Source organism: Apium graveolens, chromosome 2 (assembly GCF_009905375.1).
Source record: "Apium graveolens cultivar Ventura chromosome 2, ASM990537v1, whole genome shotgun sequence".
NCBI lineage: Eukaryota > Viridiplantae > Streptophyta > Magnoliopsida > Apiales > Apiaceae > Apium > Apium graveolens.
In genome coordinates, this window is record NC_133648.1 from 292,691,294 (window position 1) to 292,835,472 (window position 144,179).

Sequence of the window (144,179 nt, forward strand, 5' to 3'; positions counted from 1 at the left end):
TCACTTTCTATATCTACATCTTTTCCTTCTTCAACGGATATCTCTCATCCGTTGACAAGTGGTTGTTCTTCAACAGATAAGCTTAACAGCAGTTATCCGTTGATACCATCAGTTTCCACTTCAACGGATACTCCCTATCCGTTGATGGTCTCTACACACATAACAGAAACAATTCCAACTGTAAAGGACATGGTTACTGTACAATCACTTTTAGGTTTGAGGGAAGGGAGTGATCTTTTGAGTAAGAGGCTGGGTTGCTCCCAGGAAAAAGGAGAGGTTGAGAGTCACCATATGCATGCTATTTCTTCCAACATGGCAAAAGTGAGTGAGGGGAGTGCCACCTTAGAAGGTGAGGGTGAGGGTGTGAGGGTGTGTGTGAGCCAGGGGGAGCCCCTGATACAAGAACATAGAGAAAATGAGAGAAAGGCAGGTACAGAAGCTATAAGGGTGGATCCAGCCACTGCTAGTGAGTCAATGAAAGTGGATGATGCAGAAAAGGAAAGACAATTTCAGCAACATTACAAAGCTGTAATTGATAACATTTCCTTGGATGCTGATACTTTTACTCATCCTGTTTCAGCCTATCAATTATTGGCTGCTCAGGGCAATGTGGAGGCAGAACAGACTTTAAACATTGTGCACACTTCAGAATCTCTTCTCAGAGACAAAGTTGCTATTAACAGGCTGCCTTCTCAAGCTGGTGAGCCATCTGAAGAATTTGGAGTAAATTCTAATGATGATGACTCTGATTCTTTGAATGAGAGCATGAACTTAGGGGGAGTAGCAGGCCCAAGTTCTGTTCCAGATCTTCCTGAATGGGCATGGGCAAAAGCATCAACACCAGGAGAGTTTGGTGTCATTTTGGTTCGATAAGTCATGACAATTCAGAAGGCCCTTCAGGAGACTACAGATGCTGGTACTAAGGCAATTCTTCAAGCTCATCTGGAATCTCTGCATCTCTTACAGTTGCAGCACTTCAGACAGAATCTAAGTGTGGATGAGCTCAAGCAGGATATTGCTGATCTGAAATCCTACAATGCTGAGAAGTTGGATTCAGTCATACCTTATGGTACTATGCAAGATTTGTTGGGGAGACTGAGGAAAGAATCTGATGCTGATAAGAGACTGGCCAAATTGGAATCCAGAGTTCAGATCATTGAAGACTCTATGGTCACCATTCTTCAGAATCAACAAACTCAAACAAATCTACTCATGCAGCTGGCAAAAGCACAAGGCTTGACCCCTACCCTTGATGATAACAAAAAGGGGAGAATAAATGGGAAGGGGAAGGAGAGCCATCAACAACAGTTCAAATATCTCAAGTGCTAGTTCCTGCCATCACCACTTCTCCAATTATTCAAATCAAAGGAAAGCTTGATGGAATTGATCTAATCCAGATAGCAGCAGCTGAATTGCAAGTCAAAGAGCAAAGGAAGAAGATTGATGAAAAGATGCAACAAATTTTTGGTTCTACAACTTCTCAATCACAATCTGTGAAGCATAGCACAAAAGTGGAATCAATTATTATGGAGCTCAAGCCAGTAGGGAGGAATAAGGTTGGAGAGACTTCTTCCAAGAATCTGAAATCTATGGTTCTCAAGCCCAACAACAGATCCAATAAGGACTCTACAAAGAATCCTCTAAGCCTTGCTCAGATGAAAGGAGTGGATTTTCCTCTTCCAAAGCCTGATGAAGAAAAGCTTTTGGGTAGAAGTACCACAAAGCTCAAAGAGACCATGGATGTGGCTGTAAGGAGGAACATGGCTATTATCTTCAGAGAGGGAAAGAGCATATGTGTGATGCAAGGACATCCCAAATTCTCAATAGCCAAGAGGGAAGAAACCAGAAGGTTGAAGGAAGAAGCCAAACAGCTAAAGGCTGACAAAAGAGCACAAGCAAAGCTTGAAAAATAGCTAAAGTCAAGTCAGGCTGAAGAACAAAAAGAAATTGAAGACAAAAGTGAAGATGAAGCTATGGGGTACATGGTTGATACTGATATGGAAGAGAGAAGTAAGGAAAGAGAAGAATGGCAGAAAGGGAACAGAAAGAAGGCCAATACAAAGAGAAAGATGGTAGATAAGACTGAAGAAACCCAATCAAAATCCAAACCACTACCCTCTATTCCTGAACCCATTGTGCCTGACCCCTTCATGAACATTCATGGTGAAACAATCATTCCCAAGGAGGAACCAATTGATTGGGACACCATCAAATTGCCCACCTTCCTAACCTCTTCTCCACCATCAAAGAAGCAGAAAAGAAGAATCAAATCAACACCCTCTAAAGCCTCAATCAAATTCACACAGAAGCCTAAGCCTAAGCCTCAAGCCTCTAAGGATGATTATGTTCACATCTGTGATATAAAAGAATTTTCAGACATTGAACTCTATCTGGATGAGCTGGAGGAAGTAAGGGGAATAGCTGCCTACAGACAGTTACTAGAAAGACTAGTGTTCAAATACAAAGGAGATGGGGAAATAACTTGGCCTCTCTACAGGATTCTGAATAAAGGCTACTCTACCTTGGTTAGAGTCTACTCAGCCATACAAAGGGATTCTGGCTTTACTAGGACTGCCAAGACTGAGATTCTCAACAAGATTGCCAACATAAGGAAAACTTGGTGGGAGCCCAATGCCTTGCCTAGAACATTACTCATTCAAGAAAGAGGAATTACAGTTCACAAATCACCTCATTGGTTGATGGAGTTTAGAGACAACAAAGGAGTCAGAAGATTTTTCAGAGTTGAAGATCAGCTCAAGATTTCCAATAATGAAACTCTCAAGGATATGCAATCTAAGTTGGACATCAATGAAGAAGATGAAGCTGAATTCTACAGACAACTTCGACTTCAAATAGAGGAGAATGACAGGAGGCTAGGAAAGAAAACAAGGAATCAAAGGAAAAGAATCTAATCTGCTCAGGCTAAAGGAGCACCCTTGGAAACAATGTAATTCTTCAATTCCATCTCAGCATACACATTTTTGCAGCACTTTTGAATTTCTGCTTTATTTCAGTTTATATATTTGTCAAGTATTTTGTTATCATCAAGCTAAACCCAAATTTATGCCTACAGTTCTAGTAGACATAAATAGGGGGAGATTGTTAGGAATATGTGTATTAGTTTGATGATAAGTCAAACAAAACACTTAAGTAGAAATCTAGTGTTTGTAGCCTCAACGGATAAGACCATCTTGGCTATCCGTTGAAGGAGTAGCTTTACTTAGCAATAAGTTTAGTATTGTAGCACATTTCATTCTCTGGATTCAAGTTATAATTCTTAGATGTTGTAGGAAATTATCAGTCATGTTGACTACTAGTGGATATGCAAATAGGAGGGATAATTGTAAATATTTCATGCCTTGTAATTTTGTATAAGTGAAGAAGTATCAACTGATATTGAAGACCTTCAACGAATAAGAAACAAAGCTTCAACGGATGTCTCTAATGCTTCAACGGATAATATCCATCAACGGATGAGTGCTTCAACGGATAAAGACTTCAACTGATAATGCATCAACGGATAAAGCTTCAATGGATAAAGCCTCAACGGATAAGGCATCAACGGATGAAAGCTTCAACAGATGCTTAGTTCATTAGCAGTTGATAGTGACAATTCACAAGCTGACAGAGGCACATGGGTTGACAGAGACAAACTGGAATGTGGAAGCCTCTATGAGGAATCAAGAAAATGCAGCATTTCCATTCTGATGCAAACAAGGAAGTATTCAAAGATCTACAGCCAAGCCTAAATTGTATTTGATAGAGAAATGAAGAAGAAACATGTGAAGAATCTTTTTAATTGTATTTTACAGTTTTGTCTTCACTTGTAAACTTGGTGATATATAAACCAAGTAGCAGCTAGTAATTAGATAAGAATTTTTCCTGAGCTGTTTAGAAATATCTAGAGAGAAAATCATCTAGTTTGTACTAGGAAGCAACTGTGATTTAATTCTTTAAAATCACAGATTTTCTGAAATAACACATCTCTGGTGGAACAACAAATCTACCAGAAAAGTTTTTAAGTTCTTTGTGTTCTTTACATTTGTGTTTAAATATATATATCTGTATATATTAGCTTCAAGCAATTCACACACTTGTTCTCAAAAACACTTAGCCTTAGAAACTGCTCAAAACTTGAAAAAGTTTTTAGATTTACATTCAACCCCCCTTCTGTAAATCTCATTGTTAGTCCACTGGGAATAACATGGGAGTCATTGAAATTCTTCCGCCACCTATTTCTGTGAAAGGAAACCGTAGTTTTCTTGGTCATGCGGGTTTTTATCGGCATTTCATCATGGACTTCTCTAAGATATCTAAGTCGTTGTGCAACTTGCTCGAGAAAGATGTGCCTTTCAAATTTGATGATGAATGCTTGGCAGCATTCGAGACTCTCAAGAAGAGTTTAATAACTGCACCAGTTATTACGACACCTGATTGGACGGAACCTTTTGAGATGATGTGCGATGCGAGTGATTATGCAGTGGGAGTAGTTCTTGGGCAACGCAAGAATAATATTTTTCATGTGGTCTACTATGCTAGTAAGACACTTAATGGAGCTCAAATGAACTACACCACTACTGAGAAGGAGCTCTTGGCTATAGTTTTTGGTTTCGAAAATTTCGATCTTATCTACTTGGGACAAAGGTGACAGTATTCACTGATCACGCTGCCATTCTCTATCTGGTCTCAAAGAAGGATTCGAAGCCTAGACTTATTCCTTGGGTGCTCTTGCTACAGGAATTTGAGCTAGAGATCAAGGATCTAAAAGGTACTGAAAATCAAGTAGCTGACCATCTCTCTAGACTGGAGAATCCCGTTTCTACTTCACATGATAAGACATTGATCAACGAATCTTTTCCGGATGAGCAGTTGTTCGCAGTTCAGGAGGAAGAGCCATGGTTCACAGACATTGTGAACTATCTTGTTAGCAATATAATGCCTCCTAATATGAATGCGGCTCAAAAGAAGAAGTTTCTATATTAGGTAAAGTGGTACATGTGGGATGAACCATATTTGTTTAGACAAGGAGCTGACCAGATCATCAGGAGATGTATCCCATTATGTGAGACGGAGGGGATATTACGAGACTGTCATTCCACAGTTTATGGTGGACATAATAGTGGTGAAAAGACAGCAGCTCGTATTCTTCAAGCAGGTTTTTTCTGGCCTATGTTGTTTAAGGATGCACATCAGTTCATTTTAAGGTATGATCGTTGCCAAAGAGTTGGGAATCTTACTAGAAAGGATGAGATGCCTTTAAATGTGATGCTTGAAGTTGAGGTCTTCGATGTTTGGGGAATCGATTTCATGGGACCATTTATCTCATCCTGCAATAATCAGTACATCTTGCTAGCAGTCGATTATGTCTCGAAATGGGTAGAATTCAAGGCTCTACTGACGAATGATGCAAAGGTAGTGTTGAGTTTTCTTCATAAGCAGATATTCACAAGGTTTGGAATGCCACGAGTTATCATAAGTGATGAGGGGTCGCATTTCTGCAATCATAAGTTTACTTCTATGATGCAACGCTACAATGTGAATCATCGTATTGCTACTTCCTATCATCCGCAAACTAATGGTCAAGCTGAAGTGTCTAATAGAGAGATCAAGCGCATTCTAGAAAAAGTTGTTTGTCCGTCAAGGAAAGATTGGTCTTTGAAGCTCGATGAAGCTGTTTGGGCTTATAGAACAGCATACAAGACTCTACTTGGGATGTCCCCGTTTTAACTTGTCTATGGTAAGGGATTTCATTTACCTGCGGAGCTTGAGCATAAGGCTTATTGGGCACTTAAGAAGTTAAACCTTGATCTAGATTTAGCTGGGAAGAAGTGAATGCTTCAGTTAAATAAACTTGATAAATTTCAACTATAAGCGTACGAAAACAACAAAATATACAATGAAAAAGTGAAAAGGTGACACGACAGGAAGTTATCTCCTAAGTTATTTGTGCCGGGGCAACAAGTTCTTTTATTCAACTCTCATCCCCGACTTTTTCCTAGAAAGTTGAAATTAAGGTGGTATGAACCATTTATCGTCAAAACTGTGTTTCCACACGGAGCGTTGGAAAATTTTGAGAACGATCCGGGCTAAACATTCAAAGTTAATGGTCATAGATTAAAGCACTATTACGGGGACACGGCAAACCGGGAAGTGGTTAGTGCCGTTTTATTGTCAACTTGATCGAACTACTCTACGTCAAGCTAATGATGTAAAAGAAGCGCTTCTTGGGAGGCAACCCAAGATGTGAGACTATAGGAATCTTTAGAAGTTAGTACTCTATCCAACAAAACCCAAAAAAATCAGAAAAAATAAAGCATAAATTTTTTTTCCAGGAACCTACCAGGCGCCCGCCTGTAGGTTCCAGGCGCCCGCCTGCTAGTTCCAGGCAACCACCTGGAGGCCGACTGTTTGAATTTTTTTTCAGCCTTATAAAAAACCACAAAAAATAGAAAAAACACGAAAACAAAATACCACAGCATTACAACCCTATTACCCACGATTTCCATCTCCCAATCACCCACAAACCCCACTCCTACTCTAATTCTAACCTAAATCCTACCCTATATATACACACAACCTCTCCATATACACTCCCATATACTTTCAACTTACAAACCCTTTCCTACACACAAACACAACTCTACAACTCTTGTTCTCAGTTTCAATGGCCCCAAAGAGATCTCGAACTATCGATAGCAGCATCACCATTCCTACTGCTGATTCTTCAAGGGGTATTGCTGCGAGGCCCCGATTGGTGGATAGGACTACTGAGGAGGAGTATGTTAGGCTTCTGACTAAGCCGATTCTGAAGGAGAGGGGATTTTTTTCATCGGGGAGGGATGGTGAGTTATTACCGATGATTGCAGAGAAGGGTTAGATCACTTTTTACGAGTCGCCTGAGGCGGTCCCAATGAGTGTTATTTGCGAGTTCTATGCGAACGCCAAGGCCGACAAGAATGGGTACTCTGTTGTTCGTGGGCTTACTGTTGATTATCAGCCAGAGGCGATTCGCCGTGTTATTGGGCAGCGACAAAGGAAGCCCCATGAGGAAAATTGGAATGAGAAGAATCCCGAGGATTTTGACTCGGATTTGATTATTGCTACTCTCTGTCAACCGGGCACAGTGTGGAAGTTTAAGATGAGATCTAATGAGAATCGTTCTTTGCTGGCTGTTGCGATGAACAGGTATGCCCGTGCATGAAATGCCTTTATTTGTGCTAATACTTTGCCTTCTTCACATGCACATGAGGTTAAAGTTGAGAGAGCCAGGTTGTTATGGGGGATTCTGAATGAAGAGTATTATGTGGACCTTGGTGAGTTCATCTACCTAGGGATTTTGAAGTTTTTGAGGGGGAGGACGCATAATAACATCCCATATGCCTCTGTTGTCATGAAGCTGTGCAGGCAGTTGGAGTCCACTGGCCTTCTTATGAGCAGCTGCAGATGCCTGTTGCTCCTATAGATTCATCAACGCTGAATGCGATGCAGGAGTGGACGGGTGGAGAGCCCAAGGAGCATGGTTTGGGATATTGTCTTCCAAGAGAACGTCCAGCAGCTGGTGCTACGATGGCTAGGCCCAGTCAGTCTTATGGCGAGGCAGGTTCTTCTAGAGCCCCGGGAGGTGTTGGTTCAGGGATGGCTGATGTCCAGTACAGGAGGCTTTCCAGGAGGATGGATGCGATATATGAGTCACAGAGTAGGTTTGCGCATGAACTCACTCTAGCACTTGGGACTACTTTCAGAGGCCTTGGAGCTGACATCTTGTGGCCCGTTATTGGTGAGGACTCTGCTTATCCGCCTCCTGACACTCCAACCTCTGAGGGTGATGATTATGATTTCTCTGAGTAGGTATACCCTGTGTTCCTTTCTATTACCTTCACTGGGGACAATGAAGATTTTAAGTTTGGGGGTGGTAGTTAAGGAACATATTTGTGTGTGTGTCATGTAGTTGCATATTCATGATAGTTTAGTTCATATAGTTGCATATTTTTGCCATATAGTTTTTCTTATTTTATAGCTTTATTTATCATGTCATGTAGCTCATGCATAGTCCATGATCCCTTTTGTGTTGCTTTACCAATTGATATGTGATATTGATGCAAGTGTAGTGATAGCGGTAGAGGGATGTTGAATCTTGTTAGGTTGGCATGCATGCTAGAAACACTTATATTTCACTAAGTCTTAGAGTATGCTTAAGGACTAGAAAAAAAAAGAAAAAAAAAATTATGGTTTAATGCATAATTGATCACGAGTGAGCTCTTTGGTATTCGAGTTATTAAGTTCTTAGGGGACTTTGTGCCTAGTGACCTAAGGCTTTTATAGTCTGGGATACGTTAACCTAACGCTCTCTAAATGGATGCCATTGCATAAGTCTTTTATGGACCTCACTCATTGCACGATCAAATAAGCATTTATTTATTGTGTTGAATAAAAGCATGATTCCGTAATAAGCTCCAGTGATCTTGAAGTGTTATAAGTCATTTTGTGTCTATAATATATTTTTCGTATAATCTTGTGATTGCCTTGAGGATAATTGAGTTATGATAATTGATCTAGTTTCGAAGCATATCTATTAAGCATTCGCACACACCACGTTTCTAGTTGTATGTTAGCTTGCGTGATTTGATTGATCTTTAGTGGCCTAATTGTATTTGTTGAGATGTTATGTGTTGTTTGGTTTAGTCATTGCGATGGGGATCGCTGCATTTCATGTAGTTTACATTCATGCATGTTTTTATATTGTTTTTGAGTTTGTGGCGCATGAGGACAAGCATCGATTTAAGTTTGGGGGTGTGATAAGTGGCATTTTATACCACTTAGAACGTCTTATAATGGCTTGAATTGATGTCGTGAAATCAAGTATTCTGTGTATTTGATGCGTTTTTCTAGTATTTTTGCATTTTAGGGTATAACTTGCGAATTTAGGGGGATTCCATCAAAATAAGCCTAGGGAAGTACTTGGAATCACTTGCGGGGAGTTGTGCGAAGAAATCAGCAAAATCAGGACTACCTCAAGTGTTCAGGTAATGGCTTGAGCTCCAAGGTAGGTGCTTGCTCTATTGATGGTTTGAGCTTTCCTTCAGCATTCTTGAGGTCAGAAGTACCAAGAGATTCAAACGGCATATCCAGCTTTCGCTTCCAGGGAGAACCATTCAGATATTATAATTGCTCGTTGCCATCTTCATCATCACTGTCAAAATCCCCCACTAAGGCCTTTTCCAATGCATCAGACATTAGCATGCGATCGAGTTCTGAAGAAACCGCAGAATCAATCACATCCACTTTTAAGCACTCCTCATCTTCTGTAGGGAATTTCATTGCCTTGAACACGTTGAAGGTCACATCCTGATCTTGTACCCGCATAGTAAGTTCACCTTTCTGCACATCTATCAAGGTACGGCCGATAGCCAAGAAAGGTCTTCCCAAGATTATGGGAATCTTCTTATCTTCCTCAAAATCCAGAATAACAAAATCTGCAGGAAAGAAGAGCTTATCCACCTTGACTAGCACATCCTCCACTATGCCCCTTGGGTAAGTAATAGAACGATCAGCCAATTGTAGAGACATGTATGTGGGTTTTGGATCAGGCAAATCCAACTTTTTAAAGATCGACAACGGCATCAGATTGATGCTTGCTCCCAAATCACAAAGGCACTTGTCAAAAGTCAACTTGGCAATGGTGCAAGGAATGGTGAAGCTACCTAGATCTTTAAGCTTTGGAGGTAACTTTTGCTGCAGAACAGCGCTGCATTCTTCCGTGAGAGCAACGGTCTCAAGGTCATCCAGTTTCACGTTCCTTGAAAGAATACTCTTCATAAACTTCGCATAACTAGGCATTTGCTCCAGAGCCTCAGCGAAAGGTATATTGATGTGAAGTTTCTTGAACACCTCCAAAAACTTACCGAACTGTTTATCCAACTTTTGTTGCTGCAATCTCTTAGGAAAAGGTGGTGGAGGATAGAGTTGTTTCTCCCCTGTATTACCTTCAGGCAGAGTGTGTTCAACAGTAGTCTTCCTTGGTTCTACCGCTTTCTCCTTTTGCTTAGCTTCTTCATCCCTAATTTCAGCTTCTCCTTCTTTTGCCTTTTCAGCATCAGCAACTTTCCCAGACCTTAAGGTAATAGCCTTGACTTGCTCTTTAGCTTCCTTTCTGCCTGGTACTTCCGTGTCACTGGGGAGTGTGCCAGGTTGACGATTTAGCACTGCATTGGCTATTTGACCGATTTGATTTTCCAAGGTCTTGATAGCAACCGCCTGACTCTTGCATAACAGCTTAAGTTCATCAAAATCAGCACTAGTAGGTGCAGCTGCACTTCCCTGTTGAGGGTATGATTGCCTTTGAGCATACTGCTGTGGTTGCTGGAATCCAGGTGGATTAAACTGTTTACTCACACCATGCTGATATGGTGGCTGAATAGCATTCTGATTATTACCCCAGCTGAAATTTGGATGATTTCTGTTGTTAGGATGATAAGTAGCTGGCACAGGCTGCTGTTGTCTCTGATAATTATTCACATACTGAACAGATTCATTGACAAGAGAACATTGATCCGTAGCATGAGAACCTGCACAAAGCTCACAAACCATAGCTATTTAATTAACTCCATATGTAGCTAGAGAATCAACCTTCATCGACAGCGCCTGGAGCTGCGCTGCAATAGCGGTGGCTGTATCAACTTCCAGAATACCTGCTACCTTCCCAGGCATCATCCTCTGAGTTGGGTTTTGATGCTCATTTGCAGCCATAGTCTCGATAAGATTATAAGCCTCAGTATAGCTTTTAGCCCATAAGGCGCCTCCAGCTGCTGTATCGAGCATGGGCCGAGATTGGGCCCCCAAACCATTATAGAAACCAGTGATCACCATCCAATCGGGCATTCCATGATGTGGACACTTCCTCAACATTTCCTTGTAACGTTCCCAAGCTTCGCACATAGATTCTGTAGGTTGCTGCGCAAACTGAGTAAGAGCACTCCTCATAGCAGCAGTCTTTGCCATCGGATAAAACTTCACCAGAAACTTTTGTGCAAGATCTTGCCAAGTAGTGATGGACCCAGCTGGTTCAGAATGTAACCAGTCCTTAGCTTTGTCCCTCGGTGAGAATGGGAAAAGCCTCAGCTTGATAGCCTCATCAGTCACTCCATTATACTTGAAAGTGTTGCAGATCTCGACAAAATTCCTTATGTGCATGTTGGGGTCTTCAGTTGCAGCTCCTCCAAAAGAAACAGAATTCTGCACCATCTGAATTGTGCCCGGCTTAATTTCAAAGGTGTTAGCTTGAATAGCCGGATGAAGAATGCTTGACTGAATGTCATCAATTTTAGGCCGAGAAAAGTCCATAAGAGCTGGATCAGCCTGAACAATACGATCACCCGTGTTTACTGGTTCTTTCTGCTCAGTTCCCGAATCTGAATCTTCAAAATCTATCTTCTCCGGAATATCAAGAACTTCGTCTGTCTCCTCAGCTGTATCTAAATTCCTCTTGCGAGTACGAGAACGAGTTTGCATAAACGCTCGCGTAAGTACCTGAAACACAACCAGAAATAATAAGTAACAACTACGTCCTAATCACTGAGTCCTAATGACCAATGATGGTAAGTACATAAACTAAACAAATACGCCGAGTCCCCGGCAGCGGCGCCAAAAACTTGTTAGGGCGAAAACACGCGCTAATATTCACGCAAGTATACGCGTTCGCAAGTAATATAGAATACTGTCTAGTTCGTTCCCACAGAGACTCAGACTAATTATTGTTTAATTAAACTAACGCACCAACGTATAATTACTTCTCAATGTTAAGACACTAACACTTAGAATTGTTGACTAAATATTAACTACAATTAATTACTTAATTAATCACTTAATTAACACTTCGAATTAACAATATTAAAACACTCATGAGATCATAACCTCATTACTACTTCCTTCAATAGTTATTGTTATTACCTTTAGCATGTAACAGTGATGATATTAATCGAATAACACGAAACTGATAAAAGCCAACTTTCGTTGCACTCATACTATTCTACCAAGCATCCACAATTAAGATAGAAGTTGAATAGTCATCAATTATGTTGAGTTCCTATATATCTACAGAAATTGACAACACAACGAATTAAGCACAAGTTATTCCTTTTGATTACACAAGGCGAATAAAACTGTTAGAGTTACCCACTAATCATGCACATTATACATGAACCTATGCTAGCATGGCAAGTTCTAAATCTCAAGATCCACCGTCGCTTCACAAGAGATTAACACCCTATCTTATATGTTCGTGACGCACATAAGACGAATATGCACAACCAATACTAGATATCATACAATCATCATACACTAAAGCATTAAACAATTAACTAAAGAATTCCATAGTAAATCCATTGCGACCCCATGATCACGATTAGCCCATAATAGCACTTATCGTCATCATGGGTTCATATGAAATCATGATAAACAAACACAAGAAAATAATAACTAAACTAATTATATTAAATTGGAGTACGTCAAAAGAGTAATTAAGTTCAAAGTAAGAAAGCTAGCATCCAACGTTACAATGAAATAAGAATCACAAGAAAGTATGCTTCCTCTTCGTTGTTGTGTGCTAAAACGGTCTTCTTCCTTATCTCCTTCGCTCCTTGCTTAATACCACGATCCTCTCCCGTGAAAACGTCTCCAAATCTACTTATATAATAGTCCCATAAAACTCAGATTACATAGAAGTTGGAAGCCAAACAGAAGTAGAAGTCTAAAATATTTTATCTTTTTTCCCGACCCTGAGCGGTATGCTGAGCGGGCGCTCAGCTTTCTGCGCGGCCGCTCAGCATAGCTGAGCGGGCGCTCAGGACCCTACTGGAAAAATCCTGAGTTTGCTCCATTTCTTCACCGTAATCTGCCCCTTTCTTTCCTCTCGCAATGGTGAACACATGCCAAGGTTTATTCTTGATGATTACTCCTCCGAAATGCAACTAATACCCTGAAATGCATAAACACTAGAAAAATGCATCAAATACACAAAATACTTGATTTTAAGGCACCAATTTAAGCCATTTTATGATGTTCTAAGTGGTATAAAATGCCACTTATCAGGTACAAAACAGGGATGGTTGATCGAAGCACCATTCGATGCTTTAACTGCAATGAGTTGGGACAGTTTGCCACAGAATGCAGGAAGCCAAAACAAGTTAGGAAGAAATCTTATGATTTTAATCAGAAGAGTAAATCTGAAAGGGCTTACCTGGCAAAGGGAAGAAGCTGGGATGATACTGACAGTGAAGATGAAGAAGTTGGGAATCTTGCTCTCATGGCTAGTGATGCAAACACCTCATCGTCAAGAAAAGAGGTAAAATTTACTGATGCTGAATTAGTTTATCATCTAGGAGGTTCCTTAGATCGTGCTCGTCGTGATAATGAAATGTTAAATCAACAAATCAAAGACCTTGAGAAAGAGGTCAATGAACTAAGACTTGTGCACATTAATCAAGACAAATTAAAAGAACAAGTATCTTCTCTAGAGAATAGAGTTGACTGTTATAGATAACTCGAAACTATTCTCAAAGACAAGATCACCGGTCTTGAGACTAAGGTTAAAGCATACTTTAATTCTTGTTCGAAGTCTAAAGAGTTTTACAATAAGCAAGTTGTTAATCAAACATCTGGAATAGGTTTTGATTACAATGTTGCTATTGGAAAATTAGGCATAAACTCCCCTCCTCATGTCTGTGCTAAAGGTAGGGAAGTACCACATGTGCTTAAGGGTGTTGATGAACCCCTCTATAAAGAATCAATTATTGAACTATTTGATGAGACCTCATTTATTATTCAAGAAGAAATCCGTGCTGAAGATCTTGCTAACGAGAAAGCTGTTTCCAAGTCAAGTGTGTCAAAGGTTCCAGTCAAAGTTGTGAAAGCAACTGAGACTAACTCAGACACACATGAGTTGGATAACACAAATGCCATATCTACCATGCATAAGTTGCCTATTGTTAATCCCTCTCATAAAGCATGTGGTTTTCCTGATTGTATGTCTTGTGCTTTTAATTTGATGTATGCTTATTTTAATGGTAAGCATGTTTCTAATGATAAGACTACTCATCGTCAGCATGTGAATAATAGGAAGCATGATAGGTCTAAGACTGCTAGTCCTCCTAAAGCTAGAAAGGAGACATTTGTGCCTAAGCCTAAACAGAAATTTGTCAAGACTGTTTACAAGGTCAAATGTCCAGTCATTGAGAAAGTTGAGAACATTAAAGTTAAGAATGTTGTTTTGCCTGATAAAGGCCAATTTTACAAGTATGTCGGACCCAACCAAGCTTGGGTTCCAAAGAAGGTCTAATCCATTTATATTGCAGGGCATTAAACAGGTACAACCGGTAGTGTGGATTCTTGACAGCGGATCGTCAAGACATATGACCGGAGATAGAGCCCTGCTATCAAATGTGGTTGAGAAAGCTGGCCCTGTGGTTACCTTTGAAGATAACAACAAAGGTCTAATTGAGGGATATGACTGTTTGCTTGCTGGTAATGTTATCATTGAAAATGTGTATGTTGTGCAAGGACTTGAACACAATCTGCTTAGTATTATTCAATTCTGTGACAACGGCTACAATGTTTTATTCAACAAGCTGAATTGTCAGATTCTGCACAAGAAAAGTGAAAAACCCTCCTTGATGGGAATCCAGAAAGGAAATCTGTTCGTAGCTGACATGAACTCTGGAAGCAATCCTGAAGTCAATTGTTTCTATTCAAAGGCATCGTCAGATGAGAGTTGGCTATGGCACAAGAGACTTTCCCATCTCAATTTCAAAATAATGAATTCTCTTGTCAAAAGAGAATTGGTCAGAGGTCTGCCTCAGCTGGAATTCTCCCCAGAAGGACTGTGTGAGGCTTGCCAGAAAGGAAAGTCAAAGAAGGCAAGTCACAGAGGCACTGCCACATCCTCCATAACTGGTGTTCAGCAATTATTGTACATGGATTTATTTGGACCAGTTAATGTTCTTTCGATGTCAAAGAAGTGTTACTGTCTTGTGATAGTTGATGACTATTCCAAGTATACGTGGGTTTTATTCCTTCACTCCAAGGATGAAACACCACAAGTTATGATTGATCATATCAAGTTGATCGAGTTAGATTCTAATGTCCCTGTTAGAGCTATAAGGTCAGATAATGGAACAGAATTCAAGAATTCACTTCTCAATGGATTCTGTACAGACAAAGGGATTACCAGACAATTTTCAGCTCCTAGAACCCCTCAGCAAAATGGAGTGGTAGAAAGGAAGAATCGTACATTGATTGAAGCTGCAAGAACTATGTTAAGTGAATTTATGTATTTGGTGCCAGATGCTTTTATGTATTTGGTGCCAGATGCTTCGTGCTCAAGGATGGAGATGATCATCGTGGTAAATTCGAGGTAAAGGCATATGAGGGTATTTTTGTTGGATATGAAAGAAGATCATACAGGGTGTATATCATTGATCAACACAAAGTAACTGAAAGTGTCAATATTACATTTGATGACACTAAACTCCCTAGTATCCAAACTGAAGATCCTTCTAAGAAACTAAAGTTTGATGATATGTCAGATTCAGAATCAGAACATGATCAAGAACCTGAGGTTGTTGCTGGTGAAGAACCTGTTAATCATGATGATACTCAAGGTAATGGTGATGGAAGCATTGGCAACAATGGAGATACCACTGCTACTGACGAAGAATCATCAAGTCAACCTGACAACAACTCAGGGGGAGATGCTGAAGGATCAACTAGTAGGACACAACATCCCAATATGTTTCGAGGCGAATCATCAAGATCAAATCTTCCAAGACAGACTGTTTGGAATAAAGCTCATCCTTTTGAGTTGATTATTGGTGATCCAGATGTTGGAGTCAGAACTAGACGTGCTACTCAAAATGAATGTTTATTCTCAGGATTTCTTTCTGAGATGGAACCTAAGAAGATTGAAGAAGCACTGACTGATCCAGATTGGGTGATTGCTATGCAAGATGAACTCAGTCAGTTTGAACATCAACAAGTCTGGAAACTGGTACCTAGACCTACACACAAGAAAGCTGTTGGTACTCGGTGGATATTCAGGAATAAACTAGATGAAGATGGTGTGGTTACAAGAAACAAAGCAAGACTGGTAGCTAAAGGTTATTCTCAAGCTGAAGGCATTGATTATGATGAAACCTATGCTCCAGTGGCTAGACTAGAGGCCGTCAGGATATTTCTGGCATTTGCAGCATTCTCTAACTTTAAAGTTTATCAAATGGATGTCAAGAGTGCCTTTCTGAAGGGAAAGCTGGATGAAGAGGTGTATGTAGAGCAACCTCCTAGTTTTGAAGATCCAGATCACTTGGATTTTGTCTACTTTCTTTTCAAGGCTATCTATGGTCTCAAACAGTCTCCGAGAAAATGGTATGACACTCTCTCTGAATTTCTTATTAAAAATAGCTTTATTAGAGGTGTCATAGACAAAACTCTCTTTTCTAAAAAGCATAAGAATGATACTATATTAGTCCAAAGTCTATGTGGATGATATAATATTTGGGTCTACTAATGATAATCTCTGTAAGAGATTTGCTAAGTTAATGTACAGCAAATTTGAAATGAGCATGATGGGAGAGCTGAAGTTCTTTCTTGGATTACAAGTAAATCAAAGGTTAGATGGAACGTTTATTTGTCAATCCAAGTATCTCAAGGAACTCCTCAAAAAGTACAATCTAGAGGATTCTACATCAACAAGGACTCCGTCAACTACAGCTGTCAAGCTTGGACCATGTGAAAACTCCATTAAGGTAGATGTCACAAGCTACAGAGGTATGATTGGCTCGTTACTCTATCTTACTGCAAGTAGACCAGATATTATGTATGCTACATGCTTATATGCAAGGTTCCAAGCGGATCCTAGAGATATTCATCTCGTTGCTGTTAAACGAATCTTGAGATATCTTAAGGGAACACCAAATCTAGGTATTTGGTACCCTAAAGAATCTGGTTTTAACCTTGTTGGATATACAGATTCAGATTATGCAGGAAGTGTTGTTGATAGGAAAAGCACCTCAGGGAGTTGTCAATTCCTAGGTAGCAGACTAGTCTCATGGTACAACAAGAAACATCAAACAGTTTCCAATTCAACGGCCGAGGCTGAATATATTGCTGCTGGAAGCTGCTGTGCTCAGATCTTGTGGATTAGGAATCAGCTACGGGACTATGGCTCTGTATTGAACAAAATACCTATTCAATGTGACAATACAAGTGCAATAGCCATCACCAACAACCCTGTGCAGCATACAAGGACCAAGCATATTGACATCAGGTATCATTTTATTAGAGAGCATGTTATGAATGGTACTGTTGAACTATTTTTTGTTCCAAAAAAAAAGAACAAATAGCAGATATTTTCACTAAACCTCTTGATGAATCCACATTTACCAGATTAGTTGGTAAATTGGGTATGTTGAATAGCTTTAGTGATTAAACTTGTTAATATCTGAAATCTGTTCTTGAATGAATTTATAAATGAATTTTTCATAAATGAAAAATTCATTTGCAAATTTATTTTATCATATTTTCCATAATTCTTGCTTATTTTTATGTAAGTTTTATTATCTTACCTTATTTATTTATTCTACTTGTTAATTTTAATATTTCAGAATATTTTATTTTCTCTAAAAATATTTTTCTATGAATTTTATTTGCTAAAATTCAATAGAAATCTATTTTTGGAATAAAAGATAATTATTTCTGAAATATTTTTTTTGTTTGTATATATATTCTATAACTGTAAGTGTATAATTGTTTTATTACTAAAATGACAATCGGCAAGACAATTAAAATTGTCTTGCTGAAAGTCATTTCAGTATATATATGTGTTTAATTTTATGTTCAGATTAATTTTATACTGGCAAGACAATCGGTATGACTATCAATAGTCTTGCCAGTAATAAAATTTATATCAGATTTATTTGTTTTTATTTTGTACTGGTATGACAATCGGTATGACTATCAGATTGTCATACCAGTTATATTTTTAGTATTTATTTTTTATTTCCGTTTGCTTGGTATGACAATTGGGAAGACAATCGGTATGACTTTCCTCGATTGTCATACCAGTTGTCCTACTTAAGTTTTTTTTTGTTTTATGATTGTAATCAGTTCATTTGTTTTTTTTCAATTCCAACAGTCGTGTATTGTGTTTCTCTCTCTCTTCGATCTAATTGCCATTGTTGTCTTCTTGCTCGAGTTTTTACTCAGCACACTTTACTGTTATATATATACATATTCGTGTGTATACATACAGTAAGGAATTGCTGTCGATTTTTTTTTATTAAAACTATTTTCACTTCGTTTTTTTGTTCCCTTCAAAATCAGTTTGTGTTTGTTTGTTTTTGGGTGTTTTTATTTAATTAATATTGTGTCTTGTGAGTTTGTAGATCCTATATTGTGAGTTAAGAACATTAACGAGATACATTACTTTCTAAATTTTTTGGATATAATTAATTTAATTCGAATTATTAAATTTTTTTAATTCGAATTTTCTTAATATTATTCTTAAAATTCTGAAAGTGTGTGTTTTATTATAATTTTTAATGGCTCTCAATTTCCAAATTGTCTCGCATAATCTAGTTGGTTATTTTAATCCAGAAAAGTGTGATGTGGAAAAATTTAAGCCGTGGATTAGATTTTTAAATGACCATTCGATTGTTAACTCTGCTATTAAATCAAATGTGCTATTAAATGTCGATCTGCTCAGACTGATTTGAACAACCTCTACTGTGGCCGATGATTTTAAATATTTTTCATTCACCGTGGCAAACACACAGTATGTAGTTGATGAAACAGTCATCAATCGAGCGTTAAATTTTCCAATGGACAATTTCTGTAATTTACCCTCTGAAAATGATATTTCAAACTTTTTCCATGCTATTCACTATCAGGGGGTGATTAATTTAACCAAGTTGTCTAAATCCAATTTGGTTTCTGAATGGGATATTTTCTTCGATACACTTTCTAAAGTGTTTGCCAACTGCACTAAATCCAACTTTCACAACATCACTTCCACTCTGCAGTATATTGGTCTTGCGGTTGTTTTTAATCAAAGGATCAATTTTGGAAAACTACTTTTACCCATTCTTCTGAGACGTCTCACTACTGCTTTACGTGATCATTCTACAAATCGTAGGGTTTCTTGCTATTACGTTCGCTTTCTCATGCTTATAGCAGAACATCTGCTCACACCTGAGCATAATGCTCTTTTTGCTAACTCATCAGTAACTAACCCCCTCCAGTAAGCAAAAAGATGTACACACGCCAAAACACAACCTTTAAATTCATGCAAGTTCCAGTACTTGTATCTGCTTTCATGGCCACTTACATTCTTTTACCAATTTTCAATCTTCCCGGTCATGAACAGCAAGCTCAACCTCCAGTGGTTCAAGCCACCCAGGCTCAAACATCAGATGCTCTTCCACTGCAGGTAATAATTCCTCACTCTCAAACTATTCCTACTTTTGTTGAAAGACCCCCAGTGGTTGATAGGGCTGACCATGAAGTTGTAGAACCGCAGCTTCAATCCCAGGTCATAGAGCCAAACACAGAGTCACAACCTATCTCAACCTCTCCCCCACTGTCTAAAATGTTACCGAGAAGGTTAGTAGGAAGTAGTATGTTGTTGGATGTGAATGAACCCTCAGCTCTGCCTCCTCCCAAGAAAAGAAGAACATTTCCTGAGGCATCTGAAAGCCCATCCTTGTCCTCCCAACAAGACATGGACTTTGATATGGCCAGTGAACAGTTACTAGAGACATTCTCTCAACAGGATGAATCTATTGAAATTCGCCATAGGGCCATGGCATCCTGTACTGAGTCAAGCACACTTCCATTACTCACAATGGAAGCATACAGACCAATAGATGATACTCAGGACACAGAGCGAAGAGTGCACATTGAGTCGGTTACAGTGCCTGCCATAGTTACGGCAGAAGAGCAGTCACATGCTTCTGAGGGAAAATCTGACTCTCAGCCACCTTTAATAGAGTCATTTTCTCCCCTCCCAGATCCAACACCTCTGGCTCCCTCACGGGATTCTCCACTCGCAGATTTATCTAGAGAAAGTGGAGGGCAACTCGGTCAATCTATCCCTGAAGCAATTCAGACATCTATTTCACATGAAAAGATAGGTTTGACTGAGGATCGGGACTCGCGAATTCCCATTGCACCACCACTGACCTCTCTTGAAGAGGCTAGGGTGATCTCAAATGCAGGTACAGAAGAACAGCAACACGATGGCTCCTCACGAGCACTTATATTGAGAGATACACAAGCACGTGAGTTGAGTGAACGAAACAGGAGAGATACTCAGGTGAGCGCACACACAGACACAAACACTGAAAATCTGTTAGCTCAAATTGCTGCTCTGAAAGAACAACTTGCAAAAATTCAGGATGAGGCTCAATCATTCAAAGCACAAGTGGTTGAACGGTCTTCTTCTTCCACCTCTGTCAATAATCAGCTGGCTCTCATCAGGACTGAGATATCATATTTGAAGACCTCGGTTGTACCAAAGCTTAACTCAATCCAGGCATCTCCAACTTTATCAGCTGAAGACATTTCAAACTTCTGCTCTCTCCATACAAGAATGACTTCTCTTGAAGACTTGGTTGAAATGAATCATTCGCTGGACTCCTCCAGATTTCTAAAGATAGAAACGGGCATGGAACATCTCAATGAAGGGATGAAGCACTTGTACTTTATGATAAAAAAATTTCACTGCCCTAATGAAGAACAAAGGACTTTCTTTGAAGGGCCGTCTGGTGGAGGCTCAGGCTCTGGAGGTGATGGAGGTCATGGAGGGTCTAGAGGAAAGTCTGTAGAGGATTCCTCAGCTAAGGGGGAGAAGAAAGGGAGAAGTGGAAAGGGAAAAGAAAAAGATTCTTCTGCTAGAGACACAGGGAAGGCTGATGATGTCTACTATAGTGGAGAACAGGATGACTTTGATATTTTTGACATTCCCACTGAACCAGTCTTGAAAGATAAAGATGGTTTCTTTGAAGCTGAAGAGGAAAGTGATTTTGGAGAATGGGAGGAGGAAGCTCAAGTGGATCCTGTTTTTGAGAAAGAGTTTCAGCAGCAGCAGTCAGAGTTGAAAAGAAAAGAAGCTGAACTCAAAAAGGTATCCTAGACCATTGACATGAGGAAAAACATTGAACGAACAGAAACTCTTGAAAAGCAATGTCCTCATGACATTAAAGCTAAAGAAAGGAGAAGAGATGGCAAACTGAAGATTGGTGAAAAATGGGATGAAGCTAGGAGAGTACTTGATATACCTCAGCTGAGCACAAACAATGATAGGCAGTTTCTACATCTTCTTGACAAGCTGGAGATCTCTAATCCAAACAATGACGTGTACATGGATGCTATCAAGATTGAAGTCTCAAGGATCACAGCTGCCTGTGATAGATCTCTAAATGAAATGACCATATTTGTATATTGTCAGAGCGAAGGATCTTTCAAGGTATCACTTCATCTGTTTGAGAATCGTTCTTTATCAGAGATTTGGGTTCTTCTCAACAAAGTCAAAAGAAGCTCAGAATTGAATGAAGTTCTTCGAGAAAGGCTCAAAGAGTTTTCCAGCAGGGCTAGTCCTCAAGTGGTCAACAATCCTCATCAGGTAAGATTCTTTAAGTCTGACTGTCTTCAAATCTGCCAGCTCGATTCACAATCTCTTAAAGACTACTCTGCTAAGCATCTTGTCTGGATGGAACATCACTTAAGAACTGCTGGATATTCATCCATGTTGAAAACTCAAGCAGCTGATCTGATTCAAGCTTATTGTGAAAAGAATATTAAAAGGTACAATCAGTTCGAGAATAAGCTAAAGTCAGTTGGAGTTCAACCAGTCAGACCAGCCAGCTTCACTTCTGAAAAGGATCGTGTCTTTGACAAGGAGTTGCTTCAAGATTTGGAAGAAGGTGAATTCGGAAGGGAAGACAACTGAATTCAATTAGCTCAAAACTTAATGTAATATGCTTAGAGCTTTATGAATCAAGATAGACTAGTGTAGTTATATGTTCAGTCTAGAGGAACATCTATCTTGTATTCACTTGTAAATTTCTTTTGGAATCTGGAAAATGTTAAATATAATCCAGAACTTTTCTGCTATTTACTTTGCATTACTGTTTATATCTTTTTCTTATTTGTTAGTTGAGTTATCCTCTAGGTATTTGTTGTTATTGTCTAACAAACAAATAGGGGGAGATTGAAAGGCATATGCCATAGCCTATTTATTTATTCGAGGATTTAACTCAACTCAAATGAAGATGTAACAAGTAAATAGTGGTTCTATCGTCAGAGAGATCTCTCAAAGTAACATATGTCAAATGATTAAGTAACATTGTTCATCTACAGACTTGAGGACTTAATTCACTGGAAGAAGTTCAAGAAATTGATCAAGCCTCAGTGATATAAATCAAGATTGTGGAGTTAATCAAGTGACAGAGATCTCGTCAGGGTATCAATTAATTACAAGGATTTAATCTGAAGAAAATCAAGACATGAAGAAACAACACAGATGTTAGTCATTCATGAACCAGACAGTACATCGAGTGTCAACATTGATGTGGTGAAATGGCTTCATAAGTTTCAGTGATTTTCAGAAGATTGTCAGAAGAGTGGTTGATGTTCAAGATTAGTATTGATTCTCTATTAATTAATTAAGTCATATAATTTAATTAAGAAAATAAATTATATCTGCAAAGATTAATTTATTGATTAATTGAATTAATTGGTTAATTAATTCTGAATTAATATTATGCATTCTTCAGAAATGATTTTGAATTAATATTCAAAATTAAATCAGCAAGACAAATATTTGAACTGGTATGACAATTGGATTGTCATACCGAAAGTCTTTCCAAGCCTTTTTAGATAGTCCTACCGAAAGTTCTACCAGTTCAATCGATTATCCTACCGAAAGTTCTACCAGTTCAATCGATTGTCCTACCGAAAGTTCTACCAGTTAAAAAGATTGTCTTGCTGAGCTAACAGGATTTTCTTGCCAATTAAAATCATAGGTTGATTGAATATAAAAGAGCAGCAGCTGATTTTCAACAGATAGAGCATTGAATATCAAAAACACAAAAGAACACAGAACAAAGAAACAGCAGAGAACTTATTGCAATTTCTCAGAACATTAATTTCTAGTATTCATTGTTAAATCTAAACCACTAGAAATCATTTTCTTGTTCTTGTGTAACTATCTAGCGGATCAAAATCCCTAGAACTTAATCTCAAATTGCATTTAGCATTTGATCCTTTTTATTTCAAAAATAGAAAAAGTTCATGTCGAATTTATTCTAGATTTGGAATAATTTATTTGAGATTAATCCCTTGTAAACGATACCGTTGTTGTAACACCTTTCAAGTTTAATAATAGTTTTATTTAACTTGAATTTTGTTTCACTTTTTTATTTCCCATTTTATTCGATTAAACGGTATAGTTTGTATTCAACCCCCCTCGTTCTACAAACATATTGGGACCTAACAGTGTAATTCAAGAATGGCTTCATTTTACAAGCCTACAAGCTAGGAAGTACAATGCATATCTCTTCTACTATTCATCTCATCAAATTACTATGCTTCTTAACATAATTACTATTTGATCACCAATCCTTGATTGCATTTTGTGCTAATTGATTTGCATGGTTTGCATGGGGGTTGCATGGGTTTATTTCATTTATTCATTCACTTATGTACTTACCTGGTCGCTTCCTCGTAATTGTGGTAAATTCTCGTAAGTGATTCGCGGGGTAATCATTTCTTATAAATCCTTATATTTTTTATAATCTTGTGTTTGGGTTCTATTCATAGAATTTTAAATCCTCTATCGTAATGTGATTCTCGTACTCCTGGATAGTTCGGTGAATAAGTTCATTTTAAAATATTGTTTTTTAGAAAACTAACGACTTTTACATACACTCATTTGGTACGTATAATCATAATATCAACTCGGAAACTTAAATTAAATACTCGTCCATGGTGTGGTCGCAATTTTTTTTATTAAACCTAAAGATTACTGTTCATAAGGGTCTTTTACCGATGTCAAAAATTCGGATTTTTACAATGTATGTGTTCACTCACGTGGTAGAAAACTTGTTAAATAATGTACACAGGTCGACCCTAAGTTATAAGTGTCCTATGCAGCCTTAATTTTTTTTGCCCCTGTAATAAAATCTGGCATCTTGTTTGAGCATTTAGCAAAAAAAATTAATCAACTATAATGTCCATATCTTCATATTGTAAAAGTTTGCTGACAAGCTCAATTGAAAACAAGATATTATGCCAAGTAATCTTACTAAACAAAAACTCAAACGTTAGAATTTAATTCTTTCTGAGTAAAATATGAGTTTTTCTACGTGTCTTAGGATCATCTCTTGTTTCAATTAAGTGAATGAGAGCATTTTTATTTTCCAAATATATGATAGCCAATTACAATTACACTTTCGATGCTACTTTTCTAGTTACTTTCTCTCGCGAAATAATGAATCTTCGGAAATACCCTCGCGAAAGGTAACATAATTGAATAAATTTGATGGAAACACACTAAATGTAAAAATAATAAATTGATGGTAGCAAGTGGTTGTTTTTTAATGCTAGAATTTCAAGTGGTCTGCTAGTCAAATTATAAATAACCGAATTGCACTTTAGCATCATGATGGTACTATGATTGGGGATTCAGTTGAGGTCTCTAAAGCCTTGACTATTATTCAATTGATGGGGTCGGAATTGGGTTTGGAGCTTAATATAGGGAAGACATAAGTTTTTTGGCCTTTTTCTGACCCCACGTATTTCTTGAGATGGACTTTCTTCCTCCTGATATTGGCAGGCCTCAAGTAGGGGGTCAAACTTCGTGGTGGTTCTATAAGCATGGACGGGGAGTTTGTAGAAGAATTTGCTAATAAGAAAGTGATAAAGTGTGTGGAGTTTATGGGTGCTTTGGAGAAACTTAATGATACTCAATGTGAGCTTATCTTATTTGGGTTTGTATGAGACTAAGTAAATTCTATTATGCTTTGCGCATCTGCCCACCATAATGTTTTGAAGAAGCTTCTGCTCGGTTTAATACTGTATTGAGGAAGATATTGAACAATATTGTAACGTCGGAAGGGCCTGGATTTGGTGACCTTTAATGGCGGTTGACGACTTTGCCTATTCGTTTAGGTGGTATGGGTGTGTATACTGCAGGAGATGCTTGACTATTTGCATATGTTGCTTCTCGTATCCAATCTATTGACTTGCAATCATATTTTTATGAGGATGTGAGACGATTCCAATCGGAGATCATTTTATTTTAGCACAAGAATCACTGCAAATTATGCTCTCTGGTGTAGATTTGGTTTAATCATCCACTAAAGGGTCTGTCCCCCCAAAAATAATACATTATTTGGCAGACCTTTAATTTAGTGCTATTTGCGAGAATCTACCTAAATTTAATTTTTCCAGAGAGAAAAAACTGCATTTTTCCAGTTCTTGGGAGCCTCACATACTCAGGATTTCCTATTAGTCACGCCCATTGAGGGATTAGGACACAGTATGACGTCTATGGAGTATCAGATGATATTGCGGTACAGGCTCATGATTCTTTTGTTTTCAAATGGAGCTCAGTGTCCGTTGTGCATGTGTCGGATGGATGTATTATTTGGAGAGCACGCGGTTCATTGTCAGAAACAACCAGGGTTTAAATATCGACATGATTTGGTAAGAGATGTGTTATATGATGTATTATGGAGAGCTGGGATTACAGTTAAAAATGAAGCACTTGTTAACTTTCTTATTCCTACCGGTTAAGTTAGATCAACTCTTAGACCAGCTAATGTGTTAGTTTACAGTTGGAATGAAGGAAAACATACTTTGTTGATCTAACAGGAGTTTCTACTTTGGATGCATTTGGTAATGGACGGTTTGTAGTTGGTGAGGCAGCTAAAAAAGTAGCAGAGGCAAATGTGCATAAATATGATCAGACATGCAAAATAATCAACACATGTTCATCACTTTTGTTTTTGACACATTTGAATTTTTGGCATCTGATACTGTTGAGTTTCTTAGGAGAGTGCAAAAAATCATGAATAAAAATGTTATGATTACAGGCTCAGTTGAATATGTTTTTTGTAGGATAAGATTTGTTATTCAATGAGATATTCCGGCGGAACGTGTTGCTCGTTTACCTCGTACACTTGTATAATTTTTTTTAAAAAAAAATTTAGACAAAAAATATAAAAATCAAAAACTTAAAAAAATACATGTTGCACATATTATAAACAAGTACACCCTCTGTCCCATTGAATTCTATATATTACTTTTCGACACGTTTTTCAATGCTCCTTTAAAGCATAACTCCACAATATCTTATTAATTTTTTTTCTGAATAAAAGTTTCATGTTTAAACTATTATTCAAAAAAACTAAAAAAACATTATGAAAATATATTTTATAGAAGTCTCGAAATACGTGTAAACAGTAAATGTATAAAAATTAACGGGACAGAGGGATTATATAAATATAAGAGGGATTATATAAATATAAGAGTGATACTATATGTTAAAAAAATCTCAAAATAAATACCAAAATGACATGTAGGGTGTACACCTGGTTCATTGAAAACAACCAAAATGTTAACCTTATTTTGAAAAATTTCAAACTCCGGAATTACTCGAATATAAATACATTTTGACAGGGAAAAAAATGGTTCTTTGCGTTTACGTGAAGGCCATGGTTTGTCCTAATTTGTGTAAAACGGGTGGGGTAACTACTTGATTTGTAAAGAGGAATAATGAAGACCCTTAAAATTTACTAAAGCAACAGACAGAGAGAATAAAAACATATGTTTACTTTACTTGAGCATCTAGTTATCCCATTTCGTATTTTTACCATTTAATTTCCTTTGACAAAGGCATTCGTAGTCATGTAGCTTCACTATGTTTAAGGTTGCACAGCTTTCACAACGAAAAAAACGTGTCGGATCTTTTAATACAGCGTCAAATAGGTTAAATTTGATCTTACAAAACAGAAATCTATAGTTTATATTTTTCACTTTAATGAGTATAACTCAATTTCGTAAGCCATTTAAATTTAATATTCCTTTAATTTATTTAATTAAAAATTACCAACTTCGTTAGTGTAAAACTTATAAAGATATTAAAGTTGTTTAACTAAATTTAAAACAATGCTAACTCTCCCAAATTAGTTATATCATATTGTATTCTAAATTATATATATATATATATATGTCTAAAAACCGTGCAATACACAAATTACTTTTAATATTACATAATCTTTTTAAATTTAATTTGAAGTAAAAATTTTAAGTTATGAAACTTATTTATTTGAAATTTTAATAATATGATCTGATAATATTTATTAATACACAAATAGGTATATAATTTAGTGATACTACATTTTTAAAAAAATAGTGTAATGATTAAAATTTATATTTTTATTGATATTTATAGGCGTGTTTACGAAATATTATTATATTTAATTAAAAAGTGAATTTTAGTTGATATCAATAGTATATGAATTGTCATTAGTCTTTTAACCGACCAAATCTAACTACGTTAGTTTAATATGTTTAAAGCTGAATTAATGATAAAATTTTATGCCTCAAATGACAAAAATATTATGTTAGTTTGAGGCATGAACCAGATCCAGCTAATTATACTTACTTTTTTGTTTAATTTTATTTTAGCTCGGGGTGATTATTATTTTATTTTAGAACTAATGAATAATATGTATTATTTTGTTTTAGTTTGATAACATTATATCGACCCCACAACTTTTTTTTCAAAATTTTATTTTGTTATAGACCGGTTCAATAATATAATATTTTTAGCGGGATCGATAATATTTATTATTTTATTTTAGCCCGATTCTTCGAATGCAACTAATTATAAGCAGTTTTTTTAAAAATTTTATTTAAAATTGGATCAATAGTATAATTTTGGTTAGCTCGGCCGGGTAAAATTTATATATTATTTTTGTTTTGACGAAAGCCATTAGACATTATAATTTTTTTATGAATATTATCTATTTATTAGAGTGTTTTATTTTAAATATTACTATATTTATAGTGACCGGGTCAACTACAAACCAAATTTTCATTATTTCATCTTCAATATAATAATATAGGTAATATAAAAGATAGATAGATTAATAGATAAATAATCAACATATATTAAAAGGAATTGTCCATAATAATTTTAGATAAAGATTTGTTTTATTTGGATAAAATAAAAAAGACAACATGTTTTACTTAAAAAAAGTATAAATTAAAAATATTTGCCTAAAATATTTGTAGAGTAAGAGTTATTTTAGTTGGTGAAAATAAAAAAGGCAACTTATTTTAGTTGCCTAAAATATTAAGTTTTTTTTAAAAAGGGAAATTATGTAATTGAAGGAAGGACAGTAAAGTTTTGTATTTAATATAATAATATAGATAAATAAATAATTCGACTTCAAAAATCAAATAATTTTTTTCTTTTGTTTATGTAATTGAATTATAAGATAATACTTATTTTAGGTATATTTGTATTTACATTAATATTAAAAAATATATAAAATAAATATTTTTTACTGTAAACCCGTACAAAATATATCTTCGACAACTAGTGATTAAAGGGGCAAATAGTTTTGACTTTTGCATTGTTTTAAAACAGATGGTGATGCTAGGTTGTTCTTCTAAAATAATTAAAAATTTATTGATTATTGATTACTAAAGTAAGGAGCTTAACAAAGTCTTTAAATAAAATAAATATTAAATAAAATATACAATTAAATAGCTGAAAAAAGGTAATTTATTAGTTCTTAGTGGTTATAATATTATTTTTCAATTTCACTAAATAAATTTCTCCGTGATATTTGAGAAGTTGTTTTAATTGATAAAAATAAAAAAGGTAAGGTGTTGTAGTTGAAAACGAATATTATTTATTTTTCTATTATAATTCGACTATTAAGGCTAATAAAATTTTTAAGTAAAATAAGGTTAATTCTATAAATTCAGCTTGTACTACCAAAACTTTTAATATTTCGTCATTTTATATAATAGTAAAAGATAGATAGATAAAAGTTTCTTATATTATAATATTGTATATATAGATAGTATAGATATGGGAATAATATGGTATATATAAATAAATACATTATAATAGTTAGACAGACAAAGTTTCCAATGAAAACATGTTTAGAAGAAGTTTGACACGTATATATTTTAATTACAAAAAATAGGAAAATAGTTAAGTCATCATAAATAAGGTATAAATAATAATGTTTTTAAATAATTAGGAAATAGATATGTGTTAGTATCCATTTTAGGCCCCAAAATCTAAAAAATAAAAATTGTGTGACAAAGCCCGGTTTTAATTTAAATAGCTTTTGTAAAATAGTTGAGACTGGTGTTTTTAGTTAGAACAGATTTTTAAAATAATTTGGCTCACAAACTAACCCAATTGTTGATTTGCTCGGTAATTTTTTTTGACCAACAGGCCATGTATAACATGACTTATTTTGTTCAAGTTTTCTATTTGTGCTAGAGTCAACCATGAATGTGTATCAATGTCTTTTTTAATTTGTGTTTTATTTCATACTTATAATAAAAAAAATATTAATATTTTATAAAAAAATTTAAGTACCTGTTTTATATAACAAGTATCGTACCAAAATTTTTAATATTTCGTCTTTTTTATATAATATTAATAAATTTAGATAGTTTAAAGCTTGTGTGAGGCACATAATTTTTGTTAATGTTGTATAATTTAATTTAATGTGAACTAAATTTTTTAAATATTATATTAATATTTGAATATAATTTATAGTACTTTTTTAGTTAACATGAATAACTACCTGATTATTAATAATTATAATTATAATAATTAATAATTTTAATAATTATCATTATCAGAATTCATGCAGTGTCAATGTATAGAAGGGCAGGTACACAAATTTTTTATTTTGATGCGTGGCCAGAAGCTTAGGGATTGACTTAGTTTATAGGAGGAGTTTGTAAATTTGATTGAATTTTTATCCTAGTAATGCAATTGAAATTAGAGACATATAAGCCGGTAGCAGGATTGTACAAAATATGATTTTTTTTTCTATTAAAATTGATTTTTCTAAAATAATTTAAATATAATTTATATAAATTTATAAGTAAGGGTAAATAGATAAATTTAAGATGTAAAAAAAACAGGTAGCTAGCCAAAATTTTTAATAGTAGTAGAAATAATTCAAATTTTAATAATTGTCATTATCAGAATTCATGCTCTGTCAATGTATAGAAGGGCAGGTGCATAAAGTTTTTATTTTGATGTCAGGCCAGGAGTTTAGGGAGCTCTGACTTAGTTTTTAGGAGGAGTTTGTAAATTTGATCTAACTTTTACCCATGATCGTGCAATTGAAATTAGAGACATATAAAATATGATTTCTTTTCAATTATAATTGACTTTTTATAAAATAATTTAAATATAATTTGTATAAATTTATAAGTAAGGGTAAATAGGTAAATTTAAGGTGTACAAAAAAAAGTACCCTACCAAATTTTTTAATATTTCGTCTTTTATTTCGTTAATAGATAGATAGTTTGCTTAATAATGATGAACTCCTTTATTTATATTAGTTTTATTATAAAAGTGCTAAGTTCAGATTTGTAACAATGTTAATAAAATATTAATTTCAAATTATTATATTACGGCTTATTATCTAAAAATAAATTTTGATATATAATTTGAGATCTCTTGAATTATTTATATAAACTAGCATAATAATCCGTGCGAGGCACGGGTTATTTTCGAGAGTCAAATTTTGAAGAAATATAGATAAAATTTCTCTCTACTCCATGTTACCTTTCTAATGCTTCCTCACTTTTAGGAGTGAATATCTCTCAACTATTATTATATTATATTTTTTTATTGGTTATTTTATATTTAATGAATGAATATAAACAGTGTACGTTTAAAATGAAACGATTAAACTTAATCTGTAGAATGTCGTTAGTATGTTTACAAATAAAAAGCAACAAATTAACATATATGTTGAATACAGAGTTGACCAAAATCTTGAATTTTATTTAAATAAACTATATGTACTGCTCTATATTATTACTCAGTTAACTACTAACTTACAATTAACTTACTCAATTTAAATGCATAACTGAAGTCAGAATGACTTGAAATCATCATATACAATAAAGTAAAATTTACATTATTGTTAATATTAAAGTTGATTTTAATGAAAAATATTAGTTTTTGAAAATTCAACGTATGTATGTATGAGAAAATGTTAGTTTTTTTATTTACACTAGTGTTAACAAAGTAAGATTAAGTTATATGTATGTGTGTGTTAGCATGTAAATTATTATATGTTACATTTCTTAGTAAATTATGATGGTTTCAATTATTTATATGCTAAATATCTGATTTATGTACATGTATAATCATTATTAACATCTAGTGAGATAATTGATTACTTAAATAACATGCATTTATAATTATTCAAAAATTAAAATTATGTATGAAATAAATTACTATAATTTATACATGTTATTCACATTATCACTGACAAACAATCCATATCTATTTTTTACGCAACCGTGTATCAATCATGGTTGTAACATAAAAATGAATTATATATTTTTAAGACTTATCATTGATATTCATGATTTTTTTCAAGAATTCGAAAGAAAAATTGTATTTATATCGTTATTTAAACCGTTTTTAAGTTTTTTTCATTACGACTCTAATATTTCTTCATATAATAATTTGATAACATTTTATACTGTTCTTCTAAAATTAAAAAATTTCAGTACGATAAAGTTTTATAAATATTAGTTGAACTGGTTAATTCCTTCAAATTATTGAATAATATATATTTTTTTCCTTAAATAATATAAAATGCAATGAATCAAATGCTATAATATAGTATAGATATAAATTTTAATTGAATAATTCAAAATATTAAAATAATTCAAAATATTTGTACAATATTATCTTGACCAATGAATATTGTTGATCTAAAATAATTCTTTTTAAAAAGTTAGTTTTTTTAAGTGAAAAAATGAAAAATAAATCGATTTAATATATAATCGTAGTTTTAACGAATCTAGTGAGATCTTATTTCAAATTTCAAATATTCTTAAAATTGGGACAAATCCCAAAAATAATAATGCGTTACTAGTGAAGTTAGTAATTTTAATATAAATAATTAATTGACTTGATCCCATAAAGATCTCAAACACATTAATTTATATTAACATAAGATATTAAAAAAATTCACATTATTGGTAAGATATTCTCGCGGAGCTTGTAGTTTAAATTTACTAAACGTAAAATGTGACGATGTTTTTCGGCCGGGTCATGTAGTCAAATTTCGAGTATTTTTTGAACAATGGACCAAGTTCTAAAATGCATTGACTCATTATAATTCGAACTTATCTAAATATCTAATACCAATCTAGATTATTTATATATAGGCGATTCTATTTTCAATATTTTCAAAAAAATTATATATGTACATTTTAATTACTTTTTATAATAAAAAATATGTTAAAAATATATGAGATATATTTTAAACAAAAAATGATTAATAAATAAGATAATAATCCATTTATGTATTATGCCTAACTTTATATCAGGAATTCAGTTCTTTAATTTTTGCCGAATTCAAGTAGTTATCTTTAAAGTTAAATAAAATATTCCTTTAACACACTTACATATTATGTATAATATATGATAAAAGGTACATGTGACAATATGGTATAGTGGTACGAGGTTGTATAGAATAATGAAGCAACTCGAGTTCAATTCCAACAAAACACAACTTTTATATAAATATTAAAAATAGGGATAGTTTAATTTTTTTAATAAGACTTTTTAATCTCAACATATTATCCCTTGTTGTGCTATTATAGGATCTAACCATGTGAAGATTTAATCAAAATATAATAATAGGAAAAATTTCATTCAAATCAAGTTGTGCATAATATTGATTTTATAATAATTTTATTTACTTATATAATTAAAGGTAGAAATTGAACGAATATATTTTGTTATAAAGTAATTCATTCTAAATAATAAAATTATTTGAAAATTTACTTATTTTTACATGATATTTATATATTCACAGGGTTGGATTAATAATTTAATAGTTAAATATTATCAAATTTAAGCCCCACAAATTACAATATACTTTAGATTATATACCCAAGAGTATTACATTAAAAAAGCTCATAATATCATTTATTAGTAACTATTTTAGATGGTGCCCTGTACGCGGTTCGGATCGGTTTTGGGGTAAAAGTCGAATCAAACCGCGAAGAGCGGTTTTAAATAATTGTCATCCGCAACCGCATTTACGGTTGCGAATTTGCGATTATTGCGGATCGGTTTGCGGTTCAACCACTTATTTTAAAATAAATAATAATTTGCAAAGAAGTAAATTCGAAATATTAATAAATTGAAGTTTAACTTACGTGATAAATTACATTCAAAAATAAAATATAAACTAATGCTCCGTGTGGAGTAAATATATTAAAAACATACAAAAATGTGGATGCGAGAGAAAAGAAAAAAGAAAAGGATAACAAAAATTACATGTTGATTATATTTTTCATTTGTTTGGTTATATCTTATAATGATTGTGAATTTTATGAACGAATTTTTAACATTAACCTAAGATTAGTTGATAAATGTGTATACTTATTAATTTTTATGATATCAACTACATTTTTTGAAATATATTTTATTATAAAAATATGTTGCGAGTTGCGGTTGCAGTTGCGATTTTGCGATTTTCAAAAATTTAAAACCGCATCCAAACCGCGAATGAGCGGTTTTTAAAATTTAAATCCACAACCACTCCGCGTTTCGCGATTATCTGCATATGCGGTTCGGTTGCGAGCGGTTCAGCGGTAGGATGCGGTTGATCGGTTTGTTTGTACAGCCCTAGGTAAGTGCAGGGGTGTACGCGGTTCGGATCGGATCGGTTTTGGGGTAAAAGTCGAACCAAACAGCAAAGAGCGGTTTTAAAAAATTGTCATCCGCAACCGCATTTGCGGTTGCGGTTAACCGCGTCATTTGCGGTTGCGAATTTGCGGTTATTGCGGATCGGTTTGCAATTCAACCACTTATTTTAAAATAATTAATAATTTGCAAAGATGTAAATTCGAAATATTAATAAATTGAAGTTTAAGTTACGTGATAAATTACATTCAAAAATAAAATATAAACTAATGCTCCATGTGGAGTAAATATATTAAAAACATACAAAAATGTGGAGGCGAGAGAAAAGAAAAAAAAAGAAAAGGATAACAAAAATTACATGTTGATTATATTTTTTATTTGTTTGGTTATATATCTTATAATGATTGTGAATTTTATGAACGAATTTTTAACATTAACCTAAGATTAGTTGATAAATGTGTATACTTATTAATTTTTATGATATCAACTACATTTTTTGAAATATATTTTATTATAAATATAAGTTGCGAGTTGCGGTTACGATTTTGCGATTTTCAAAATTTTAAACTGCATCCAAACCGCGAATGAGCGGTTTTTAAAATTTAAATCCACAACCAATCCGCGTTTCGCGATTATCCGCAAATGCGGTTCGGTTGCGAGCGGTTCAACGGTGGGATGCGGTTGAGCGGTTTATTTGTACAGCCCTAGGTAAGTGTAGGGGTGTACGCGGTTCAGATCGGATCAGTTTTGGGGTAAAAGTCGAACCAAACCGCGAATAGCGGTTTTAAAAAATTGTTATCCGCAACCGCAAATGCGATTAACCGCGTCATTTGCGGTTGCGAATTTGCGGTTATTGCGGATCGGTTTGTGGTTCAACCATTTATTTTAAAATAATTAATAATTTGCAAAGAAGTAAATTCGAAATATTAATAAATTGAAGTTTAAGTTACGTGATAAATTACATTCAAAAATAAAATATAAACTAATGCTCCGTGTGGAGTAAATATATTAAAAACATACAAAAATGTGGAGGCGAGAGAAAAGAAAAAAGAAAAGGATAACAAAAATTACATGTTGATTATATTTTTCATTTGTTTGGTTATATATTTTATAATGGTTGTGAATTTTATGAACGAATTTTTAACATTAACCTAAGATTAGTTGATAAATGCGTATACTTATTAATTTTTATGATATCAACTACATTTTTTGAAATATATTTTATTATAAATATATGTTGCGAGTTGCGGTTGCGGTTGCGATTTTGCGATTTTCAAAAATTTAAAACCGCATCCAAACCGCGAATGAGCGGTTTTTAAAATTTAAATCCACAACCAATCCGCGTTTCGCGATTATCCAGAAATGCGGTTCGGTTGCGAGCGGTTCAGTGGTTGGATGCGGTTGAGCGATTTGTTTGTACAACCCTAGGTAAGTGTAGGGGTGTACGCGGTTCGGATCGGATCGGTTTTGGGGTAAAAGTCGAACCAAACCGCGAAGAGCGGTTTTAAAAAATTGTCATCCGCAACCGCATTTGCGGTTGCGGTTAACCGCGTCATTTGCGTTTGCGTATTTGCGGTTATTGCGGATCGGTTTGCAGTTCAACCACTTATTTTAAAATAATTAATAATTTGCAAAGATGTAAATTCGAAATATTAATAAATTGAACTTTAAGTTACGTGATAAATTACATTCAAAAATAAAATATAAACTAATGCTCCGTGTGGAGTAAATATATTAAAAACATACAAAAATGTGGAGGCGAGAGAAAAGAAAAAAGAAAAGGATAAAAAAAATTACATGTTGATTATATTTTTCATTTGTTTGGTTATATATCTTATAATGATTGTGAATTTTATGAACGAATTTTTAACATTAACCTAAGATTAGTTGATAAATGTGTATACTTATTAATTTTGATGATATCAACTACATTTTTTGAAATATATTTTATTATAAATATAAGTTGCGAGTTGCGGTTACGATTTTGCGATTTTCAAAATTTTAAACCGCATCCAAACCGCGAATGAGCGGTTTTTAAAATTTAAATTCACAACCAATCCGCGTTTCGCGATTATCCGCAAATGCGGTTCGGTTGCGAGCGGTTCAGCGGTTGGATGCGGTTAAGCGGTTTGTTTGTACAGCCCTAGGTAAGTGTAGGGGTGTACGCGGTTCGGATCAGATCGGTTTTGGGGTAAAAGTCGAACCAAACCGCGAATAGCGGTTTTAAAAAATTGTCAAATGCGGTTGCGGTTAACCGCGTCATTTGCGGTTGCGAATTTCCGGTTATTGCGGATCGGTTTGCGGTTCAACCACTTATTTTAAAATAATTAATAATTTGCAAAGAAGTAAATTCGAAATATTAATAAATTGAAGTTTAAGTTACGTGATAAATTACATTCAAAAATAAAATATAAACTAATGCTCCGTGTGGAGTAAATATATTAAAAACATACAAAAATGTGGAGGCGAGAGAAAAGAAAAAAAAAAGAAAAGGATAACAAAAATTACATGTTGATTATATTTTTTATTTGTTTGGTTATATATTTTATTGTAATGATTGTGAATTTTATGAACGAATTTTTAACATTAACCTAAGATTAGTTGATAAATGTGTATACTTATTAATTTTTATGATATCAACTACATTTTTTGAAATGTATTTTATTATAAATATATGTTGCGAGTTGCGGTTGCGGTTGCGGTTGCGATTTTGCGATTTTAAAGAATTTAAAACCGCATCCAAACCGCGAATGAGCGGTTTTTAAAATTTAAATCCACAACCAATCCGCGTTTCGCGATTATCCGCAAATACGGTTCGGTTGCGAGCGGTTCAGTGGTTTGATGCAGTTGAGCGATTTGTTTGTACAGCCCGAGGTAAGTGTAATATGAAAAAGTAAAGTTGACACCTTGTACTTGAGGTTTTTGATCTATAAATACCAGCAGTCTAGTACTACATGTTGTCCAGTACTCCAGTCCCAAGTTGTAAATATACATTTAAGTTTGAGCATATCAGAGAAACATGAAGAATGCTCGTAGAGAAAACGAAACACCGTCTCTGATGGACACGAGCGAGATCAGCCAGCGGTCTTTCTTTCAAGCCATCATTGCAGAGTTTCTTGCTACACTTTTGTTTCTTTATGTCACAATTGCTACAGTCATTGGCCACAAGAAGCAGGCTACATCTTGTGATGGTGTCGGAATTCTCGGCATTGCCTGGGCCTTCGGTGGCACCATATTCGTTCTTGTCTACTGCACTGCCAATATTTCAGGTTCTTACAATGCATTCATCCTTCTAAATTTTCAGGCCTTAATTCTGTATAGGTTTAGTATATTTTTAGCCATATATTAATAGCATTAATATAGAAAGCATAATCAGAACGAAACTCTGATAGACGACAGTAATTAATGATTAAGAGATATACTTATGAATTCGATATCCTCTGACCTAGCTCTGTTTATATTTGCAGGTGGACACATTAATCCTGCGGTGACATTTGGGTTGCTGGTAGCAAGGAAAGTGAGCTTAGTGAAGGCATTAGCGTACATGATAGCACAATGCTTAGGAGCAATATGTGGCGCAGGGTTAGTGAAGGCTATAATGGAGCATCCATATGACATGCTAGGTGGTGGTGCCAACTCAGTTTCAGCAGGTTACTCAAAGGCTTCTGCATTAGGTGCTGAGATTATAGGCACTTTCATCCTCTTACTCACCGTCTTCTCCGCCACCGACGAACAAAACAATGCACAAAAGCCCTTTATATCGGTACGTACGTTTACATGATTTAATGCTCATTCCTTTTTAATAACCCCCAACTTTCTAGTCAATATAATGCAGTTCTGTAAATTCACTTGCGCACTTTTTAGATTATGGATGAGTGCTACTAGCATTCCTGTTGAGTACTGTTGCATACATGATGAAAAGAATCAATGTAAAATAAATTAATGTATTCTTTGCAAGGATTCCTATGCACTTTACGTAATAAGGTATATTTTGTACTAGTTCATTTCAGAAGTGTGCGTTATACTATATAGTTTACTTGGCAAATACTGTAACTAGCTTCAAGTTGAAGCTAACTCCAAAAAAATTACTCCACAGTATTTAGACTAACAGATATGATATTGGTGTTGTATGAACAGGCTTTGCTTCCTTTGCCTATAGGATTCGCAGTGTTCATAGTGCACTTAGCTACGATTCCGATCACCGGAACTAGCATTAATCCAGCCAGGAGTTTTGGTCCTGCTGTTATCTACAACAATCACAAAGTCTGGAATGATCATGTATGTGGCCTTATTGTTTATTCCCCTGCCTGCATTCATGAAAATGAAAACTAATACTATAATATTTATCCAACCACTTGCTTTCTACTTGTTCATAATCATCACCATGGTGTCTGAAATGAGACTTGCACTAGCACAAAACCTTGTTAACAATTTCATAAATTTTATGTCAGAATAAAATTAATATTATGTTAAAACATAGATATATACTCATGCATGTGCAGTGGATATTCTGGGTTGGCCCATTTTTGGGAGCTCTAGCAGCAGCACTTGTCTACCAGTTCATTTTGAAAAAAGCCCCCGTCCCGGAGTAGCTGATGATGATCCATGTCAACTCCAACTACAATTCTTATGAATTTTTTTAAAACCAAATATATATATATATATGTGCTTCCTTGGATATATATTTAGTTCGTGTGTTTATCTTAAAATTCCATATCTTTCTCTATATTATTTTTGTTGCTTGGAGTTTGATTCTTGTTTATGCTGCTTCCGTGTAAGCCAATATACCAGTTGTACGGTTGTACTCACCTTAATAAAGAAAAGGCAAATTTCTTTAATCCTATCAAATGCAACTTCAGATAGCGTCAGTACATTTGTTAACAGATTGTAATCACAATTAAAATAATCCAGGTCTTGTGAGGGTAGCTTAAAGGATAAACGGTTAGGGGCCCAAAATTATAAGGGGTTCCAAAATTTAAAAAATTTGTAATTATTGAGCCGGAACGTTTTAAATTGGCAAGTTTTCATTCATCTTCACTTTCATTCTGTCATTAAAATCACATTAAATTCAAAGTTTCTAGCATTCTCTCGTTTTTCGATTTCTCTCCTCCAGTAATTTATTCTCAAACTTATCTCTGTACCCATCATTAAATCTAAATATTTCTCGAGAAAATCAATTTGTGTTAATAAAATTAATTTAAATTATTAACATATATTTTAAAAGGTCCAGTTATATTATTTTCCCCTTAGTTCTCCAAAAAGTTGAGGATCCAATCCGATTTAAAGATGTATAAGTTTGTTGAATCATAAATGAATATCGGTCTCTCTTTTACTAAAATTAGCATCTCAAATCCCAAACTAAACCAACAAAGCCCAACACCCAAGTCTATACTATTTTTGGTATAGCTGTATTAAATATACGATCATTCTAGGACTTGTTAGCTATAGGCCCATCAAAACCTACTAGACGAAGGTCCAAGAGGACGAAGACCCAATATAAATGAACGGTCAAGGCCCACAAGGCTTTCAACTTTACCGTTGGGAGATAGAATAACGCCTCCACTGTTTCAGCCTCCAACGTTTGTCCGTATATTCAGCATAACGGACGAACATTAATTGCACAGGTTTAACGAATATAAATACACAGTGAAAAGTAAGAAACGAGGGACAATGATTTAACTTTCAAACTCTCTCTGTTTTCTTGTATTCTCTAACCTATTTCTACATCCAGATTACCGATTCTCACATCGTAGGTGAATCGGGGGGACAATCCTTCGCATTCTCTTCCTTTTCAAGTCTAAACTGAAGACTGTTCTTGGACGACCGAAGGACGTTCTTGTACCCGAAGGACTCTAGGCATAACATTTGGCGCCGTCTGTGGGAAATACGAGAATCGTTACAAGATATTGGGAGAATGACAAACAAAAGCAATGATCAAACACCACCAGATTTCTCTCCTTGTGATGGAGGACAAATATCAAAACAGTCGTTAGTTGACGCTGATGGGGTACTCAAACTGACTCCCGAAGAAGAGACTTTGCTGCTAAAGATTTGGGCTGACAAACTGACCGCGGACAAGAGCAAGGCTAAACAAAATGAACAAGCGAAAAAAGAGGCAGAGGCCAGGGCGAAATGAAGGGAGGCCAATGCACTCTAATTGAAAGCTCTACAGCTCTAGAGAGAAGAAGTCGAGCTATAGGAGAAAGCGCTTCGTGAAGCACTAGAGGCCGATGATACGGTGGTAGTCATCAAACCGAGAAAAGATCGAAAAGGGTATAACGATGAAGATGAGTCTGACTTAAATTCAAACCCAAAAGGAAGTGAATGAAGACCTGTTATTCCTCTAATTCGAACGAAGAACCCGATGGGTCCCGAATTAGGTTGAGTAGGCTGGAGAAAGCTATGTTCAGCGACAGAAGGATTGACCGAGAGTCGATTGTGACAGAGGAGATTGAGTAGTATCGACCTCCCCCGGGCGATGAGAGGTAGTTCCCAAAGATTAGCGAGTTCAACGGAAAGGGCGACCCAGAAGACCACTGGATGGGCCATAACGACATCATGCTTTGTAAGATGTTCAAAACTTACTTGAAGGGATCAGCTTCGTTGTGGTACAAGTCCCTCAAAACAAGGTCCATCGGTTCGTATGAACAGTTGAAGAGGAAATTTCTTAAGTATTTTTCCCATCTATGTTGGAAGGCGAAGGATACCGAAGCACTGATACATTGCAGGCAGAGGTTGAACGAAGAACTCGGGGATTATCTGGCTCGGTTTAAGAAAGAAGCTAGAATGGTCACCAACTTGGACAAAGTCAAAGCAATGGGTTTCCTCATGGCGGGACTAGACCCCTACAAAGGAAAAAAGCTTCGCTCTTCTCTTTATGAAATCCCCCCAAGTCCCTCAATGATATTTATTAGAGGGGAAAAATATCCGGAAAAATGGAAAGCATTGGGGGTTACAAAAACTCCCGAAGGGATGATCGTTCCAAGTGAACAAAAAAGTACGATTACTCGAGGTTTGCCAGTGACTGAATGGATAATAGAAATGAGGGGAAGAAAGAGACAGACCGTGGTGCCGAACGACATCGAGATAGAGATTCCATTATGTTTACTCCCTTGAACGCACTAATCTCCAAAATTCTCCACAAGATCAAAGGGAAGACAGGGTTCGTTCGGCCAGCCAAAATGAAAGTCCCAAATCACAAGAAGAATCTTGATAAGTACTGTGATTACCATAGAGACAAAGGGCACAATACTGGTGAATGCTACCAACTCAAAAAGCTTTCAAATGAATGATAAAAAAAAAACAAACTAAATTAGTTCATCCGAGATCTGAGGGACATACTGAGGCCGAAGGACAATCAGGAAGAACTTGAGGCCGAAGATCCCGAAAGGAGGAACATAATAAGGGGCAAAGTGAAGACCATTTCGGGGGCAACATATTAGATAGTGATAGTAAGAAAGCAAAGAAAAGGTATGTGAGGAAAGTGTACAACCTCTACCAATTCAGCTCGGCGAAGCCCCACATGCCGATGACATTCAGCACCGAGGATTAGGAAGATGTCATTCATCCACACGAGGACCCCCTCATCATCAATCCTCTCATCAAGAAAAACAAAATTTGTAAATTATTGGTTGGCACTGGTACCTCAGCCAACATCTTGTTTCACAAGAAATATTGTAAGATGAATGTGGCGGGTGAACAACTGGAACCTTACGACAAAACTCCCCTATATGCCTTCGGTGGACACCCAATCCAGTTCGAAGGTACGATGACTCTCCATGTCCTCCTGCGTAAACTGTCGTATACTGTTGAAAATAAAAGTGAAGTTTTATGTGGTTCGGATTGAGAGTCTGTATAATGCGATCATGGGGAGACCTTTCTTGTCCACTTATGTAGCAATGGAATCTATACTTCACCTCAAACTGAAGTTCCCAACGGAGAAGGGGGTAGGAGAAATTTGGGGTGACCAAAAGACCGCCAAAATTATCATGCTGGAAGACTTGGAGATGGATCAGACTTATGAAGGATCGGATAAAACCGGGAAGAGGAAAAGGACCGAAGCCGAACCAAGTGGTAGCCAACAGATCCTTAATATTGAACTGGAAAAATTTGGGGCAAACCTTTTAAGTCCGATAGCCAAACCGGCAGCTGAGGTTGAAAAGGTCAAATTATATGCTCGGGTAAAATGATGCACATCGGGAAGAACATGGAGAAAGATCTAAAAGAGAAGGTCATCGCAGTTATCCGACAATACCATGATGTGTTCGCCTGGGGGCCAGAGGACATGCCCGGTCTGGATCCCAAGACGGCTAAGCATTGCCTTAATGTGCAGTACGAGGTCAAACATGTCAAGCAGAAGAAGAGAACTTTTGCAGCCGAACGACAGATTGTTACAGAGTCCGAAGTAGAGAAGTTACTAGAGGCCAAGTTTATAGAGGAAATCGAGTATCCCGAATGGATGGCTAATGTGGTGGTGGTCAAAAAATCCAACGGGAAGTGGAGAATGTGCGTATATTACACGGATCTCTACAAGGATTGCCCGAAAGACCATTACCCTCTTCCTAGCATCGACCAACTGAAAAGTGTCACGGCTGAATACCAGGTACTTAGTTTCGATCCATTTTCTGGATATTATCAAATTGTTATGAACAATGAAGATGTGCCAAAGACAGCATTCGTAACTCCGAAGGGAACCTATGCATACATCAAAATGCCCTTCGGACTTAAGCACGCTGGAGCCACATTCAACGAATGGTGAACAAAGTATTTAAGGAACAGATTGGCCGAAATATGGAAGCCTATGTCGACGACATGATTGTGAAGTCCTTATTCAGAGATCATGTCGAAGATCTGAGAGAGTGTTTCGAGACATTTTGAAAGAATAATATGATAATTATTCCAAATAAATGTACATTCAGAGCAGAAAGCGGGAAATTTCCGGGTTACATGGTCAGTGCCCGAGGGATAGAGATGAATCTGGAAGAAATCCAGGTTGTCATTGATATGGAAGCTCTGAGGTGTATCCGAGATATCCAGAAGCTAACAGGGTGATTGGCAGCCCTTCGACGCTTCATCTCAAGGTCGGACGAGAAAACACTACCTTTCTTCGTCGTGCTCAAGGGGTCGAAGCATTTTGAGTGGGGGCCGAATGCCAGAAGGCATTCGAAGAAGTAGAAGAATATCTCCCCAAGGACCCACTCTTAATGAGACCTGATCAAAAAAAAACCCCTCAGGTCTATCTGGCCGTGTCCGACCGAACTCTTAGAGTTATTCTGGTAAAGAATCACGAAGGAAATCAACATCATGTCTTCTATGTCTCCCATGTGTTGAAGGATGCAGAAACAATGTATCCCAATTCCAAGAAGTTCGCATATGGGCTGGTCACGACCTCCCGAAAATTGTGACATTACTTTCAAGGCCGAACGGTGCAAATACTCACCGATCAACCACTAAAGAAAATTTTTACAAGGCCGGAGGCTTCGGGCAGGGTCGTAGGTTGGTCTATCGAGCTTGGTGAATATGAGCTTGAGTACGTGTATCGAACAGAAATAAAGGCCCTTGCGCTGGCAGACTTTATGGTTGAATGCACTTTTTCAGGGCCGAAGGACCTTACACCTGAGGAACAACTCATTCGGACTCCTGGGAAATGAAAGCTTTTTAAGGATAGTTCGGTCGCTGGGAAGAAGTGTGGAGCAAGAGTGATCTTATCCGGTCCCGATGGGTTTGAAATCTCCCAAGCCATCCAGTTCAACTTTCCAGTCACCAATAATGAGGCATAAAATGAGGCTCATTTGGTCGGGATGGAACTAGCCCGAAGCATTGAAAACCACTTAAGGGTATTTAGTGACTCTATGCCAGTGGTCAAGCACTTCTCGAGGGAGTATAAGAAAAGAGATCCCCGAATGAAGGCTTACGCTACAAAGGTAGGAGAAACCTCCCTAGAAGTTGAAACTTTTGAATTAAGTCAGAAAGAAGGGAGAACAATAGTCGGGAAGATGCCCAATCCAGGCTAGCTTCGGCTGAAACACAGAGCTTAATTGGCACTATTTAACTAACCGAAGCCAAGACACCTTCGATTGAGATAAAAGATTTCCTAAAAAAACACCAAGGGGCCAACTGGATGACCCCCATTTGAAATTATTTGAAAAGGGAATCCTCCCCAATGACCGAAGGAAAGCTCTAAAAATTAAATATAGAGCGGCAAGCTACATCATTATTAACGGGAAGCTATATCGTTGATCCGTCACTCAGCCTCTATTAAGGTATTTGGATCCGGAAGAGCAGCAACAAGCTTTAGAAGCAGTGCACGATGGTATTTGCAGAGAACATCTGACCAATCGGTCTTTAGCCTTTAAGATCCTTCAACAAGGATTCTTTTGGCCAAATCTGCGAGCAGATGCGAGCGAATATGCTAAGAAGTGCAAACAGTGCTAACCATTCGCGAAAGTCCCGAAGCAGCCTCTAGAAGAAATGGCTTCGGTCCTTATCCTCATACCTTTTGTAATGTGGGACATAAACATTATGGAAATTTTACCTACCACCACGAGATAGGAGAAATACTGTATCATCACAATTGATTACATGATAAAATGGGTTGAAGAAAAACCATTTTCTGCCATAACCGAAAAAGCAGCAAAAAAGTTCTTTCTCGAGGAAATCATTTTGAGGTTCGGAATCCCGAAAGAATGTGTTTCAACAACGGAACCCAATTCCTGGGAAACAAGTTCAGGAAGTTCCTCCATCACTTCGGGGTCCAACAAAAGTTTAGTTCGGTAGCTCACCAACAAGGAAATGGGCAGTCGAAGCAGCCAATACAATTATTTTTCAAGGAATCAAGAAGAGATTGGGTGAAGCCAAGGGAAAATCGGCAGAAGAGTTATCATGGGTCTTATGGGATTATCGGACCGCGCCAAGATCTTCTACAGGAAAAACTCCTTTCAGATTGGCCTATAGAACAGATGCCTTGGTACCAGTTGAAGTGGGTTTGGAATCTTACCGAACGGAGGTTTATAATATGGAAGTCAACAACTTTGGCCTAAGGGCGAACGTGGACCTGCTAGAAGAAGGATGAGAAGCAACCCACCAAAGGGATGTAAAATATCTACAACAAGCCGTACAACACTATGATCGGATATAAAGAAAAGGTCATTCGGAATTGGTGGCTTCGTCCTAAGAGATATAGCTACATTTATGCCAACGAAGAAAGGAAAACTTCATCCAAAATCGGAAAGGACTTACAAAGTGATAGAGGTCATTCGCCCAGGTACTTATAGGCTGGAAACACTCACTGGAGAAATAATCAAGAACACTTGGCATGCAAGTCACCTTCAGAAATTCTATCATTAAGAATATTTCTTATATTTTCTCATTTTATTTTACTTTTAATCCTAATAATTGCAAGATGTGTAAAAAATGAATGATCAATAAGTATATACTTCTTTCCTACCATTGCTTGGGAATTAAAATTTGAGAATTATAAGAACACGTTGAGCGGATGAATGAGTATTATCTAAGGGGTGACCCCAAAGAAGATAAACCCTTCATCCGCCCCATTTAATTATTTACACCAAGGGGTAAAGGAACATTATTTTGGGGCAATCCTTCAAAAATAATGTCATTCACCTTACTATTATTATCCTTCGTCCTATTATAAAGACAAATTGTATCTACAGCAGCAGAAAAAAACGAATAAAAAATATCCAGGGGCAATCCTGAAAGGGATATTACCCTTCATCCTCTAGTTCAAACTTTTACTAATAATTTGCAAGTCATTTATATAAACGAAGGGAAAAATAAGGCCTTATTTAGGGGCGATCCCAAAAAAGATAAGCCCTTCGCCCTTCAAGATAAAATCACGAGTGAACACCTTTTCAGGGACGATCTCGAAGAACAAGGTTCCTTCGCTCGCCCTAAACCTATCTCAGAGGATTACTGTTTATGATGGTTTTCAAGTCTTAAGGACACAACGCATACCCTTCGGATTAAATGAATCGAGCTCATGCTCATCCAAAGGAAAAGCCATTATCCCCTCAACACTTGGGGCATATACTGATAAGGCAATAAAAATATGATGAAGCTGAAGATGCAATACTAAATGCATAAAAACTGCTAGGGCAAAAAGTGAAGCCGAAGATGCGGTGCAAGATGCAATAATATAAGACAAAAACGAAAAATGCTAAGGAAAAATTAATGGAGCCAAAGATGCAAATTAAAATACAGTTGAATAAAGAAAGGGCACGATGGCCTTTAAATAAAGTATGCCCGAAGCCAGACAAAGTTAAAATCCAGAAGGAAACATTATACACATATAAAGAAAAATAAATTACAAGTCCTATTCTAGGACTGGAGCTCAGGGTCCGAGAGATATTCATCTTCACCGGAGGAGACTACCAAGGGCTCCACCTCGTTGGTTCGGCCGATGGGATCTCCAAGCGACTCATCTAAGAGTTGCTTGTAGTCCCATCCAAGCTCATGTGCCTTTACATGGTCGGCACCGAATTGGAAGCATCGCTCCTCAGTCAAATCCAGCGTCTTCTGCTTTTTTCGAAGCTCCCTCCGCGCCTTCTTCAACTGGGTGTTCCTTCCTTCGACCCATCTGTTGGCCTTCGCCAAATCCTCCTCTAGCAGCCGTTTGTCTCCAATCAACACCTTTTCCTGGCCGTCCAGGGTCTCATTTTACAATTGGACCATTCAGAGCTCCTCCTCGACCGCAGTAGTCCTTCTCTCAAGCTCCATGACCCTGGTCATTCGGCCCTGCATATCCTGCACCTTGTCCGCAACAACAGCGGTCCAAGGGGTAGCCTAAAACAAGACAAGGAAGAAAGCTTAGTCAGGATGAACGAAAAGGAATTATAAAGAGTATAATCAGAAGAAGAATGAAATAAGGAAAAATACTGACGAAGGAGATAAAAGACATCGACTTCATGCACGCCTCCGTTGGAGTAGCTGCGGCATAGAGCGAACAGTTATCCGGAAGCTGGAGTCCTCGGCAGAGGTCCGGAGCAACTTCCTTTATCTCATCCATTGCTGGGTAGACAATATGGTCACTCGTTAGCACCCCCCAGTTAGGGACGTACGTCTGAATAACCCCGTCTCGTCCCCTTTGCCTCTTAGTACCTTGCTCTGAATCCTCTTGGCCGCCTTGACCCTCTTCCTCAATCTCGACCGAAGCAGGAGTTTCTTGTCGGCCAGCTCTTACTTCCTTCTCCACTTCCTTCTGAGAAGAATCGCTCTCCTTCTGCTTAGAAGCTTCCTCGGCGGCCTTCTTCGCGACCGCCTTTATCCTCTTCCTCTCTAGAAGAGCTTCCTGTTAGATCCCAATTAGTTTGTAGAAGGGGGGGTTGAATGCAAACAATACCGTTTCGTCGAATAAAATGCGGAATAAAATTGTGAAACAAAATTCAAGTTAAATAAAACTTTTATTAAACTTGAAAGGTGTTACAACTACGGTATCGGTTACAAGGGATTAATCTCAAATCAATTATTACAAATCTAGAATAAATTCGACATGAACTTTTTCTATATTTGTAATTAAAAGATCAAATGCTAAATGCGATTTGAGATTAAGTTCTAGGGATTTTAATCCGCTAGATTGATACACAAGAACAAGAGAGTGATTTCTAGTTGATTGGATTTAACTTTACAAGCTAGAAATTGTAATCTTGAATTAGTAGATAAGATGAAATATTTGGCTGCTTTTTCTCTGTTTTGTTCTTGGCTTCTGTTTGATTGCTTTTCTGTGTTGTGTTAGTTAATTGGATGTTTTTTCTGCTTTTTAATCAACACAGCCGAGATTAATGAACTGGTATGACAATCCTTTGTCCAATAATACTTTCGGTGTGACAATTTTTAGAGCTAGCAAGACAATTAAAATGAACTAGCAAGACTTTCGGTATGACTATTGATTGTCATACCGATTGTCATATTAGTTCAAATGAAATTGTTTTACTGAATTAATAAGTGATTTTAATCTAAATAATAATTCTATCAAGACAATCAACTGAATTAGCATGACTTTCGGTATGACTATCAATTGTCATACCGATTGTCATACTAGTACAATCAATTGTCTTTTTAGAATTAAAACAGATTTTAACCAATTAAAATTCTGTAAATCCTTAATATTAATTCTAAATTAATTAATCAATTTAATTCAATTAATCAATAAATTAATCCTTGTAGATATAATTTATTTTCTTAATTAAATTATATGACTTAATTAATTAATAGAGAATTAATACTAACCCTGAGCAGCATCTATTCTTCTGACAATCTTCTGAAAGTCACTGAGACTTATGAATCAATTCCGCCACTTCAATGCTGACACTCGATGTACTGTCTGGTTCATGAGTGACTAACTTTCTTGACGTTTCTTCATGTCTTGACTTTGATGTTCTGATTGAATCCTTGTAATAAATGATACCTTGACGAGATCTCTGTCATTTGATTAAATCCACGATCTTGATTTATATCACTGAGGCATGATCAAATTCTTGAACTTCTTCCAGTGAATCTTCAAGTCTGCAGATGAACAATGTTTCTTTATTCTTTGACAGATGTTACTTTGTGAGATCTCTCTGATGATAGATCCACTATTTACTTATTACATTCTTATTTGAGTTGAGTTAAATACTCGAATAAACGAGTAGGCTATGACATATGCCTTTCAATCTCCCCCTATTTGCTTGTTAGACAATAACAACAAATACCTAGAGGATAACTCAACTAACAAATAAGAAAAAGATATAAACAGTAATGTAAAGTAAATAGCAGAAAAGTTCTGGATTATATTTTACATTTTCCAGATTCCAAATGAAATTTACAAGTGAATACAAGATAGATGTTCCTCTAGCCTGAACATATAACTACATTAGACTATCTTGATTCATAACGCTCTAATCATATTACATTGAGTTTTGAGCTAATTGACTTCAGTTGTCTTCTCTCTTGACTTCACCTTCTTCTAAATCTTGAAGCAATTCCTTGTCAAAGACACGATCCTTTTCTGAAGTGAAGCTTGCAGGTCTGACTGGTTGAACTCCAACTGACTTCAGCTTATTCTTGAGTTGATTGTACCTTTTAACATTCTTTTCACAATAAGCTTGAATCAAGTCAGCAGCTTGAGTCTTCAACATGGATGAATATCCAGCAGTTCTCAAATGATGTTCCATCCAGACCAGATGCTTAGCTGAGTAGTCTTTAAGAGATTGTACATCTAGCTGACAGATTTGAAGACAATCAGACTTAAAGAATCTCACCTGATGAGGATTGTTGACCACTTGAGGACTAGCCTTGCTGGCAAACTCTTTAAGCCTTTCTCGAAGAACTTCATTCAATTCTGAGCTTCTTTTGACTTTGTTTAAAAGAACCCAAATCTCTGACAAAGAACGATTCTCAAATAGATGAAGTGACACCTTGAATGATCCTTCACTCTGACAATATACAAAAATGCTCATCTCATTTAGGGATCTATCAAAAGCAGCTGTGATCCTTGAGACTTCAGTCTTGATAGCATTCATGTACATGTCATTGTTAGGATTTGAGATTTCCAGCTTGTCAAGAAGATGTAAGAACTGCCTATCATTGTTAGTGCTCAGCTGAGGCATATCAAGTACTCTCCTAGCTTCATCCCATTTTTCACCAATCTTTAGTCTGACATCTCTTCTCCTTTCTTGAGCCTTAATGTCATGAAGACGTTGCTTTTGAAGAGTTTCTGTTCTTTGTATGTCTTTCCTCCTGTCAATGATCTGAGAGACCTTCTTGAGTTCAGCTTCTTTTCTTAGCATCTCTGACTGCTCTTTCTGAAATTCTTTCTCAAACCTAGGATCCACTGTATCTTCCTCTTCCCAATCTTCAAAATCACTTTCCTCTTCAGCTTCAAATAACCCATCTTTATCTTCCTGAACTGGTTCAGTGGGAATGTCAAAAATGTCAAAGTCATCCTGTTCTCCACTGTAGTAGACATCATCAGCCTTTCCTTTGTTTCCAGCAGAGGTATCTTTTTCCTTTCCTTTGGCACTACTCCCTTTCTTCTCCCCCTTAGTTGAGGGATCCTCTACTGACTTTCCTTTGGAACCTCCATCACCTCTAGAGCCTGATCCTCCACCAGACGGTCCTTCAAAATAAGCTCTTTATTCTTCATTAGGGCAATGAGAATTCTTGATCATGTAATATAGGTGCTTCATCCCTTCATTGAGATGTTCCATGCCCGTCTCTATCTTTAGAAATCTTGAGGAGTCCAGTGAATGATTCATCTCAACGAGGTCTTCAAGAGAAGTCATTCTTGTATGTAGAGAGCAGAAGTTGGATATGTCATCAGCTGATAAATTTGGAGTGTCCTGAATAGAATTGAGCTTTGGTATTACAGTGGTCTTTAGATCTGAGATGTCATTCCTTATGATTGCAAGCTGATTGTTGACAGAGGTGGAAGAAGAAGACCGTTCAACCACTTGTGCTTTGAATGCTTGAGCTTCAGCTTGGCTTTTAGCAAGTTCTTCTTTTAGGGCAGCAATCTGAGCTAACGGGTTTACAGTATCAGTGTCTGTGTGTGCTCTCACCTGAATTTCACTCGTGTTTGGTTCACTCATCTCACGTGCATGTGTTTCTCTCAATATAATTGCTCGTGAGGAGTCTTCCAGTTGCTGTTCTTCTGTACCTGCATTAAAAATCACCCTAGCCTCTTCAAGAGAGGTCAGTGGTGGCGCAATGGGAATTCGCGAGTCCCGATCCTCAGTCAAACCTATCAAATCTTTTGGAATAGATGTCTGAATTGCTTCAGGGATAGATTGACCGAGTTGCCCTTCACTTTCTCCAGATAAATCTGCGAGTGGAGAATCCCATAAGGGAGCCAGAGGTGTTGGATCTGGGAGGGGAGAAAATGACTCTATTAAAGATGGCGGAGAGTCAGATTTTCCCTCTGAAGCATGTGACTGCTCTTCTGCCGTAACTATGGCAGGCACTGTAACCGACTCTACGTGCACTCCTCGCTGTGTGTCCTGAGTATGATCTGGGGAAGTGTATGGTTCCATTGTGAGTAATGGAATTGTGCTTGACTCAGTACAAGATGCCATGGCCCTATGGAGAATTTCAATAGATGCATCCTGTTGAGAGAATGCCTCTAGTAACTGTTCATTGGCCATTTCAAAGTCCATGTCCTGTTGAGAGGACAAGGATGGGCTTTCAGATGCCTCAAAATATGTTCTTCTTTTCTTAGGAGGAGGCAGAGCTGAGGGTTCACTCATATTTAACAATGTACTACTTCCTAGTAATCTCCTGGGTAACATTTTAGACAGTGGGGGAGAGGTTGAGATAGAATGAGACTCTGTGTTTGGCTCTATGACCTGGGATTGAAGCTGTAGTTCTACAACTTCATGGTCAGCCCTATCAACCACTGGGGGTCTTTCAACAGAAGTAGGAAGAGAGTGAGAGTGAGGAATTACTACCTGTAATGGAAGAGTCTGGGTGGCTTGAACCACTGGAGGTTGAGGTTGCTGTTCATGGCCGGGAAGATTGAAAATAGGTAAGGGAATATAATTGGCCATGAAAGCAGATACAAGTACTGGAACTTGCATAAATTTGAAGGTTGTGTCTTGGCGAGTGTAAATCTTTTTGCTAACTGGAGGGGGTTCGGTTACCGCAGAGTTAGCAAAAAGGGCTTTGTGTTCAGGGGTGAGTAGATGATCTGCTATAAGCATGAGAAAACGAGCATAGTAACATGATACCCTACGATTTGTAGAATGATCACGTAAAGCAGAAGTTAGACGTCTCAAGAGAATGGGAAAAAGTAGTTTGCCAAAATTGATCCTTTGATTGAAAATAACCGCAAGACCAATATACTGCAGAGTGGAAGTGATGTTATGAAAATTGGATTTTGTGCAGTTGGCAAACACTTTGGAAAGTGTATCGAAGAAAATATCCCATTCAGACACCAAATTTGATTTAGAAAGTTTGGTTAAATTGATCACCCCCTGATAGTGAATAGCATTGAAAAAATTTGTGATATCATTTTCAGAGGGTAAATTACAGAAATTGTCTAGTGGAAAATTTAACGCACGATTGACGACTGTTTCATCAACTACATACTGTGTGTTTGCGACAGTGAATGAAAAAGATTTTGAATCATCGGCCACAGTAGAAGTTGTGCAAATCAGTCTAAGTAGATCGACGTTTAAAATCACATTTGATTTAATAGCAGAGCTAACAATCGAATGGTCATTTAAAAATCTAATCCATGGCTTAAATTTTTCAACATCACATTTTTCCGGATTAAAATAACCAACTTGATTATGCGCGACAATTTGGAAATTGAGAGCCATTTAAAATAATAATAAGACACACGCTTTTCAGAATTTTAAGAATAATATTAAGAAAATTCGAATTAATTAAATTAATTTAATAATTCGAATTAAATTAATTATAATCGAAAAATTTAGACAGAAATGTATCTCGTTAAAATTCCTAACTCACAAACACAGTTTTGACAAACCAAAAGACACAAATCAGAAATTGAAAATAAAAATAAAAAGTTCAAAATCAACAAACACAAATTGAATTTGAAGGGGCAAACTGATTTTTATTAGTTTTTGTTTTTATTTAAGAAAAATCCAACAGCACCTCTGTATATATATACTTGTATGTATATATCACAAAGTGATGAATCAGTTTGCTGAGTAAAAACTCGAGCAAGGAAGGAATCAGATTGATGGTTTTAGTTCGAAGAGAGAGAAGAGAGAAAATGAGGAAGAAACTGTTCGAAATTTTTTTTGAAGTGATTAACTGTTGAAATGGTTTAAAACAATACACACACACGCTTTTATATTACAGCTGGTATGACAATCCGGGATTGTCATACCGATTGTCATACCAGGCAAAAAGAAAGAAAAACAATAGAATAAGTATTAAAATTATAACTGGTATGACAATCTGATAGTCATACCGATTGTCATACCAGTATAATAATAAAATGAAATATATATATAATGTTTATAACTGGCAAGACAATCCAATAGTCATACCGATTGTCTTGCCAGTATAAAACTATACTGAAGAATATAATAAACATAATTTAAACTGAAATGACTTTCAGCAAGACAATTTCAATTGTCTTGCCGATTGTCATATCAGCATTAAACACAGAATTAATATGAAAATAAGTATATATATATATATATATAAGTACTGAAATGATTTTCAGCAAGACAATTTCAATTGTCTTGCCGATTGTCATTTCAGTAAAAAGACAATCAAATATGTACAGACTCTAATTAAATATACTGAAACAAAGACAATATATCAGAATTTATTATTTTTATTCCAAAAATAGATTTCTATTGAATTTTAGCAAATAAAAATTCATAGAAAATTATTTTTAGAGGAAATAGAATATTCTGAGATATTTTAAATTAACAAGAAGGGAAAATAAAAATAAAAATAGATAAGATAATATATATATTACATAGAAATAAGCAAGAAATATGATAAAATGATAAAATAAATTTGCAAATGAATTTTTCATTTATGAAAAATTCATTTGTAAATTTATTCAAGAACAGATCCCAGATATTAATTAAATTAATCACTAAAACTATTCAACATGCCCAATTTACCAACTAATCTGGTAAATGTGGATTCGTCAAGTGGTTTAGTGAAAATATCTGCTATTTGTTCTTCTGTTGGAACAAAAAATAGTTCAACAGTACCATTCATGACGTGCTCTCTAATAAAATGATACCTGATGTCAATGTGCTTTGTCCTCGAGTGCTGCACAGGGTTGTTGGTGATGGCTATTGCACTTGTATTGTCACATAAAATAGGAATCTTGTTCAATACAGAGCCATAGTCTCGTAGTTGGTTCCTAATCCACAAGATCTGAGCACAGCAGCTTCCAGCAGCAATATATTCAGCCTCGGCCGTTGAGTTGGAAACTGTTTGTTGTTTCTTGCTGTACCATGAGACTAGCCTGCTTCCTAGGAATTGACAACTTCCTGAGGTGCTTTTCCTATCAACAACACTTCCTGCATAATCTGAATCTGTATATCCGACAAGGTTAAAACCAGATTCTTTAGGGTACCAAATACCTAGATTTGGTGTTCCCTTAAGATATCTTAAGATTCGTTTAACAGCAACGAGATGAATATCTCTAGGATCCGCTTGGAACCTTGCACATAAACATGTAGCATACATAATATCTGGTCTACTTGCAGTAAGATAGAGTAACGAGCCAATCATACCTCTATAGCTTGTGACATCTACCTTAATGGAGTTTTCACATAGTCCAAGCTTGACAGCTGTAGTTGATGGAGTCCTTGCTGATGCAGAATCCTCTAGATTGTACTTTTTGAGGAGTTCCTTGAGATACTTGGATTGACAAATAAATGTTCCATCTAACCTTTGATTTACTTGTAATCCAAGAAAGAACTTCAGCTCTCCCATCATGCTCATTTCAAACTTGCTGTGCATTAACTTAGCAAATCTCTTACAGAGATTATCATTAGTAGACCCAAATATTATATCATCTACATAGACTTGGACTAATATAGTATCATTCTTATGTTTTTTAGAAAAGAGAGTTTTGTCTATGACACCTCTAATAAAGCTATTTTCAATAAGAAATTCAGAGAGAGTGTCATACCATTTTCTTGGAGACTGTTTTAGCCCATAGATAGCCTTGAAAAGAAAGAAGACAAAATCCAAATGATCTGGATCTTCAAAACCAGGAGGTTGCTCTACATATACCTCTTCATCCAGCTTTCCATTCAGAAAGGCGCTCTTGACATCCATTTGATAAACTTTAAAGTTTGAAAATGCTGCGAATGCCAGAAATATCCTGATGGCCTCAAGTCTAGCCACTGGAGCATAGGTTTCATCATAATCAATACCTTCAGCTTGAGAATACCCTTTAGCTACCAGTCTTGCCTTGTTTCTTGTAACCACACCATCTTCATCTAGTTTATTCCTGAATACCCACCTAGTACCAACAGCTTTCTTGTGTACAGGCCTAGGTACCAGTTTCCAGACTTGTTGACTTTCAAACTGATTGAGTTCATCTTGCATAGCAATCACCCAATCTGGATTAGACAGTGCTTCTTCAATTTTCTTAGGTTCCATCTCAGAAAGAAATCCTGAGAATAGACACTCATTTTGAGTAGCACGTCTAGTTCTGACTCCAACATCTGGATCACCAATAATCAACTCAAAAGGGTGAGATTTATTCCAGACTGTCTGTCTTGGAAGATGTGATCTTGATGATTCGCCTTGAAATTCATTGTGATGTTGTGTCCTACTAGATGATCCTTCAGCATCTCCCCCTGAGTTGTTGCCATGTTGGCTTGAAGATTCTCCGTCAGTAGCAGTGGTATCTCCATTGTTGCCAAAGTTTCCATCACTATTACCTTGAGTATCATTAGGATTAACAGGTTCTTCACCAGCAACAACCTCAGGTTCTTGACCATGTTCTGATTCTGAATCTGACGTATCATCAAACTTCAGTTTCTCAGAAGGATCTTCAGTTTGGATACTAAGGAGTTTAGTGTCATCAAATGTAACATTGACACTTTCAGTTACTTTGTGTTGATCAATGATATACACTCTATATGATCTTCTTCCATATCCAACAAAAATACCCTCATATGCCTTTGCCTCGAACTTACCACGACGATCATCTCCATCCTTGAGCACGAAGCATCTGGCACCAAATACATGAAAGTATTTGATAGAAGGTTTCTGTTCATTCAAAATCTCATAAGGAGTTTTCATGAAGTCTTTGTTGATTAGAGTTCGATTCTGAGTATAACATGCAGTATTGACAGCTTCAGCCCAAAAGTATATTGGAAGACCTGATTCATTTAACATCGTTCTTGCAGCTTCAATCAATGTACGATTCTTCCTTTCTACCACTCCATTTTGCTGAGGGGTTCTAGGAGCTGAAAATTGTCTGGTAATCCCTTTGTCTGTACAGAATCCATTGAGAAGTGTATTCTTGAATTCTGTCCCATTATCTGACCTTATTGCTCTAACAGGGACGTTAGAATCTAACTCAATCATCTTGATATGATCAATCACAACTTGTGGTGTTTCATCCTTAGAGTGAAGAAATAAAACCCACGTATACTTGGAATAGTCATCAACTATCACAAGACAATAACACTTCTTTGACATAGAAAGGATATTAACTGGACCAAATAAATCCATGTGCAATAATTGCAGAACACCAGTTATGGAAGATGTGTCAGTGCCTTTGTGACTTGCTTTCTTTGACTTTCCTTTCTGGCAAGCCTCACATAGTCCTTCTGGAGAGAATTCCAGCTGAGGCAGACCTCTTACCAATTCTCTTTTGACAAGAGAATTCATTGTTTTGAAATTGAGATGGGAAAGTCTCTTGTGCCATAGCCAACTCTCATCTGACGATGCCTTTGCATAGAAACAATTGACTTCAAGATTGCTTCCAGAGTTCATGTCAGCTACGAACAGATTTCCTTTCCGGATTCCCATTAAGGAGGGTTTTTCACTTTTCTTGTGCAGAATCTGACACTTCAGCTTGTCGATTAAAACATTGTAGCCGTTGTCACAGAACTGACTAATGCTAAGCAGATTGTGTTCAAGTCCTTGCACAACATATACATTTTCAATGATAACATTTCCAGCTTGCAAACAGCCATATCCCTCCGTTAAACCTTTGCTGTTATCTCCAAAGGTAACCACTGGGCCAGCTTTCTCAACCACATTTGATAGCAGGGCTCTATCTCCGGTCATATGTCTTGACGATCCGCTGTCAAGAATCCACACTACCGGTTGTACCTGTTTAATGCCCTCTTTTCTTGACGATGAGGTGCTTGCATTACTAGCCATGAGAGCAAGATTCCCAACTTCTTCATCTTCACTGTCAGTATCATCCCAGCTTCTTCCCTTTGCCAGGTACGCCCTTTCAGATTTACTCTTCTGATTAGAATCATAAGAGTTCTTCCTAGCTTGTTTTGGCTTCCTGCATTCTGTGGCAAAGTGTCCCAACTCATTACAGTTGAAGCATCGAATGATGCTTCGATCAACCATCCCTATTTTATACCCACCACTGCTGGTGTTAGAGGATGAAGATCCACCTTTCTGGAATCTGTTGTAGTTGGACTTGTACTTGAACTTGGGATTCCTTTTGAATCTGACATTTGAGAATCTCTTGACAATCAGGGCCATTGACTCATCCTCCAATTGCTCCAGTTCTTCCAAGGAATAATAATCATCTCCTGATTGATTTGTAGTAGGAGAATCAAATTCTGCTACTATCACATTATCTTCAACCTTGGAAGACTGTACCATTCTTTCTGACTGTTGAGATTGTTGTTGATATTGTGGTTGTTGTTGTTGTTCATCAGCTACTAGAGCAGTAGACGTGCTGACCACTCTTCCTTTCCCGTAAACTTCCTTCTGCTGAATCTGCTCCAGCTCATAAGTCTTTAACACACCATAGAGCCTTTCCAAAGAAATCTCACTCAGATCTCTTGCTTCTCTTATGGCAGTGATTCTATGTTCGAGATGAGTTGGCAGTGTTAAAAGGAACTTTTTGTTGACCTCCCTGATGGAATAGTATTTACCATTAATATTCAGGTTGTTGATCAATGCATTGTACCTCTAAAACACTTCAGTGATTCCTTCTCCTGGATTTGATTTGAAATATTCATATTCAGAGGTTAGGATTTCTAGTTTGTTCTCCCTAACTTCCTCTGTGCCTTCATTAATAATCTCAATAGTTTCCCAGATATGTTTGGAATCTTTACAATTCATCACATGTCTATTCATCAGGGGATTAAGGGAATCTACTAAGATTAATTGAAGGCTAGCATCCAGGGAAGCTTCTTCTATTTCAGCAGGAGAGAAGTCCTCAGGATCCTTCACATAAGTTCTCGCTTTGGTGATCACCACATCATTTTCTATTACCTCTGGTTCCATAACCATAGGAATTTTTGGACCCTTCTTCAACACTTGCAAATATTTGGGATTAGCAACCTGTAAAAACAGTAGCATCTTCTTCTTCCACATAACATAATTCTCTTTATCGAAAAGTGGAATTTTAACGGTTCCAACTTTTTGTGTAGTCATTATGAATTTTTTGAGTGAATAAAAAATTCAAGAAGTGAAAGAAACACAAAAGTCTAGGATCTAGATTTGTACGTTAATCAGAAGGCTCTGATACCAATTGTTAGGTCTCAATTAGTTTGTAGAAGGGGGGGTTGAATGCAAACAATACCGTTTCGTCGAATAAAATGCGGAATAAAATTGTGAAACAAAATTCAAGTTAAATAAAATTTTTATTAAACTTGAAAGGTGTTACAACTACGGTATCGGTTACAAGGGATTAATCTCAAATCAATTATTACAAATCTAGAATAAATTCGACATGAACTTTTTCTATATTTGTAATTAAAAGATCAAATGCTAAATGCGATTTGAGATTAAGTTCTAGGGATTTTAATCCGCTAGATTGATACACAAGAACAAGAGAGTGATTTCTAGTTGATTGGATTTAACTTTACAAGCTAGAAATTGTAATCTTGAATTAGCAGATAAGATGAAATATTTGGCTGCTTTTTCTCTGTTTTGTTCTTGGCTTCTGTTTGATTGCTTTTCTGTGTTGTGTTAGTTAATTGGATGCTTCTTCTGCTTTTTAATCAACACATCCGAGATTAATGAACTGGTATGACAATCCTTTGTCCAATAATACTTTCGGTGTGACAATTTTTAGAGCTAGCAAGACAATTAAAATGAACTAGCAAGACTTTCGGTATGACTATTGATTGTCATACCGATTGTCATATTAGTTCAAATGAAATTGTTTTACTGAATTAATAAGTAATTTTAATCTAAATAATAATTCTATCAAGACAATCAACTGAATTAGCATGACTTTCGGTATGACTATCAATTGTCATACCGATTGTCATACTAGTACAATCAGTTGTCTTTTTAGAATTAAAACAGATTTTAACCAATTAAAATTCTGTAAATCCTTAATATTAATTCTAAATTAATTAATCAATTTAATTCAATTAATCAATAAATTAATCCTTGTAGATATAATTTATTTTCTTAATTAAATTATATGACTTAATTAATTAATAGAGAATTAATACTAACCCTGAGCAGCATCCATTCTTCTGACAATCTTCTGAAAGTCACTGAGACTTATGAATCAATTCCGCCACTTCAATGCTGACACTCGATGTACTGTCTGGTTCATGAGTGACTAACTTTCTTGACGTTTCTTCATGTCTTGACTTTGATGTTCTGATTGAATCCTTGTAATAAATGATACCTTGACGAGATCTCTGTCATTTGATTAAATCCACGATCTTGATTTATATCACTGAGGCATGATCAAATTCTTGAACTTCTTCCAGTGAATCTTCAAGTCTGCAGATGAACAATGTTTCTTTATTCTTTGACAGATGTTACTTTGTGAGATCTCTCTGATGATAGATCAACTATTTACTTATTACATTCTTATTTGAGTTGAGTTAAATACTCGAATAAACGAGTAGGCTATGACATATGCCTTTCACTTCCATTAAAGACACTGCAAATAAAATTGAAGGATGCTTAGGAAAAATTAATTAAATCGCAACAAAAAATAAAGTACATATAAGAACAGATAAAGAACAGACAAAGATATTTTACCCCCACCCCACAAACCGTATAGCCAATCCAGGCTTCGGTACTCCTATGACGAGAGCTTCGCCACCTTAGCATCGACCAAGGCAGTGTAAAGCTCTTTCTCCTCCTCGCCCAAGTTGGGGATGAGGAGCATTGTGGGATCGACCTCTCTCCAAGTCAAAAACTTGCCAAGCTTCGGACCGCTGATGAAACACCAGTGTGTGTGGGTTGTTTTATTGTTAAAATTTATGGTGGTCAAGTCCGGGCGACTGCCTTGCGGGCGATGGTGTAGAAGCATAGACTCTTCAGTTCTTTCGGAAGTCATAGTGGAACCAAAAGAGTCATTTGAGAGGCTCCACCCTCGCTTGTAGACATCAATTCTGGAAGCAGTTGATGTAAATGAACCTATTGGGGTCCATCTGCCCAGAGCGATGCCCATCTAAAAGAATATGTGCCTTAAAATCTTTAGCAACAGGACCCGGGAGCCACACTTAAAGTCAGCTTCGGAGATACCAACTGCCCGATCTCCGTATCCCTTCGGAACCCCCAGAGTGTCGAAGATCATCTCTTGTACTCATTGTACATCACTTTCACCTTCGCCTTCGACAATTTATATTGGTTATTGGCCGCCGGGAACAAAGCAATGGACCCAAATAACCTCCGCCCCGTTTGTTCGGGCTGAGAAGTGAAGGTCCCCGCTAGAGTGTTTGGTCGGTCCATGTTCCTGTATTCTGAATAAGAAGACTAATTAGTCCTTGTACTCGAACGAATAAACAAAAGAAAACTAAAGAGAAAGAACGGCCCGAGAACATATCCCAGACCGAATGAACGACTCTTAGAATAAAGAATAAAAGGTGCCCCGGGTCGGCTCCCGAAGGATGTTTAAGGAAAGATCCCCCAAAGGAAGTTCTTGCCCAAGAACACCCAGCATGTCATCTTTAAACCCAACATGCAAAAACCGGGACACCAAGGGTTGGTTCCCGAAGGATGTTCAAAGGCAAGAATACCCCGAAGGAGGTTCTTTCTCAAGAACATATTGCATACCTTCTTTAAACTCAGATTGTGCCCGAAAAAGAAGAAAAAGTAACCGAGAAAGAAAATAACAAACCCAAAGACAACAATCCTAGAAAACCAGGCCACTATACTACTCCCAAAAACCCAACGCATAGAGAAGCTAAAAAAATGCATGCAATACAAAACTATAAGCGTTCTAAAGATACTTCATGATTTTAAGATGCTCTTCGAGAGAAATAGGGTGGTCTTGAAAGATGGAACTAACACGGCTCGTCTTGAATTTGCCGGAAACTTGGGAGTGTTTTTTTGCTAGTGCTTAAACTTATGATACTTGGGTGAGAAATGAAAATAAGAAACGGCTGGGGTGTTTATATAGGCGCACAAAAAATGATTGTGTGCCAAAAAACCGTCCCTGTCCGTTTTTGAAATCAACGGCCCAGATGGAAACATTTGAGATTCTATGGCCACGATGGGATCATGGGTAAACGTGACGGACAACTGTCCACTTTAATAGGCACCGAGTTCCCCACTATGTCCACTACACCAAAAACAGCCTGTTGTAACCAAAAAAAATGTTACAACAGGGCCCTTTTAACGTTACCAAAGGCCAAAAACAGCCTAAGGTAACATAAAATTTAAGTTAGTTTTTTCGGTGATAGATTAGGGTACCTAATCTAACATAAACGTCGCCTATTGTAACATGGCCTTTTCTGTTACCCTAGGCCCCTAAGGTAACAAAAGTCCAAATATAACGTAAAACATATGTTACATTAGAGAGACACGGAATTTTCAAAATGACATGAAATACTGATGTGGCATGCAACATGGCATGGAATGTGGCAGTGTGGGGCCCACATTGATGACGTGATATGTAGTGACGTGGCATGTGGGTCCCACTTTTATGGTGTATTTAAGAATCTATAGTAACACTTTCAGTAGCTAATGTAACATTTGTAAGCAAGCTACTGGAACATTTTACACTATCTACGGTAATAGTTTATGAAGCTAATGTAACACTTTGACAAATAAGAAATTGAAAATGTGCTATTGGTATTTAAGCAACCCCAAATTAAATAAAATATCCAAAACAACAAACATCCTTCCAAAACATCCAACCATCCAATAACCATCCTATTAAAACATCCAACCCCCTACTAAAACATCTAACATCCAACAAAAGTGAAACTACATTAACAAAAGTTAAACTAGTTCACGACTTAATATATAGTGTTATACGCTTATAAACTTGAAAAACACTGGTACTAGAAGCTGATGCGGCCAGTTATTGGTGTACCATCATCATTGTCACTTGTAACAATCACGCACAAGTCCTGGATGCCAATTCTTATATCCGGGTTGGATTCCGCAAGTCTTTTAAGAACAACTGCCATGTTTTGTTGTACCTTTAGCTCGACACCTTCTTCAACTTTCTTTACTTTCTCCTGGAATTCGGACTCAACTTTCTTCACTTTGTCCTCCAATTCAGAAGTAAGGCCTTCCTTTATCTTTGCGGTCAGCTCTTTGACATACATACATGTTTGCACGTTATTCTGCATGTTTGGCCTAATGCATCTCCCTTTGAGCCAATTCGGATTGTGCCTTGTACCAACTTCATCCCAAGCAGCATCTCCAATGCTGAGTTTTTTGTTAATGTTTTCCTATATATAAAACAAATATAAAAAAGAGAACTGGTCATCAAAAATAAGATAGCAAAACATACAACTAATCTGTAGTAAACTAGGAAACGAGGAAATAAAATACATACAATTTTCTTTTTGATTATTTCTGGATTGGTCTTGTACACACGTCCTTCAACTCGCTCCCGAGTTTTAATAAAAACCTCTGCATCACAAGGTCCACGCTCAATTGCCGCCTTTTTTCTAGCAAAAAGAAAGAACATGACAAAATGAGTAACATATTGGTAGTACTTAGGACATATACAATGAAATACTGAAATTGAGCAAGAAAAAACCTCTGCATCAGACGGTTCAATGCCAGGCTCAACTACTGCCTTAGTTTTCTACCAAAAAGAACGAACAGGATAAAATGAGCAAAATTGTGGCACTACTTAGACATATATAGTGAAATTAAACAAGACAGACAAGCAAACAGAGAAATTATACAAATTACTAGGTATACCATCTTATTCCGATGTTGGGCAAAACTTTTCGGACCAAGAGTATGAGTCTCAACATACACATTACGACTTGTTATATTTGTATTTGCTCTCTTCTACAAAAATAATGAAAATTTAAATTATCATGATACCGAGACAACCTAAATGCTTAACATCACAGAACTATACCTGAACACTCTCATCATTCCAATATTCCAGGAGCATTTTAAAAGTCTCCAGTGGAATGTCATCTGGTCTGTTTACCAATCTCAGTTCATCGTTCTCATAGGGTATAAAATGATCTGCCTTAATTCGACTCTTGTACGTCTTCTAACATGAATGAATTGTCTCGATCACCCAATTTTCCAACTCATCGGGAATTATATATCAGGCCTTGCAAACATTAATGAGAATAAATTAAAAAAATAGTTCTCCCTAATTAGTTTTTCATAAATTATCTTTATAATTATAAATGATAATGGACCTATAAAACTAATTATAAATGATAATTAAAACTGAACATAATTTGTCCCTACCTTGACAGAAATAAAAAGTAAAGATAAACAATGATATATAGTCATAAATACCTTGACGTAATTCCACAAAGTCTCCCTCAACTGTATAAGGACATGGCGCCAAGTAACATAAGTTAGCGACACGCATCGCTTAGCAAGCGTTCCAATGAAGCTACTTAATTTCGATAATATTTTATCATTTTCTGCAATAGGCTGGTAATCATCATTCATCCCGATGACAATTCTCTACTCCAAGCTTCTCATATGAACTCTGTCCATCCTAGTTTTTCGAAAATTACAACTGCATTTTTTGAAATTTTTGTATAATAACCAGAAAGTAGGACCAAATTTAAAATTTAAAATGTAAAGAAAGAGAATAGGCTAACCTAGCTCATCACCTTTCTCACCGCCTTCCTCAGCGCCTTCCTCAAAATCAATATCCGGGATTATATTCTCATCGACAATATTCTTACTTGCACTAACAACTACTTTTTCCTTTTCAGTTATTTCTTGTTGAGCTTTTCCCTTTTCAGCCTGTTCCTTTTGTCGTTTTCGCATAGCCCAAAAAGCGGCCATTGAAACTTTGCCGTCATTTGCTTCTGGTAAGTCAACTATAGGAGCTGGAGATGTTACAGTTAAAGATCGACATGTGTCCTCCTTCTCGCTTGCGTCCTGAGTTGCAGGCTTGGCTGAATTGGCTTGGGAACGTGTTGTTGGTCCATGTCCCATTAATAGTTTTTTCTTGTTTGTCTTCTTTTTACCCTGCAAAATAAAATTTATTACGTCCCAATAATCGAATTATAATGCAGAAACTTAAAAAAATAAAGAACTATGGCTACGACAAACCTTTGGTGAGTCACTAATGCTTCACCTTCACTAACCACATCGTGTCCTGCATCCTTTCTTGGATCATAATCTTCACTTCCATCTTGGGATTTCTCATTTCCCTTGCATCTTTTTAATCCAGCTGACAGTGTAGGCAACTTCAGAGCATATAGAACTTCATTATTCATCTTCACTCTTACTGCCCTCTCTCTTTCATAGTCTGTTAGACGTGGTAGAGGGGGTAGAATGGTCCTCTCACTCTACATATAAAAATTAAAAAGTCTGTCACATATCTTTATTCGGAAAGTACTATTTTATATGTTATTGAGAATTTACTATAGGAACATATCTAACCTGAACCTCATTTTCTCCCATTATTTCTGTTACATGTGGTTTGCGTAAATCCAATTTCCTTTTGGCAGCTGAAGGCTTACAAGTCACAGGTCTCTCATTGCATTCTTCCAATTTATGAAGTCGTGGTGACTTTCAAGTTGCTTCTAGTGGCCCTTTCTTATCTGAAACCAACTTTATTTTTTTGTAATGTTGCTGTTGTAGCTGTAGTTGATGAGTCGTCATGAATTGGCGCTTTGGTGGTTTTTTAGCTACAAAAAATGAGGTAGTTACACAAGAGTTTAAAGTTAAAGTTCATATAATGTAAACTACTGGAAAATACATTGCAAACAAGATCATATTTTTGCAAAAAAAAGATGCATGTACCTGCAAATAGATTAGTTCTTGGCCTCATGACCACATGGGGCTGCATTTTTGGCATTGGCTTTACAGTCATGTCAATGACATTATCGACATAAAAATCAATATGATCTCCACTGTGTGTTTGGTCAACCAATCGATTAAGCTCCACATCACTAGTAAACAACTTCCAATCACCCTCTGGACCAGCATAAATTCCTCCGATTTCTGAATACTCAAGGTCATCTTTTACGTGCTCCATTAGGACTGTATATGAGAATTTTTCAGTGTCGACAGCCCATATAATAGTCTCTTCCCCATGAACATAGTGTGTACCCTGAAATTCACCTTGATGGTGGAATCTGAGATGAACTACTTTTTCCATCCTATAAAAAAATAAGAAAACAAATATATTAAAGTACGAAAAGAGAGTGCACAAGGTTCAAATTTGATTAAATAAAATGGCAAGTCATAAATCACAAAGGATAAAAAGCACTTAAATGGATAGAAATAAACTTCCTGGACTTAACTTAATTAATTTGACTTCATTAACATTACAATAAAGATTAAGTTCAACAATTACAGTACACAAATAAACATTAATATGCAAGCAGCCCTTTGATCACATTAAAAAGTACAATTTAATGAAAATCTACAAATTTAACTTTTTGCATAAACATTTTAGGCAGGGGCTTGGACTACGTCCGTCTCGATAAGGACTTGTCTGGTTGGAACATCATCCCTTGACCAAATCTCCTCGTCTTCATTTTCCATTTCTGCACCAAGGTGTGCATCATGTATAGCTAATTCATCTTGTTATTAATCATCTTCTACATCACACCAGTCTCGCGGAAGTTTCTTGATGACATTGTACATCATATTTTCAACTGGATCTTCTACATAGAATACCTTTTGTACTTGTGAAGCCATGACATATGGATCAAATTTCTGGCATTTTCGATTAAAATTCACTCGAGTCAGCCCATACAAGTCCTTTTCTTCTTGGTACCTACAACACTTAAATAAAGTGCATAGAATTCCCCCCAATAATCAAGTGTTATTATCTCTTCAATTACTCCATTGTAATTGACTTCTCCAATAATTGGGTTCTGATCTTTTGAACTTGCAAAACTGGTCGTCACAACCGTTAAAAATACACCACTATTTTGTGTTGTGCATCTAGCATCCCTGTTCTTTGTATGGTATCTGTAACCATTGATTACATACCCACCATATCTCTTAGCTGGTCGATTAGGGCCCATTGCAAGAACTTCTAATTCCTTTGAAATATTCCTCTTTTTGGCAACCTCTTCTTTCATCCACTTCCAGAAGTCTTCTGTATGCTCTCTAGCCCTTTTATAACTTTTTGACTTTGATTGACCATCAACCATAGATTGATGCTTCATCATCAACTTCTCTACTTCTTTATTTCCAGAATTGAATAAAATATAACGATGCATTTCTGTCCACTGAGATACCTTTATATGTATGGCTTTTCCGTCTTTATTTTTTCGTGTACCAATATGGTATTCCAACTTTTCTGGACAACCTTCAAATTTTCTAGATTGGACTGTATTTGATCCGGCATTGCTACCTAAGAATCTTGAACAAAATATCAAGCATTCTTCTGCAAGGTAACCCTCAGCGAGAGAACCCTCTAGTTTACTTCTGTTCCTCACATAATTTTTAAGTTTGCAAAAATAACGCTCAACTCCCCACATGGAACGAAGGTGTGCTAGTCCCCCATAAGCTAATTCACTACATAAGTGGACCAACAGATTGACCATTATATCAAAGAATGCCTGTGTAAATACAGTCTCAAATTGATAAAGAATTTCCACAATTTCTTGTTTCAGCCTGTTCATCTCACTTAAGTCGATCACTTTGCTCCAAACACTTCTCAAAAATGCCCCTAATCTAATTAAAGAGATGGAAACCACAGGTTTAAGTGATTTTTTAACCGCAAACTGCAATAAATGATGCAACACAAAATGTGCATCATGACTCTTATAGCCTGATATTTTTCTCTCCTTGGTATGCACAAACCGAGCGATATTGGATGCACTACCATAGGGCAACTTGGCATTTTTCAGTATCTTGTAAAATCGATCTTTCTCATCGTTCGTCATGTCAAATATGGCAGCTCTGATTTCTAGGTATTTACCATCACTTGATTTAATAGGATGAAGCTCCTTCCTGATGCCAAGTTCTCGAGATCTAAACTAGCATTGACATGGTCTTTTGATTTTCCAGGAATATTCAATATAGTGCCAATTATGCTCTCACAAATGTTAATCTCGATATGCATAACATCGAGGTTATGCCGATGTAAATTCTGGCAACAATACGGCAAACTGAAAAATATCGACTTTTTCTTGAATGGGGAATCAACTCTCTACACCTTTTTTTTCCTACCTCCTTCTTCTTCTTTCCAAACTCATTTTGAAAATTTGACAATAACTCTTCGATGTCCATTCCAGATAAAGTTGTAGGAGGCTCTCCCAGTTCAATTTGACCACTGAACTTTTTTTATCGAACCTCCATTTGTGTCCTTCACACAGAAATTTTCTATGGCTCATGTAGCATACTTTTCTGCTATGTTTTAGGTACATTGAAGATGTCTCGTAATTACATACAGGACATCCTAAATACCCCTTCGTACTCCATCCGGATAACATTGCATAGCCCGGGAAATCGCTGATTGTCCATAAAAGACTTGCACGTAAGGTAAATGTCTGACCAGTAGAAGCATCGTATGTTTCCGCACCTTCATTCCACAACTCGTTCAACACGGAGATTAGGGGTTGCATGTACACATCAATGCTATTTTTAGGGGATTCTGGACCAGATATAAGAGTTGAAAGAATAAGGTTCTCTGGCTTCATACATAACCAAGGAGGGAGGTTGTAATTTACCAGAATTATTGGCCAAGTACTATGATTAATATTCATCGAACGGAAATGATTGAATCCGTCAGCTGCTAGGCCTAGTCTGATGTTCCTATTTTCTAAGGAGATTTGAGGATAAAGAGCATCCATTTTCTTCCAAGCTTCCGCATCAACAGGATGCCTAAGTTTTCCATCCTTTTAACGTCCTAGTGCATGCCATACCATCAGTTTTGAATAATCTTTGCACATGAATAATCTCTATAACCTTGGCCGTAGTGGGAAATATCGCATCACATTTGTCGGGACTTTGCGAGGTATCTTATACGCTTCATCGTCATCCGTGTTCGACTTTTCAACTACAACCCACCTTGAAAGACCACAAGTTCTACATTTTTCTTCCTTTTCAGTTTCACCCCAATATAGCATACAATTATTTGGACAGGCGTGAATCCTTTTATAATCATGACCCAAATCTCTAATTATATTCTTCGCAGCACTAAAAGATAAGGGAATATTTGCCTCTGGAAATGCTTCTTTGATCAGCTCTAATATTTCCCCAAACCCTGACTCCGTAATTCCATGAACACACTTCAAGGAATAAAGTCGGACAATAAAACTTAATCTAGAAAAGTTTTTACAACCTGGATACAAGGGAAGTTTTCCTTCTTCCAGATGGCTATAAAATTTCCTAGCATCTGCATTTGGTCTATTAGCACGATGCAACATCTCTTCTAGATTATCTCCGAAATCTATATCGTTACCTAAGTTACGACCACTATCCTCGGTACTTATAGAATTTGGGATGCCGACTCGTGAAAATTCTACGATCCAGTTTGCATACAATGGATCAGGACCACTGCAGATAAGATGATCGAAGACAACATCTTGACAATGCCACTTGATGTTCTTACAGTTTTTGCAAGGGCATGTCATTTCATCGCCTACAGCCATTTTGGGAAAGGCATGCTTAATAAATAGGTTAAATGGCGTTTTGGTCACTGAAGTGACCGCTAACTTTCACTTGGATCATCGAACTCAAAAAGTTATCAATGAGGTCACTGAAGAAATAAAAGTGTTCAACTTAATCATTGCACACGTTAAAAATTTCACGAACATTAAATCCCGTTGACTATAGACGGCTCTTCGTTAAATATTTACAAGTCAGAAGCCACATCAGATAATTGACCCGCCCAATCCTAAAACCACCCAACAAATTAAACCCGACCCAATTAAAACCCACAGCCCTTTTAACCTTTATCCCAAAATTAAAACCCTTTATCCCAAAATTAAAACCCCTCTTTACAACCGACTGTACGATCTAAACCCTAATCGCAAGAATGGTTCGAACTCGATCGGGTGTTGAGGTTCGTTTAAATCTACTAATCGATGAAATCGATACCGATGATACCGATTACCTGTTTGCATCAGATAGAGACAACAATGAAACGGAGAAGGGTAATGAAGCTGAATCAAATTTTGAAGATGCAAATCAGACTACCGATAAAGAAGCAATGTAATTAATGTTATATCTGAACTTTTTACAGTTAATTAGGGCTAAATATTCTTGCTTTGAATATATAATTTTATATGGTCATATTTGCAGTTAGGGTTCTTAATTTGTTTATATTTAACAGGAAAAACTTGTACAATGTGACAGTCTATTATGAAGGTTATTTTGTTCATGTTCCGTTTTCCTCCTACACAAGTAATGTCAAAAAGGTTTATAAGGAAATCGACTTTGAAAACCTTAGTATTAATGATTTAAAGACCACATTTGGTGCTATTTTTGGTGAGTATGATTCCCTTTATTTTAAAACTCCTGCATTGAAGATTTATGTACCGAATGCTGAAAGTAAGCCAATATTGATTGAATTAAGTAAGGAATGTGCTTATAATATTGTGCTTTATGTGTATCATGTGAGTCCTGCCCCTGAATCTGATGAAGAAATGGATAATTATAAATGTAGTGATGATGAGTATGTAGAAATTAGGAAAGCTTTTAGAGAAGAAAAAAGAAAAATGGATGAATTGGAGAGGGAAGCTAATTTACATGAAATGTCAGGGATGGAATATGATGATTCTACTGGATTAGATGAGGGTTTTTATCCTAGTAGTGAGGAGAGTGATGATGAGTTCTATTTTGCTAACCCTCCCCCAGATAAACAGAACATGAAGTGTATAGATGGGGTCTTTAATGTTAACACATCTCCCAACAATATTAAATTTAAAGTTGGGATGGTATTTGGTAGTAAGAGTGACTTTAAGCAAGCTGTGAGGTCATGTTCAATGGCTAATGGTAGACCTTACAAGTTCCTACATGATGACTTAAAAAGGGTCCAAGTTGGGTGTGCACGTGGGTGTCCTTTTAGAATGTGGGTAAGTTATAATAAAGAAAAGGATGTGTGGCACTTAAAGTCAATAATAGATGAACATAACTGTGTGTGGAATTATAAAAACAAGCTAGTCACTTCCAAGTATCTTGTAGATCTGTATGGGGATAAAATTAGGAAAAATCCAAACTGGAAAATTGGAGAGATGCAGGAAGAGTTTAAAAGGGTACTCAAGGTAGATGTGTGTGATTCTAAATGCTCCAGAGTTAGGAAGCAAGCTCTTTGTGGTATTGAGGAGAAAATGAAAGAACATTATGCCAAAATTAGGAAATTTACAGGTGAGGTTTTAAGGAGTAACAAAGACAACACAGTTAAGATCTCTACTACAAGGTTGCAAGAAGGAGATATAAACAGATTTAGAAGAATATATATGTGTTATGTAACCTTGAAGAATGGGTGGAAAAATTCTTGCAGACCAGTTCTAGGCCTTGATGGGTGCTTCTTGAAGACAGTGACTGGTGGCCAATTGCTTTCTGCAGTAGGGAGAGATGCGGAAAATTGTATTTACCCTGTAGAAATGGTAGTATTTGAAAGTGAAAACTATGAGTCATGGAAGTGGTTTCTGGAGCTGTTAATAACTGATCTTGATCTGGAAGATGGACATAGGAAGACACTCATTTCTGACCAACAGAAGGTACTTATTTCCCAACTTGTACAACTTTCAATTAATTTTCATCTTGATCTAAATCATGTATTGTTTATATGTCAGGGGCTGGACAAGACAATCAGGGAATTGTTACCACAGGTGGAGCATAGATTTTGCACCAGACACCTATCTGCCAACTTGAAGAACAAACATCCAAGTAATTTGGTCATGAGTGCATTTTTTGAGGCATCAACAGCAACTCACCCCCAGTGGTAAGAAGGTAAGAGTTAGCTATGAGGGTAGAGTTATGCACTGTGGTCTGTGCAGAGAAGTTGGCCACAAAAGGGGTGAATGTCCAAATAAAGATAAGTTCCCAGAGAATTCAAAGAAGAGGAACAGGGGAAAGAAGACACAGAATGAACAAACTGCAGAAGATGAAGTTGTGGAAGAACTGGAAAGGCAGGGGAGAGAGGAAACAACAGGTGAAAATGATATGATGGATGAGATCTTGAGAGAACGGGAACAAACACAAAGACTCGATGAATTGGAGGCCTCAATCCAGAAATCACAGCCTAAGGAAACTACCAGCAATGTCATGAAATTTGTAAGTTACATCAGTTTATGTCGATAAATGTTTAAGATAAGTTTATATCAATGGTTTGTTTAATACATTTTTTATTTATATTGTAGATGCCAAATCCGGGGTTGAGGAAGCATATGGGACAAGTGACCACCGGCAACACTCCACCTGCTAGCACTCCACCTGTGACCACTCCAACTGTGACTAATCCACCAGTTAGCAACAAACCTCCAACAAGTGCAGTGGGACAAGTGAAAAAATCAACTCTAAGAAAGAGAGTAGCAGGACTTCCACACCCAAGAAAAAAGTAGATGGATTATTTATGCCAAAGTTAGAACCATTTGAGTAATTTTAAGATAGTGCGTTTAACTTTAAACTCTTGTCATTTGAGTTCTTTTGTGACATTGAACTACTATTTATGTAGTATAACTCTATGTACGTACTATGGATTGATCTTGTGGTATTAATATATAACTTTGGCACTGTGTTTATTTCGAACATCTCAATGTTATACTATCACATAAACATAAACATTTCATTCATTAAAACATAAACAATAACATCCATAACATTGCATTCAACTAATTCTTACATAAACATTACATCATTAATATTACTTAAAGAACATAACCACAAAACAAACTAAGATAACAAAGCATAGCATCTTCTTCATTCTGAAATGAGCTTTTTCCTTCACCATTTTTGTTACGTCGTCCATCTTTTTTTGCATTGCCATATGCTCTTCATCAATTACTAACATTTTTCTTTCTACGAAACTCAACTCTTACTTGATTTTATCCAATTCGACATCTTTCATCTTCAATTTTTCCTTCAATCCAAGTATAACTTCTCGGGCTCTATCAGTGTTGGGTGGATCAGCCCACAAAAAAAATTGCACTTCTTGCAGGGATCCCTATAGTTCTTGCAGCCAAAAAACCTCCGACCTGGATCTTGAGTACCTTCTTTCCAATCTTCTTGAAGGGGTGATACAATATCACACTTACATTTAATATTATCATATCCATGATCGACACCGAAGTTGTTTTTATGGATTTTATACGAGTTAAATGAATTGTTCACATATGAGGTTGAGGCTGTGGAGCTTTTGGAAGTGGACATGGTAGAAAGAAGGGTAAAAGGAAGAACCCTAATTGCAAGAAAATAAATTGAAGAAGAAGAGAAGTAGTGATTATGGGTTATGGGTTTTAATTTACGGGTTTTAAATGGTCTTGGCGGGTACAACGGTCACATGACGTGGAAGCCATGTCACTTGCTGATTCAGCTTTCCGTCCAAAACTTAACGACACTAACGGGTAGTGACTTGATTGAAAATTTTTATGAGTGTGATTAGTTGACTGACAGTTTTTTGAGTTCGATGACCCAAGTGAAAGTTAGTGGCCACTTTAGTGACCAAAATGCCATTTAACCCCTTAATAAATGCCTTGATCCCCTTGATATACCCTTCACTAAACTTTGGAAGGTTTATCCAAATTTCATGCATGTCGTCCATCACTACAATTAAGAAAGTTCAGAATGTCATAATGGACAACATTTATTTTATGCATACTCATTTAAACCTAGTACATTTGAGTTTTTACTTTTTTATTTATAAGAATTAGGTAGTTCTCCCCGTAGTAAATATAAACCTTCTTTATTTAAATAGTACTCGGTCAAAACGCAGAGTGGATACAAAAACAGATCTAAGACCTATTTGTTTATTTCTATTTTAACAGTCTTAAACTCTACCGAAATCATCCAAATACTATTTTAACAGTCCTAAACTCTACCCAAAGCATCCAAACACTAACTCGGTCATTTGTGCAAAAACAATACTCGGTCAAAATGCATGGTGCACACAACCAAATATCTACAAGCAATTAGGAAAGAAATTGAGAAGGTACAACACAATAGATAATTTTCACCAAATAAATCCACATACACAAACACGCGCCATAATCACAACCGCAAACATGCAAACACACACACAAACACACCACACACACACACAGAAAGAGAAGGCAGAGAGAGAGAGAGAGAGAGAGAGAGAGAGAGAGAGAGAGAGAGAGAGAGAGAGAGAGAGAGAGAGAGAGAGAGAGAAGGCACACAGGGAGAGGGCAAATTGACAAATACTTTAACTGAATGAAGACTAGAAGCCCTAAATGTAATGGAAGCCCTAATTGAATGAACACCTTCACTAGAAGCCCTAATTAGACCCTAATTCAACTAAAGAACCTGAAGCCCTAATTAGAAAGTCCTAATTTAACTACTAGAGATTTGATATGTTGTGATTGGCGGTGAAATTTAGCAGAGGGGTGAGAGAGGTGAGAGTGAGTGAGAGGAAGTGAAGTACTCAGATATGGAAAGAGCGGGGGGAGAGGGAATTTTTGTCCGAAAACTTCATGACTGAAATTTGGAACCCAAATTTTGGGTTGGAGCCCAACATACTGTCCAGCTATGCAAGTCCCAAATTAAATTTTTTATTTTTATTTTAATAAATTTTAATCATAAAATTTGTTAAAAATAATAGAAATATAATTATTTATATATTTTATTATCTTTATAATTTAAATATTTATAATATTTCTTATTATATATTTTTGCAACATATATATGATTATTCATACAACACTCTTGTAAGATTAAATTCATATTAATATTTAATCTTAAAATTTATTATATTTATATTTTGATACTCTAAGGTAACACTTTGACAAAAATGTTGCAAGCTGCAACACTTTCTACCTAATGTAACATCACATTTTTGGCTAAAGTAACACAAAAATCACAATATTACATTAGACCATCTGTAGCATAGCTAATGAAACATATTTGTATAACATATTTTTGGAGGGGGTTTCGATAGGTCATATTTGGTGTAGTGTGTCGCCACGTGTCTAGACGAACTAAAGTAAAAACAGAAGGAACGTCTTAGGGTTTTCACCCCAAAATGGGTCAAGATTGATGTATATCAATCGACCGATGGACCGGACGAAAGACAGTGACATGTTAGCTATACGCCCATTAAGGCCCGCCAAACGAAGGCCCAAGAGGATGAAGGACCAGTATGAACGAAGGGCTAAGGTCCACCAGGCTTTCAACTTTACCGTTGGGAGACAAAATAAAAACTCCTCCACCGTTTCAGCCTCCAACATTCGTCTGTATATTCAGCATAACGGACGAGCATTAATTGTACAGGTTTAAAGAGTATAAATACACAGTGAAAAGTAAGAAACAAGAGACAATAATGTACACTCTCAAACTATCTCTGCTTTCTTATATTCTCAAACCTATTTCTATATCCAGATTACTGATTCTTACACCGGAGGTGAATCAGGGGGACAATCCCTTGCATTCTCTTCCTTTATATGTCTAAAACGAATACTGTTCTTGGACGATCGAAGGACGTTCTTGTACCCGAAGGAATCTGGGTGTAACATGACTTTATTCTAATACCTTAAAATTTTAGAGTAAGATCTCGATATGATCATATATTTAACAAGCTAATATGCATGCTTACTATCAAAATACAACTAAATTTAGTAAGAGAAGAAAAGTACTATTAACCAATGATGACAGATCCAGCCAGCGTAGAGTGGGTATCAGCCCCTCCTTGCATGCATTGAGATAGGAGAGTAAATTTTAAACGATTAGTTTATAATATGAACTTCATATAGTGCTTGTTGCCCCTCCGTAAAATATATCTATGTTAGTTTCCTTTGTATATATAATGTGATCCGGCTTACGGGTGCAGAAGGATTCTTAACATTTTTTTAAAAAAATTATTCTTAACATTTTTATTTGACCCCTTTTTACCATTTTCTATAATAACATGTCTATTCTATTTATTATTTGTAGGTCCACACTTAAATCTACATTCCTAAAGTTTGTCCTCGTATTTTTCTTTTCCTCTAAATTTTGTGTGCAACAACAACAAAAATAATCTATTAAAATGGAGAGAATATCGCACCAAGTACGGCCGAGGAGCGAACCAAATCCTAATTTTTTTATTTTTATTGATTTTGATTAATTTTAGTTTAGATTATACCAATTTACGCTATGTTCCCATTGTAAAACTCTATTAGGAGTGCGTCGAAAGAGTAATAATCATGGAGATATAATCACATTCGACCAACAACTAGCAAAGTCCTCTTTAATAAGTAAATATATGCCCAAACAGAAGGGTCTTATCTAAACATTGAACACCACATGACTAACTTCTCGTGACTGACAGTGAGCATATGATGAGCGTTGAACTCAACAAATTATGACGTATATTACTACATCACCACATCTTAGGGAATTAATTAACTATGTTCCATAACCTTCTCGTAAGTGGCCTTCATCAACTAGCCCGGGGGCTTTAGAGCCAAATTTAATTCACATAAGTTTCTTACTCTTTATGAACTAGGTCATACAAATTCCCTCTCAGGGCCGGGCCGGCTCGACATACACATATTGCAAATAGTGCGACCTCACTAGGTTCATCGGGATTAGGGGCTCAAATTATATTTATCTATGTATACATATGATTATATATTATATCACATATGTATCATATTAAATGATTTGATTTTGAGTATAGAGAATAATATGTTGATTTTTTTTATTTTTAGCATATCATCAATTACTTTACTTTTAAAATTGCTTTTAAAAAATGCAAAAAGAAGTCATTTCAAATGAGATTTGTGTTTAGAAGTAATACTTCAGTTTTTACTTGATTTTCTAAAATTAAGGTCATCGGTATAATAAATTTTGCTTTTAAATTACACTTCAATTTATGAAAAATGTTTACCTTTATTTTTTCATTTTAATCTTTTTAAAGTAGCCCAAAAAATATTCTCACATTATTCCTATAAAATTTCAGGACCGACCTTATTCCCTACGTATGGGACACATCTATTCTATATATAAAAAGAGAATAGGGGGATAATTTGATGAGATTAAAAAGTCACATTGAAAAGACTAAAATACCCTTATTTTTAATATTTATGTAAAAGATGTGGTTTGTGAAAATCGAACCCAGGTTATTTTATTCACATATATAACATCATACCACTACACCATATTATCAAATGTGCTTTTTATAATACACATAATATGTAACTGTGCTAAATGAATATTTTATTTAACTTTGAAGGTAGTTACTTGAATTCCAAAACAATTGATCGTTAATTGAATATTTGAACACTTAATTTTAAAGAACTTAATTTCAGATATAAAATTAGGCATAGTACATAAATGAATTATTATCTTATTTATTAATCATTTTTTTAGTTTGAAAATATATCTTATATATTTTTAACATATTTTTTATTATAAAAAGTAATTAAAATGCACATATATAATTTTTTTTAAAATATATTGAAAATAGAATTGCTTATCTGTAAATAATTTATATTACTATTACATATTTAGATAAGTTCGAATTATAATGAGTCAATACATTTTAGTTTATTTCGAATTTGAAATCAAAACTTGTTATTGTTAAAAAATACTCAAATTTTGACTACATGACCCGACCGAAAAACATTGTCACATTCTACCTTTAGTAAATTTAAATTACAAGCTCGCAGAGAATATCTTATCAATAATGTGAAATATTTTAATAGCTTATCTTAATATAAATTAATGTATTTGAGGTCTTGATAGGAACAAGTCAATTGATATTAAAATTACTAAATTCACTGATAGCGTAATTGTTTTTGGGAGTTGTCCCGGTTTTAAAAATATCGAAATTTGATATAAGATCTCATGAGATTTGTTAAAACTACGATGATATATTAAATATATTTATTTTTCATTTTTCACTTGAAAAAAACTAGCATTTTAAAAAGAATTTTTTTAGATAAGTAATATTCATTGATCAAGAAAATATTGTACAAATATTTTGAATTATTTAAATATTTTAAATTATACAAATAAAAGTTATATATTTACTATATTGTAGCATTTGATTTAAGGGAATTTACCAAAATACTATTTTTTTATGAAAATATTTGTAAAAATACGGACAAAGGTTGCATATGTGGTTGCATATGAGGTTGAACAGTTGCATATGAGGTTGATCCGTATTTTGCAAATATTTTCTGCAATTTGGGTATTTATGCGAAAATTTCTTGATTCAATGCATTTTATACTATTTAAAGGGAAATATATATTTTTTCAATAATTTGAAGGAATTAACCGGTTCAACTAATACTTCTAAAACTTTATCGAATTGAAAAATATTTAATTTTAGGATAATAGTATACAATGTTATCAAATTATTATACGAAGAAATATTAAGTCATAATTAAAGAAACTTAAAAACAGTTTAAATAACGATATAATTTCAATTTTTCTTTCGAGTTCTTGAAAAAAATAATGAATATTAATAATTAATCTTTAATTTATAATTTAATTTCATGTTACATCCATGATTGGTACTGCATTACGTAAAAAATAGTTATGGATTGTTTGTCAGTGATAATGTAAATACCATATATAAGTTATTGCAATTTATTTATTATATAATTTTAATTTTTGAATAATTATAAATGCATGATATTTAAGTAATCAACTATCTCAGTAAATGTTAATAATGAATATAAATGTACATAAATCATATATTTAGCATATAAATAATTAAAATCATCATAATTTACTAAGACATGTAGCATATGATAATTTACATGTTGACGCATACACATATATTTTAATCTTACCTTTTAAACAGTAATGTAAATAAAAAATAACATTTTTTCATACATACATACGTTAAATTTCAAAAGGTAACATTTTTCATTAAAATCAACTTTTATATTGACAATATTGTAAATTTTACATTATTGTATATTATGATTGCAAGCCATTCTGACTTCAGTTATGCATTTTTTATCTTTTTAAATTGCGTAAGTTAATTGTAAGTTAGTCGTGAATTCAGCAGTACATGTAATTTATTTAAATAAAAATCAAAATTTTTGGTCAACTTTATATTGAACATATATGTTAATTTTTAGTTTTTTTTTGTAAACATAGTGACACATTCTATAGAATAAGTTTAATCGTTTCATTTTAAACGTACATCGACTATCCAGTTTATATTCATTCATTAAATACAAATTATACAACACAACAAAGAATATATATATATATATAATTATTTTTTTGCTTAATGAGCTATATTTGAAACGTTGTCTAATTTGGTAATGTATTGTATGAAAATAATACATGTCGATAAAGAATCAACTTGTATTTAATATAAGTTAAATATTGTACAACATTTACAAATAAGAAAAACAACTAAGAACATTACAATTGCATGACACATAAAAAAATTTAGAAAATTACCCGTGCCTCGCACGGGTTATTATGCTAGTTAATGCCTAACTATCAAACGAGAAATATATTTTGAGATCTTGAAGTTACCCTTTCGCCGTACAATTTTAGCTTATACACATTTATGTTAAAACATTGTCATCCGCTATTAATTCACTATTGAGTTCGATAAACCTCCAAATTTGTGTTCTTAATTACGAATTTTCTCCAATAACATGAAAAAAATGAAATTTATCCCCTTAGTATTACTTTGTAATAAGGGGTAAAGTGAGAAACAGATTAATCAAAAATTCTTTTGATTATATCGGTTACGAAATATTTTATGTTCAGTTATTACATTTCAGTATAAATTAGAACAACACCAATGGTTGGTACCCCTCAAAGGGGGCCAACTTCGTCATATAATCAAAAATATTATATTTTAAATTCTCTCTCTTTCATATCATTTTTAGCATCATTCTTTCAAAAAATACTCTAATGATTGGCATCCCAAGATGTTAACTTTATTAATTCAATAAAAAAATAATTAATAGAAATATATTAGAGAAATAATATTTTATGCACCATTGACACCATATTGGGACCACAAATGAAATTGACACCCTCATCTTGGGATGCTAACTTTTGACAAACCAAGTTAGCATCCCATGTCAACTCATTTGGCACCCAATGACTAGGAGTGAATATGGGTCGGGTTGACCGGGTTCGGAGGAAAAAATAACCCAACCCAATTAGTTCGGTTTATAAAAATTTTAACCCATTAACCTGAAAAATTATTTTTAATCCAACCCTATTATTCATATATTGGGTCGGATCGGGTTGGATTGGGCTATACTTTTATCATTTTATGTGAACACTCAACTGAATAAACTTTCGATAATAAATTAAAAATCATAATCTAAAGTTCGACTACTAATACCGCAAATGTCAAATATTACTGTAGTTCGTAATGTCAACTTCGCATAAGTCATTAATTTAAAATTTAAAATACACAGAAATTTTAAATTTAGTTTCAGATGACAAAACATCTGAAAAATAAAGTATACAGTACAATTATCTTTAACAAATGTTTTTTCTGAATGTATAAATTAAGATTAAAATTTACTAGTTCATATTTTATAGTTTGTCGGTCAAACATTTAAACTTATACTATCATATTAGATTAGGATGGACTAGGTTAAAAAAAATATGTGCTGATATAAGTTAACATGTAATGGACTTGGATTGATTTAAATATGTAATGGACTAAACATATAATGAGAATGTAACACAATTATATAATGGGTTGGGTTGGGTTGGGGTAAGGGTTTAATATTTTTAAATCTTGACCCAACTCACTATATTCGGGTTTTAAAAAAATGAAGTCATTAATATTTTGGTTTCGAACAGTTCTGGTTAGTGTTGAGAAACTCACTAACAAGTATAGCAACATAGAGACAAGTGTATAAAGAATTTAACAAGTTTAGGCCAAGACCACAGTTAACAAAACAAAACATGCAGGTAAACAAAATCAGTAACTGAAATAACATAGAGAGAAAGGAAGATGTACCCGAAACCATAGCTTTCAACAGTGACTGAAATAAAGGTTTACAGATACAAAATGCCAAGAAAATAATCACAGCTGAGTCACCAGGCCTTGCTCGAAGTCCTGGCTGCTCTTGAAGAGATTATTGCCCCCTACCTGCTGCGTTTGGGATGTACGCAATATCTCCACCAGGATAAAACAGCTCGGAGTTTATGTTAACAGCAGCAACAAAACCTCCACTTCGACCAGCACCTCAGTCGCCGGAAAAAATCAGCACTTCAGGACTTATGGGAGAGAAATGCAGAGAGGTTGAAGAGAAGAGATGAGAATGTAGTGTGTTGTATATATTTATTCATTCAGTTTAGCCTCTATTTATAGGAGAGGAAAAATGAAACTGTCAACACACTTAATGTCTGAATTAAACTGCTTCATTAATAAAAAATAAAAACTGATCAGATTTTGAATCCATTAATGAAAAAAAATCAAAACTGATCAGCTTTTGAATTTAAATTATTTGTAACAGCTTTTCACATTAACACCCACATTATTATCAGAACTTAAGTTAAGTTCTGATTTAACTCATCAGTACTTAAGTTCTGATTCGACTCATCAGTACTTAAGTTCTGATTCTGATATCAGAACTTGTTAAGTTCTGATTTTATTCATCAGTTCTTAAGTTCTGATTCTAATATCAGAACTTGTTACAGATCAGATTATTTGCAGGTTCAATATATTTAGACTACTTAGCCTATTTCAGAACCCAGCCCAATAATCCAATCACCGATAAATAAATTCGAATTAAAATAATTCTCAAATAAATAAAATCCTCGCCCAGGTCGCCTCGCGTATGCGAGACGCCGAGACATTCGCCCAAATCGCCCTTCGACCCGACCCGGTCCGGTCCGGTGCGGTGCGGTGCGGTGCGTGGCGGGGCGGGCGCGCGCGTGTGTGTGTGTGGGCGCGTGAAGCACACAACAACACAATGGACCATCACACACCTTAGTAGTTGTATACTACTCATGTGGGTAATACCATATAAAGCACACAACCCCCTTTATTTATTTCAATGTGGGACAAACATTCTCAAATTTTCCAAGCTTTTCCAAGCTACTTTCAACTCTCATTTCATATGGATTTCATTAAAAAAATTCTTAAAACCATACATGAAAATTTAAGTTCAAATATCATTGAACAATTTCCAATCATTAGATTTTAGGATTAACATCAAGAACATAATTAAATTAAGCTCTAAAATCCTAATTTTCTAACAATCCCCCACAAATCCATACAGAAATGTGATCAATTTCCCATCATGACTTGTTTTTCAGAGTCGGTACCCTTCCGGGTTTGAACCATCCTAATTCCTCTACTTCAATGGCTATCGGACTCAGATGGAATGTTTCACCTTGAATCTTAATCCGTTTAGTATAACCATATTCCATAGACGACGACAAGTCAAAGGTTATGGTGCCAATCTACGACTTTGAGACATTAATGGTCATGTCTCGATCCTGTTCGTCGAATGCTTCAAGGATTAACCCTATCCTCTAATTGCGACCACACAATTACATTCACTTAGATGGGCATCTCCAGAGATATACTGCCTCTATCTCGTCAAATGACTTGATCCCATTCAGAGTTTTAACACTCTTGCTTTTCTGGCAGTGTCAGTATCTTCTAGGTTTACAGGGGATAGACTCAGATACTATAGTATCATCTATGTAGCAAAGGTACTACCAACTCATCCTTACAGCTTGTTATTACCCATTGAATACACTTCAAGGGATCTCCTCTCATGTGTATTGGGTTCCCACTGTTGATGAATTATGATGGGTTGACAATCCCATCCCCAACCTTGACTTAAGGACCACTGCAGGTTCCAGTCCTTTAGTAAGAGGATCAGCTATATTATTCTGAGTTCCTATGAACTCTATAGCTATGATCCTATCAGTCACTAAACCCCTTATAGACTTGAGTCTAACTTGGATGTGTCTCTTAGTTTTAGCATTATGCTTTTTACTGCTAATCTTGTCGATAGTTGTTCGACTATCACAGTGAATAGCAATAGCAGGAAGCGGTCTGCTTACTACAGGTATTGCAGACAAAAGTCCGTGTAACCATTCAGCCTCCGTCCCTGTGGCATCAAGTGCACACAACTCAGCCTCAAAAGTAGACCGAGTAACAATAGTCTGTCTGCTTGACTTCCAGGATATTGCTCCACCAGCCAAGGTGAACACGTATCCAGTCACTCCATTGGAACCAGACTTCTTAGCTATCCAACTTGCATCACTGTACCCTTCAAGCACACCAGGAAATCTCCTGTAGTGTAAACTAAGGTACATTGTGTCTTTTAGATATCTAAGTATTCTATCAAGAGCATCCCAATGAGTTCTGTTTGGACAGCTTGTATATCTCGCCAATTTAGACACAGAATATGAAATATCTGGTCTAGTACAGTTAGCAAGATACTGCAAGCTCCCAATAATCTGAGAATACCTTAACTGAGACACAGGCACTCCTGAAGTATTCTTGACAAGGGCAACTTTCGAATCATAAGGTGTACTAGCGATTCTACACTGTGAATAATCATATTTCTCAAGTATAGATTTCTCTATATAATGAGATTGAGTCAAGGTTATTCCTTCAGTGGACTGAATCAATTTGATTCCAAGAATCACACTTGCCTCACCCATATCCTTCATTTCAAAATGCCTTTTCAAGAATTCTTTAGTCTCGTTAATAATCTCAATATTGGTTCCAAACAGTAAAATGTCATCCACATATAGGCACAAAATAACACACTCATTACCTTTAACTTTAGTGTAGACACACTTATCACTTTCATTAATCTTATAACTGAAAGGCAATATAGTTTCATCAAACTTTTTATGCCAGTCTCTGGGAGCTTGTTTCAAGCCATAGATGGACTTGATCAACTTATATACTTTCCTTTCATTGCCTGATGCAACAAATCCATCAGGCTGATCCATATAAATCTCTTCCTCAAGTTCACCATGAAGAAAAGCCGTCTTTACATCCATCTGATGGATGATAAGACCATGGACTGAAGCCAATGCTATAAGCATTCGGATTGTTACCATTCTTGCAACCGGAGAATATGTATCAAAATAATCAATTCCTTCCTTTTGCTTAAAACCCTTAGCTACCAGTCTAGCTTTGTACTTATCTATTGAGCCGTCAGGGTTCAACTTCCTTTTAAAGACCCATTTGCACCCAATAGTAGAACACCCAGGAGGGAGATCAACCAACTCCCATGTTCCATTAGAAACAATAGAGTCAATTTCACTCTTGACAGCGCCCTTCCAGTGCCTTGACTCAGAAGAATCCATAGCTTGCCGGAAAGTTAAAGGTTCATCCTCGATATTGTAAGTGATGAAATCACCTCCAAAATCCTTGACTACCTTTGCACGCTTACTCCTCCTTGGTTCCTCTAGTTCCTTAGGAATAGAGCTACTACTAGGTTCCGCCCCCACATTTGTCATCTTTTCCACATGATCAGGAATAGAACTTGATGTGTGAGTAGGATCTTCCTCAGAAGTCGTTTCAGGTATTCCAGTCTTCATAGGGTAGACATCCTCAAAGAATGTCGCATCTCGAAATTCAACTATCGTGTTTGCCACTATACCATCTACGTCAGATTTTAACACTAAAAATCTCATAGCTGTAGTGGTCTCAAGATAGCCCAGAAAGATACAGTCAACAGTATTTGGACCTAGTTTCTTTCTCTTGTGTTCAGGAACAAGCACCTTAGCAAGGCACCCCCACACACGAAGATACTTAAGACTAGTCATCCTGCCTTTCCATAACTCCAAGGGTGTTTTATCCATGTGTTTCAGAGGGACTCTATTCAAAATATGGCAAGCCGTATTTAGAGCCTCTCCCCACATGTATTTAGGCAACCCAGAGTTAATAAGCATACTATTAATCATATCTTTAAATGTTCTGTTCTTTCGCTCAGCAACCCCATTAGACTCAGGTGTGTATGGTGGAGTAACTTCATGAACTATACCATTGTTTGCACAAAATTCATTAAAAGCATTACTCGTATACTCACCACCTCTATCAGATCTCAACCTTTTAAGTATCTTACTAGTTTGTTTTTCTACTTCAGTTTTATATATAATGAATTTACTAAGTGCTTCATCCTTATGTCTAAGTAAATAAACATAACAATATCTACTACTATCATCTATAAAAGTAATGAAGTATCTAAACTGGTCCTTGGTCAACACACCACCAAATTCACAAATATCAGTGTGAACTAAATCTAACAAGTCTGAATCCCTAACAACGTTATGAAAAGGTTTCCTTATCTGTTTAGCAGACACACATACTTGACATTTAGAATTATTTTCTATGGTATATTTTGGAATCAACTCTAAGTTCATCATGTTCTTAAGAGCACCAAAGTTTAAATGACCTAGTCTAGCATGCCATATATTTGAGGATTCGATACAGTTAACAGTAGGAATAACATTATTAATCAAATTTCCCAAAACGGGATCCGCATTAATAACAAATAAACCATTTGACAAGTAACCCTTGCCAAAGAATGTACCAGTGTGAATAAGAACTACTTTATTACACTTAAACGAAATTTCAAAACCACTAGAAACTAAACAGCTTCCACTTATTATATTTCTACGCATGTTGGGAACATGATGCACTCTCGTCAGAGATAGAATACGTCCTGAAGGGAACTTCAGATCCACGTTTCCAACTCCATGTACTTGAGCAACACTAGCATTCCCCATCTTCACAGTCAAGCTATGACTCTGTTGATAAGATACAAATAAACTAATATCAGCACAAATATGTACATTAGCTCCAGTATCTATCAACCATTCATTTGACAGATAGGTAGAAAATATCACAGGGTTGTAGGATACATACCGGTCAACGTTGGTTTCAGAAGCCATAGCCTCACTAACAACCATGTTCACTACAGGCCCATTTGCGGTTCCAAGCACAACATTTGCTTGTGCTACCTCGGTTTTCTTCGCTTTCTTCGTAGGGCAGTCCTTACTCCAGTGCCCAACCTGCCCACAAGACCAGCATGGTTTGTTTGCCTTGGGTTTCTTGGCCTTGTCCTTGTCACTCTTAGGTTTATTACTATTAGCTTTCTTAGCAAAAGCCTTCCTCTTTTGTCCTACAGTTGCTATGTTTACCTTCGAGGTACCGTGTTCAGTTGGCATCACATGTCCCTGTTTGGACTTGTGTTGTTCTTGTACCGAGATGTCCAGCATAAAGTTGGTCCAGGTGATCTCTCCTTTCTGTCTTTTCAGGGAGAGAGAGAACTCTTCCCAAGACTTCGGGAGTTTTTCAATCACACTCATCACCTTGAACTTCTCCGGGAGATTCATTCCAGACTCCTTCAAAGCATGCACTATCATCTCGAACTCATGCACCTGCTCAGTCATGGACTTATTGTCCACCAGCTTGAACTCGAGGAACCTTGCCACAGAATACTTTTCTAGACCTTGTGAGTCAGTATTATGTGTCTGGTCCAGCTTCTCCCATAAGAGTTTTGCAGAGTAGGCATCAGAAGAATAGACATCAAACAAAGTGTTTGTTAGTGCCGCAAGAATGGCCGCCCTAGCCACTCCATCCTTCTCAGCCCACTTCGCAAAAGCCTTAACTGTGTCAGCCTTCTCTTGATCCACTACTGGTTTCTCATATTCCATAACCGGCCACAGACCCTTTATAGTCAACCACAGCTTCATCCTTTTCTGCCAGCGAGAAAAGCCAATGCCACCGTTGAATTTCTCCGGTAAACCGGTTAGTTCAACAGCCTGTGGGAAACTATAGGTGGTCCAATCAATGGCCCCAACAGTTGCACCCGAACCGAAACCACCACCAACGATAACCTCACTTTCGTTAACCATTATGCTAAATTCTATATAACTAATAATCTCTTCAAGAATGTTGAGAAACTCACTAACAAGTATAGCAACATAGAGGCAAGTGTATAAAGAATTTAACAAGTTTAGGCCAAGACCACAGTTAACAAAATAAAACATGCAGGTAAACAAAATCAGTAACTGAAATAACATAGAGAGAAAGAAAGATGTACCCGAAACCATAGCTTTCAACAGTGACTGAAATAAAGGTTTACAGATACAAAATGCCAAGAAAATAATCACAGCTGAGTCACCAGGCCTTGCTCGAAGTCCTGGCTGCTCTTGAAGAGATTATTGCCCCCTACCTGCTGCGTTTGGGATGTACGCAATATCTCCACCAGGATAAAACAGCTCGGAGTTTATGTTAACAGCAGCAACAAAACCTCCACTTCGACCAGCACCTCAGTCGCCGGAAAAAATCAGCACTTCAGGACTTATGGGAGAGAAATGCAGAGAGGTTGAAGAGAAGAGATGAGAATGTAGTGTGTTGTATATATTTATTCATTCAGTTTAGCCTCTATTTATAGGAGAGGAAAAATGAAACTGTCAACACACTTAATGTCTGAATTAAACTGCTTCATTAATAAAAAATAAAAACTGATCAGATTTTGAATCCATTAATGAAAAAAAATCAAAACTGATCAGCTTTTGAATTTAAATTATTTGTAACAGCTTTTCACATTAACACCCACATTATTATCAGAACTTAAGTTAAGTTCTGATTTAACTCATCAGTACTTAAGTTCTGATTCGACTCATCAGTACTTAAGTTCTGATTCTGATATCAGAATTTGTTAAGTTCTGATTTTATTCATCAGTTCTTAAGTTCTGATTCTAATATCAGAACTTGTTACAGATCAGATTATTTGCAGGTTCAATATATTTAGACTACTTAGCCTATTTCAGAACCCAGCCCAATAATCCAATCACCGATAAATAAATTCGAATTAAAATAATTCTCAAATAAATAAAATCCTCGCCCATGTCGCCTCGCGTACGCGAGACGCCGAGACATTCGCCCAAATCGCCCTTCGACCCGACCCGGTCCGGTGTGTGGCGGGGCGGGCGCGCGCGTGTGTGTGTGCGCGCGTGAAGCACACAACAACATAATGGACCATCACACACCTTAGTAGTTGTATACTACTCATGTGGGTAATACCATATAAAGCACACAACCCCCTTTATTTATTTCAATGTGGGACAAACATTCTCAAATTTTCCAAGCTTTTCCAAGCTACTTTCAACTCTCATTTCATATGGATTTCATTAAGAAAATTCTTAAAACCATACATGAAAATTTAAGTTCAAATATCATTGAACAATTTCCAATCATTAGATTTTAGGATTAACATCAAGAACATAATTAAATTAAGCTCTAAAATCCTAATTTTCTAACAGTTAGTCGGCCAAAAAATAGGGTGGATTAAATCGGTTTTTCGGGTTGATCGGGTTTTTGTTCAGCCCTACCAATGACATCCCTCAACTCCAATGAAGTGCTAATAAGTATTTCAAACCATGTCATGTTACGTGGCGTTAGCTCTCGGTAAGAGCTGTTTTTATTGCGTAATAGAAGGCAATAATTGTTTGTTGTTATGAATCCGGACCTCATTCTTGTTTAGACTGTTTTCATGTATAAAAGTTAACGTGAAATCTAAAATAAATTTGAAAATACGATCTACAATGATGACATTGCTTTACATGAAATATAGGTCTGAGGACAAATTAGGCAACTGAGCATGCAGATAGTATGGCAGAAATTTGAAATGGTTTAGGGTGTATTGTACAAGTATAACAAAACAGAGTAAAGCATCATGAAATCCTGGGACGAAATGAATATAAAAAAGCTGTCATGTGAATGGTATTATTTGCAAGAGTCCCGCGAAATGCCAAAGTTAAGTAGGCGCCAGCTTTTTCTTATGTTATGTAGCCGTTAATTCTGGGTGTTCATTATGTATTCATTTTTTCCAGCTTACGCACACGCCAACATATAGACAGCCCCACTTCTCTCTCGGCTCTCTTTGCAGCTTAGCTTTCTAACTCCTAAATTCCGACCTACATTTGACAAGATGTGCTCCAATAGGTGGTATTCGGTTTTCTTTTTTCAAATATGACTTATCTATATTATTAGGTTCGAATTATGCAAACAACAAAATATTTATAATATTATTTTACACTACTCAAATTCTCAACCCCTCCGACAACAAAAAGTTATATTATTATTTATACATTATCCAAAATTCCAGGTTCGAATCTCGCCAAAAATAAATATTAATATTATTATTTATTAAATTATTAAGATTATTGATTCATATCTCATCAATTATTTCCTACTTCCTCCGTCCCAACCATTTGTTTACATTTGGTTTGGTCTTGAAAAATTTTGAAAGGGACATCCCAAAAAGGAAAGTGTAAAAAATGGTTGGGAGGGAGGAAGTATTTAATATTAACTAAAAGAAATTTATTAAAATTTTCAATAATATAGCTATATTAAAGAAACTGGTTGTAAAGTTAGTATTATTCTAAATGAGTATGTGTTTTAAAAGATTTTGAGCCGATCCAATCAAGTACACAAGATGATATATGATAAAATTTTTAACTACTTGAATTATCCCACCATGCAATGATACATGTTTTAGTTAAATTAAAAATAGAATAGTGATATATTTCCCTTATTTGTAAATATAGTCAATCTTGTAATGTTGGCTATATTTGTCGAACCATTACATATCTGTAAAAGAATTTCTATTTATTTATTACCATATTGAAATAATATATTTATTTATAAAAACAAAAAAAAAATAATATATTATTTTTAAAATATAGTTAACCCAATACCATCAAAGTTAAATGTGTTACATGTTCAACAAATTTTATGTACAAATTTTATTATACATGTCCAATTTAGCCAAAGAATTATAGCCACCAATGGAGATGCTCTTACCCAAAAGTTTAGTTTCTGAAATAAATAGAGGAAAACCGATGGATTAAAATAAAAAAATATTTTATATTTTTATAATTTAAACTAAAAATAAATAATTATATTATATTGAATAAATTTTTTAATATAAAACTCGTAACTCGTAACTGTAACAATCTTTTTTCTTCGGTTTGTGCGTAATTATAGTTTGATCATAATTTTAAAATTATTACTAAATCAAAGATCATAATTATACTTGGCCATGAAAGATAAATTTGAAAAAAAAAATAGCATTTCAATTTTTCTTAAATTAATTTTTTTTTGTTTCAAACGGGTGGTAAACTTATTTATTGGGCTCAACTCTAACACTTTACTTCATTATTTATAAAATATTTGGAAATGGTAATGTTTTATGTTATGTTTCTACTTTCTTGTAGCTGATTATAGATATATTTTGTAGTTAGTGCTAACAAACTAAAAAACAATTACAAGACGCAAAGAAACAGTCAAGGTGAGCTTTCTAAGCAACTTTTAATATTTCCCCTCTTTTCTTGAGACTTGTTATTAACAAATAGCTCGGACATCTGTCTTCACACTTGATTAAGTAAAGTTGGTGGCCTTTTAAGTAAGGTTGATTTAATCAATTACAAAACCCTTGTTGATCATCATATGATCTTATGGGAACATTCGATATTATAGAAACGATTCGAAACGGTACATATCAGCATAATATCTACTATAAATTATCGAAATTTTCTCTGAGATTTTTTTTTGTTATAAGAACATTAAGCATTGCTGCTCAATATTTAAAAGAAGTATGAACTATGCTATATATATATATATAGATACGTAAATGTATTCACTGAACTCCTGATCAAATATATATTGTATTAATTCGAAATATTTTATATTTTTGATGATACATCTTAGACAAATTAATATGCTAACAAATACTCTACGTAATTAGTTAGTAGAATAGTATCAAGCATTTACTTGGCATAAACTAAAAGTGAAAAGTCCTCAAATTTGGGTGAAAACTATATCTAGAGTACTAAAAGCAAAAACAGCATAAAATTTTCCTGACAAAGTTGTTAGTTATATAGTTCTATAAATACACTATATGAATACAAGTTTCATCGCATTTTATGTGTTATAATTTAGATACCGTTCTTGAAATGGGTCTCAGTATATTATATGAATGCAAAGTTCATCACATTCTACGTGTTTTAAATTTTGGCACCGTTCTAAAAATTGGTCTCAGTGTCGGCTTAGGTACAAAATCGGTCTAGAGAAGACTGCCTAAATGTCTTAAAAATTAGTTTAGAGGACGGTCTAGGCGGTATTTAGGTGATATGCAGCACCAAAACACCCCGAGACGGGACTCGATTATGCATTTTTTTAATAAAATTGGTCAAAATTGATATTAAAAAAATGGGGTAGGCGGTCAAAATCGAGTTTAATCAGTCAATAATTAGGCGGAATTAATTGGGGAAAAAAGCCCAAATTAATGGAAAAATTGTAAAATAAAATAATTTATTAATAGAAAATGAAGCTAATATATGAAATGAGAATATTTACATACTAGATTTGATATTAAAATGTGGGTATTTATATTTTACTTATATAAAAAAATTAATATTAAATAATTATAAAATATATATTAATTTTTAAATAAAACCGATTAATGATTCAATTAATCATTTCGATTAATTTCCGCCTGGCCGATTAGGTGCTAGGCGGTATCCCAACCGTCCTGATCCGATTAAGCAATTTTTTTCAACATTGATTTTAAATAGTTAATTTTATAACTTATATACGTTATAAATTAATTCTGACAAATTTTGAAATGAATGAGAATCAAATTTCAAGATTTGAGACAACAACCAACAAACTTTTATGACTATAGAAATAGAGTATCGAAAAATGTTAGAGATTTTAAAACTGTTTTTGAAACGATTTCTATAGGATAACGTGTTAATTAACAATGAATCACTTTCTTATAAATTAACTAAATCACACGTGTATTAATATGAGTTTTATCAATTAAAATATATTAAGTATAATTTGAAAATAAATTTAGGATTTATTTTAAGACGTTGCTCTAGCTATAAGCTCTTAATTATTTATTTTGTTATCATGACAAAGCCTACTTGAATGTCATTAATGCCCTGCGGTTCCAACATATATTACTCCTATTAATAATTAAACTCGTGGTTCATACATTAAATTTCTTGATTAATATAATCAATAAACTAATTTTATCAAACCATAACTAAAATTTACATCCGTGCTTTGCGCTTGACATATAGAAATGTGTTGTCAAAGCAAATGGACAACAAACACCAACTATTTGCAGTCTGTTAAACTTAGAATTAAATTTTGTTTAGGCAAAAAAAAACATATAATTGGATTCAAGTATTGATTATCCTGCAATAACATTTTATAGTACATTTAAAATGTAGTCTTTATAATAAGAATTATTATAATAATAAAAATATATATATATAATTTCGTAAGACATTAGAGAAATTATCTTATAAAATGACGTAATAAAAAATTTATGGTGAAGTTATATTTGTTGGGAAAAATGAAAAGCATGGGGGGCAATTTGCGAAACTAAACGGCGCAATCCATTGGGGCCGCGTGAAGCGTGTCTCCCACCCACCACCGGCCCCTATACAGTCTACAATCTGTTGACGGAGGAATTTGGTATCAACAAAGTTTGAGGTTCTTCGCCGGAATCAAGATCTACGATGGTGGTCCCTCGCCTGAAAAGTGAGCGGAGTGTGGTGGTTGTGATAAATTGGGGGCTGAGATTGCTTAGGGTTGGTGGTGGCTCCTTATGGCTCTCGCTTCCGACCCCTCACAATTTGCCTACGTATCCCTATTTATAGGGAATCAAGCCCACGTAGTTCTTGGGGAATAAGAAATCTAATGGGCTTAGACTTCTTATTCCCAGGCCCGGTCCAGAATCCATCTTCCGCTAGCTTTAGGAATGTCCAACTATGAGGCCCAACCGCGAAGGCCCAAGGCTCGTTTGTAATCGCAGGACTTCACGGATAATGCATCTCCCTGCGCAAGGATAACATTCCGCTACAGCTATCTCCCTTGAATTACGAACGCAGGTATAGCCACGGTTCACCCCAAATGCCAGACGCGTCCCTGTCCCCCGAATGAGGATAACCCACCAGATAGCAGGACAGGTGATCCCAAGCTCTTGGGTGCAAAGTGCAGGATGACTCCAAAGTTCTCCAATGAGGACACCCATTGAATACAAGAACAGAGTTCCCAAAGCACACACCAAAGTTAACCCCGCATCCCCAACGAGGACACCCGTTGAATACAGGAGGAGGCCTTCAATCATCAGGCATACCCCTGGAGGCCTTCAAGCTTTTCACGGACATCCCCCTCCTTGACCGTCTCAAGGAGGGAATTCTTCAAAGAGTACCTGCAACAAATATATTAGTGAAAATAATTCTCCATTGCTCCTTCCACGCTTGTCTTGCTTTAAACTTACTCATGATCATGCATTCTTCACACATAGGACGCGTCCTGAACGATTGGGCGCGTCCTGACGCTACGAACTCCACATATTGCTATATCTTCCAAGTATCTCTATTTGCTTTGTCTTGAATGAGAACAAGCTCAACCATCCCAAAGTGTGCATCTCCAGGAGGCAGGACGCGTCCTCCCCTTGTAAAATACACATATTTTCCTTGCTTGGCAACCTTATTACCTGTACAGCTCATCCCATTATTTTTACTTATCAGGGCGCGTCCTGCACCTTGGGCGCGTACTGCGCCTTGGGCGCGTCCTCCTCCTTTCAATATCTTCCTGCTCATCTCTTTACATGACAACCCAAAATACAGCCTACACAATCATGGACGCATCCTACATATACAGGGCGCGTCTTCGCTTCATACAATGTAGACCAAAACCTAATTATTCATCTTCTTGCCCCAATTCAATTCCAATTGACCCGTATTTGACCCGAGATGATCCAATACCAAATTTTGGCTATAACAACTACCCCCCGAATTCCATATAAAGTTGGAAACAAAATTGGAATTCTAATATCTACATCCAAGCAAAAATTTGTATCATCCTCCACTCGTATGAGTATGCGTCTTCTACATCTTCCTCTATGAGGGCGCATTCTCAATTAAGGCCGCGTCTTCGGAATCTTATCCTCCTTATTGACCATGACGGCGCGCTCTCACTCTTTGCCGCGTTCACAATTGTCATTCACATTTCTTCCCGCCTTCACCTATGAATACCCCTTCTCTTCCTGATAACTTTAACCTTGGTTTGTCTAGAGAGGTTTACCACTTATGTACCATATCTCTAAGCTTACATGAGCTAACTCGGTATAAGAAACAAGAGAATTTGTACAAAAGTGTGCATCTCACATACCTTGGAAAAGCACAATCCATTAACAAAGGTTTGAGGGTTCTCTAACTTTTTCATCCCAATATTGGTCTCCCATGAGCGCGCCTTAAACTGAAAGGGTCATCATATGAGGGCGCACTCTAAGGAAAGCGCGGCCAGAATAAAACACTAGCTCTCTGATCTTCAAGTAATAAATAATCTTTGACGCAAGGAGGACATGCCTTGTTGGTGATAGTGATCCTTCCACCGATGACACAATACCATTCTATATTTAATTTCCTGCTTCTTTCCAAATCATGACTCCAAACCGCTGATCTCATCTTTTCCACAAATAGCGTGATTCATTTATTCAAATCAAAGTCAAAACTTTTACAATCTTCTTCAATCATCTATTTTTAGAGGGCGCGCCCTTTAAAGAGGCGACGTCTTCCTCAAATAATTAACATCATTAGAGGGTGCGTCCTCTTTACGAGGAGCGTCTTGCTCGATGAGAGGAGCGTCCACGTCGACAAGAGTATCATTCTTGGAGGGCGCGTCCTCTATGAGAGGAGCGTCCACCTCCACAAGGGGAATCACCCTTGGAAGGCGCGTCTTCTCTAAGAGGAGCGTCTACTTCGACAAGCTAACATCCTTGGAGGGCGCGTCCTCTCTAAGAGGAGCGACTTATCTCGACAAGGTCTTCATCCTTGGAGGGCGCGTCCTCTGTCAGAGACGCATCCTCCTCGACAAGGGTATTCATCCTTGGAGGGCGCGTCCTCTGTCAGAGACGCATCCACCTCGACAAGGGAAATCATCCTTGGAGGGCGCGTCCTCTGTCGGAGACGCATCCACCTCGACAAGGGAAATCATCCTTGGAGGGCGCGTCCTCTGTCGGAGACGCATCCACCTCGACAAGGGAAATCATTCTTTAAGGGAGCTACCTCTGTAAGAGGTGCGTCTATCTCGACAAGCTAACATCCTTGGAGGGCGCGTCCTCTCTAAGAGGAGCGGCTTATCTCGACAAGGTCTTCATCCTTGGAGGGTGTGTCCTCTCTAAGAGGAGTGGCTTATCTCGACAAGGTCTTCATCCTTGGAGGGCGCGTCCTCTCTAAGAGGAGCGTCTTATCTCGACAAGGGTATTCATCCTTGGAGGGCGCGTCTTCTGTCAGAGACGCATCCACCTCGACAAGGGAAATCATCCTTGGAGGGCGCGTCCTCTGTCGGAGACGCATCCACCTCGACAAGGGAAATCATTCTTTAAGGGAGCTACCTCTGTAAGAGGCGCGTCTACCTCGACAAGCTAACGTCCTTGGAGGGTGCGTCCTCTGTAAGAGGAGCATCTACCTCGACAAGGGTCTTCTACAAAATCTTCATGTAACAAAACTAAATCAAAGATCAATATTTTTAGAAGGCTTTTATCTTCAACAAAGCTCAAGCGATGCAGAAACTATCTCTTGTTGAAACATCTCCCAACGAGCATCTCACGAAGTGGCATCTGATAAAGGGTATCTCACTCTCAGAGACATTTTCTTAAAGTTGAGCGTTTCCTTAAACATGAGTATTTTTCCGACCTTAAGCATCTCTCTTATTTTTAGGAAAAGCCATGTACCTTACTCATGTGGCAATATGTAACACCACAGAACTAATGAGAGGTAACCTACCCCCCGAGCGTGCACCTTGTCAAAAGTACTTTGTAGCCTCATCTTCCTCATCTGAACTAATGCAACTCCCACATTCCCTTTTTGCTAAAGACAACCAGATGACCTTGGTAGTCATATCGAAAGAAGAAGCCTTAACATATGAGCCAAATATGCTCAGGGCGCGTCCTGAAAACTCACTCAGATTATTGAGGATGTGAGGGCGCGTCGCTGAAACTAAACTCTCGACATACTAGGAAGATCATTGTACTTCATTTGCTTCTGTATAAATCATGTATGTAATATCGAGGAAGATCACATGGGTATTTCAATAAAGGCGCGCCTTGAGAGAGATAGCCTTGGAGAGTTTACTTATAACTGTTGAGGATATAACATTATATCCTTAGATGAAGGAGCTCATTCATGTCCTGGGGCCTCACCTTGACAATCAAGGGGCGCGTCCTAGGATTCATGGTACCTCTACTCTGATAGATTCTTTTCTCTTGAAGTTCCAATATTAAGATTCTCCTTGTGGTCAATAAAGTTCACCTCACCATCAATATTTTTTTTTAGGGCGCGCCTTAAGGAAAGGGCGCGTCTTGAAAGATGAGGAATTAGTTCCAGTCGAGCCATTCTTCAAGTAGTGACTATAACTCATCTGATTATCATGACATCTTCATTGAAAACTTCCATAGACTTTTTCTTCTGAGGGCGCGCCCTGGGAGGGCAATTCTCCACTGAATATTTCACATGCAGAGGGCGCGCCTTAATATATTGTGACGCAGCACTTGGTAACTCATGAGATTTTTTCCTGATAAGATTTCTTACCTACAATAAACACAATTAATATGGAACTTGGAATGTTACCTGGAGGACGCGTCCTAGAGGGACGGACGTGTCCAGTCGGTGAATTTTCCTGGAATTTGCTGAAAATCATATGGGCCCCAAATATTTTAATCAAGGCGCGTCCTAAGAGTTTGTGGGGGATTTTCTCCATGCCAAATCTCTTTCCCAATCCTCTTCCTGCACAAGTCCCAAAAACAAGTAATGTAAAATACAACGAAACTAGTTGAGTGTTACCTTGATGGATCTTGTTAAAGGCGATGACTAGCTCATGATAGTAATGCCTTCTTCTTGGAGTGTTCTCCTCCCGATCGTCCTCAGATTTGCGCCTGATTAAGTCTTCTAAACTGAATAGTGTTCTTAAATCTTCTAAATCAAATAGAATTGTTCAGTCTTCTCGTTGGAGTAGGATTCTCCAATCTTCTAAATGGAATAGGATTCTCCAATCTTCTAATTAGAACATGATTCTCCCATCTTCTAGATAGAATAGAATTCTTCAATCTTCTAAATAGAATAGGATTCTTCAATCTTCTATACCAAATAGGTTTCTCCCAATCTTCTTAATGGAATGGGTTTCTTGCAATCTTCTAAGATAAATAGGATTTTTTGGTAAAAATTCGTAGCTGCTGTTTTCCTCTGTTTCCGGGCTGCTCAACTTGGATTGTCCTATCCATATCATCTCTGAATTAAAGAGAATTCAATAAGCTTCACGTAGGCTGTAAGATCGTTCAAATCTGACTTACGGAACTCGAGATACGGCCCAAACAGTGTAAGCAAATCGCTTAACCCACCAAATCCGAATTTTTCATCCAATTTTGCTCCTTTGTGGCCATGGTTGTAAACTTCAACCCTCATGGCTGGAAATCATCATCCATGGATCTCCCTCGTGGCCGTGGATACTACATTCAAATCTCCTTCGACCCCCCTGGCCAAAAATATTTATTTTACGGATCTCCTTCGTGGCCGTTGTATGCAACTCCTCCGTGGCTATCCTTCAATTCTTGCGTCAAAGAACCTTCATCGTGACGAGACATCTCTTCCTCCTGAGATTATGATCTTGATGAGCAGCCCTCCTTCTAGCGCCAATTTGTTGACGGAGGAATTTGGTATCAACAAAGTTTGAGGTTCTTCGCCGGAATCAAGATCTACGATGGTGGTCCCTCGCCTGAAAAGTGAGCGGAGTGTGGTGGTTGTGATAAATTGGGGGCTGAGATTGCTTAGGGTTGGTGGTGGCTCCTTATGGCTCTCGCTTCCGACCCCTCACAATTTGCCTACGTATCCCTATTTATAGGGAATCAAGCCCACGTAGTTCTTGGGGAATAAGAAATCTAATGGGCTTAGACTTCTTATTCCCAGGCCCGGTCCAGAATCCATCTTCCGCTAGCTTTAGGAATGTCCAACTATGAGGCCCAACCGCAAAGGCCCAAGGCTCGTTTGTAATCGCAGGACTTCACGGATAATGCATCTCCCTGCGCAAGGATAACATTCCGCTACAGCTATCTCCCTTGAATTACGAACGCAGGTATAGCCACGGTTCACCCCAAATGCCAGACGCGTCCCTGTCCCCCGAATGAGGATAACCCACCAGATAGCAGGACAGGTGATCCCAAGCTCTTGGGTGCAAAGTGCAGGATGACTCCAAAGTTCTCCAATGAGGACACCCATTGAATACAAGAACAGAGTTCCCAAAGCACACACCAAAGTTAACCCCGCATCCCCAACGAGGACACCCGTTGAATACAGGAGGAGGCCTTCAATCATCAGGCATACCCCTGGAGGCCTTCAAGCTTTTCACGGACATCCCCCTCCTTGACCGTCTCAAGGAGGGAATTCTTCAAAGAGTACCTGCAACAAATATATTAGTGAAAATAATTCTCCATTGCTCCTTCCACGCTTGTCTTGCTTTAAACTTACTCATGATCATGCATTCTTCACACATAGGACGCGTCCTGAACGATTGGGCGCGTCCTGACGCTACGAACTCCACATATTGCTATATCTTCCAAGTATCTCTATTTGCTTTGTCTTGAATGAGAACAAGCTCAACCATCCCAAAGTGTGCATCTCCAGGAGGCAGGACGCGTCCTCCCCTTGTAAAATACACATATTTTCCTTGCTTGGCAACCTTATTACCTGTACAGCTCATCCCATTATTTTTACTTATCAGGGCGCGTCCTGCACCTTGGGCGCGTACTGCGCCTTGGGCGCGTCCTCCTCCTTTCAATATCTTCCTGCTCATCTCTTTACATGACAACCCAAAATACAGCCTACACAATCATGGACGCATCCTACATATACAGGGCGCGTCTTCGCTTCATACAATGTAGACCAAAACCTAATTATTCATCTTCTTGCCCCAATTCAATTCCAATTGACCCGTATTTGACCCGAGATGATCCAATACCAAATTTTGGCTATAACACAATCCATGCACAACCAGCTGCACCGGTCTTCCTTTTTCCTCTAAAATATACATATACTACTTCAAATTCATTAATATATTTATTATAAATATTACATAAAATAATTGCATTTCACTACCAAGTTCTCAATGCAGCTATATATATTTATAGCCTCACTCATCTCTTCCATCTTCATCTACTAGTTGCAAGTAAGTAACCCACGATCTTCTCAATCCTCAAAACAGTTCCCGCATATATATATATATATATATATATTATTCACTCCAAAAAATGAAAATGCAGATAAAGAAATCGAATGCAGCTGGTAGAGCTTGGAACATCTTACGAATAGCCCTTTTGTGGGCAAGGAAAGGTGGTGTTCTAAGAAGACGACTCATGCTTAATTTCCCCAAGTACATTAAAAGTGTTCGCCATCATCACAATGGTGACACACTCAGATACGGAGAACGGCAGCTGTCGTTTGATAACACTCCGGTTATTCATGTCAGGATGCATCGACCTTCTTCCTTGCGATTCAAGTTACCTCATATTCCCTGCATCAATCCTGCACCTGATTTCGACTTTGATTTTGACAACGGAAACGATATTGATGGGTTTTACTACGATGATATTGCGAGAAAGAGTTTTTTAAAGAGTGCGGATGATAATGAAAAAGACGAAGAAGAAGAAGAAGAATACTTTGGTCGTGGTGGTGATGATGATGGGGTATATGCAGATGATGAAAGGGAGGAACAAGCTGCTAGAAATGACATTGATATGAAAGCTGATGAGTTCATAGCCAAGTTCTATAAACAGATGAAGCTGCAGAGACAGATTTCATATCTTCAATATCATGACACAAGCATATCCTCGATCGGTTGACCAAAATTGTGACTAATTTCAACAACAAAATTTCTTCTTTTCAATATATACACAGTACAACAGATTGGTTGGAGAGGCATTTTCCTCAGTTTTGTATATATATACCAGAGGTTATCTATTACTACTGTAATCAATTTCTCCTTGAATAAAAGTGTTTATTTAAATTGTGGTACAACTTTTGCAGAAAAACGATAATGCCCTGAACATGAGAATCAACAGATCAAGAATCAATAGAAACATAGATCAGATTCCGCTATACTAGAGAACAACTCAAAAATCACCACAATATCAATATCTAAATATGTTTCGACCAACCATATAGAAAAAAGCATGGTAAAAAAAACATGTAGAAAAAAGAAAGAAAAATCATGCAACCCAGATTTGTCGTGATGCATATGATCTCCAAAATATAATTTACTTCAAATATTAAATAAACTTTCAAAGTAATACACAAGTTCCCACGCGAATACATGTAGCATTTTGGACAATTCAGATATCAGATATTATACAAAAGTTTCCACGTTGTAGGATTTGTGGACTTGGACTAATCTTTTACCAACACAAATTTGAGCGGTGCAAACGGGCAGAGTCACCCAGCCGATCCCGAATCGAACACGAGTTTGTTCACGAATAATCGAGCTGAGCCGAACTCGAGCTGAGCCGAACTCGAGCCGAGTCGAGTTGTTCACTTATAATTTATGTATATATTTCAACCGACCAATAATAAAATATAATTTATAATTTTATAAGTTGTGTCGAGATCAAATAGTAGCGTTATCTTATAATTATATACGCACACTCACCTACATGACTTGTTTCATAATCTATATGATTTTATTTTTCGCGGCAAGTCTTAATAATATATTCAATCTTATTTTTAAATTATTGAGATATTCGAAAATTTATTATATTTTGATGTGTTACTTAAATTTGGTTTACGTAAATAACAAGTTATTTAATGGTATTTATGAAAATATGAATAACTGGAGATAAATATATAATGATAACAAATGTTTGGCTCGGCCAATTTATTTATCCGATCTCATTTTCTAGTTCAAGACCGGCTCGTTGAGCCGGGTTCACTTGAACAAACCGATCCCGAGTTTTGTTCACGAACAAATATGTTCATTTAGGCCATCTCCAACAGTTTTGATCCAAAATACCAAATTTGGATCACCGATTGATCCAAACTCTGATCCAAATTTCTGACGAACTCCAACAGCATGATACAAATTTTGAAATTATCTTTTTTCATATTATAATACACAAATATTATATTAAACTCTTCATTTTTAAATTTAATTTTTTAACCATTATCAACTATTTATATTATATTTGATAAATTACTTAATTCAAAGACAAAATTTTGACATACATAAAAATAATTTAAAAAATATATACTTAATTTACGAAAAACACATTAATTTCATTAATTAAGATATAAAACATCATTAACATTCATTAATTAATCATAAATTAATTTTAAATCTAATTACTAAAATATATTAATAAAAAAATTATTTTATATTAAACTAAATTTGGATAAATGAATAGTGGTGATCCAAATTTAGATCTGTACTATTCACTGATCACTATTTGGTAGATCTGGCAAATCAGATAATCGGATCGATTCCACTTTCAAATTATGATATAGCTGGAGGTCATTCGAATCGGATCGGATGTGATTCGGTTCAGGTCTAATTCAAATCAAAAGCGGATGAAATTCGGATAAAAATCGGACAAAATTGGATTCGGATTAGGGGTGTAATCGAGCCGAGTCGAGCCGAATACTGCCAGACTCGGCTCGAGCTCGATTAAAATAGTTCAGGCTCGAGATGGAGCTCGACCGAGCCTTTAATTTCAAGTTCGAAGCTCGGCTCGTAAAAGGTTCGGTAGGCTCGAGTTCGGCTCGAAAGATCGAATAATTCACTAAATGTTAACAAAAAATCAAAATATGATCGGTTTGACTCGAGTTCGGCTCTAGTTTGACTCGATAATAAATAAATAATATATAAAAATATTAAATATTTATGTAAAAATATATTTATAAAAAAAAATTGAGGCGCGATAAGGCTCTCGAACCTTACGAGCCGGATAATTTGAAGCTCGAGCTCGGCTCGGTTAAAATTCGAAAAGCTCGAGCTCGAGCTCGAGTTCGGCTCGATTATTTTCGAGCCGAATTCGAATTTTTTATGAGTCGAGCTCGAATAGCACACGAACAGTTTGACTCGTTTACACCCCTAGTTCGGATTAAATTCGGTTCAGATATTTCAGATCATAACTTATCTATTTTTTCATGTTTTGAGACTTAAAAAAAAATATTTTTATTAAATGTAGTACTTTTAATATAATATAATGTACTTTTACATTAATTTATAATTAAATTATTAGATTATCACAAATACAAGATACATTTAAATATGAATTTTACTTATTTCAGATTATATTCAGTTCGGATATTATACGAATCGATTTTGTTTGGTTCCAATTTATAATCAGATCTAGTATTTCAGATCATTTTCGGTTAAATTTTCGGTTCGGGTAATATTCAGATCGGTTTAATTTGGTTTTCGGATAATTATCGGATTATATAATTCGGATCTCGGATCGGATCTCGGATCTATAGATTTCGGTTCGATTTTTCGGATCCAAACCGATTTTGTCAGGGCTATACAGAATTCCGGTTTGGAACTGTACTCGGACCGGACCGGGTCTACCAGTCCAAGACCCGGACCGGACCAAACATACCCGGTCCGGTCCCCAGTCCTTATAATTGAAAAAATCCGGTCTTGGGTCCAGTCCGGTCCAAGACCTGAAAAAATCCGGTCCAGACCTGAATGGACCTGAATTCATATATATAATTATTTATCTTTACTTTATGTCTTATAAAATCATATATAAATATCAAACATTCACCTATATCATCTTTTATTGATCCAAATTAATAGATAATAAATTAATATAATAAAATAAATCGATACTATGCTTTAAATTAATAATTTCGTACTTTATGTGATAAAACATTGATATTCATACACTTAAAAAATAATATTTACTTTTAAAATAATAAAATATGCACTTACTTTTAAATTTTTATTGACGTACCAAGTAACAAACTTTTTAATCTCTATAAATTTAAAAGAAAAATAAAATAAATTTTTTTAAATAAATTTTTTTTAATATAAATATTAATTAAACCAGTCGAAACCGGTCCGGTTCCGGTCCAAACCGGGTTTTTCCGGACCGGTCCGGTCCCAAGACCAGATAGAGTCGGTCCGGTCCTCGATCCTTAATTTTGAAAAATTCTGGTCTTAGGTCCGGTCCGGGTCGATCGGTCCGGTTTTTGACCTTTATGCAGCCCTAACTGTTGGAAGAGAATTTGAGTTAATCTGCCCCAAATAGGGGTGTAATCGAGCCGAGCCGAGTCGAATACTGTCAGGCTCGGCTCGAGCTCGATTAAAATAGCTCGAGCTCGAACTCGACCGAGCCTTTAATTTCAAGTTCGAAGCTCGGCTCGTAAAAGGTTCGGTAGGCTCGAGTTCGGCTCGAAAGCTCGAATAATTCACTCAATGTTAACAAAAATTCAAAATATGATCAGTTCGACTCGAGTTCGGCTCTATTTCGACTCGATAATAAATAAATAATATATAAAAATATTAAATATTTATGTAAAAATATATTTATAATATAAGAAATAAAAATAATTGAGTCTCGATAATACTCGCGAACCTTACGAGCCGGATAATTTGAAGCTCGAGCTCGTTAAAATTCGAAAAGCTCGAGTTCGAGCTCGACTCGATTATTTTCGAGCCGAATTCAAATTTTTTTACGAGCCGAGCTCGAATAGCTCACGATAGGGGTGAGTGCTGTGCGGGCGGTGCGGTTTTTTACTCAAACCGCAAAACAAACCGCATGTGCGGTTTAATCAAATTTCCAAACCGCAATCGCACTGCGTACCCTCAAAAACCGCATATACCACACCACAAAAAATGCGGTGCGGTTCACTGCGATTTATACATTACAAGTTCGAAAATTTTAAATAAATACAAAATTTAAATTAATTAAATTTCCGAATAATATAACAAAGTCGCCAATATTCTTCAATAATACAAATTAGAAATTCTACACTGTAAAGTTTAACGTAGAAGCTTGGTTCGGCAATTAAATGAGTTCACTATTAAATAGTTGGCTTTGTACCATGTGTTTCATTATTTTTGAAGAAACACGAATAGGATGATCACCATGCAACAATTGGTCTTGCAGAAACAAGATGATCACTAAGTAAGTAATCCTAATTTGTTAAATGGAATCAAACTTAATAAATGGAATTATGAAATATAACTATTATATATATATATATATTAAATATTGCGGTGCGGTGCGATTTGAACCGCATTTCAGAAATTTAAAACCACAACCTGCACCGCACCGCGCGGTTTATTAAAAATTCAAACCGCAACCGCACCACAAAAATTAAAAACCGCGTTTTGCGATGCGGATTGGTGCGATGCAGGCGATAATTGCGGTTTGTGCGGTTTTCTGCTCACCCCTAGCTCACCTCACGAACTAGGGGTGAGCGCGGTGCGGGCGGTGTGGTTTTTCCTCAAACCGCAAACCAAACCGCACATGCGGTTTGCTCAAATTTCCAAACCGCAACTGCACCGCGTACCCTCGAAAACCGCATAAACCACACCACGAAAATGCGGTGCGGTGTGGTGCGGTTCACTGCCGTTTATACTTTACAAGTTCAAAAAATTTAAATAAATACAAAACTTAAATTTAATCAAATTTCCGAAAATAGTCTTAGTCAATCAGAATGCAACATCTTAGTTCACTAGTATAAATACTTGGATTTTGGTTTTCCTAGTGAAGAAATACAAACAAGAGATTGTGTAGTCTCTTTTTTATTTGTCAGAAGATCGTGTGATCCATTTGAATTCATTAATGAATTTAACATATAATTCTAACTCAATAAGGATGCTATGGTCATCTGGTGAAATTCATTTTAACTAAGAACATAAAATGATTGTTTATGTTACCCGATAAGAATATAAGTGTGTGTATATATGCGGTTTGAACCGTATTTCAGAAATTTAAAACCACAACCTGCACCGCGTGATTTATTAAAAATTCAAACCGCAACCACACCACGAAAATTAAAAATCACGTTTTGCGGTGTGGTTTGGTGCGGTGCGGGCGGTTTTTGCGGTTTTCTGCTCACCCCTATCACGAACAGTTTGACTCGTTTACACCCTTACCCCAAATTTGGATTTTGGATAATTGTTGGAGTTACATCCCTACAAAATTCAACTGTTACTACTACATTAATGTATATTATTTTCAAATATAGGTGCCCATAACAAGTTTTTTGAAAATGAACCACCTCATTGGTGTCAACAAGCTTAGATGACAAGTGCCAAAATGTTAGTACCACGGATTGCAACTTGATGTCGAGTACAGCAGGACAGTGATGCATTAAAGTTAAAACATTTGAACAAAATAATCAATCATTGCCCATATACAGCTCATTCACTAATCTACATTGCCTGATTGCCAGCCATCCAACTTTTGTAAACACAATGTGAAATAGATTTATCAAAAATGAAGGTTCGGTTCAAATCAGATGAACAAAACTCGTTTTGTTGCACATGTGCTAGCACTGAAATCTGTAGTGTTTTGCAGGATCTCTTTAAGGCTCGGTGATCAAATTTTTCATCGTATACATTCTGTAAGGAAAAGTTTCCAAAATCGTTGTGGATAATTTCAGTCTATTATATCCCAGGTCCTACATCAAAAGTAAAAGATGGTATAAGTTACAAGTCGGACTTTGGATAAACCACATCAAAAGTTTAAATAAGAAGGATCCAACTCTGTACATTCCTATCTTGCAAACTTCGAAAAAAGATGGACTAGACAGGGCCCAAACTACCAAATTGAGCAGGCAACAGATTGTTCTCACATAAATAAAAGGAAGTTACCTCGTAAGCATATTGAGCAATGAGCTTTGGCAGTTAGTTATACACTTCCATTCTGTTGTTGGCTAAGATAATCCCCTAACTGGCCTGTTGCAGCCAATACAAGACCTACACAAACATTTGAGTGTTAAGAAAACTATACAAAGCTGGTGAAGAAAGATAATGCAGGTTATTATCAAAGTTACTACGTAAAACATAAAGCAAACAAATAATTTCTATATAAAATCTTGAGACTTGAACTAAAGCTCTATGCATACATCTGTCTAATTGAAACCATTTTTATCTTCCATGCGTCCAACTTGAAAAACCAGAGTTTAATAAAATTAAAAAGAATATTATCTTATCAAAAGGATTATATGAAAAGATGCACATTTTACAATAAATTCATATATAATGGTAGTGGAACTGATAAATTGGGCTCATTTTGTCCAGTCCAACGTTTGTTATGTATACAAACTTTTAATTACAATGTATATTAAATGCAATTATACACCCAATCATCTTCCAAAGTCTGGAGCTGCAGGGAAATTGTTTAAAAGAATATGTTTAGAAATTTAAATAATAATGAAAATTCCCAAAGCAAAGACTCCATATTCATGGATGGCGTACTTTAAGAAGAATACCAATGATGGAAAGAAATCAACAGAAAAGCATCTATACAATAATTAGCTCCGCGTCAATTCCCCTATCCCAGTTTTTATACCAGAAAAATCACAATCATACCAAAAACTAAATATGTTATTTAGCATGATTATCAAACTGAAATAATAAATCCATCCACGCTGTACCTAGAAATGGAGCTGAAGGCCTTCCAGGGCGTGACTTGAACTCTGGATGGAATTGCACCCCCACATAGAATGGATGATTAGGAAGTTCAACGATCTAAGATGTAAAGGTGGGAAATATTAACTTTAGCATGCAAAAGAAAATACTCAGCCTCGAGTTAGAATTATATCAGCCTCTAAATAAATTTAACAGCTCAAGAAGGCAAAAAACTGATTCCGATTATTAAAATTTTAACACGAAGTACTGATATGATGAATCTCAATCACAAGAAAAAAAAGTCTACATATGACAAACCTCCATTCGCTGACCACTTTCATCCTTCCCCACAAATTTTAAACCAGCATTTTCTAACATGTCAACCATCTCAGGATTTACCTGCACCACACATACCAAATTCAATATAAAGACAAGATCATATGATAATCTACACAGAAAAATACTAGTATTAATTAACCTCATATCTATGCCGATGCCGCTCATCAACATACTCAGGATTATGATACCTAGCAACAAATGAAAATTAGAATTTCAGTACAGCTCTAATTATAAAGAACATGTAACAAAAGAAATTATATGAGCTTAAATATGGGCATGCTTTGCAATCCAGACCAGCATCAACCAACTTTTTAGTTGTAACATTCTCATACATTTAATTAGTTGGAACATGCAAGATATCCTATGGCACTAATTAACCGCGACTAATAACATACAGCTTTGCAGTGATGCATTCAGAGCTCTGGAATAACGTTCGACGAGCACCAAGTCTCATTGTACTTCCCATGTGTGTTCTTGAGCCCTAAATGTCCGGTTAAAAGAAGTCATCAAAAGAATGTAAAAGGCATCTGTCAATGTCATAACCGTCAAGTATCGTCATGAATGGGCATGTACCTCTGGCATAAAAATTACAACAGGATCTGGTGTCTGAGCATCAAATTCCGAACTGTTTGCGCTTTCCAGACCCAACACCTACAAGATGCAGAAGCAATGCAGTTAATCTTAATTCTATATTATCTTTGAGTGAACGTGCTACATAAATAAATATACACATTAAACTCTAACTTACAGATCGAGCAAACTCAATAACAGAAATCTGCATTCCTAAGCAGATCCCAAGATATGGAACTTTATTTTCTCTGGCATAATTAGCAGCCAGTATCATTCCTTTCACCCCACGATCCCCAAATCCACCAGGAACTAACACACATGCTGCACTCTGAAGACACGGATAAAATAACAGTTCAGATCATTAAGAAAATATAATATTTGGGACCTTAACAGCCACCGAACAACACAGCCTTCCCCCACTAATGTCAGAACAATAATGTCTCGTACTCTTGTCCTATTAAGTCTAGTTGTACAAGTTATAAACATTGGAAAACTACAAATCAGCAATTCGAAGGATTATTTACACTTTGCAAACTTTACAGGCTCCACTTCATTATAAATTTGGTATCTGTCCGAAATATACTAATACATACAGTTTTAATTTTTTTTAATTACAACGAGCAAACTGTATAACTAGATACAGAAACTAAAAGTCCAAAAGCTCACCTTTAGAGTCTTCCATGCTGCAGCATGTTGTTCTGGTGTCTGAGTGAGAATAATTAGAAAGTCAGAAATCAATCACATACTAAAAACTGTAACAAAAATATAAAAATCAAGTATCTAGCAAATACTACTAAATTCCTATACCAGTTTGGCACTCTCATCTTCGAGGTCAGAAGCTGCAATCCAATCAACGGACGGCTTCAATGAACAAGCAGTGCATGCATGTAGAAGTGCCTGTCTCAGAATAAATAGAAAAACAGCTAGGTGAAACTAAACAACGTTTTCTAATATATAAATGGAACATATACGCTGAACAACGTATATGCATCAACAGCATAAATTATTCTATAAAAACATCAATATCAAAGCTAACAGTTATATGTATAGCTTTGAGGCACAAATTTTAACATTTTACGTATTAACTTATAATAACTAGTTAAAATATGAAACCACTTAAAAAGTATAAGTTTAATAAAAAGATTGCATCATAATATTCCAGTGTTAAGCATTGTTATTACGAAGGTCGACTAGTCAACACTAAGATAATCGAGCGTCTAGGCTTTTTAAAGCCCCACTACGTGCCGTAATAACACCTTGACAGGAAACTTGGCACCGTGACAACCATGATTATGGTGCACTGTCGACCTATGTGTTATATTTAGAAAGAGATGAATAAGTTTGCTTGAATTTCATTATAACTTATGTGTTTATTTGCTTGGACAAATTTCATATTTGGCATTTGAATGTTATTATGTAATAACTATGCTTAATTTGAACTTTGTTTTCAATCACTTATAATTTTAATTGTTAAATTAATGTGATTAGTTATTTATATACTAAATCTAGTAAAAAAATGTATATAAACAACCTTTCGACTTTTTACGACTACTCAAGCGACTAGTCAACTAGTCTTCTTGAAGGTACTCGAGCATCAAGGCTCGACTTGGCGCTGTGATAACCATGATGGTAAGGGTACAATTGTAAAAAAAGACGATGCTTCAGGTTGTACACATCTACTTGTGCATTATCCATTGTATGCTCTATAAAGTCGATCACTACTTTCGTATACACTTTATGTTATAAAATATATCAATTTAAACCCATCAAAGTTGCAAGAGATATATAATAATTTAGAAAATAAGCCGGCCACAGTTCGATTTGCATACAAATTTGTGGGAGATATCTCAAGAAATGAGAAGAAAACAACTTTAACTCTTTAAGAGTATGGAGTATGCTGATAAATCAATGTGAAATCAGATTATAGATCTGGTATGTAAATTTTGGAAATTGAAATGGACCTTTACAACAGACAAGTAAGAATCTGTAAGGCCAACATATTTCCCAACCATTGCTATCCTCACCTGCAAATAGAGGTTATCATCAAATCAGTTTGTTAAATAAGTAACTCAAAGACACCACTCTACATGATTGATTTCATACTAACAGAATCTTTGAGTCCATCAACTTTCTGAGCCCTGTTGGTCCACTCTTGTAAATTAGGTGGAGTAGCTACACTGAAACAGAAATTTCATCATTAGTTGAATATTGTGCAATCTACATGAGAGTCGTAGATTGTGAATCAACAAGTATCAATGTATCATGTTACCAAATATAAAAAAAGCTTACTTATGCAAGTCCAACTGCGTTAAAATGGCATTATGAGCATTTTGGTTCTGCAACAGAAATACAAACTTAGGAACATCAAAGAACTTCAAAATATGTTAAAAGGCACAAAGCATATAGCACAAGATAATCAGATACTAAAAACGTAAATATGTATAACCTACCTGAAGTAAAAGTGGGATGTGCCAAATGTTTGGAACATCATGAATATTAAGGATATTAGCTACCTGTAAAGATTGAAGATCATGGCCAATTTAACTTTGGAAAATGAAGCATACTTGAGAAGATAGAAAGTTAAAGCAATTTTATGATCAGGAACAAGAATGGTAACGGCTAGATTCAGTAACTTACAGGAACATGGCAAAATTGTGAAAGTTTTTTCTTTGTAGCCTCCAGTAATGGCTGCATCAACATGGGACATAAAACAAACTCATATAAGTATCAAGACACCACAATTAGAATAATTAAAACCCATAACACTGATGTAAGCAAATAGTGATGTTGTGCACTAAATAACAGAATGAAACAAACAGCTATTACAGCACTAAATGAAAGCCCCTTGCTCTACACATCCACTGTTCCACATACATACCACTGCCGATGTTCATCAAATCCCCGTGTGAAAAACTTTCTAGTTTGAATTTGGTTAAAGCCAGATAAAATTGTTTACCAAATATTTTTAATTTTTCTTTTAAAAATCAACAATGCTACATTCAGAAAGGTGTAATACCTTAATCAAGTTTGTTAAGGCTAGGATGATGTATGAAAGAAGAGTTGCATTTAATTAAAAGTTACATGGGTCTAAACCCTTTCAATATGAAATAAATGGAAGTAAACAAACTACTCAATAATAGGACATACCTCGGCAGAACGACATGCTAGAAAATGAGGAGTCAAGCCTAGTGCTCTTAGTTCCCGTACACTGTGTTGTGTAGGTTTAGTTTTCTGCGAACCATACGCATGTGGAAATATATTAAATAATTAATTACTTTAGGACATCTTAGTGACTCAACATCATACATAGGTTATATTTGAGATCAATGCTTTGGAGTATTACTTGCTCTCCTACAACACCCAGTACAGGTACTAGGCTCACATGAATGAGGCAGAAATTATCTTCTCCTGAAGAAAAAGATTAAAGTGTAACATGAATATAGTCAGTATCAACAAACAAAAACCAGGGAGATGACTGCTACTTGATTGAAAGCAGTGATAAAAAATGAAAGGGTATTAGTTCTGCAAGCCTTTTTAGTATGCAAACAATGCATGATTCTGCACAGCCTAATCGAGATAGAGAAGAACTATGAACATAACGCATGAGGTATAAATTTTTTAAATCTATACCTATTTATATTAGAAGTACTGGAGGAAAACGATCGTTAAAAAATATATATCTTTAAGACAGTTCACAGCTCATATTAGTCATATCTAATCATTTCCATAGTATTCAAATTTACAAGTATAGCCAAACTCATTAAGAATTAAAATAAAAACCACTAGCATATCTCAAGAACCAACTAGATGTCAGACAATGACCTATTCAAATAATATTTCACCATGCTGAAGACCATTAAGCAAGAAGGGAAAGAGGAAACCTGTAGGATAACAAAGTTGCACCCAGTTCTAAATGAAAAACCAACAAAAGCTTACCAAGTGAGAAATACAATTGTCGCAGAGCTTCTATGAAGGGCATCGATTCAATATCACCTAATAATTAAGTAAAAAAAGATGTCATATCTCATGAATGAGCTAGAAATTTGGTACAACTTAAAACATTGGTACGTCAAGTATGCTAACTTTAAAAAAGCTCATACAGCCATACCTACAGTACCACCCAATTCTATCACACAAACATCAGCTGAACCCTCTTTTCCATCCACAGGAATAGCAGACACTGACTCGATCCAATTCTTTATTGCATCTGTAATATGTGGGACCACCTAGAATTCAATTTAACATGCAAGAGCACAATGAGCAGCACTATCTTCGAAATGCTCGAAACATGAAATTTCAAATATGTATACATGCAGCACCTGGACAGTTTTTCCAAGATAATCGCCTCTACGTTCCTTGTCAAGGACAGACTATGAGAAACCAAAAGGAACTAATTAGAACTATAAAATTTAGAAAATCACATACATAACTTTCATGTGATGGAGGATTTCGGCACCTGATAAATTTTTCCGGTGGTAATGTTATTGTCTCTAGTAAGTCTTACATCCAAAAAGCGTTCATAGTTACCCAAATCCAAATCAACCTATTGGACCAGCAAAATGACACATTAAATATTATTGCTAAAGCTTGACCGAAAATAGTAAAGCATGAAAACCTATGGCTCACAATGTATCAAATTTCAATTCTGAGTGCACATAACCAGGAAAATATAAAAACATACAGACAACTCTTAAGTGTTAAGCACTTCTATAGTTTATACTAATACAAAGAACAATATGAAAAGTTTTAAAATGTCTTGTAACTATCCAACAAGTGTCATTTTCTTGGATTTATTCGAAACAACTTTTATATATGTTGAATATGTGATTTGAGGCAATTTGACCACCCCGTCATGTCTATCATGTAGCGTAGGTATGAGTGGACACCTTTTATCCTTTATTCAGTGATTAAGAGTAGACTTAAATCATAACTATAAATCGAAGTATTTAGCAAAAAAACTATAAAGTGAAGTTAATATACAAGAAGAAATATGAAGGGTAATATAACCGTAAACAGGTTCTGTTATTTCTGGAATACGTTCAAAAAATATAGTCAATTTTGATCACTGCATAACCACGACTCACAGAAAACAAAAAATAACTATTATTGGATTTTTAACAAAAGAATAAAATTAAATAAATGATGCAAGATAGACATCAATTACTGGAATCTGCTTCCCTGTAGTAGTAAGGTGATTCAAACTTAATAATGCTTATCAAAAAAATGAAAAGAGAACCTCTCCACCATCATCAAGAACGAAAACTTCCCCATGCTCAAAAGGAGACATGGTACCAGCATCTGTGTTCAAGTACGGATCTGTAATAACAAGAAAACACATCACTACAAGACAAACAAGTACACAAAAGATATACCACCCTACAAGTATATAATATGCAAAAAAACACAGTCTATATCAAGTTATACCACAATAATAACAAGTAGACCTTAGAAAATCATAAATCTCTAGCTAAAGTCGAGCAACACACATTAAAATAAAGAAGTGTGTATATATAGATATATATATATATAACATACAAAAACATAGTCTAGATCATGTTAAACCCAAATAACATAAACATAATTTTATAAGCCAATAAAGTGTACTACCAGCACCAATATATAGTCGCAGAAACAGGCCGCCACATAGTGCCCATACATCATGTCACAATACATGAACCACCAAGACATCAAATATCTATAAAAACATACATAATGGCGGAAGCAAACGGGTTAACCCTTGAACTTCAAAATATAGTAAAGAACATTTCTTATTTTAATCCTGCGATAATTCCTTTTCCGCCAGGCTATTAATAATCCTCGATGTGCCACTTAACAATACATATATTATACGATGACTGTCACAACATGCTATTTTCAATTGTCCAATCAATCCAACAAAAAAGACTTTGACAAAGAACTAAAAAAACCAGTGCAAAGTTTATAACTTAATGCCTCAAGACAAAACAGAACTTCATAAAAAACAAAAAATTCTAAAAAAGTGTATGAAGTTAAAAATGTAAATAAACATAAATATACCAATTTTGATAGAGGTAACACGAAGGCCACAAGCTTTAAGAACAACACCAACACTACTAGCAGTAACGCCCTTGCCGAGTCCACTCACTACACCACCCGTAACTAACACGTACTTCATGTCTTTGCTGTTTTCTTCTTGTTGTTGAGAAGCAACAGTTGTGAATGAAAGAGTTTTTGCAAGTGGTTTAGAGAAGAATGATACAGGGGTGAGGCTAAATGCACGCCAAATGTTTGATTTTATGTCCAAGCGGGAAATCAGCATAATAATAATAATTAAAACGGGGCAAATGGGCTTGACGGCGGTCGGGAGGCGGGCGGGCTTGTGTTTGGAATTTATAAGGAGTGTTAAGGAAGAGGATGTTTTACAGGGGTGTTCTTGTCCAAACTCTTTTAAGAAGGTCCTTTGGTTTAGAAAATTTGGTATCATGTATGAATTTTGTTTATTTCAAACTCATACGTGATATTTGGTTCATGATTTTTATTAGCTGATATATGTGAAACCCACCAGGAATCAAATTTGATATCTAGGGAGAGAGGTGGGTATGAAAAAAGGGTATGGAATATCAGATTTTTTTTATTATTCATTTCTAATTCTACGATTAAATACAATTTATGAACAAATATTTTAAATTTGAAATATTATTTAATTTTAAATAAAGTCATAATAATATTTATTTAATGCCAATTCGTAAGATTTAATTTATTAAAAAATAATAAATTATTGTTTAATTGTTTAAATTATATTTTTCTAATTAAATACTTTTTCTAAGTAAAATTTTATTTGTAAATTATGTAAGAAATTACTTTCAATGTACAATGTATACTTACACATAATATAAGAATCAAAACTAAGATCTCAATTATATTTATAATAAAATAGATTCATTTCAGCAACGAACCAAACACATAATATCAAAAATCATTCCTCATCCCGATACCAGTCTAACCCGATTCCTGATTCCAAGTTCACACCGACTTCTGAACCAAACGACCCCTAGTTTTTTCTTCACATACTTTCTCGTCTTTTCTTTTTTCTTTTACACTTTTTTTTGTAAAATTACAGGAAATGTTATTATCCTGGAAATAGAAGAGCTCATAAACATGTGAAAATAGGTAAATAAGTTTTTAAAATAATTAAAATTAAATTGAATTTTAAAATAATTATGGTTCATAAACTGACTAAATTAAAGATGACGTGAGATAACAAATGATCAAATTTAATTCGTGGGCGCATATATATAAATGTGATATTAATTTTTAAGAATCAAGCCTAAATTCTAATAATAAACAAATCACATTACATAATTATGTTAAGACAAACTGTAGCCTTGAAGGAGTTGCCCATTAGATGAGGATTTTACAATACTTTTTTATGAGATTCTTTGTTTTAGATAGCAATGATGTTATTCATTCAGAAGTCATGTGGACTTAGTGGGTAATCTAAAATAGGGTGGCTAATTATAAATACTCGATGTCATGTAATTCTGATTAAGTGAAAGTAAGCTACCAACTGCTAAGTGAAGATACAACATCAATCGCTATCAACATCAACCCACCAACAGTTGATCAAATGACTGTCAACGGCTAAGACAAATCACATAGCCGGTCATAGCGACTGGACATTGGTCAAATCTCGAGTTTGACAAAGTACATGGACTGATGGGAATCTCAGTAAAGAAAATGTAAGCCAAGATAAATTTTACAAGTGATCTTAAATTTTGAAGAAGAAGAAAAATTCCATTTCCATGCATGACAAATTTGAGGGATATTCGAAGCAATATATCAAGATATAATCTAGGCTCATTTTTCAAGTCTCACAGAAAAGAAAATGAAGAAACAATCTTGTTGTACCTCGAAGATTATTTTATGTATTATCTAAAAAGTATTGTAACTTGGTGATTTATAAATCAAGTAGTAGCAGATGTTTCATGCAAGAAATAGGTTTTATATTTTCAGAGAGCTAGAGAGAGAGAGGGAGAGAGAGAGAGAGATCCTTCTCTGAGTGAAACACTGTAAACCGCAGATGTAAGATTACTTTTGTAATGTAACATATTATTTCTTCAAATAAACCTCAGGTGAAAAGTCGAAAAATAAACCACCTAAAAATTTTGAATATCGGTGTTCATATTTCATCTCCCAAGTACAGATTATTTTGAAAATTAAACTAAGTTGATTGTTAGTGGATAACAATTAATATCAGAGCAAGCCTTCAACAAACAGAAGGTCTAAAGGTCTTAAAGTTGATTCAATCAACAATTATGAAGAAGGAGGTAGAAGTCCAGATTCCAGATTTGAACAAATAATTTCTAGATCTGTCTCTCATGGAAGAAGATGATGATTCAGAAATAATCTCATGAAGCAATCAGGTACAACTGATCTCTCTAAGTTTAGTAAGGGTGAATGTCAAGAAACTATCAATGATATATCTTCTGAATTGTACAACTTGCTTGTCACTCTGAAATCTCTTAAAAAGGAAAATAATAGGATTAAAATGCTAATTTCTTGTTATTTGAGAGAAATAACTTATTAGAAACTCAGTTTCTTGATTATGAGAATGATAAGAATGATTGCCTGGATGCTAAAGATGATTTGCTGAGGATATTAAAGAGAGAAAAAAATCTAAAGAGGCAATTGAATCTTGAACAAGAGGTAATTTCTAAATGGAAGGAATGTAGGGGTGTAGCAAACAAATTCACAGATCTTAAAAGTGTTGACTCTTTCTGCGAGGATGCTTGGAAAAGGGAGAAAAAGAAATTTGAACAAGATAATTCTACTGATAACTATGCATCAACAAATAATAATTATCCATTGAAGAAACATAAATTAAGGGAAAAAAATTATTTATTGAAAGAAAGTACCAGTACTTGCAAACTGGATATGTTAATTGAAGATGATGAACCAGTGAGCAAGAGCTCTTTGAAGAGAGAAGGCAGCAAAACCAAAACAGTTGAGTAGAGCAACATAGGATATTTGTCCAACATGAAATTGAAGGATAAGCTTCAATCTAGAATGGGAATCAAGAGGAAGATGAACAAAATGAAAAAATAGGAATTAACAAGCACAACGACTACACCCCTAACAAATTTGTTGCAAGAAAATCATGTGTCAAGTGTGGTGTTGTTAATCATTTATATACTATATGTAAAACTATTTCCATGCATGTCATGTCTATTCCTCCTATACCTATGTTAGGTAATGAATTACACACAAGGGGGGGTGAATGTGTTTTTGTGTTTTTATGTTTTTCTTGAAGTATTTATGGTTTGAACAAAGTAAATGTAAATCTTGCAGTGATATGTGTTAATACTGAAATTTAACAAGCAATAATAGAGAACACAGATCTTTCAAAACTCATAAAATTTTATATTAAAATTAAAAATATTTTGCTACAAAATTTCTAGCCTCTTTGTAAATAAAGAGCTTAACTTCTTCCTTGAGAGAATACAAGATTTTCTTATCTAAATTACTACAACTAACAAAGGACTAGTGTTAACTTTATATCATAGTTAACTACTGGTTTACACAGTGTATAATAAGAGATGCTATTCACTTTAGTAAACTGTCACTTATCATTTCCATTTTAGGAAAAGTATATCTTCCATTTCTTGCTTAGCATATCTTTGCATACTGTGTTAACTTTGATCTTCCTTTGTCAGTTAATCTTTATCCTTGATCTTGCACACTCTTCAAGCTGCTTTTTGTAGACTTGTCAATCCAACTGGTTGGATTGTTTGTTGATTGTTAATATTGGATATTGAACTAGTATGCAATTTGTACTTTGAGATTTTACCTCAAGATCTCCAGTTAGGCATATAGAGAACTTGACATCTCGATAAGTATATTGACTTATCGAGATCCTCTAATCACTCTATTTTTTATTTGACTTGTATAGTTCTCTGAGTTCTCTATAAGAGAATTTGGCTTGTCGAGATCTCTACACTTCATGTCTTCACTTTGGCTTATAGACATCTCTGAGTTCTCTAGTGATATTTGACTTATCGATATCTCAAAGTTCTCTAGTCAAATTTAACTTGTCGATAACTTGGAGTTCTCTTGTGAATTTTTACTTGTCGATATCTCTGAGTTCTCTAGTGAAATTTGACTTGTCGATAACTCAGAGTTCTCTAGTGAATTTTGACTTGTCGATATCTCTGACTTCTCTAGTGAAATTTGACTTGTCGATAACTCAGAGTTCTCTAGTAAATTTTGACTTATCGATAACTCTGAGTTCTCTAGTGAAGAAATGACTTGTCGATATCTCCAATCTTCATTTCTTCAATTTGGCTTGTTGATATCTCTGAGTTCTCTAGTAGCTTTCATGAGTTCTTTATAAGTCATTCTGGAGTTCTCAAATGATTTCTCGAATGACTTCTCTATAACACTAAATCTGTGACTTGTAGAGATCTTGACTTAGAACATTTTTCTCAAAATAGATTTATTCAACTCCAAACTTCTTCATAATTCTTCTGAGGCATGATCTTCTTGATCTTCTTCCAGATAGAATTCTTAGACTTGATACTATTTACAGAAAAAGACTCCAGTCTACTCTTGATCATTTTTACAGACTTTAAATGTTACAATACAAAATACAAACTAAGATTACAATACAACTTACTTAGGGTTGTCAATTTGACTTAGTCTTGTTAAAGTACAGGCATGTCTTGCACAAGAATCTCCCCCAATTTGTGAGAAGATTGCTTAACACAAATTCATGTCTGTTAACAAGACTAACCCCAAGTTATAATAGAAAATAAGACTAATATAAAAATTGACATAATTACATCAATTGTACATTAGATGATTTTGAGCTTGAGTATTTACAAGCATCAGACAAAGATTGGAACTTCTGATTCTTTTCTCATGAGGTCTTTTAAATATACAAGAATTTTAAGTCCTCTATGATTGGAGTCCCTGTTAGAACTTCTATCAAATTGAGTATGTCTTGCTTTGGATAACCATCTAACATTTCAATTTTGATTCTTGAAAATGAGCCAGCTTTTATATTTAGAAATCTTCCATCTTTGGAGATTCTGCTCATCCCTCTTGCTTTGAGTTCTTCTGATCTTTTGATATACATATCAATCTCCTCATCATACCTCCTCTTTTTCTCCTCATATTCTGCTTTACTCCTTGCTCTTCTTTCCTCCCTTGCAATCAACCATTCAACTAGAACATATCTCCATGCTCTTGTAGCAAAATCCTTGTCCTTCAGCAAACTTATCACTCTTTTGATTTCTGTTGGAGAGAGAGTGTCCATCAAATTGCTGCCAAGAAAAGTGAAGGTCCCATCTTGAAAGTAGATTCTCACTTGCTTTAGAGTGACAACCTAGACTCTAACTATTTCCTTAGCCAGTTGTTGAAAATAGTCTTCATCTGAACAACACCAGTTTAAGGTTAAAATTTTCTTGAGAGAGGTTTGGCTTGTGGTGATTGGTATTTTTAAAAAAGAGTTAACAATTTGTCTGTATAGAAATTTGGGCTTAGAGGTTTGAGGTGGTTTGATGTTTGAGATTATTGACTCTGGGTGTTGAGCTAAAGGTTGAGCTAGTTTTGTTTGGATTTTTAGGGTTTGTTGTGGTTCTGAGCCATCATGCTTTTTATTGCTCCTTCTCTCACTTCCTCTTTTCTTCTCATCATCCTTCTTTTCATCCTCCTTTTTCTCTCCTTGACTCTTGTCCTTGCCACCAGTTGCTTTAGAGGCTTGACTTGGATTTGAGCCAGAAGACTTTTGTTTGTCATCCTTCTGCTCATCATCATCCTTATCTTTCCTTAAATTATATTGAGTATTTAGAAACATGGTGTCAGGATTTACAAGATATATGTCCAAGATATTTATCATCTCCACATCCTCATGCTTCTTGTTCCTTTTGTGCTTTAGATCAGACTGCAAGGTCATGATCAGCCTCATGTTTGATTTGATATAATGTTTAGGAACAATGAGATGTCTTCCTTGACGGGTTGTTGGACAAATATAAACTACTCCTTTGTGTGGATATAGACAGGCTTCTGGAAAAGCTGTTATCTGTGCCTTTTTTAGCTCTTGGAGAAGTTGAGTGTCTTCTTGAATAACTGGATTCACTCTGTCAATCATCACATCCAGTTCAGATGCTCTTAAAGTTTAAAGATATGGAATAGTCACCTGGAGACACCCGTCCACACCACCATCATTGATGTTCATGACAATCCTTTTCTCTAGAAAATTATCAACTTTCACCACCACTGCCCTTATGAAATTTATGTTCTTGCTCAAAGCTTTCTTGCAGGCCATATAGTTGTTCTGAAGAGACACTCTCAGTGCTGCAAGAAGGTCATTAAATTCCTGAACTTGATTGGGTCCTTCTGCAGCCCTTTGAAGTCTTTCCTTTCCAACATCAATTTGAGCACTTGAGCTTTGACCAATTTGAATAGGCTCTTTAGCTTTAGATTTAGCATCCCTGGATTGTTGAATCCTAGCCTCAATCTCCCCCTTAGTCTTGGTGACAGGCATGAGTAGGGGAGTTGGAATTTTTGGCCTTATCTATTTAGGAAGTGATGACAGTGGGATGTTGAGCTTCCCCATGATGGCTCCCAAAATAACAGAATTTTGCATTTGGAGATGTTTATGAGAGTCCACCAGGGTCTTGATGTCTCACTGTTTACTTTGGACTAGAGAAGTCAAGGCTTGAACCTGAGCAGTAAAAGAGACATTTGAAGCTTGCAAGTATGAGACTTGTTTTTGATGAGACTGGATTTGAGTATTTGTTGAAGATGAACTGGTAGAGGCTGAGGAGCCAAAAGTTGCTTCCACAACTTGTTTGATTCCATCCATAAGCAAGGCAGAAGGCTCAAATATGCTCTGGTGAAGCTATTCCAGTTTGACCTTTGAGTCATTTGTATTTGTGATTTTCTTCTTTCATGAAGAGAAATGAAGGATTGTTTTAGATTTTTGACCTCCTTTTCAATGGTAGTCAGATCCATCCTTGACATTTAGTCAGCAAAGTGCTTGAACTTGGATATAATCTGTACTTGAGATGGTATAATCTCATCCATTTTCTCCTTCACCGGCTTCCTTATCTTATCTTCATGATCAGTCATCTTGAGTTCTAGAGCTTTACCAAATAGGTGAAAAGCCTTGAGTTGAGCTTTGTAGACCTCAGTTACTGCATCATAAACATCCTGTGGAGTCAAGACCTTGGCATTGCTTCTAAGAATAGTGACATATTTGTTAGAAATATGTTGTGAACTTGATGATAAATCACACAAAATACCTTAGTAGATTTAACTTAGTGAACTTTGTAGCACTCGACGGATGATCAAATATAGTCCGGGCGGATGATTCAATATAGTCCCGACGGATGATGATTTGACATCCATCGAGTGAGTAGTTTATGTAACAATAAGCTTTGTAGCACATTTATGCAAACAACTTTGTGTAGATTCTGTAGTAGCATATGAGTCATGTTAACTACTAGTAGATATGCAGAATAGGTTGATTAATTGTAAATATAAGATGTCTTGTAATTCTGCATAAGTGAAATGGAGTCAAGTGTCAAATAGCTACCCGACGGATGATCAATTCAAATATCTGTTGACAGTGACAATACAGTCACATGCGTTGGGTGTTTGCAAAAGGAATGTGGTAGCCTGTTTAACAGGAAATTGAGAACAAGGAAGCATTACCATTTCCATGCTATTATGAGGATATTCCAAGATGCTGGAATAAAGTACTGAAGTAGCATGGAATTAGACTTGATAGGTTTTGTTTTATTATCCTGTCTTATTACCATGTAAACTTGGTTATATATAAACCAAGTGTAGCTAGTAGAACAAACAACTAAGCAAACACATTTTAGAAGAGAGATAGAAGAAGCTGTAACTGTTAAGAATTTCTCTGTAGTTTGTTTGTTTACTTGTAAAGCAGCTGTGAGCCAATTTGAGCTTTACAGAGTTCTCAAATCGATATATATATATATATATATATATATATATATATATATATATATATATATGGTGGATACATTCAAATCTACCAGAAATTTTTAAAGACTTGTGTTTTTATTACCTTGTGTTTGATTTACTTACTTCCTTATTCCGCACTTTGCAAATCAAAACACTTATATATATATTGAGTTAGAACATTTTTATAAATCTCGAAAATAAGCCAAAATTAAATTCAACCCCCTACTGTAATTATTGTTGTATTGTTAGGGAATAACAATTGGTATCATAGCAAGCTCTTGAAGTACAAAGAGTGTTAAGATCACAACAAACAACAAGATGAACAAGAAGGATGTTGAAGTTGAAATTCCTTTTCTGGATAAAGACAATTATCACCACTGGAAGGTGAAAATGCATCTACATCTTCTTTCTGAAGATGAGGCCTATGTGGACTGCATAGAGAGAGGTCTTCATGTACCAATGAGAGCTGCAACAGGCAATGAACCATCTGTTCCCAAGCCTAGGAATGAATGGTTAGATCCTGATATTGAACAAGTCAGGAAAGACAAGAAGGCCATGAATATATTGTTCAATGGAGTTGATGGTGATATGATTGATAACATCATTAACTTCAAAACAACCAAGGAGGTTTGGGACACTATCCAGATTATTTGTGATGGTACTCAGTAAGTAGGGGAGAATAAGATGCAGCTACTAATTCAGCAATATGAGCACTTCCATTGTGAAGATAGTGAGTCTCTCACTGATATCTTTAGTAGGTTTCAAAAACTACTAAATGCTCTGAAGTTGCATGGAAGAGTCTATCAGACAAAAGACTCTAACCTCAAGTTCCTTAGATCTCTTCCAAAGGAGTGGAAACCAATGACAGTCTCATTGAGAAATTCTCAGGATTACAAGGAGTTTACCTTGGAGAGACTGTATGGCATCCTGAAGACTTATGAGCTTGAAATAGAGCAAGATGGGAGGATGGAGAAAGGAAGGAAGAAAGGAGGGTCCATAGTGCTGGTTGCTGAGTTAGAGAAAGAGAAAGAGATGAAGGTAGAAGTTGTTGAGTCTACTTCAAAGGTCAGTGAGAACAAGGGAAAAGGGCTGATAGCTGAAAATGAAGATCATTTGAGCCAAGATGACATGGATGATATTGATGAGCATTTAGCATTCCTTTCCAGAAGATTTGCCAAGCTCAAGTTCAAAAAGAACTTTGGAGCAGCCAAGCTAAGTAGAAACATGGTGGATAAATCCAAATTCAAATGTTTCAAATGTGGCTTGGCAGGACATTTTGCCAGTGAATGTAGAAAGTCAGATTCCATCAAAAGAAGTTTGAGCATGTTGATTACAAACAAAAATATTTTAAGTTGCTCAAGCAAAAAGAAAGGGCTTTCATTACACAAGAAAATGACTGGGTAGCAGATGGATTGGATGAAGATGAGGATGTAAGCTATGTCAATCTAGCCCTGATAGCCAAGTCTGATGAAACAGGAACAAGTTCTTCAAGTAATCAGGTAATCACCACTAACCTAGCTCATTTATCTAAAGCTGAGTGTAATGATGTTATCAATGACATATCTACAGAATTATATCACTTACGTGTTACACTTAAGTCCCTCACTAAAGAAAATGCTAAAATTAAAGAAAATAATTTGTTGAAAAATTATGAGGAATAATGTGCTAGAGTCTCAGTTTATTGAATTTGAAAAATTGAGAATTGAGTGTAAGATTGCTAAGGATGAATTAACTAAGTCCTTGAAGAAAGAAGAGATTTTAAAGAAGCAGCTTGAACGAGAACAGGAAGTGATTAAATCATGGAAATCATCCAGAGATGTTCATGCTCAAATCACTAAAGTTCAAGGTATTGAGTCCTTCTGTGATGCAGCCTGGAAAAAGAGTAAGGAGAAGATGAAATCCAATTTGGTTGAAGGATTGCTAACAGATGTGGACTCGACGGATGATGAGAATCATCCGTCGGATAATCAAAGGATTATCCGTTCAAGAACAAGAAACCAACTCTGAATTTTCTTCATGTCTTTGGCTGCAAATGTTTTATCTTGAGGAATCAAACTGATCAACATGAGAAGTTTGATGCTAAAGCAGATGAAGGAATTTTTGTTGGATATTATGTGGGAAAAGCATATAGAGTCTACAATCTTAGAACCAACATTGTTATGGAATCAATACATGTTGTTTTTGATGATAAAAAGATTGAATGACTGCAAGATGAAGATTCTCATGAAAGCCTCAAATTTGGTAATGTGGAGATGGTTAGTGATGACAGTGATGATGAATGTGATCAAGAAACAGTGAATAAGGATAATGCAGAAAAATCTATAACTAATGAAGCACATAATTCAACATCTGTCGAGTTGCAAAATGTTTCATCCGTCGGGAGACAATCTGCCTTATCCGTCGGGAGATAATTAGCTTCATCCGTCGGAACACAAAGTGCACCATCCGTCAGGTCATTAAGAGAAGCTGAAAGTCAGAATAGGTCACTTACAAAAAGTTCCCCTTTCTCAAATCAAAGATTTACAAACTCAGGGGGAGTTTCTATTAATCAAAACCCAGTCACACATCAAGACAACAATGAGGCCTTTTCATCTAGAGCTAATCTACCTCAACAAAGAAAATGGACTAATGATCACCCCTTTGAGCTCATCATTGGTGATGCATCTTCTAGAGTTCAAACAAGGAGAGCAACTCAAGAAGAATGTCTATATAGCAGCTTCCTATCTAAGGAAGAACCAAAGAAGGTAGAAGAAGCTTTATTGGATCCTGATTGGATTTTAGCTATGCAGGAGGAGCTAAACCAATTTGAAAGGAATAAAGTATGGAAGCTGGTACCCAAGCCCAAAGGAAAGTGTTAGATATATTTGATAATGTCATGTCTAATATGGTTTATGTTTAGATCTTACTTAAACAGGAAAAATCAGTACTTAACTGAAATCAGCACTTATACTGAAGCCAGAACTTAAGTGATCAGTACTTAAGGTTCAGGAGATATTTATCAGGAGATAATATTAGGACTTAAAGGATACTTTCATATAAGGAAGGCGTCTGATTGAAAGGAAAGAAGATCAAGACAAACGTAAGAAGAGATATGCATGGAGAAGGAATTCTGTGAAGAATGGAATACTTGGAAGTAAAGATAACTGATTGATATATTTTAGGAAGCAGAATTATATTCCATATCAATTAGCGATTATCTTGTAACTGTGTGATATATAAACACAGACATAGGATTTACACTATAAGTGTTATCATTATCGAGAATATTATTCATTGTAACCCTAGCAGCTCTCGTGATATTTGTTCATCACTGAGAGAGGATAATTCTACATTGTAACAGAGTTTAATAAAGTTTGTTTTCTGTTACTTGTGTTCTTTGAATTTGATTTGATTATGCTATACACTGTATTCAATCCCCTTCTACAGTGTGTGTGACCTAACAAGTGGTATCAGAGCCTATCTGTTAACACACAAACAGTTTAAGATCCAAAAACAATCATGTCTGAAGCAGAAACTCCAACCAAGCCCACCAAAACTGAAGAACCCCCAAAGACTCAGATCCATAGTCGATATGAGGCTATTAGAGTTCCCATACTGAAACCATCTGAATATCCCATATGGAAGGTGAGGATGACTATGTTTCTGGAAGCTACAGATCCAGAATATCTTGACAGAATCAATGAAGGACCTCACAAGCCAACAAAGCTCGCTGTTGTAGTTGCAGGTGAAGCAGCAAAGTCTGTACCAAAGGAGAAGAGTGATTACACTGCTGAAGATATAGCATCAATTTCTAAGGATGCTAAGGTACGACACTTGCTGTATAGTGCCATTGATAATGTAATGTCAAACAGGGTAATTAACTGCAAGATTGCAAAGGAGATATGGGATGCCTTAGAGACAAGGTGCCAGGGAACTGATTCGATTAAGAAGAACAGGAAGACAATACTCACTCAAGAGTATGAACACTTTGACTCAAAGCCTAATGAGTCATTGACTGATTTATATGACAGATTTGTCAAACTCTTGAATGATTTGTCACTAGTTGATAAGGAGTATGATCTTGAAGATTCAAACCTTAAATTCCTGTTAGCTCTTCCTAAAAGTTGGGATTTGAAGGCAACAATTATAAGAGACAACTATAATCTTGATGAAATTTATGGGATGCTTAAGACTCATGAACTTGAGATGGAACAAAGAAGCAAGAGGAAAGGAGGAAAGTTGATAAGTGGCATTTTATACCACTTAGAACGTCTTAAAATGGCTTAAATTGGTGTCTTGAAATCAAGTATTTTGTGTATTTGATGCGTTTTTCTAGTGTTTATGTATTTCAGGGTATTAGTTGCATTTCGGAGGAGGAATCATCAAGAATAAGCCTTGGCATGTGTTCACCATTGAGAGAGGAAAAGAACGGGCAGATTACGGCGAAGAAACGGAGCAAGCATGGAATTTTTCCAGTAGGGTCCTGCGCGCCCGCGCAGCAATGCTGAGCGGCCGCGCAGCAGCCTTATGCGCCCGTGCAGAAATGCTGAGCGGCCGCGCAGGGTCGGGGAAAAAGCTGAATTATTTTAGACTTCTACTTCTGTTTGGCTTCCAACTTCTATGTAATCTGAGTTTTATGGGACTATTATATAAGTAGATTTGAGACGTTTTCATAGAGAATAAGAAGGAGATTATGTTTTAGATTGTGTTTTGCAAGAAGTGAAGGAGATAAGGAAGAAGACCGATTTAGCACACTGCAGCGAAGAGGAAGCATATATTCTTGTGATTCTTGTTTCGTTGTAACGTTGGATGCTAGTTTTCTTGCTTTGACTTATTTACTCTTGTGACATACTCTGTTTTAATATAATTAGTTTAGTTATTATTTTCTTGTGTTGTTTATCATGATTTCATATGAACCCATGATGGCGATAAGTTCTATTATGGGCTAATCGTGATCATGGGGTTACAACGGATTTATTATGGAATTCTTTAGTTAATTGTTTAATACTTTAGTGTGTGATGATTGTATGATATCTAGTATTGGTTGTGCGTATTCGTCTTATGTGCGTCGCGAACATATAAGATAGGGTGTTAATCTCTTGTGAAGCGACGGTGGATCTTGAGATTTAGAACTTGCCATGCTAGCATAGGTTCATGTACGTTGTACATGATTAGTGGGTAATTCTAACAGTTTTATTTGCCCTATGTAATCAAAAGGAATAACTTGTGCTTAAATCGTTGTGTTGTCAATTTCTGTAGACATATAGGAACTCAACATAATTGATGACTATTCAACTTCTATCTTAATTGTGGATGCTTGGTAGAATGGTATTAGTACAATGAAAGTTGGCTTTTATCAGTTTCGTGTTATTCGATTAATGTCATCACTGTCACATGCTAAAGGTAATAACAATGGCTATAGAAGGAAGTAATAATGAAGTTGTGATCTCATGAGTGTTTTATTATTGATAAATTGAAGTGTTAGTTAAGTGGTTAATTAAGTAGTTAATTATAGTTAATATTTAATCAACAATTTTAAGTGTTATTATCTTAACATTGAGAAGTAATCATACATTGGTGAGTGAGTTTAATTAGACAATAACTTAGTCTGAGTCTCTGAGGGAACGAACTAGAAAGTATTCTATATTACTTGCGAACGCGTATACTTGCGTGAATATTAGTGGATGTTTTCGCTCTAACAAGTTTTTGGCGCCGCTGCCGGGGACTCGGCGTATTTGTTTAGTTTATGTACTTACCATCATTGGTCATTAGGACTCAGTGATTAGGACGTAGTAGTTAATTACTCTTTTCGGTTGTGTTTCAGGTACTTTAGCAAGCGTTTATGCAAACTCGTTCTCGTGCTCGCAAGAGGACCTTAGATACAGCTGAGGAGAAAGACGAAGTTCTTGATACTCCGGAGAAGTTAGATTTTGAGGATTCGAATTCAGGAATTGAGCAGAAAGAACCAGTAATCATGGGAGATCGTATTGTTCAAGCTGATCCAGCTCTTATGGATTTTTCTCGGCCTAAAATTGATGACATTCAGTCAAGCATCCTTCATCCGGCTATTCAAGCTAACACCTTTGAAATCAAGCCGGGCACTATTCAGATGGTGCAGAATTCTGTTTCTTTTGGAGGAGCGGCAACTGAAGACCCCAACATGCACATAAGGAATTTTGTCGAGATCTGCAGCACTTTTAAGTATAATGGCGTGACTGATGAGGCTATCAAGTTGAGGCTTTTTCCATTCTCACTGAGGGATAAGGCTAAAGACTGGTTACATTCTGAACCAGCTGGGTCAATCACTACGTGGCAAGATCTTGCGCAAAAGTTTCTGGTGAAGTTTTATCCAATGGCAAAGACTGCTGCTATGAGGAGTGCTCTTACTCAGTTTGCGCAGCAACCTACAGAATCTATGTGCGAGGCTTGGGAACGCTACAAGGAAATGTTGAGAAAATGTCCACATCATGGAATGCCGGATTGGATGGTAATCACTGGTTTTTATAATGGTTTGGGGGCCCAATCTCGGCCCATGCTCGATGCAGCAGCTGGAGGCGCCTTATGGGCTAAAAGCTATACTGAGGCGTATAATCTTATCGAGACGATGGCTGCAAATGAGCATCAAAACCCAACTCAGAGGATGACGTCAGGCAAGGTAGCAGGTATTCTGGAAGTTGATGCAGCCACCGCTATTGCAGCCCAGCTCCAAGCGCTATCAATAAAGGTTGATTCTTTGGCTACGTATGGAGTTAATCAAATAGCTATGGTTTGTGAGCTTTGTGCAGGTTCTCATGCTACGGATCAGTGTTCTCTTGTCAACGAATCTGTTCAGTATGTGAATAATTATCAGCGACAACAGCAACCTGTGCCAGCGACCTATCATCCTGACAACAGAAATCATCCAAATTTCAGCTGGGGGAATAATCAGAATGCTATTCAGCCAACATATCAGCAAGGAGTAAGTAAACAGTTTAACCCACCTGGATTCCAGCAACCACAGCAGTATGCTGCAAGGCAATCATATCCTCAACAGGGAAGTGCAGCTGTACCTACTAGTGCTGATTTTGAGGAACTTAAGCTGTTGTGCAAGAGTCAGGCGGTTTCTATCAAGACCTTGGAAAATCAAATCGGTCAATTAGCCAATGCAGTGCTCAATCGTCAACCTGGCACTCTTCCCAGTGACACGGAAGTACCAGGCAGGAAGGAAGCTAAAGAGCAAGTCAAGGCTATTACCTTAAGGTCTGGAAAAGTAGCTGATGCTGAAAAGGCAAAAGAAGTCGAAGCTGAAGTTAGAGATGAAGAATCTAAGCAAAAGGAGAAAGCGGCGGAACCAAAGAAGACTACTGTTGAACACACTCTGCCTGAGGCTAATACAGGGGAGAAACAGCTCTATCCTCCACCACCTTTTCTTAAGAGATTGCAGCAACAAAAGCTGGATAGACAGTTCGGGAAGTTTCTGGAGGTGTTCAAGAAACTTCACATCAATATACCTTTCGCTGAGGCGCTGGAACAAATGCCTAGTTATGCGAAGTTTATGAAGACTATTCTTTCAAGGAAGGTGAAACTGGATGACCTTGAAACCGTTGCTCTCACGGAAGAATGTAGCGCAGTTCTGCAACAAAAGTTACCACCAAAACTGAAAGATCCAGGAAGCTTCACCATTCCTTGCACCATTGGCAATCTAACTTTTGACAAGTGCCTTTGTGATTTGGGAGCAAGCATTAATCTGATGCAGTTGTCGATCTTTAAAAAGCTGGATCTGCCTGATCCAAAACCCACATACATGTCGCTACAATTGGCGGACCGTTCCATTACTTACCCAAGGGGCATAGTTGAGGATGTGCTCGTCAAGGTGGATAAGCTCTTCTTTCCTGCAGATTTTGTTATTCTGGATTTTGAGGAAGATAAGAAGATTCCCATAATCTTGGGGAGGCCTTTCTTGGCTACTGGCCGTACCTTGATAGATGTGCAAAAAGGGGAACTTACTATGCGGGTCCAAGATCAGGATGTGACCTTCAACGTATTCAAGGCAATGAAATTCCCTACAGAAGATGAAGAGTGCTTAAAAGTGGATGTGATTGATTCTGCGGTTACTTCGGAACTCGATCACATGCTAATGTCTAATGCATTGGAAAAGGCCTTAGTGGGGGATTTTGACAGCGATGATGAAGATAGCAACGATCAATTACAATATCTGAACGCTTCTCCATGGAAGCGAAAGCTCGACATACCATTTGAATCTCTTGGTACTTCTGACCTTAAGAATGCTGAAGGGAAGCTCAAACCATCAATAGAGGAAGAACCTACCTTGGAGCTCAAACCATTACCTGAACACTTGAGGTATGCTTTTTTAGGTGATTCATCTACGTTACCTGTTATTATTTCAGCTAACCTTTCAGGTAGTGAGGAAGACAAGCTCTTAAGGATTTTGAGAGAATTCAAATCGGCTATAGGATGGACCATAGCAGACATCAAGGGGATAAGTCCTTCATATTGTATGCATAAAATTCTGTTAGAGGAAGGTAGTAAGCCAACTGTGGAACAGCAGCGAAGACTGAACCCGATCATGAAGGAGGTGGTGAAGAAAGAAATTCTGAAATGGCTAGATGCAGGCATCATTTATCCTATTTCTGACAGCTCGTGGGTGAGCCCCGTGCAATGTGTACCTAAGAAAGGAGGTATCACTGTGGTCGCAAATGAAAAGAATGAGCTCATCCCTACTCGAACAGTTACAGGATGGAGAGTATGCATAGATTATAGAAAATTGAACAGAGCCACAAGGAAGGATCACTTCCCCCTCCCATTCATTGATTAAATGCTTGACAGATTGGCGGGACATGAGTATTTTTGTCTTATGGATGGTTATTCCGGGTATAATCAGATTTGTATTGCACCAGAGGATCAGGAAAAGACTACCTTCACTTGTCCATTTGGCACATTTGCTTTTCGTAGAGTTTCGTTTGGGTTATGTGGCGCCCCAGCCACCTTTCAGAGATGTATGATGGCTATATTCTCTGACATGATTGGAAATAACGTCGAAGTGTTCATGGATGACTTCTCCATCTTTGGACACTCATATGATGAATGTTTGAATAATCTGCGCGCCGTACTCAAAAGATGCGTGGAAACTAATTTGGTGCTTAATTGGGAGAAATGTCATTTTATGGTACGTGAAGGCATTATCCTTGGGCATAAGGTCTCTAGCAAAGGTCTGGAGGTGGACAAGGCCAAGGTGGGAGTCATTGAAAATCTTCCCCCACCTAATTCGGTGAAAGGAATCCGTAGTTTTCTCGGTCATACGGGTTTTTATCGGCGATTCATCAAGGACTTTTCAAAGATATCTAAGCCGTTGTGCAATTTACTTGAGAAAGATGTGCCTTTCAAATTTGATGATGAATGTTTGGCAGCATTCGAGACTCTCAAGGAGAGTTTGATCACGACACCAGTTATTACAGCACCAGATTGGACAGAACCGTTTGAGATGATGTGTGATGCGAGTGACTATGCGGTAGGTGCAGTTCTGGGACAGCGCAAGAAAAATCTCTTCCATGTGGTCTACTATGCGAGTAAGACTTTAAATGGGGCCCAATTGAACTACACCACTACTGAGAAGGAGCTTTTGGCTATAGTCTTTGGCTTTGAGAAATTTCGATCTTATCTGCTTGGTACGAAAGTGACAGTATTCACTGATCATGCAGCTATTCGCTATCTGGTTTCTAAGAAGGATTCGAAGCCGAGACTCATTCGTTGGGTGCTTTTCCTTCAAGAATTTGAGTTAGAGATCAAAGATAGAAAAGGTACCGAGAATCAAGTAGCTGACCATCTCTCTAGGTTGGAGAATCCCGATTCTACTTCACAAGATAAGACGTTAATCAATGAATCTTTTCCGGATGAGCAGTTGTTTGCAATTCAGGAGGAAGAACCATGGTTTGCAGATATTGTAAACTATCTTGTCAGCAATATAATGCCGCTTAATTTGACATCCGCTCAAAAGAAGAAGTTTCTGCATGAGGTGAAGTGGTATATGTGGGATGAACCATATTTGTTTAGACAGGGAGCTGACCAGATCATCAGGAGATGTATCCCGTTCTGTGAGACGGAGGGGATATTACGAGACTGCCATTCCATGGTTTATGGTGGACACTATGGAGGTGAGAAGACGGCAGCTCGTATTCTGTAAGCAGGTTTTTTCTGGCCTACTTTTTTCAAGGATGCTCATCAGTTTGTTTTAAGGTGTGATCGTTGCCAAAGAGTGGGAAATTTGTCAAGAAAGGATGAGATGCCATTAAATATGATGCTTAAAGTCGAGGTCTTTGATGTGTGGGGAATCGATTTCATGGGGCCTTTTATCTCGTCTTGCAATAATCAGTACATCTTGCTGGAAGTCGATTATGTCTCAAAATGGGTCGAAGTTAAAGCTTTACCGACAAATGATGCAAAGGTAGTACTAAATTTTCTTCATAAGCAAATTTTCACAAGGTTTGGAACGCCTCGGGTAATCATAAGTGATGAAGGATCGCATTTTTGCAACCGTAAGTTCACTTCTATGATGCAGCGTTATAATGTGAATCATCGAGTAGCTACTGCCTATCATCCGCAAACAAATGGTCAAGCGGAAGTGTCTAACAGAGAGATAAAGCGCATTCTAGAGAAGGTCGTTTGTCCGTCAAGGAAGGATTGGTCTTTAAAGCTCGATGAAGCTGTTTGGGCTTACAGAACAGCATACAAAACTCCACTTGGGATGTCACCGTTTCAGTTGGTGTACGGTAAGGGATGTCATCTACCGGCGGAACTTGAGCATAAGGCCTACTGGGCATTGAAGAAATTGAACCTGGATTTAGATGCAGCTGGTAAGAAAAGAATGCTTCAGCTTAATGAACTTGATGAATTTCGACTTCAAGCGTACGAGAATAACAAAATGTATAAGGAAAAGGTGAAGAGGTGGCACGATAGGAAGCTATATCCTAAGTTATTTGTGCCAGGGCAACAAGTTCTGTTATTCAACTCTCGGCTCCGACTTTTTCCTGGGAAGTTGAAATCAAGGTGGTCTGGACCTTTTATTGTCAAAACTGTGTTTCCACATGGAGCGGTGGAAATTTTTGAGAATGATTCGGACCAAGCATTCAAGGTTAACGGTCAGCGGTTGAAGCACTACTATGGGGACATGGCAAACCGAGAGGTGGTTAGTGCCATTTTGTTGACTACTTGAGAAAGGTACGGAACGTCAAGCTAATGACGAAAAAGAAGCGCTGCGTGGGAGGCAACCCATGAATTGTTGTTACAGGAACCCTTAGAAGTTAATAACCTATCCAAAAACACAAAAAAATCAGAAAACAGGGGCTGAAATTTTTTTTTCCAGAGACCCTCTGCGCGCCCGCGCAGCTATGCTGAGCGGCCGCGCAGCTTGCTGCGCGCCCGCGCAGAAATGCTGAGCGGCCGCGCAGGGGTCGAGTTCCAGAAATTTTTTTACAGTTCAGAAAAAAAAACAAAAAAAAAAAAACAAAAACACAAAAACCCATCACAGCCCATAAACCCACGAATTCTTTTCCCATTACCCCATGATTTTATCCCTCAACCCCACTCCTAATCTAATTTAACCTACTCCACACCCTATATATACATACACCTATCCTACATATCTCCCACAAACTTCCTACACTTAAACCCTCTCATAAACATCAAAAATCAGTTCTTACACACTTTTATTCACAAATCAATGGCACCCAAGAGAGCACACACTATTGACAACAGCAGCACAGTTCCTACTGCTGATTCATCAAGGGGTACTGCTGCAAGGCCTCGGTTAACTGACAGAGCTGCGGAGGAGGAGTACACTAGGCTGTTGGGGAAGCCGATTCTGAAGGAGAGGGGGTTTTTACCATCAGGGAGGGATGGTGAGTTGTTGCCCATGATTGCAGATAAGGGGTGGATAGCTTTTTGTGAGTCACCCGAAGCAGTACCGATAAGTGTTGTTCGCGAGTTCTACGCGAATGCGAAGGCTGAAAAGAATGGGTTTTCTGTAGTCCGTGGGCTGACGGTTGATTATCATCCTGCGGCGATTCGCCGTATGATTGGACAGCGAGAGAGGAAGCCCGAGGAGGAGAACTGGAATGAAAAGACTGCTGAGGATTTTGACTTGGATTTGATTTGTGCGACTCTCTGTCGACCGGGCACAGTTTGGAACCGCAGTCCAGCCAATAATGAGTATCGTCACTTTCCGGCGATCGCCATGAACATGTATGCCCGTGCATGGAATGCATTTATATGTGCTAATATTTTGCCTTCTTCACATGCACACGAGGTCACAGTTGAGAGAGCACAGTTGTTGTGGGGAATTCTGAATGAGGAATACTATGTGGACCTTGGTGAGTTTATCTACCAAGGAATTCTGAAGTTTTTGAGGGGAGCAAAGCATATAAACATCCCTTATGCATCCACGGTTACGAAGCTATGCCGAGCAGTAAGAGTGAACTGGCCGGCTCATGAGCAGTTGTAGTTGCCAGCAGCTCCGATAGATTCTGGCACTCTGAATGGGATGCAGGAGTGGACCGGTGGTGAGCCTGAGGAGCATGGGCTGGGTTATCGTCTTCCAGGAGGACATCCAGCACGAGGTGCTACTATGGCTAGGCCAGGGCGTGGTGAGGCTGGTTCTTCGAGAGCTCAGGAGGGTGCTGGGATGGGTGATGCCCAGTATAGGAGGCTTTCACGACGGATGGATGCCATGTATGAGACGCAGAGCAGGTTTGCTTAGGAGCTCACTCTTGCGTTAGGGACTGCTTTTCGAGGCCTTGGAGCTGATATCCAGTGGCCAGTTTTTGGTGAGGACTCTGCATACCCGCCGCCTGATACTCCACCCACTGAGGGTGATGATGATGATGACTCCGAGTAGGTATACCCTGTGTTCCTTTCTACTACCTTCACTGGGGACAGTGAAGATTTTAAGTTTGGGGGTGGTAGTTAAGGAATAGTTTGTGTGTGTCATATAGCTGCATATTCATGATAGTTAGTTCATATAGTTGCATAATTTTTGCTATATAGTTTTTTTTATATAGCTTTATTTGTTTGTCATATCATATAGCTCATGCATATACTATGATCCCTTTTGCAATGATTTATCGACTGAATTGTGATATTGATGCGAGTGTAGTGATAGCATTAAAGTGATATTAAGTTGTGTAGGTTGATATGCATGCTAGAAGCATTTGTATTTTCACTAAGTCTTAGAGAATGCTTAAGGGCTAGATTGTTGTTATGATCTGATTATTTTCGAGGATAATCTATTTATTATGCTTAGAATTTGATAATAGGTTCTTAGTGGTAAAGGCATGAAAAAGAAAAAAAAATGGAGTAAAAATGGAATTTGTTGCTAGTTGTGGCTAGGCGTCAAATGGCTAGTAGCCGGCTCGCATGTTATGCGAGTAGTCTAGGGTTGAGCAAGATGGAGCGAAACGCACTTGCTCAGAAAAAAAAAATTTTTTTTTTTGCATAATTGATCAAGAGTGGGCTCTTTGGTATTCGAGTTATTAATTTCTTAGGGGACTTTGTGCCTAGTGACCTAAGGCTTTTAGAGTCTGGGATCCGCTAACCTAACGCTCGTTACATGGATACCATTGTATAAGTCTTTTGTGGACCTCACTCATTGCACGGTCAAATAAGCATTTGAGTTGTAAATAAAAAGCATGATTCCGTAGTAAGCTCCAGAGTTCTTGTAGTGTTGTATATCACTTTGTGCCTAGAATTTTTATTATTTGTATAATCGTAGGATTGCCTTGAGGATAGTCTAGTCATAGTAATTGGTCTAGTTCCGAAGCATATCTGTTAAGCATTTGCACACACCACGTTTCTGGCTGTATGTCCGTTTGCATGAGTTTATTGATCTTTAGTGTCTAACTGCATTCGTTGAGACGTGACAATTTGGTTGGTTAATTGTAGTAAGGGGGATCGTTGCATTTTCATATAGATTGCATTCATGCATATTTTTATTTGTTTTGAGTCTGTGACGCTTGAGGACAAGCATCGATTTAAGTTTGGGGGTGTGATAAGTGGCATTTTATACCACTTAGAACGTCTTAAAATGGCTTAAATTGGTGTCTTGAAATCAAGTATTTTGTGTATTTGATGCGTTTTTCTAGTGTTTATGCATTTCAGGGTATTAGTTGCATTTCGGAGGAGGAATCATCAAGAATAAGCCTTGGCATGTGTTCACCATTGAGAGAGGAAAAGAACGGGCAGATTACGGCGAAGAAACGGAGCAAGCATGGAATTTTTCCAGTAGGGTCCTGCGCGCCCGCGCAGCAATGCTGAGCGGCCGCGCAGCAGCCTTGCGCGCCCGCGCAGAAATGCTGAGCGACCGCGCAGGGTCGGGGAAAAAGCTGAATTATTTTAGACTTCTACTTCTGTTTGGCTTCCAACTTCTATGTAATCTGAGTTTTATGGGACTATTATATAAGTAGATTTGAGACGTTTTCATAGAGAATAAGAAGGAGATTATGTTTTAGATTGTGTTTTGCAAGAAGCGAAGGAGATAAGGAAGAAGACCGATTTAGCACACTGCAGCGAAGAGGAAGCATATATTCTTGTGATTCTTGTTTCGTTGTAACGTTGGATGCTAGTTTTCTTGCTTTGACTTATTTACTCTTGTGACGTACTCTGTTTTAATATAATTAGTTTAGTTATTATTTTCTTGTGTTGTTTATCATGATTTCATATGAACCCATGATGGCGATAAGTTCTATTATGGGCTAATCGTGATCATGGGGTTGCAATGGATTTATTATGGAATTCTTTAGTTAATTGTTTAATACTTTAATGTGTGATGATTGCATGATATCTAGTATTGGTTGTGCGTATTCGTCTTATGTGCGTCGCGAACATATAAGATAGGGTGTTAATCTCTTGTGAAGCGACGGTGGATCTTGAGACTTAGAACTTGCCATGCTAGCATAGGTTCATGTACGTTGTGCATGATTAGTGGGTAATTCTAACAGTTTTATTTGCCCTATGTAATCAAAAGGAATAACTTGTGCTTAAATCGTTGTGTTGTCAATTTCTGTAGACATATAGGAACTCAACATAATTGATGACTATTCAACTTCTATCTTAATTGTGGATGCTTGGTAGAATGGTATTAGTACAATGAAAGTTGGCTTTTATCAGTTTCGTGTTATTCGATTAATGTCATCACTGTCACATGCTAAAGGTAATAACAATGGCTATAGAAGGAAGTAATAATGAAGTTGTGATCTCATAAGTGTTTTATTATTGATAAATTAAAGTGTTAGTTAAGTGGTTAATTAAGTAGTTAATTATAGTTAATATTTAAGCAACAATTTTAAGTGTTATTATCTTAACATTGAGAAGTAATCATACATTGGTGAGTGAGTTTAATTAGACAATAACTTAGTCTGAGTCTCTGAGGGAACGAACTAGAAAGTATTCTATATTACTTGCGAACGCATATACTTGCGTGAATATTAGTGCATGTTTTCGCTCTAACAAAAGTCAAGGACAGTTGCTCTTAAGGCTGAAGAAGAATCCTCCAAGGCAGCTACCTCAAGGAAAGGAAAGGGAAAATCGCTCATCATAAAGTCTGATACTGAGTCATCAAGTTCTGATAGTGATGATGACTCAGAAACTAAAAGCTTGCCTGAGATGGATGCTGATGAAGAGATGATGAAGCTGTGTGCTCTTATGGTGAAAGGAATCACAAGGATTGCATACAGGAAATTCAGAAAGGGAAAGAGGTTTTCTAGGAAAGGTGCAAGTTCTGATAAGAAGAGTTTCAGAAAATCTGAAGGCAAAGGAGGGAAGTCTGACAAAGGAGATTACACAAATGTCAAATGCTATAACTGTGGAGAGAAAGGCCACCTATCTCCTGATTGCAAGAAAGTGAAGAGTGACAAGGGCAAGGCTCTTGTCACAAAGAAGAAAAGCTGGACAGACACTTCAGATTCCGAAAGTGAGGTGAACTATGCCTTGATGACAAATGCTGATAGCAGTCCTGAAGCTGCTGAGTTAAAGGTACCTCAAACTACTTATGCCTTTCATACTGATGACATTAATGAGTTGAGAAGATATCTTAAAACCAAGTTCATTAGTTATAGAGATCAAACTTTAACATGTGAGATTAACTTCTGAAAATCTTGCTTGTAAAAAGAGGAATGATTATTTAGAAAAAGAGTTAGTCATGTTCCATCAAACTCAGAAAGATAGAGATGATGCTTTCTATGTTAGGGATGAAGTACTTAAAATGAATGAATCTTTAAAGACTGAGTTAGAAAAGGAAAGAGAGATTATCAGGACTTTGACTAACTCTGGCAGAACAACTCAGAATTTGTTAAGTAGTGGAAACTGGAAAGAAGGCTTACGTTATGGAGATGATAAGAATGATAAAGGAACTGTAGAAATTAAGCCTACAGTTGTTAAACAAAAGCCAAAGTTAAAACCTGTTAAGTTTGTAGCTGTAAAGTCTAATACTGAGAAATCAGAAGTTAAAGAGGAATTAACTTCTGACAAACTAAAACAGGAAAAGACAACTGAAGTAAACGTAGGCTTAATGACAAAGAAGCAGCTTAAGCATAAGCTGAAAGAAGTTAAGAATGTAAACAAGGTAAAGTCACCTAGCAAAAATAGGAATGGAAAGGAAGGTGTAAATAAAAGCAATGATTATAAGCCTGTTCCTAATGCTCCTAGAAAAACATGTCATAACTATGGAAGTTCTAACCATCTGGCTTCTTTTTGCAGGAAGAATAAGAACATAAACTCCTTACCTTCAAAGTCAGGAGTTAAGAGTCACTCTGTTAGATATAGGCCACAAAATCCTTGTTTTCATTGTGGTAGTTTATGACATTCCATTTATACTTGTAAGGAATATCATAGTTTGTACTATAATTATTATCAAATAAAACCTTCTTTAAAGAAAGTTAGCATTGTTCCTTCTAGTTTAAGTTCTGATACAAAGTCTGATAGTGTAAATGCTGATAAGAAAAATGTTAACATAAACTCTGATGCTAAATCCGCTGCAAATGTTAACAAACCTAATAAGGCCAAAGGATCCAAGCAAGTCTAGGTCCTTAAAACTAATCATTAGTGATCTTTGTGATTGTAGGGCAACGGGAAAAATATCCTAGTTCTGGACAATGGATGCTCAGGACATATGACTGGAAATAAAGCCCTGCTATCAGACTTTGTGGAGAAGGCTGGCCCAAGTGTTTCTTATGGAGATGGCAATATTGGAAAAATACTGGGATATGGCAATATCAATCTTGGGAATGTCATCATTAAAGAAGTAGCTCTGATCTCAGGACTTAAACACAATCTGCTGAGTGTTAGTCAAATCTGTGACATAGGTTATCATGTGGATTTCTTTGAAGAACATTGTGAAGTTGTAAGCAAATCTACACGCAAAGTTGTTCTGAAAGGATACAAGCATGGTAACATTTATGAAGCCAAGCTTTCAACAAGTACTGATGGGTCTGCAATCTATCTGGTGAGTAGAGCATCAATTGAAGAAAGCTGGAATTGGCACAAGAAACTCTCTCATTTAAATTTCAACAATATAAATGAACTAGTCAAGAAAGATCTTGTGAGAGGACTGCCAAAATCAGTATTTGCTCCTGATGGCCTTTGTGATTCATGTGAGAAGGCTAAACAAAGAAAATCTTCATTCAAGAGCAAGACTGAATCATCAATTCTTGAGCCTTATCACCTACTTCATGTAGATCTATTTGGTCCAGTGAATGTCATGTCTATTGCAAAGAAGAAATATGCTATGGTCATAGTGGATGAGTTCACCAGATACACATGGGTGTATTTCTTGCACACAAAAAGTGAAACTGCATCTATCTTGATTGATTATATCAAGCAACTGGATAAATTGGTCAAAGATTCTGTGAAGATCATAAGAAGTGATAATGGCACTGAGTTCAAGAATTTGACAATGGAAGAGTTCTGCAAAGACCATGGAATCAAGCAGGAATTTTTTGCTCCTAGAACTCCACAGCAAAATGGAGTTGTTGAAATAAAGAATAGAATTCTTATTGAAGCTGCACGAACTATGCTTGATGAAGGAAAGCTACCAACCTATTTTTGGGATGAAGCTATGCAAACTGCTTGTTTTACTCACCCTAAACAGTTATCCAAATTTGATTTAAAAGATGATGAAGGAATTTTTGTTGGTATCCACTTTCCACAAAAGCCTTCAGAGTCTATAATTTAAGAACAAGGGTTGTCATGGAATCTATCAATATCTCCTTTGATGATAAGAAGATTACTGGACTTGAAGATTTCAATGATCATGATCAGCTGAGATTTGAAATTAAAGACTTAAATTCTGATACTGAAAATCCTGACAGTCTAAATCCTGATACTGCAAACTCTGATGGGTTAAATTCTGATGTTATTGAAACTGTGGTGACTACACCAAAGGAAGATGCACCTGTGTAGGGGGAGCATACTGAAGATACAACCACATATCAAGAAGCATCAGAACATACAACTGGCTCTTCAAGTTCTGACTCATCAAGTTCTGATAAGCCAAGTTCTGATGATTCTGAAAACTCAATTTCTGAAGGATCCAACTCAGAGAGCATAGTTTCAGGGGGAGCATCAGAAAATGTTGATGAAGATAGCATGGATTGTAATAACCCCAATTTTTGAAAATTTTTGAAACCCTTATGAATAGTGATTTTGCAGATTATGCTGAATGAGAAAACTTTTCATGCCACACTATGTAGGGGTTCTGTTATAGATCTTCTGGGATATTATTAGTACTCTATGTGGTATATAAGTGTATGTAAAGATCGTCAGAATCCAATTCCGAATACTTTGTTTTTTCCCAGAAACCCACCAGATACAGAAAGAAGTGAGTATAAGGTAACAGGATAAATAAGATTTAAATTCAAGGATTTTAAGGGGGGATCATAAAAAGGAATATAAAATATTGAGGAAGGTTTAGGGGAACCCAAGTGATAAGATCCCGGATATGATTCCTCAAACGATAAACAAGAACGAAAGTTAAGCGAACCGTATAACAGATCAGCGGTCATCAGGCAAGCAATTAGGAGTTAATCAAGGAGGTTAGGGATGATGATGTCATCAAACCAACAAGAATAAGACAAGTGTAACAAGATGACCTAAGCTTGATGACCTAAGCATGACAAGTGGGAAGGATTGGTTGGTTGATTGTGAGCCACACATTTTTCACCATGGTAAAAAATTAATTTAATTCCAAGACAAAAGGAAGCAACCAACCAACAAATATCATAACACAAATACAAATTGAAAGTTGACTTTCCCATTTCAAGAAGAAAGCTCTCGGCTAAAACAAACCCAGCAACTTCAAACTGCCATATCTCCTTCAATTCTCACTCAAATGTTGTGTTCTATATCTCGTTGGAAAGATATTGAGATGGCCTACAACTCTTATTCACAAGTCTCTTCCAAATAAGCATGGTAAGACCCTCATTTTTACAGTTCTTTAAATCGGACTTTTAGAAACTTCAAAGCCTAACTTTCTGTTCTTGATTTCTTTGGAAAGATCAAGCTTGTAGGAGGCTCCATAAGGCTTCCTAGTAACTTTCCACCCTCCAAGAAAGGTATAAATCTTCACACCCTTTAGTAATAAGTTTGAATGTTGAAGTTTGGAGATGGTTTGGATGGATGAGTAGTAATTTGAATGATAAGCATGATTCGAGCTTAATTGTTAAGTAGTTTAGTTGAATTTGGAGATGTTATAATATATGATTGGATTGATATCCTTGAGCTTATTATGACTGAAATCAGCAGCATTGATGTGTATCTTGAGTTGTTGTTGATTGGTAGTTGGGTTGATATGATTTGGAATGGTAAAAAATTTGGAAATCGCGTAAACATAGCCGTCGTAATGTCCGATTTACTTTAGACTCGCGAAGGCAGTTGGTAAGACACTCGCGAAGGAACCGCCTTAAAACTCGTAATGGTTAATTTATTAAAAATGGTGGAGCCGAGGGTACTCGAGCGACTTAAGAGAATCAGTAAGCGCAAAGCGAGCGTTAGAGTCTAATTTGGTTAAAGTATAGATTTACAAGTGACTTCGGTTTAATTCCAACTTATATGTTGTTTATAGGTTACCAGACTCGTCCCGAGCCATTTGTAACCCCCTGTCGCTCAGGCAAGTTTTCTACCCGTATAACTGTTGTTGTGATGTATATGTGTATATGCATGATCTTGCGATAAATGCATATTTGTTATTAGCAAATTCTTGCGATATATTGTAGCATGTGATATGGTATATATGCATGCATGTTTCATATTCTTGAATTATATATATCTGTTGGTTCAATGCTTATAGTTGCATAATACCTATGCTAGAAATAAGCAGTAGTTGCGTATACCCTTAGTATAGGGGACCCAGGGTGAACATATTTCTAAACCGGGAGTCGATGTTCCCGAGTATATTATATATATATTTTTTTTATATATATATGGTTATAGTTTTCAAAACTATTAATCGAATAAGGTTTATTCAATAACTTTAACTTTTATTTTATTTAATGAATATTATTACGAATATTAATTCGAGGGCTTATGACTCCTTTTATTTTATTTAATGAATATTATTTGAATATTCATTCGAGGGCTTATGACTCCTTTATATTATTTAATGAATATTATTTGAATATTCATTCGAGGGCTTATGACTCCTTTTATTTTATTTAATGAATATTATTTGAATATTCATTCGAGGGCTTATGACTTCTTTATATTATTTAATGAATATTATTTGAATATTCATTCGAGGGCTTATGACTCCTTTATATTATTTATTGAATATTATTTGAATATTCATTCGAGGGCTTATGACTCAGTTTATATTATTTAATGAATATTATTTGAATATTCATTTGAGGATCTATGACTCCGATTATTTGTTGAAATATATTCTTTATTTTATTAAAGAATAAGGTGTCGATAATCAAACTTATCTTTGATTATTCAAATAAAGATAGTACTTTCGTATAAGTATATCTTTGGTTATTTAATACTCATTTCAAGTATAAGTCTTACAACTTCTACTTCAATTATTTATATAAAGATTATTCTTTATGGGAATATTATTTAAATAATAATATTCAGACATTTTCTAAATATATTGGGACTGATTTACTTCATTAAATCAACATTACTCCAAACACTCTTTAAAGTGTTTTCGAGTCTTCAAAATGATTTTTAAAAGTTAGAGCGGATCCCAAAACTCATTTTTATATTTAAGATCTTCCTTTTAAAGGAGATTTAAATACTCGCTCAAAACCTGAGGGATCCGGCTCTGTGGTGTATTTTATATTCGCAACGAGGTTGCTGTTTTGGTAAATGAATTGATTACTTACCCAACGTTCGGGAAGTGAGTCCATCTATCGAGTCGGCATAAGCAACATGGGCTCAGTGGGCGTCCATGATAGTGTAAGTGGCTCAGTGGGAGTCCATCAAATGCGTAAGTGGCTGAGTGGCAGTCCAGCATAAGGTCCTATTGCGACCAGGGTGATGACCAGTGGGGAATTCATCCATCTACTAGTAGAAAAGGTTACTTATTGGAATCTTTGCCTGATCAGCAAGATATCAGGTTTATGCCAAGGTTTTCTCCTTTCCAAATTCATTGGATATTGCAACTCTGTTTATAATTTTCATAACAGAGGTTTTCAAGGAGTGTATGAAATGTATATATATAGGTGTATATATATCGGGATTTAATGAAGTATCTCGTAACTTCATTATTTATAATGATATTCAAAGATTGAATCTATTCAAATCTTGTCTTGTACTCTCATCTATGTGATGAACTTTTGAACTGATTATAACTTGAACGATGGTAGTTCAAGTAATATTTGGAAAAGATATAAGTATATTGGGGTATCTTGTAACTTCATATTTTCAACTTATATCTAGTTAATGATTATCTTATGCATATCAAAGATTTTCAGAAAAACGTTGAGACAAGGGTAGATATATGAGATCACCTTGCAACGATATTTTTATACAGTTATAAACTGGAACTCTGTGTATATTATGCATGAAAGAGGACTTCCAAGATTTTGAAAAGTATATATGTATATATACTGAATATTTTGCGACTTCATCGTATTAAGATATCAAACTTGGTTCATTTCTTTTAACCAAAACTTTCATGAGTACTATGAGAAGACTCATATATTGTTAATCATTATACATATTATTTTGGTGGGCTTGCTGCTCACCCTTGCTTTCTTTTTTCATCACACAACAACAGATAGAAAAGATGAATAGGACCAAGCTCCCGATTCGCAAGCGGTTAGAAAATGTTCCACAGTCTTCTGGAAGCGTTGATGCCGCCGTAGCTGAGGTAGGAGCTACCAATAGGCTACGTTTTCAACTATTGATGAACCAGACTTATGTATAATATGAATTGTAATAATGGCAAGGAATATGTAAATTTATTCAGAACCTTTTTAAGGTGTAACGGTTTATAATTGTGGAATATAAGGACTTGTGTTATTTTTGAGTGTTCATCTCTGAGACTATAACTTGTGGTGTGTGTATTTATTGTGGGGTCACAGTACAGAGTAGTTGATTATTTATTAAGATTGGGTGTTATTAAGGGAAATGGAACTCGTGACAACCCGGATCCCCGACCCCGGATTTGGGGGTGTTACATGGATCATGGGGGAGCATCCAGTTCTAGAGAAAACCTTCCATCTGCAAGGAAGTGGACTAAATCACATACACCTGACTTAATTATTGGAAATCCTGATGCAGGTGTCAGAACTAGAATATCTACTTCAAGTGAATGTCTCTATTATTCTTTTCTTTCTCAGACTGAACCAAAGAAAGTGGAAGAAGCTCTTCAAGATGCTGATTGGGTGCAAGCAATGCAGGAAGAGTTAAATGAATTTGAAAGAAACAAAGTCTGGACCCTAGTGCCAAGACCAAAGAACAGATCTGTTGTTGGTACAAAGTGGGTGTTCAGAAACAAAACTGATACTGATGGCATAATTACAAGGAATAAAGCAAGGCTGGTTGCAAAATGATATTCTCAACAGGAGGGAATTGATTATGATGAAACATTTGCACCAGTTGCTAGATTGGAAGCCATAAGGATATTTTTGGCTTATGCTGCTCACAAAAAGTTTACTGTCTTTCAAATGGATGTGAAAAGTGCTTTTCTCAATGGAGAGTTGGAAGAGGAAGTATATGTTGAACAACCTCCAGGCTTTGTAGATTCCAAATTTCCAAATCATGACTACAGGCTTGATAAAGCACTTTATGGCCTTAAGCAAGCTCCAAGAGCATGGTATGAGACTTTAGCTCAGTTTCTTATGGAAAGTGGATTTAATAGAGGAACTATTGACAAAACTCTGTTCTACCTCAACCATGGAAAGGACTTACTTTTGGTTCAGATATATGTTGATGATATCATCTTTGGTTATACAAATGACAAACTTTGCAAGAAGTTTGCCAAACTAATGCAGTCAAGATATCAAATGAGTATAATGGGAGAACTTAGCTATTTTCTGG

At 36.2% G+C, this 144,179-nt stretch overlaps 4 protein-coding genes and 2 non-coding genes across 6 annotated transcripts; 4 read left to right on the forward strand and 2 right to left on the reverse strand.

The window, feature by feature from the left end:
• Positions 1-10,876: 10,876 nt before the first annotated feature.
• LOC141709357 (small nucleolar RNA R71) lies at positions 10,877-10,983 on the forward strand. Its single transcript, XR_012569939.1, has one exon. It is a non-coding gene; the product is annotated as a small nucleolar RNA R71 (small nucleolar RNA).
• A 25,984-nt stretch (positions 10,984-36,967) lies between these two features.
• LOC141708599 (aquaporin PIP2-7-like) lies at positions 36,968-38,838 on the forward strand. Its single transcript, XM_074512306.1, has 4 exons — positions 36,968-37,269; positions 37,468-37,763; positions 38,138-38,278; positions 38,503-38,838. The coding sequence occupies exons 1-4, from the start codon at positions 37,020-37,022 to the stop codon at positions 38,590-38,592; spliced, it is 777 nt and encodes a 258-aa protein (XP_074368407.1). The 5' UTR covers positions 36,968-37,019; the 3' UTR covers positions 38,593-38,838.
• Positions 38,839-40,540: 1,702 nt separating this feature from the next.
• Positions 40,541-41,116, forward strand: LOC141702059 (uncharacterized). Its single transcript, XM_074505762.1, has one exon. The coding sequence runs from the start codon at positions 40,541-40,543 to the stop codon at positions 41,114-41,116; it is 576 nt and encodes a 191-aa protein (XP_074361863.1).
• Positions 41,117-98,349: 57,233 nt separating this feature from the next.
• Positions 98,350-99,245, forward strand: LOC141706347 (uncharacterized). The gene has a single exon (XM_074509132.1). It carries the CDS (start codon positions 98,464-98,466, stop codon positions 99,052-99,054), a length of 591 nt encoding a protein of 196 aa, XP_074365233.1. The 5' UTR covers positions 98,350-98,463; the 3' UTR covers positions 99,055-99,245.
• Positions 99,246-104,504: 5,259 nt separating this feature from the next.
• LOC141708600 (uncharacterized) lies at positions 104,505-113,253 on the reverse strand. Its single transcript, XM_074512307.1, has 23 exons — positions 112,737-113,253; positions 111,937-112,016; positions 111,157-111,243; positions 111,020-111,070; positions 110,809-110,926; positions 110,637-110,693; positions 110,044-110,108; positions 109,848-109,931; positions 109,338-109,388; positions 109,151-109,213; positions 108,990-109,036; positions 108,808-108,877; positions 108,662-108,724; positions 107,508-107,597; positions 107,367-107,405; positions 106,879-107,028; positions 106,704-106,781; positions 106,526-106,611; positions 106,270-106,318; positions 106,110-106,190; positions 105,818-105,911; positions 105,033-105,137; positions 104,505-104,839 (listed from the first exon to the last, which is right to left on the reverse strand). The coding sequence occupies exons 1-22, from the start codon at positions 113,161-113,163 to the stop codon at positions 105,070-105,072; spliced, it is 1,998 nt and encodes a 665-aa protein (XP_074368408.1). The 5' UTR covers positions 113,164-113,253; the 3' UTR covers positions 104,505-104,839; positions 105,033-105,069.
• Positions 113,254-127,020: 13,767 nt separating this feature from the next.
• On the reverse strand, positions 127,021-127,127 carry LOC141709588 (small nucleolar RNA R71). The gene has a single exon (XR_012570155.1). It is a non-coding gene; the product is annotated as a small nucleolar RNA R71 (small nucleolar RNA).
• Positions 127,128-144,179: the final 17,052 nt, after the last annotated feature.

What these genes read in the sequence shown, in the direction of transcription:
- LOC141708599 (XM_074512306.1), top strand. Translation starts at nt 37,020, where the DNA reads ATGAAGAATGCTCGTAGAGAAAACGAAACACCGTCTCTGATGGACACG. An exon ending in CACAAAAGCCCTTTATATCG is followed by an intron (nt 37,764 to 38,137) that starts GTACGTACGTTT and finishes TTGTATGAACAG; the next exon opens with GCTTTGCTTCCTTTGCCTAT. An exon ending in ACAAAGTCTGGAATGATCAT is followed by an intron (nt 38,279 to 38,502) that starts GTATGTGGCCTT and finishes ATGCATGTGCAG; the next exon opens with TGGATATTCTGGGTTGGCCC.
- LOC141702059 (XM_074505762.1), top strand. Translation starts at nt 40,541, where the DNA reads ATGGGCCATAACGACATCATGCTTTGTAAGATGTTCAAAACTTACTTG.
- LOC141706347 (XM_074509132.1), top strand. Translation starts at nt 98,464, where the DNA reads ATGAAAATGCAGATAAAGAAATCGAATGCAGCTGGTAGAGCTTGGAAC.
- LOC141708600 (XM_074512307.1), bottom strand. Translation starts at nt 113,163, where the DNA reads ATGATACCAAATTTTCTAAACCAAAGGACCTTCTTAAAAGAGTTTGGA. An exon ending in TAGCATGTCGTTCTGCCGAG is followed by an intron (nt 109,389 to 109,847) that starts GTATGTCCTATT and finishes ATGTTGATGCAG; the next exon opens with CCATTACTGGAGGCTACAAA. An exon ending in GCCTTCAGCTCCATTTCTAG is followed by an intron (nt 105,138 to 105,817) that starts GTACAGCGTGGA and finishes ATGTTTGTGTAG; the next exon opens with GTCTTGTATTGGCTGCAACA.